Here is a 144,179-nt window from a genome sequence, read left to right as displayed (position 1 = left end):
GTATGTAGTCCGAGCTCCTTGAACCTGCGAGGAGGAGGTTGCAGAGAGCCGAGATAGCGCCACTGCACTCCAGCCTGGGTGACAGAGCGAGACTCTGTCTCAAACAAAACAAAACAAAACAAACAAAAAAGAAAACAAAAAAAGAAACAAAAAAGCACTGGTCTAGAGTAAGGTATGATTTTAGGAGGTACGATGGTGACTTCATTTTTATAATAGTCACAAACTTCCTTGTTTTTGGAATGGCCAAACGAATTAAATGATGGAATCAATATTCTGGCAAACATTTTAAGTGGTTGACGTGGTCTGTTTGTGTTTTGTGATAGCCCAGAACAAATGGTGCCTCAATTTCTTTCTGGGGAGCTACCTTTCCCTATTGTGAAAAATCTGGTGGAATGGGAAATCCAGATGTCTCCCCATCCAACTATGAAAGCCCAAGAGTTTCAGGAAGTAGCATCCACCTGATTCTTCTTTATTTCCTTGATATAGTGTAAGGCAGGCACCTTTTCTTGGCCATCTGGACCTTGAATTAGAAGAAGAGACAGAATAAGTGACAAAATGGTTGTATTTTTTAAAATTTCAATAGCAGCACGCTGACTGTTCCTACAATGCCTATTTCCCAGTGCTCCACCCCTGCCTACTCAAAGCTGCCCCTCTTTTGCCTGCTTCCAAACCTTTTCTTCTGCCTTCCTGTCCACATTGCGTACTCCTGAAATCCTGCTCACATTTCACCAATATCCAGTCTCTCTTTCTTTAATAGTACAACTCCTGAGCTTTAGCTAGGCACATGAATTCCCAGCTCAGGATATTTCACCCTCCCTTGCAATCTGATGTAGTCATAAGACTAAGTTCTGGTCACTGAATGTAAGTGGAAGTAATGTATGCTACTTCCAAGTTATTCCTTGATAATGGAAGGTTCACATGCTATCCTGAGCCTCTCCCTTTGATCTTGGCTGGGAGATGAAAACTGGGCAGCCATCTTGAACTATGAAATGGAAGCATGTTGAGGATTGCAGAGTGGCTTTACTAGCCTTGGATTGCACGTTTCTGGACTGTGATCTGAGAAAGAAATATGTACCCTGAATCAGCCAATCTACAGTGGGTCGCTGTCACAGCATCTTGGCATCTACCCTGAATAATTTAACTTCTAATAAGTTCTTAATTTATGAACAAACGTATCTGACATGCCTAATTAATTAGTGTTAATAATATGAAAATATTAATAAAATTAAAACTTTAGGGGTTTTGTAGTTCAAATATTGGCAGACATGAAATGTTTAAATGATTCCATAGCCAAGAGAAGCTGTGCAGACACTGGAATATTTATAGAGTAAGACAGTAAGAATCATGGTATTTGTGTTTCCGTAACACTGAAGAACCATTTTCACCTTGGATCCAATCTAGAAGTTATTTTTTTCCTGCTAAAGCCTAACTTGGATAAAATCCTCTTCTTCACAAATGTGGATCAGAAGCCATAGGAGGAGAAAACTGAGTTTCCATAGAACAGAGGACAGAGACACAGCACAGAGAATAAGATTTTATTTCCAGAGTTGTACAATAAAAGCAATGGGATTTTTGTAGAATGTTGGAGGAGATGAACTAGCCTAGTAATATAATTGCTACATCTCAAAACTTTAATTTTTGAGCAATTACTCATGTAGACATAGTTTTCTATATGTTTTCAGAAAGACCCTATGGCATAGACATTTACTGACCACCAAATATCTATGTGCTTCTCTACATTTTCTAGCCTTCCTGCAATTAGGTAGAACCATACGGCTGGTTCTGGCTGTGAAAAGTGTGATATATTATTCCTAGGCTTAAGCATTTAAGAGCCAACATATGTAGTTAAAAGCCTCCCACAAAGAAAATGCCAGGCCCACTTGACTTCACTAGTGAATTCTATCTAACATTAAAGGGAGAAATCATACCAATCCTCATAAAATCTTAGAGAAAATTGAAGAGGAGAGAATATGTTCCTCTGTAGTCTATGAGGCCAGAATTACTCTGATAGCAAAACCAGACAAAGACTACAAAAAAAAGAAAACTACAGCCCAGTTTCCCTCTTGAACATAGATGTAAAAATTCTTTAAATTTTAGTAAATTGAATCAAGCAATATATAACATAAAAAGTATAATGTATCACAACCGAGTAGAGTTTATCCTAGGAATACAAAGTAGTTTTAACATTCAAAATTCAATCAGTGTAATTTATCACATTAACAGATCAAAAAAGAAAAACAGTATTATCATTTCGATAGATGCAGAGAAAGCATTTGACAAAAATTCCACATCTATTCCTGGTAAAATTTTCCGCAAACTAAGACTAGAAGGAAACTTCCTCAAACCACTAAAGAACATTTCAAAAGAACTGCAGTTAATATCATACTTAATGGTGAAGGTAGAATAATTTTCCCTAAGGATATCTGCTCTTGCCACTTCTATTCAATATTGTACTGGAAGTTCTAGTCAATGAAATCAGGCAAGAAGAGAAAATAAAATGTATTCAGATTAGGAAGAAAAAAATAAAACTATCTATTCAAATATGGCATGATTGTCTATATAGGAAATCCAGGTTGGGTGCAGTGGCTCATGCCTGTAATCCCAGCACTTTTGGAGGCCAAGGCAGGAGAATCACTTGAGGCCAGAAGTTCGAGACCAGCCTGGGCAACATGGTGGACCCTGTCTATTAAAAAAACCCAAATCCAATAGAATTTACAAAAAAGTTGTTAGAACTAATAAGTTATATATACCATTTACTATACAAGCAATCAGAATTGAAATTTTTAAAATAATGCTATTTGTAATAGCATTAAAAATATGAGAGATTTGTAGACAAATCTGGCAAAAGCTGTGCAAGATCCGTGTACTAAAAACATTTAAATATTGAGAAAAATTAAATTTCATGGATCAGAAGACTCAATATTTTTGAGATGTCAAGTCTCCCTGAACTGATCTTTACATTCAACTCAGTCCAAATCAAAATCTCAGTAGGCTTTTGTCATGGAAATTAACAGACAAATTCTAAAATGGATATTGAAATGGGAAGAACTAGAGCAGCAAAAACTACTTTGAAAAAGAAAAATAAATTTGGAGAAATAACACTCCCTGACTTCAAGATTTATTAAAAAGCTATGTTAATGAAGATAATGTGGTATTGGCGTAAAGGCAGACAAACAGATCAATGCAACAGAAGAGAAACTCCAGAAATAGACCCACACATACAAGATCAATTAATTTCTGACAAAGGTGCCAAGGCAATATAGTGAAAAAAAGATAGTATTATCAACAAATGATACTGTAACAATCACACATCTATATGCCAATAAAAAGAGCACTTTGATCCATGTCTAGAAGAAAACGTACAAGAAAATCTTTGTGATCTTGGACTAGGCAAAGCTTTCCTAGATATGACACCAAAAGCACGATCTATAAAAGAGGAAAATAATGTGGAATGAACTTCATTGAAACGAAAAATGTGTGCTCCTCCAATGATGATGTTAACAGAACTAAAAGACAAGCCACAGGTGGAGAGAAAATATTTGTAAATTACATGTCCAGTATATATGAAGAACTCTAAATCCAATCATAGGAATATAAAGAAGCCCCCAAAATTTGGAATAGACACTTCACGAAAGTAGATATATGGATGACAAATAAGCACAAAAAGATGCTCAACATCATTAGGGAAATTCCAATTAAAACCACAATGTGATATTACTACATACCTATGAGAATGGCTGAAATTTAAAAGGCTGGTTATATATACCAAATGTTGGGGAAAATATGGAGAAACTAAAATTCTCATTCCCTGCTGGTAGGAATATCAAATGGTACAACGACTTGGAAAATAGGCAGTTTCTTTAAAAGTTAACCATACATCTATCATATGAGCCAAATCAGAGTTATGCTGAATGAATGAAGCCAGAACAAAGGGTACATACTGTATATTATTCCAATTCTATAAATTCTAGACAAATTAAACTAGCGTATAGTGAGAAAACATTAGTAATAGCCTGGGGGAGGGGATGGAGAGGGACAGAAAGAGAAGTTACAAGGAGGTACAAACAAACTTTTGGGTGTGATGGATGTGTTCATTATATTGAATGTGGTAATGGTATATATACTTGTTAAAATTTGTCAAACTGTACACTTTAAATATATGCAATTTATTGCAGTTCAATTATACTTCAATAAAACCATTTTGTCAAAACTACTGTAAGGTAAAGATCAGATTAAGGGTGTAGCCCTCAATAAAATCTCTCACCTGTACAACATTACTTAGGGAAAAAAATATAATTAAGATGATGGCCTTCTCTGCCCTCTTCTAGATTCTTTCATTATTAAATCAATAGAGAGAGAAAGACGTGGGATTTACAAAACAGCAAAAAATGTGCCAGATCTGTTAATTATGTCCTCAAAAGAACTATGGGTGTGGCTGTTACATAGCATTGACTACAACCATATTTTAAGAAGTCTAATAAGGCTTTATTAAGTTTATTTTTAAAGTGTCAAATTCAGCGGTTTTAGTATAGTCACAAAGTTGTACAACCAATATCACTAATTCCAGAGCAGTTTCATCAGCCCCAAAAGACACATCATACCTAATTAGCACTCACTTTTCATTCCTCCCTCCTGCTAACCCCGGGAAACTAGTCTACTTTCTGTTTCTATGGATTTGCCTATTTTGGAGATTTCTTATACATTGTATTATATAAAATATAGCCTTTCGCATTTGTCTTCTGTCATTTAGCATAATGTTTTTAAGGGTCATCCGTGTTGTAGCATGTGTCACTGCTTCATTCCTTTTTATGGATAAATATTCCATTACATAGATGTACCATTTTTATTAATCAGTTTACCCATTTTTAAGTCTAATAAGTTTTTAAGAATCTTGTGGCTGGGTGTGGTGGCTCAAACCTCTAATCCCATCACTTTGGAAGGCAGAGGAGTGTGGATCATTTGAGGTCGGGAGTTCAAGACCAGCCAAGTTAACATGGTGAAACCCTGTCTCTACTAAAAATACAAAAATTAGCTGGGCAGTAGTGGCGCGAGCCTGTAATCCCAGCTACTCGGGAGGCTGAGGCAGGAGAATTGCTTGAGCCTGGGAGGTGGAGGTTGCGGTGAGCCCAGATGGGGCCACTGCACTCCAGTCTGGGCAAGAGAGTGAGACCCTGTCTCAAAAAAAAAAAAAAAAAAAAAAAAAAAAAAAAAAAATCTTGTACTGCTGGAGAAGCCACAAGTCTGGGCAATAACAAATGAAACAAAATAAGACGACTATTCAAGCCTTAAAATCCTCCAAGGACCTTGAGTATATACAACCTTTATTTAATCAATCAAATTTTTTTTTTTTATAAAACGAAATAGGCCGGGCGCAGTGGCTCACGCCTGTAATCCCAGCACTTTGGGAGGCCGAGGCGGGAGGATCACGAGGTCAGAAGATCGAGACCACCCTGGCTAACACCGTGAAACCCCGTCTCTACTAAAAATACAAAAAATTAGCCGGGTGTGCTGGCGGGCGCCAGTAGTCCGAGCTACTCGGGAGGCTGTGGCAGGAGAATGGCGTGAACCCAGGAGGCGGAGCTTGCAGTGAACCGAGATTGCGCCTCTGCACTCCAGTCTGGGTGACAGACCGAGACTCCGTCCCCCCTCCCCCCCCCCAAAAAAAAACGAAATAAACCATCTTTGGGTCCCCAGTCTTCTAAGGCCAGCAGACAACACTAGATAGACTGAAGGAGGGCATGTATGTTCTTCAGTAACTAGTTTTTGCAAGAAGTGGAATAGAAAAAGGAGAGCTGCTAGAGGGCAGGCCAGGGACCACCAAGAACAATGGACAAGAGAGTTTCTTCCAGAGAAAAAATCAGGGCCTGATTCAGAATGTTCTTCACTCTCAGGATGGGGGCCTCCACTCACACACAGCAGAGTTTTGGAACTGCTACATCCGGTAACTGCTGTGTGTCTCTTTCTTTCCCTTTCCAAATGAGAGTGCTTATTTCCACCATTATATGTTAGGTGTGTGTTGGAAGGGGAGGCCAGACAATTTGTTGTTTTCATTAGGCTTTTGGACCAAGAAGAACCAGGACTGGTCCAGAGGTGAAGGCTATCATGCATTGCCCAGAGATGCAGAATTATAAACTATATTAATAGATTACATGGGACTTTGGGTGGCCTCCTTTGGGGAATGGTGGAGGGTATTCTATACATGGGAATGTATTTAGATCAGGAGGAGGTTTCCCTTTGGCTAAAGACAACTTTCCAGAAAAGGAAGCAGCTGTGAGCCACTGGCCAACACTAACAGCAGCTGGGAGATGTATGCACCTGCCTGGTGAAAGTCATCAAGGTGGGGAGCACCAATAGCATCTACTACAGGGTTAATAGAAGCAAGGGGATATTTGGTAAACAGAAGTGTGGACCGTGGCAGAAGCATTTAGTGCACATTGAATATCCATGTGTTTCCCCACATTTCCAAGCCCTCTTTACAAATAAATGGGGTCATGCGGCCAAAGTGCTTGAAGAAGTAAAATTTGTCACTTTCAAGGCAAAGCATTTAAGAGTCTCCTAGTTCTTCTCTTTTCCCGCCTCAGCAATCATGAAGCTCAAATGCTAAGATATCAGCGTCGGCACGATGGCTCACGCCTGTAATCCCAGCACTTTGGGAGGCTGAGGCACGTGGATCACCCGAGGTCAGGAGTTCAAGACCAGCCTGGCCAATATGGCCAAACCCGGTCTCTACTAAAAATACAAAAATTAGCCAGATACAGTAGAGCACGCCTGTAATCCCAGCTACTCAGGAGGCTGAGGCAGGAGAATCACTTGAACCTGGGGAGTGGAGGTTGCAGTGTTGCCTGGGCGACAAAGCAAGACTCCGTCTCAAAAAAAAAAACAAACAAAAACAAAGATGTCAGCGTCTCCATTAGCCTGTGTCGCTATGTGGAACAGAGCTACCCGCAATGCTCACCTTGTTGGCCCACATTTAACTTATATCCTGAGCTCAAAATAAACCTTTGTTGTGTTAAGTCACTTGTTTGGATGTGTATTTGTTATATTTTGAATTGGTTTATCCATTCGAGTTGGATTAGGAAAGCAGAGATACTGTAAGTGATATGGAATTTTGAATTTATGATAAGGATTACATCTTATGGAGTTGTGGAAGCTGGTGAAGAACCATATAGAAAGCTGTTGTCCATTGAGTACACAAAGAAGGAAGCAATAGATACAGGGACCTCCTTGAGGGTGAAGGGTGGGAGGAGAGTGAGGGTTGAAAAACTACATATCAGGTACTATTCTCACTACCTGGGTAGCAAAATTATCTGTGCACCAAACCCCCAACATGCAATTTACCCACGTAAAAAAATCTGCAGTGTACCCCCTGAACCTAAAATAAAATTGAAAATAAATACATTAATAACTAATAAATAAAATCATAGCCAAAAAAAAGAGTTATGGCCTCTGCATATGATGATGAGTGTGAAGTCACTGTAGGTAGCAGGGCCAGAAGTCAGAAAGAAATGTTGGATATAAAGTGGGAGAAAGCAAGGCCAAACTGGAGCCCATAAGGACAAACTGGAAACCATCCATTACTGACCGTCTCCAGTTTCAATGATGTGCGTGACCTGCAGAAGTTGGCATCTTTTGTCACGGAGCTGCATATGCATCTGGCTCAGAACTTAAAGAAACTGAAGGAGGTCAGGAAGGAGGTAAAGAATCTGTGGGTCCAGCTGTTGTCCCGTATCAACAAAGTGACCCAGCATATCCGCAGCAATATGTACAGCCTGCAGGATTGCCTGGCACCTTACACTGAGCTGCAGAGAATACTGGCTACTACCTCACCTTTACCTTCTAAATTCTCATGTGGCCAACCACAAAAGAGAACCACGCAGGGAAGGAAATTCTGAGAAACATAGTTCCAAGTTAGCTAAGTTGACCTACAAAACCACTACATGTAGCCTAACGTAATACAGACTCAGAAAAGTGATGGCAGTGTGACACCCAGAACTTGAGTAACACAACAAAGTAAGAAAAAAATCAAAATGAAGACAATTATCTCAGCCACACTTGGCTAAAAATATCCATCAATTCATAGAGAAAACAATTAAAAAGTAAATGTAGGAAATCAAATGATTATAGTCAGTGCTGCACACAATTTAAAGTATAGTGATTAAGAGCACTGATTTTGTAAAGTCAAAAATCCATTTACAAGCTGTATGATATTACACAGTGACTTCTTTTCTCTGTGACTCATTTCTAAATCTATAAAATGGGGATAGTAAAACTTTTCTCATAGGGTTGTTGTGAAGATTAAAAGAGTTAATAAAAATAAAGCCCTTGTAACTGCGTTTGGTGCATAAGTGCTTATTAAATGTTAATATTTTAGTTATTACATATAACCATGCTTTAACTTTATGTAAGATACACACTTATGATGCTCAGTAAATTTCTACATTGTCTTTACGAAGTTCCAGGTGAAATGTTTCTCCATGTGTTATGGCAGATAGGTACTTGGAATGGGGACCCCTGCCTGAGAGTTGTAAGCAAGATGCTGTTGTCCAGAATGGGGAAAACCAAGTCTGTAGTCTCTCTTGCAGAATGCTTCCCTTTCAAAAAGATGTCTGATATAATCTATAGCTCAGTAACATGAATTATTATCACTTATCTATTAAGTTGGTGCAAAAGTCATTGTGTTTTTGTCATTGAAAGTAATTGCAAAGCCGCAATTGCTTTTGCACCGACCTTACGTGCATATATGTTTACGTGTGTCATTGACATGGGGCTTCTGACCTAGAACAGTGATATATTCACATTCTGTGAATAATTCGAGAGAAAGCAGAGACCATCTACTTTAAAAAAAGAAACTCTTCTAAAATTTTTCCTGTGTCTTCTGTTAAGGCATCCTCTTAGGTAAATAAAGCCAGGGTATTCAAGCAAGTACAATTGCGGTTTATCAGACTCAATTCTAGATCTGCTGATAATTTTCCCTCGAACATCTGTATGTATTTGTGTGTATGTGTCTGTGCACAAGAGGCTATTATCAAATCGGAGTTTGTATTAGTAGATGTTCACAGCCAATTTGGTTGATGGCATTTTGTTAACAGGTATGGCTGGGCTTTTCCAATTTCTCTTATAAAAAAGAAAAAAGGTATTCAATGACATGTAAAAACATCATAGAGATGGTTAGGTGTAGTGGCTCACACCTGTAATCCTAGAACTTTGGGAGGCAGAGGCAGGAGGATCACTTGAGGCTAGGAGTTCAAGATCAGCCTGGGCAACATGGCAAGACCCTGACTCTACAAAAAAAATTTTTTAAAAATTAGTGGAGCAAGCTGAACATGGTGGCACATTCCCATACTCGCAGTTTCTCAGGAGGCTCAGGCAAGAGGATCACCTGAGCCTGGGAATTTGAGGCTGCAGTGATCTGCTACTGCTTCTTTGCACTCTAGCCTGGGCAACACAGCAAGACCCATCTCTTTAAAAAATCATACAGTTGCATTCATTGAGACTTATGTCTGCATTCTTTTCAAGGTCTCTAGGTAGTGAGTGGGCTCTTCCTGATTGTCATGGTTGATTCCATGCCATCAGCCCTCTTGTCTCCAGGGGACCCATATGGAAAAAAGTTACCCACATTCCTCTCTATCTGACCATGCTGTTCAACTTAAATCAGATCAATGTAGATTTTTTTTAAACTGAAGGATGTGTGGCAAATAATTCTGTTTAATAAGAGAATCCTGATTTTTAGCTAGGCATATTTCTTCTAAGAATAAAGGACTACATTTTCTGGCTTCCCTTGTTGCAGAAATGTGATCAAGTTCTGGCCAATGGGATTTAGTGGAGGAGGTGTGTGCAACCTTTGGGAAGGCTGTTTAAAGGAGCTAAGTGTTTAAAGGAGGGCTTTTTGCTTTTCTTCCTTGTTCTTTCCTAGATGGAATACAGATATAATGGCTGGAGCTCCAGCATCCACTTTGGGATGTGGGATGACCTAAAGGACAGAAGTTGCATGGTAAGAATGGCTAGGCAAAAAGTTGGGATGATCGTAGATTCCTGATGACTTTGTGAAGTTATCATACCAATTGTCGTCTGTATACCTATGAGCTTGTTTTGTGCAAGAGAATAAACTATTGTGTTTTTAGCCACTGTATTCAAGTCTCTGTTACAACTAGCTGAATACAATACTTAATACAATCAGGAAGTCCTGGAAGGTTTTTAGAAACATTTTCTTTGCCAGAATGGTATCTCCTATGGATCCTCCTTCAGTTCCAAATCTAGCTTTCCCACCTCAGGTTGGTGACAACTGCCCAAATTCAAATGACCATTGAATTCTCCCTCATTCCTTTCTACATGAGGAACTTCACCCTGGGGTTCCTTAAAGCATTAAGCAGTGTCTTTGATTTCAGCCAATAGGCCTGGACAGAGACTAGCTGGTGGCTCCAGCACAATCCTAGTTTTATAAATGATGATAATGTGGATCATCCATTCTAGTTTAGACATCCTATCAGTGACAACTGCAGAGTTGATGGCCCATTTAACTATGACACCAACTGTGTCATGTCAGTTTAGGCCCTCTGGAAAGCAGATGTCAATATGGAGTTAGATGTACAGGAGATATATTAAGAGTAACACCTGTAAAGAATAAAGAGGAAGGTGAAAACCCATAGATTTTGCAGATATAAGTGGTGGGCTTAGTTTGTAATAGATGGGGAAAGCCTCAGCTTTGCTTGTTTCCCAAGGCTGAGGTCCTGGTTCGAGGTGAATGGTGATTGCAGCCATATATTTAACGGGAAGAGTCTGGAAGTCAGAGAACCATAGAAGTGCTGAGATAAGCTCTCCATACTTCCCAGGTGGATGGCCAAATTAAACACATGGGAAAGACCCAAAAGATCCTGGGGAAAAGTGAAAGCCAAGGGAAACATGAAAACTGGCTGCAACTTTGAATACATTTTTTAACCACACATAGTTCGATCAGCAGAGGGTAGAAGCCTTATAAGCTCAAACTGTTTCAACACAACCTCAGCCAAATTAATTGGCAATCACTAAGTTATTCAGAGATGGGGGCAATCTTTAGAAAGTTGGGCTGAAATGTTAAATAAGAATTAAAAATGTGAGCAGAGACATCAGTGACTGCATACTAGGAGTGAGGTGAGTGAAGGCAGATGCTGCAGTTTAAGTTCAGAAAAGGTGTTAAACACCAAACAAGCAAAATAAACAAAGAAAAAGGCTTCAGAAAAATAAAACAATCGAGAATCATTATAATATATTCTATAAAATATTATCTGAAGTGTTCAATTTTCTTTTTTTCTCTCTCTATTTTTTTTAATACTGCTCCTTGCAGAGCAGGGTTACCCTATAGGCAGTGTGCCGAGAGTAGCCTGAAGTGTTCAATTCTAAACTAAAAATTGATAGACATATAAAGAAACTGGAAAGTGTAACCTAAACGCAGAGGGAAAAGTAGTCAATAGAAACTGACTCTGATTGAACTCAAATGTTGGATTTAGCAGAAACTGTCTTCAAAGCAGGTATTATAAATTTGCCAAAGAAATTAAAGAAAACTATGTTTGATAAATTAAAAGGAAATATGTTAATAGTGAGTTAACAAATAGAGAATCTTAATAGTGAAATAAAAAAAATTCTAGAGTTAAAAAGCACAATAACTGAAATGAATTTTTTACTTTTTATTTTACTTTAAGTTCTGGGATACATGTGCAGAATGTGCGGGTTTGTTACATAGGTATACGTGTGCCATGGTGGTTTGCTGCATCTGTCAACCCATCATCTAGGTTTTAAGCCTTGCATGCATTAGGTATTTGTCCTAATGCTCTCCCTCCCCCACCCCCCAACAGGCCCCTGTGTGTTCTATTCCCTTCCCGGTGTCCATGTGTTCTCATTGTTCAACTTCCACTTATGAGTGAGAACATGTGGTGTTTGGTTTTCCGTTCCTGTCACAGTTTGCTGAGGATGACGGCTTCTGGCTTCATCCATGTCCCTGCAAAGGACAGGATCTCATTCCTTTTTATGGCTGAATAGTATTCCATGGTGTATATGTACCACATTTTCTTCATCCAGTCTATCACTGATGGGCATTTGGGTTGGTTCCATGTCTTTGCTCTTGTAAATAGTGCTGTAGTAAACATATGTGTGCATATGTCTTTATAGTAGAATGATTTATATTCCTTTGGGTATATACCCAGTAATGGGATTGCTGGTATTTCTGGTTCTAGATCCTTGAGGAATCACCACTCTGTCTTCCACAATGTAAATTAAGCTAGTTTACATTCCCACCAACAGTGTAAAAGCATTCCTATTTCTCCACAGCCTCACCAGCATCTATTGTTTCTTGACTTTTTAATAATCTCCATTCTGACTGGCGTGAGATCGTATGTCATTGTGGTTTTGATTTGCATTTCTCTAATGATCAGTGATGTTGAGCTTTTTTTCGTATGTTTGTTGGCTGAATAAATGTCTTCTTTTGAGAAATGTCTGTTCATATCCTTTGCCCACTTTTTGATGGGTTTGTTTTTCTCGTAAATTTGTTTAAGTTCCTTGTAGATTCTGGATATTAGACCTTTATCAAATGGGTAGATTGTCAAAATTTTCTTCCATTCTGTAGGTTGCTTGTTCACTCTGATGATAGTTTCTTTTGCTGTGTAGAAGTTCTTTAGCTTAATTAGATCTCATTTGTCAATTTTAGATTTTGTTGCAATTGCTTTTGGCGTTTTCATCATGAAATTTCTGCCCACACCTATGTCCTGAATGATATTGCCTAGGCTTTCTTGTAGGGTTTTTATGGTTTGGGGTTTTACATTTAAGTCTTTAATTCATCTTGAGTTAATTTTTGTATAAGGCATAAGGAAGGGGTCCAGTTTCAGTTTTCTGCATATGGCTAGCCAATTTTCCCAGTACCGTTTATTAAATAGGGAATCCTTTCCCCATTGCTTCTTTTTGTCAGGCTTGTTGAAGATCAGATGATTGCAGATGTGTGGTGTTATTTCTGAGGTCTCTGTTCTGTTCCATTGGTCTATATGTCTGTTTTAGTGCCAGGACCATGCTGTTTTGGTTACTGCAGCCTTGTAGTATAGTTTGAAGTCAGGTAGCATGATGCCTCCAGTTTTGTTATTTTTACTTAGGATTGTCTTGGCTATACGGGGTCTTTTTGGTTCCATATGAAATTTAAAGTAGTTTTTTTCTAATTCTGTGAAGAATGTCAGTGGTAGTTTGATGGGAATAGCATTGAATCTATAAATTACTTTGGGCAGTATGGCCATTTTCACAATATTCATTCTTCCCGTCCACGAGAATGGAAAGTTTTTCCATTTGTTTGTGTCGTCTCTTATTTCCTTGAGCAGTGATTTTTAGTTCTCCTTGAAGAGGTCCTTCACTTCCCTTGTTAGCTGTAGTACTAGGTATTTTATTCTCTTTGTAGCAGTTGTGAATAGTTCATTCATTCATGATTTGGCTCTCTGCTTGTCTATTGTTGGTGTATAAGAATGCTTGTGATTTTTGCACATTGATTTTGTATCCTGAGACTTGGCTAAAGTTGCTTATCAGCTTAAGGATTTTTGGGGCTGAGATGATGGGGTTTTCTAAATATAGAATCATGTTGTCTGCAAACAGAGACAATTTGACTTCCTCTATTCCTATTTAAATATCCTTTATTTCTTTCCTTGCTTCATTGTCCTGGCCAGAACTTCCAATACTATGTTGAATGTGAGTGGTGAGAGAGGGCATTCTTGTAATGAAGATTTTAACAAAGCTGTTTAAACTGTCAGTTTGGTCAATTTATTTGAGCCCTATTTTATTTTTTTGGCAGCTGTAAAGAGTAAATTACTTAATGACATACTGTTGATCTCTGAAACAGAGATTATTCATAAAAGGCAGAGAAAATAATTATTTTCAAATGTTATTATGTTTCTGCTTTCTTTCTAAAAGGTTTTTTGTGATTAACAATTAAGTGTTGAAATATAAGCCAGGCACGGTGGCTCACCCCTGTAATCCCAGCACTTTGGGAGGCCGAGGCCAGTGGATAACCTGAGGTCAGGAGTTCGAGACCAGCCTGGCCAACATGGTGAAACCCCGTCTCTATTAAAAATACAAAAAAATTTGCTGAGTGTGGTGGCGGGTGCCTGTATTTCCAGCTACTTGGGAGGATGAGGCAGGAGAATCACTTAAACCTGGGAGGTGAAGGTTGCAGTGAGCCAAGATCCAGATCGTGCCATTGCACTCTAGTCTGGGCAACAAGAGTGAAACTCTGTCTCAAAAAAAAAGAAAAAGAAACAAAAACTATTTGCCAACTCCATTGAGTCTTACACAAATACAAGAATAATGTTTCCTGCAGTTGTTTATGGAAGGTTATATTTTTACTCTGGAATAATTATTGATAACATAATTCATATTATTTTCAGATACTTGGTCACGGCAGGCAGTTGCTTTAAGCAAAGTGTACTATGTTTGCTTTAAAAAAACAAGTTTCTTCAGTTTTTTCAGCTGTGCTCAAATCCAGATAGTTCAGAGGGAGGTCCATGTTTCTCTGTGTTGTTTGGATTTCCATTTCTTTCAACCTTGGCCATTTCAATCCCTTCAAGATCTCTTTTTAATGTGTCCTATGGTTTACTTAATGTCTAATTTCTTCCAACCCATCACATTTCTCTTTTATGGTTATTTCCCTTGGTATTGGATACCAACCCTTAGGAAAGTGCTCTGCTAGGTCTCGAGAATGCAAAGTTTACATCATGGAGGAACTTTAGAGAATAAGTAACATATAGGCATGTAAATTATACACCCACTGTCTAGTTGACATCAATTTTATCAGTTTACACATGTACCTTCTTACTCCTTTCTGCATTGCTTCACCCACACACTGTCTGAGCCCTGTGTCTTATATTTCAATCCTTGATGAAAGTAGACTTTGCTGGTTTTATAAATATGAAATGCTGTCACTAAGAAGGCATAATCTTATAGTTCTGACACTGACCCCATGCTGAAGACTGGGGTGCAGTCTTTTGGAGTATTTTCTCTTCTGACTCCTGAAATCACTGACTTGGATATATTTGTGGCCTGAGTAATCCCTTTACTAATGATTGTGAAAAATGACTAAAATATCACCCAATTATGATGCTCTATTCAGGTTTTCAAGAAGAAGGCATAAAATCCCTTGCAAGTCATCTAATCTTGGAAACAAAACTTGCTTTCAAATAAATTCAAACATAGTCTGTTACAGCCTTAGGGAACAAACAGAATGCATTGATTATTCCATTTATTTGATGTTTAGGCCCATCTAAGAAAGTAGTGATAAATTCATGCCTTAGTAAATTGTAGACAATTTCCATTATTCTGTTTCCTCCTCTACCCACCCCTTCCCACACATACCCACTAAAAATGTTGCTGCCACCACTATACTAAAAGCCAAAGAATCATTTTTTGTAGCACTAAAGTGGAGCGTGAAGAATGGGATAAAGGGTATTCCATGTGTATGCCATTTTCTTGGAGTAGTTCTGTGATACCCATCCCACGGCCCACATCCAATTTACTGGATGTGATAAGACTTAGAGTACATATGTTACAGTTAGGGATAATATTTGTACATAATGTAATAATGAATGTGCACTGCGTGGATTTTTTTGGAGTCCACACTATTATCAGTATGGGAGGTGAAGAGAAAACACATGTGTTTGGATCTTCACTGAATACTCTGGAGAAGAGAAAGAGCTGATGAACAAAACATGGAGAACAAAATCGTTCACTCGGGTACAAGAGAAACAATCAGGGTGATGTTCACAGGTCCTTGTGATCAGAAGTAAGAATGGGGAGGGAGGCTTCTAAATATTTTTAAAAGAGAGTTATAGCTATGGCACCAGTCTTTGAATATATAGGAAGACCAAATCCTGGGTTATTAGAGGTCAAATGGGGGAAACTTACTGGGGATGAGAAGGGAAAGGGTCAAAGAGCCTTGCCAAGTTGTGTCATCATATGATGCTAGAGTGTACTTACATTAGCAAAAGGGAATTTGGGACTCAGTTAAGGTCTTTTACATATTTTTCTCGTATTCTTAGGACTACACATGTAGTGAATTTTTATACTATGTTGTCTCAGCATCATTTTGAATATATTGGACTTTCTCATACCAGAAGCAGGGCTTAGTCACCCTTGACACAGTTTCCAGCTCTCCACCTCTTCCCTGTTCTTCAATGTGGTCGATCCAGATATCCACCTTATACAGTCACCTGCTGGTGACCACCTCCCTACGGGACAGCTAGATACAACCTACTTGACTGGCCCCATTGACCCCCCACACTCTGCATGGGCCGCACGGATCTGCCACAGTGACCCCTTCTCAGTCACAGCGTGCCTCCGTGGAACTCCTGCCTGCTGGCTTTCAACCCACCGAGGAGAACTCCCCACGGGAAAGCGGCCTGGGAATGCCTGGACCCAGATTAAGGCCTAGGCCCACAGGGCCCTCACTCTCTCTTGCTCCCCACCTGCTGGCTAAGCATGGATGGCCCAGAGGGTTTCTTCCTTCCTGCTGGCCCTGAGAGGAATCTGTAAAGAAGACGCTGCCTCTGGTATTTCACGCGTTCTGTGGAGCTGCCTCTTTGTGTCTCACCCCACCCGCACACCCGGACCTGACTTCCTTTCCAGTCGGCGTTCTCCTAGAGAGTGGCTCTCTTGGCAGGAATACACCGGACACAGGTCAGACAAGGGTCACAAGGGCGTCTGCGACTATAAACAACTTTCTTGTGAGAGGGACACCTGGTCATGAGTTGATCACTTAGGAATGAGACTGTCTACCAGGATAAAGAAGTGTCCCGAGGCCCCGTCCCCACTTCAGGGGCGCTCGCGCTCCTCCTCTCCACCCCTCGCTGTGGGCTCACGCGGCGAGGGTCGTGGTGACCTGGGGGGCATGGGGCCGGCGAGCTCTGGGAGGTTCGCACCCTGGGGGACTGGCAGCCCAGTTCCCGGACCCAGGCGAGGCCCCCAGCTTATGACCCGCCCCCATCGCCGTGATCCTCAGGGCCGGGGACCCCCGACTCCACGCGACCGTGACCACATCCAGGTCGCCCCAAAAACACAGACACGTCCTTTCTGACCTGATGATTCCACTCCCGTCATCTCAGAGACTGTCCAGCACCCCCCTCCCTCGGCCTGGGAGTTTGTCATGGCAGTGCAGCAGACAATCCATGTACACACGCATGTCTGGCCTGGGTACACCTGAGGTCACCTGACCACATAGAACCCCTCCCCATCTCTTCTGACCCGAGGATTCTCCCACTCGCTCTTCCTGTGACGGTGTCTGGCGTGGGGGAGGGGGGTTGTCCCTTTTCCCCAACCTGGCCACGATGACCTTGGCATTGGGTTCAGCAGAACCCCCTCCCACATACACCAGCCCCCGTCAAACCCCTGTGACCAGTTTCACTACCACCATCTTGGTGAGTGTATGTCTGACCTCTCCAGAAATACACATAGACCCCTAGCCAGCCCGAGGACTTTGTCACCTGTGCTCAAGTGATGGCTCCCCTTCTCTTCACACCCACCTGACCTGGGGACACCTGAGGCCATTGTGACTCTATCTAGGCCTGCCCCCTAACCTCCAGCACACATACACCTGCTTTCTGATCAGTCCCACCATATCAGTCCCTGACATCTTGTCATCCTAGATCAGCACCTGTCCCGCTCCACACACACCTGGCCTGGGAACACTGTGACCACATGTAGTCTCCTGGCTTTTTCCCTGAAGAGCCTGGTTTCTAAATCCTCTGGGCTGGAGGCAATCAGATTTTCAAACCCTGTGAACACCACCCCCGACCCATGATCCTTTTTGTGTCTTTCTTGACCCAGTAAAATGCTTTCAGGTAAAAAAAAAAAAAAAAAGAAAAGAAAAAAAAAGTGGTGTCCCATGAAAAGCTGTTTGTAACCTTCCCCTGGAGTTCTGTCAGGGCAGGGCTAGAATCTATAGCCACTCCCCAGAGAGATTCCTCAAGACTGAATTAGAGGAAAATCAAAACACATTTACGCTTTGGAGAAAACTTGACTGTTTTATGCTGTTTGAATTGTCTTCTAAAAATGAGTTTTAAATTATAAAAAGTATTAAAATAAATATTTCATGTTCCTTCACTGAGTTAATTGTGAAAGCATGTGGATTTGCTCTTCACTGGCACACAGAGTAGGTATATTCCATTGTGGTAGTTTCCTTGTTTTTCTGGGATCACAACTAGCCTACACTTTCCAGTTTCCCTTGTAGTAAGTTGGGCACATGTCATTGAACGCCAATGGAGTGTGGGCAGAGTGATACATGCCACTTTCAGGCCTCAAAAATGCCAAGGCCCAAAGAAAATGTTAAAGCCATGAGATGATAGATGCTAAGGTCCCTGAATGTGTGGAGCAAAGCCAGCTACTCACCCTTAGAGTACTACGATGTGAACAAGAAATAAACATTTATCATTTAACAACTCGTATTTGGAGTATCTTTGTTAGAGCAGTTAAACTCCCAGACTAACACAACCGTGACTTTCAGAGAATATAACCTGGAAATTTCTGCTAATTATTACCAGACGCTTATTTGCGAGAAATAACATTCTGAAGGTGTATAGTAATTTTTAAGTTCAGATCAGTTATTCTCAATTCTTAGTGTTGTATCAGAATTACTAGGAAGCTATTTTAAAAGACGTATATCCCAAAAGACTAGCCTTGACCTAGTGAATCAGAACTAGATAAGACATAGGCAGTTATATTTGAAAAACTTCCTTGTGTTTTACATATACCCTTGGCTAGGAATCACTACTCTAAGATAACCCAGATTTTATGTTTAGATGAAGCCAGATTATCTGACCTCATTGTTTTGGGGCCATATAATTTATTTTCCTGGATTGGGTTGTTTTAAAGTATATTTTGATTGTACTTAAAAAAAACTAACATGTAATAACACTGATCTTTTTGTGTAAACAGTTCTACAGTTTTATAAATTTTACACATTTACGGTTTCATGCTTTATCACAAAAATTAGGACACAAACCATTCCATTATTTCAAAACACTGCCTCCTAATACTCATTTGAAGTCACACCCTTAACCCCTTGAAACCACTGATCTGTCATCCATTATTAACAGTTTTGTGTTTTCGCGACTCTCATAGAAATGAAATCATACAGTAGGTAAACTGTTGAGATTAGTTTCTTTCACTCAGCATAGTGCCTTTGAGATTTATTCAAGTTGCTGCAGATATCAACAATTTATTTCTTTTTAAGGCCGAGTAGCATTCCATTATACAGACCTAATATAGTTTGCTTTCCAATTACTATCGAAGGATATTTGTGTTGTTTCCTGGTGTTGGAGATTGTGAATAGAGCTTCTATAAAACATTCGAATACAAGTTTTTGTGTGAATCTAAGTTTTCCTTTCTTGAGGGCAGGCATTTTTAACTTCAGTATTATTAACACTTAGGAATGGAAAAGTCGTTTTCAGGGTTATCCTGTGCATTGTAGGATACCGTGTCGCTGGCCTCCACTCACTACATGCCAGTAGCATTCTCCTCACCACCTCCCCACTCCAAGTTGTAACAACCAAATATGTCTCCAGATATTGTCAAATGTCCGCTGGGGTGGGGAGAGGGAAAATCTCCCTGGTTGAGGAATACTGCCTTAAAGGTATTGAAACATCTAATATTACTTTAGTGTGAGACTGCTAGTGACAAATATCACCTTTTGTATTTAAAATTTTTATTGATACATATTTGTGCATATTTATGAGATACGTGTGGTATTTTATTACATGCTTAGAACGTGTAATGATCAAGTCAGATTTAAGGGATCTATCACCTTAAGTATTTATCATTTCTATGTGTTGGAAACATTTCAAGTCCTCTCTTCTAACAATACGGAAATATACAATACATTGTTGTTAATTATATAGTCACCCTACTCTACTATTGAAGATTAAAACTTGTTCCTTCTATCTATATGTTTGTACATCTGATGTCTATATGTTTGTATCCATTAACTGACCTCTCTTCATCCTCATTCCATGCACCTGTCCCAGCCTCTGGTAACAATCATTCTACTTTCTATCTCTATGAAATCAACATTTTTGTTTCCCACACACGAGTGAGAATATGTGAAATTTGTCTTTCTGTGCCTAGCTTATTTCACTTAATATAATGACCTCCAGTTCTATCCATGTTGCTGCAAATAACAGGATGTCATCCTTTTTGGTGGATGAATAATATTACATTGTGTATATATACACCACATTTTATCTATTCATCTGTTAATAAACATTTAGGTTGATTTCATATCTTTGCTATTGTAAATAGTGCCACAATAAACATGGGGGTGCAGGCATCCCTTTGAAATATCACCTTTTGTTTTAAAATGTTTCTGTTACCTACATTTCTGAAATAAATTTTCTCTGGATCTGAAATTCTAATTCGGCAGGGGTTTTTTTTTTGTTTTTTTTTTTTTTGACAGGGTCTCACTCTGTCACCCAGGCTGGAGTACAGTGGCATGATCTTGGCTCACTGCAGCTTTGACCTCCTGGGCCCAAGCAATCCTCTCATCTCAGCCTCCCAAGTAGCTGGGACTACAAAAGCACACCACCACTCCTGGCTAGTTTTTGTATTTTTTGTGGAGATGGGCTTTTGCCATGTTGCCCAGGCTGGTCTCGAACTCCTGGGCTCAAGTGATCCTCCTGCTCTGGCCTCCCAAAGTGTTAGGATTACAGGCATGAGCTACCACACCTGATCTGTTTTCTTTCATTACATTAAAAAATAATTACATTACCTTTTGGCTTTCACAGTTTCTGTTGAGAAGTCAGTTTTGTCTTCATAGTGTTCCTTTCAATATGCCATTCTTCCTGACAGCTTTAAATATTTTTATGTTTGGTGGTGCTGTGGTCACCTCACAGAGGTGAAATGAATTTCCCCCCAACACAAGATTTACTTATGATGATGTCACATACACATCCAGAAGGTATGAAAATGTTTATTACATACATGATGAGTCTTACTGGGGAAAGCAGGCATGCACGCATCCTAAGCTGGTCGAAAAACGTCTTGAGAAAATAGAGAAAGAAGACTGACTTGGGATTTTTATGGTAGTTGAGGGGTGGGGCTGGGATAAATGTTCCCACATGCAGGCTGAGGCTTGAGTGTTTTGAACTTCCAGCTACTACCAAAGGAGGGAGCACCTGGGCTTTCTTATCAGCTTGCCCAGATGTAGGGCAGAGGGAAACAGGGAGGAGTGGGCTTAAAAATTGTCAATGAACATCACCAATGGAGTCACACTCTAGCACAGGTGTTAAGTAATTTTATTATGGATTAGTGTTGTTTTATATTTTTCTTGCTTGGGGTTTTTAGTGCCTCTTGAGTCTTTGGGCTATGACCTTTCATTTTGAAAAGTTCTCAGAAATTTTTCTTCAACTATTGCTTTTGTTCCATTTTCTCTTCTCTTTTTGGGATTCTAATTACACATATATTTGACCATGTCATACTACTACAAATATCTCAACAACTCTCTTTTGTATTTTGCATAATTTTGTCTCTCACATCATATTTTCTTCTGGACTCTTTCAGTTTACTTTCCTTCCATCAATATATGAGTAAATCCACACATTGATGTCTTCATTTTACTGTTTGTATTTAGTTCTAGAATTTAAAATTTATTATTTTTTTCACAGCTTCCATTTTCTACTAAAGTTCTCACTGTTTTGTATTAATTCCTTGAAAATATTAAACTTCAGAAACAACCAATACCTCGTGGTGAAAAGCAGCCCCATGTGCCAGGCGCATCTCTTTGGGCTTCATTTCTCTCCCAAATTTTGACCTCATAATTCTTCTTCTTCTTCTTCTTATTTTTTTAGATGAAGTCTCGCTCTGTTGCTCAGGTTGGAGTGCAGTAGCTTGATCTTGGCTCACTGCAACCTCCGCCTCCCAGGTTCAAGCAATTCTCCTGCCTTAGCCTCCCAATTAGCTGGGATTACAGGCGCATGCCACCACGCCTGGCTAATTTTTTTGTATTTTTAGTAGAGACAGGGTTTCACCATGTTGGTCAGACTGGTCTTGAACTCCTCACCTCAGGTGATCCGAACCTCATACTTCTTTACTGTTCTGATAGCATTCAGATACTTTCAAATTTGTTTCAATAGATATACTTTAGTCCAACTTTTCTACCTGTTCCCAGTGGTAGGATGGTCTGAGCCACTTACTGGGAATTATTAGAAATCTAGAGACTTGCTTTTAAATTCATGATTACATTTTACAAGACAACTGTCCCTATTTGTAAAATGTCAATGCCATGAAAAAAAAAATGGGAAGAGAACTCTTTTAGATTGAAAGAGACTTAAAAGACTAACAAACAAATGCAGGGCATGGACCTTGATTGATTTCCAGTTTAAATGAACCAGCTTGTAAAAGACATTTTGAGAAGAGCAACGAAAATGTGAATATGAGATTGGGTAGCAGTTGACATTAGAAAATTATTGCTAAATTTGTTAGGCAAGATACGAGTATTGTGGTTACACAGGACAATGCACAAAATGTCATTTGTTGACATGCATCCTGATGTATTTAAGGTTGGAATGTCACGATGTCTAGTTAAAACATGAAGCAAACATAGCAAAGGATAAGTGAAAGATCTATGTGATGGGTTCTTGGGTATTTACTATATTATACTTTCTTGTATATTTGAAATATTTCAAAATAAAAAAGTTTTTAAAAACCACAACAGACTAATTTTAAACAAACAAGTTTAATATTTACAGTAAATTTTCCAGCTTTAATTTCTAAAATCTTATATTATCTAGTAATTACTGAGAAAAACAACTTATACATCTATCTTTTGCTTAAAGTTTTCTCCAATTGGTTTAATTGGTTTAAACTTTTATATTAATTTTCTAATTAATTGCTATATGCAGTAAATTAAATAATTGTAATAATTAAGAAGTCAATATAAATCTGATGGCAAGTTGTAACATATGTTACCTATAAATATAAAATCAAATGTTCACATGCACAGAGTTTTAATGATTTTTCAGTAATTATAGGCTAAAAACAATACAACAAAAAACTTTTCTGCTGTAATAACCTTTGTGTCCACAGGGAAAATTCTGTAAAAACTTTAAAAGTAGTGTACTACTATTTTGACAGGTTCTGAACAAATTACTTGGACAGACTGCTTCTAAAACTCAAAAGATTTTCTAGAATATTAAAAAGGTGAAAAGGTGTTCACCTTGGGACAGATTTTTTTTTTTTTTTTTCAGATGGAGTCGCACTCTGTCACCCAGGCTGGAGTGCAGTGGCGCGATCTTGGCTCACTGCAAGCTCCGCCTCCCAGGTTCACACCATTCTCCTGCCTCAGCCTCCTGAGTAGCTGGGACTACAGGCACCCTCCACCATGCCAGGCTAATTTTTTTGTATTTTTACTAGAGACAAGGTTTCACCATGTTAGCCAGGATGGGACAGATTTTTACCACTGAACCAGATAAGATCTTTCTTAAGTAAAAATAAAAAGTGTCTTATTGTCACTTACACATTCCTTAGAGTTAGATACAGTTCTCTAGCCCACTGCTACTTAAGACATTTCATCTATTATAATAAACATAGTATACATACCAGATGAAAATAGAAGCAAGTGAAACTATTTGGGAATGCAGCTTGCTGTGGCCAGATACGTTTTCACGTTGTAGTTTTAGTGAATATTTTCAGGGTTAGGATAACATTTCCTGATGTTTTTGGTGATTAGTATTGTACAGTAACACTATGCCAAAGTACTCCTCTGTCACAATTGTTAGAGGGACTGCTTATCAAGTCTGTCTGCTGTCTCTGAACTTTACTGTAGCTTCTTCCAACAGAAACATCCTACTTCACTGTTGAATACAGTTGCACTACTTCATGATCCTGACTCCCCACGCTCCAAAGGCTTAGTATGCATCTGTATGCAACAGGAAACTTCAATTACCTTAGTAGAATGATCACTTTTCTAGTCAATTCTTTAACTCTCATTTCCTGCTTAAAATCTGAGATCAAATTAGGAAAGATTACAACTGAGATAAATCCAGGGTCTATTTCAACATGTTTTTCTTGTAAACTACTTTCTCTTGCCAAAATAATATACGTTGTTTAAAACAGAGGTCACAACTTGGCCCCCTGAGAGCCAAATTCAGCCTGTAGTTATGGTTTGGCCCTACGTTTACACACACACACACACACACACACACGCATGCACACATGTGTATGTGAATGAGTTATCCATATAACATTCTTACCCAGATTTCCAGCTTCTTTTTAAAACAGCTGAGGGGCTGGCAATCAGAGCACAATACTGGGAAACAGAGCAATTGCCAGCTAGAACAGACTGGCAGCAGCTCCAATGTGCTTACCTGCCCAGCCACTGAAAACAATTTAGTTATGTGATTCCTAGTTTAAATGCATTCTTTGTTCAATTCAATAAAGTATCTCCCTCATTCCTGAGAAGATTTTTCCAACCTTTTGATTTGCCTCCTCTTTTTACTTACTAGTTTCTTATTCTTACAAGGTAAAAAAGTAAAGCACATGTTAAAGTTCTGTCTAAAAAGATACTCTAAGCCTTTTTTTGTTTTTTTGAAACAGAGTCTTGCTGTCACTCAGGCTGGAGCGCAGTGGTGCGATTTTGGCTCACTACAATCTCCACCTCCCAGGTTCAAGCAATTATCCTGCCTCAGCTTCCTGAGTACCTGGGATTACAGGCGAGCACCACCATGCCTGGCTAATTTTTGTATTTTTCATAGACATGGGGTTTTGCCATGTTAGCCAGGCTGACGTCAAACTGCTGGGCTCAAGTAATACCTCCCCCTCGGCCTCCCAATGTGCTGGGATTACAGGTGTGAGCCACCACGCCTGGCGGGTATTCTATGCTTTTTAAAGAACTACTATCAGATGAGAAATCTTTAAATCATGGGCCCCAGCAAAAGGAAATATTAAGTACAGAAATACTTTCGATTTTGGTTGCCTCACAAAATCAAAGTGGGCAGAAAATCTCTGAACTGAAGTTGAGGAACATAGTACAGAAATCAGTATGGCTCTGTCCCATAATGCGTATTCTGCATCTTATCTCTAATCCTGCGGCCACTTGGGTCTCCTGTGGGTAGCGGTCTGTGACAATAACTTCTTTCTTGTTGCCACAACCCTGATGATTATAATACTAGTTGACCAAATATTCCCCTTTTGGATGCTTCTGACGGTGTTCTGTTGGAAGAGACACGGTCTTCCCTGCTCATGGAAAGATTTTGTTTTCCCTCTATGGATTTATAATAGCGTATGGGTAACAGAATTGTACTGCAATGAAGCATATGGCAAATATTTTAAAAAATGGAGTTTAACCTTAATGCATGTGTGCACATATTTCTGAGAAACAAATCCTTGTCCAAACACTACAAGTGTAAATGTGATCATTTGTTTAGTCATCACTTAACATTTAATACTTGCTCATTGTGTCTAGGATACTGAAAAAGATAACTCTGACAATTCCTGCCTTGATGTAACTGGAGATACATTAAATGAAAGTTTTAACATCACAAAGTGCCTCCACTGGAGACATATCATTAAATATCCAGGATTTAGCAAGAGTTTCTAGCGAAAGAATTTAGGAGACCAGACACTATAAACAATTGAAGGGTTTTCTTGGTATGATGTGTAGCTGTCAAACTGAAGCACTGATATGGGCTGAATTTTGTTTCCCCCAAAAAGATATGTTGAAGTCCTAACTCCCAGTGACTCGGAATGTAATCTTATTTGGAAACAGGGTCTTTAGAGAGGTAATCAAGTTATAAGGGAATACTTAGGGTAGGTTCTAATCCATTACGACTGGTATCCTTATAAAAAGAGGAAATGTGGACACAAATACACACAGAAGGAAGACAGTATGAAGACAAAGGACTCCAGTGATACATCTGTAAGCCATGGAATGCCTGAGACTACCAGAAGTTAGGAGAGACACCTGGGAGAGATCCTTCCCTGGTCCCTTCAGAGGGAGCACGGCTCTGCCAACACCGTGACTTCAGACTTCCGGCCTCCAGAATTGCGAGGCAACACGTATCTGCTGTTTTAACCCACCCAGTTTGTAGGACTTTGTTAAGGCAGCCCTGGGAAACTAATATGATATAAAAGCACCTTTCAAAACTACATTTTCTTATTGTATAAGGAGGAACTTTTTGAATACCAAATTTTCTTTGATCTTAAATGTTTTGACAAGGATTTGCATGCTTTTTTATAAGACCTAAAAATCTTATCACTGCTGATATTTAAAAAATTAATACCTATTTAACACTTGATCCATAATATATCTGAACAATGTCAATTGTTCATAATATATCTGAACAATGTCAATGATTCCCTAATGCTCAAGTCAATGGATTCTATTTTTCAGGTCCCATTAAGGTCAGTAAGAAAGTGTAAAGTCATGCCATTATAGAGAGGAGAAAGGAATGAATAGGAAAGATAACAAATATGAGTAGTTTGGGGATTAGAAGAAATCATTTAACTTTTTGTAAAGCTATAAAGTTATCAGTAAGGGCAGCCAGGAGCGGTGGCTCACGCCTGTAATCCCAGCACTTTGGGAGGCCCAGGCAGACAGATTGCTTGAGCCCAGGAGTTCGAGATCAGTCGGGCCAACATAGCGAAACCCCAACTCTACAAAAAAATACAAAAATTAGCTGCTTGTGGTAGTGTATGCCTGTAATCCCAGCTACTTCGGAGACTGAGGTGGGAGGATCACTTAAGCTCAGGAGGTAGAGGTTGCAGTAAGCTGAGATCACGCCACTACACTCCAGCCTGAGTGACAGAGCAAGATCCTGTCTCAAATAAATAAGTTATCAGTAAATGCAACTCCATTTATTTTTGAAACTAGTATAAATTGATCATTATATTCAATTCTATCGATTATCTCTTCTGTGTTTTTAAAGAGTTCTCAGATATATTTTAAGTTTAGTGTCCATTCATTTAGAAAATAGGTTTTTAAATTGCCATAATATCTCTTATTGATCATCAGAGTCACACCCCATTTTCTTCATTTCACTCACATGTAACTGTAGCTTTGTTTTCTTAGTTTCTGGCATATAGGAGATACTTGGTATTTCTTCAATGTAAATGCCAGATAGGGAACCAAATCTAGAAAAGAAATATAATACAAGTATTCAAAGCCCAAGGGCAGATGGCTGGTATGTTTTTATAGTGGTTTTTATAAAAATGTGTACCCTTATTATTAAAATTATCTCTTGGTATTGATGATTTTCAACAAATCACCTTATTAAAAAGTATCAATTGTTTTGAGACCTCTAACAAAGCAGGGAGACTTCATCTTCTTGGTAAGGTTTGTCTCATGCACCTCCTCCAAGTGTCTGGACTTAATCCTTTCTTTGGAAATAAGCTATTTGCCTAAAAGCTATTTGATTTCCTTGGTCTCTAAGCTGTCCCTTTCTCTCTTTGAATGACTGGCCAAATGACCAGTACAGTGCGGAGGTTCTAAGATGATCTTTATGATCCTTGCCTTCTGGTATTCATGCCCTTGTGCTATTCCCTCACTTTGAGTGTGGGTGGGACCTGTGACTTGCTTCTAGCCAGCAGAATTTGGCAAAGATGGATGTCACTTTCATGATCATGTAACCTAAAATTATGACCTCTGTCTTGTTAGCAGAGTCTATTGACCCTTCCCTGTTGGCTTTGATGAAGGAAGCCACCATACAGACAGGTTCGGTCCCATAATACAAGTGTTATTAGTTTTTACTGCTGCACAATAAATTACCATAAATTTAGCGGACAGATACATGTATTTATTATCTCACTGTTTTTATGGGTCAGTAGTCTGAGTACTGCCCAACTGGGTCCTCTGCTCAGGGTCTCGCAAGGCTGTAATCAAGGTGCCAGCCAGGGCTGTGGTCCAATCTGAGGATCAGGTTCCCCTTCCAGGCTCACTGGGTGCTAGCAGAATTAAATTTCTTGCAGTTGTAGGACTGAGGCCTTCCAATCCTAAAGGTTGTCCACCACTCCCTGGCACATGGCCCTCTCCATAAATATGGCAGTTGGCTTCTTCAAGCCCAACAGGAGAGCATCTCTGCTGTTTTGAATCTCTCTGACTTCTTCCATGTCAGATCTTTAGAGCCTCTTAGAAAGGGCTCATCTGATTAGGTCATGGCCACTTAGGAGTATCTCTTTTTTGCTTAACTTCAAGTCAACTAACAAGGAATTTTAATTACATCTGCAAAATCTTTTCTCTTTTCCACAATATGTAACCTAAGCAAAGACATGACATGCCATCATATTCACTGGTCCAACCCACACTCATGAGGAAGGGATTATTGAGAGCATGTGGCACCAGCAGGTGAGAACCTTGGGGGTCATCTTAGAATTCTGCCTACCACAACTGACATATCTTACTACCACTTGTGAGCTTTACTTCAACTTGACTCCTGTAGTTTATATTTTAGTATTTTTGCAATATTGTACTGTCATTGCAATAGCCACTTTTTATTATATTTACCTTTAATAAAATTAAAATTCTACTAAATGTAACATTTACACAGAAGACTACTTTTTAAGATTTCAAAATCACATCTATTCTGAATTAACATCCTTACAACCCCTGTGCATGAAATGCAAAGACAAAGTTTCTTTTTCTTTGTTTAAATGGAGCAATGGTCACTGTGACTAAAGAAGAAAATGTTCTATTCACAAGTTAGAATGGGGAAAATGAAGATAGTTTGCTCCGTTGAATAAGTAGTACCTGAGAGCATAAACAAACAATGTTTCTATCAGAGTAGACCTGATATGGTTTGGATGTTTGTTCCCTCTAAATCTCACCTTGAAATGTAATCCCCAATGTTGGAGGTGGGTCCTGGTGGGAGGTATTTAGGGTCATGGAAGCAGATCCCTCATGAATGTCTTGGTGCCTTCCTCTCCCATAATGAGTGAGTTCTCACTCAGAGTTCATGTAACATCTGGTTGGTTAAAAGAATGTGGCACTTCCACCCTCTCTCTCTCTTCCTCTTTCGCCTACCATGTGACGTGCCTGCTCCCGCTTTGCTTTCTGCCATGAGTACAAGCTAACTGAAGCCTCACCAGAAGCTGAGCAGATGCCACTAAGCTCCCTGTACAGCCTACAGAACCATGAGCCAATTAAACCTCTTTTCTTTATAAATTACCCAGCCTCAGGTAGGTATAGCAACACAAAAATTGAATGACACAAGACTTAGGAGCTTTATCATTCCTATTCTTTGTGGCAGAGCACTGTGTGACTGAACCAAATGTGGTTACTACTGTCAATGCCAGAGACAGTTGAAATGAGCAAGCCTAGCTATGTTCACCTCTCCTATGGTGGTGATGGGTGGAATGGTCAAACGCTCCAGATGATACCACATAATCTGCAATGTTTTCATGGCAAATCACTTCCCTAAAGAAAGGAGTAGGGGCTGGGCACGGTGGCTCACGTCTGTAATCCCACCACTTTGGGAGGCTGAAGCAAGCGGATCACGAGGTCAGGAGTTCGAGACCAGCCTGGCCAATATGGTGAAACCTTGTTTCTACTAAAAATACAAAAATTAGCTGGGTGTGGTGGGGTGTGCCTGTAGTCCCAGCTACTCGGGAGGCTGAGGCAGAAGAATCGCTTGAACCCGGAAGGCGGAGGTTGCAGTGAGCCGAGATTGTGCCACTGCACTCCAGCCTGGGTGACAGAGCTTCTGTTTCAAAAAAAAAAAAAAAAAAAAAAAAAAGAAAAAAGAAAAAAAGAAAAAGAAAGGAGTGGGAAGCAAAGAAACTTCTGCACTCAGTTGTCCACAAGATGTACTGTTTATACAGTTGCAATGAAATTTTCTTTACTCAGGGGTAAATGCATTTTGCATATGTCTATATTTTAAAATTATTTTTGCCCCCATTTTGTCAATTGCTAATGCCAAGCACCTCCTAATTTTATTAATACTCATCAATTTTAACAGTGGAACTGACCAGATACAGGTTATTAAAATATGTTCATTATAAACAATTTTACCTCAGTTTTGTAAAAACTGTAAATACATCAAAAACTGTTACAGTGTCATGAGATTGCAAATATTGCCTTATAAAATTATAAAGAAGTCAAATTGTTTAGTAAAAACTATGAAATATCTTATTTCAATTTTCAATGTATAAAAATATATTTTTTATTGCAACACCGAACAGTTAAGGCCACAACACTTGAGGGAGAAATTGAGATACACATATTTTGAAACAACTTGTTAAAAATATTAGTATAAATAAATATCAAAACTGGTCACACTGATAGAAGCCGAATAAAACATGTTGACTTATATCTTTAAAAGATTACCATCAGAAACTTTCCTTCATAAATTATAATGTTTTTCAAGTATAAATTACAGTACACTTGGTGACTGTGAAAACATAAATATATATTTATAGTATTGTACAGATTTTTGATCTTCTCTCTGTATTTGCTGGTGGAATATTCTGATGATTCTGACTCATGTGGTTCTGGTCAGCATCTTTATTATCGCTTTTTAAAATGATCTGCTCTCCTATGGATTTTATCTCTGAGAGCGGCTCATCGTTATCCTTGACCATCTTTTGATTCATTGAGGGGACCCTTTTGAATAGAAAAATCTAGGAAAAAAACACACACACAAATATTCATTTCCATAAGTGAAACATTCACTTAACAGTATTTAGGGGATATCATTTTCAACAAGTATGAACATGATTTCATCATCTCTTTATGGGTTACCACATGTATTAAGGTGCATTCTTAGCACCTGTATTTTTCCTTTCACCAAAAGGCAGTCAGGATTCCACCCTAAAACCACAAGACCTCTCAGGGTCTAACATTCAACACCATCAACACCTTGGTGATATATTATCTTTTTCTTCAAAGAACAAATTTAATGTTTCACTTTGTTAAGTTTGTAAGAGAAAAAATATATTAAAATTAGAATATTACCTATTGTAACTTTTCAATGTATCCAGGAGGGGTAATTTTCAGGACATGTCTGTGATTCTCAGTGTATGGCAGCTACAGTGAATTTCTATTGTAATATTCTGAAGGAGAACAATGTACCTCCCCACTCCTGTAGATAAGAACTTCTGGCAAAAAGTTAGTGCTGCTTGGCCAGGCGCGGTGGCTCACGCCTGTAATCCCAGCACTTTGGAAGGCCGAGGCGGGCGGATCATGAGGCCAGGAGATCGAGACCGTCATGGCTAACATAGTGAAACCCCGTCTCTACTACAAATACAAAAAAAAAATTAGCCAGAGGTGGTGGCGGGCGCCTGTAGTCCCAGCTACTTGGGAGGCTAAGGCAGGAGAATGGCGTAACCCAGGAGGTGGAGCTTGCAGTGAGCCAAGATCGTGCCACTGTACTCCAGCCTGGGCGACAGAGCCAGACTCTATCTCAAAAAAAAAAAAAAAAAAAAGTTAGTGCTGCCAAACGATGGCTGTGAGCCTGTGTGTGTGGGTCTGAGTAGGCAGTCGAATATGTGGAGCTGCTGCTCAGGGGAGGCTGGGGCTACAGATACGTAGAATATAAGCAAGAGATGAAAGTAGCCCTGATAACCCAGAGATTCCAGGCAGGTAGAAAACAGAATATAAGAAAAGAGACAAAAAGAGCAGAGTGAGAGGCAGGCAGAAGAGGAGCTAGAACTGAGGACCAAGGTTTGTACGTACAAAATCGGGAAAACTAGGCAGCTCTGAAGTCAGGAGAGAAAAATACATCAAGAAGGGAGTGGCCAACAGGGCCACATGCAGAAGAAATAAAGGTGACAAAAGTTTCATTTGATTTAGGCCCTTTGAGAATGTAGCCAGGAAGAAAATAGGATTCTTGAAGAGCGGTAACACAAATAATGGTTTTGACAAGATGCCAAAACAAAAAGCAGGAAACAAAAACCAGGTGAAAATTTGGCTCTTCCAGAAATAAAAATGGTGCTAATGATAATAGCTTACCTCCAGCTTTAAAGAGTGGAGAAACTAGGGCAAAAAGTGGTAATCCAAAAAGTAAGAGTCTAGAAAAAGGATCTATGGATTAAAATGGAAGAACTCCTGTTCCTGCTATGGTGAAGAAATACACAACTTCAAAAGGTGAAGAAATATACAACTTCAAAAAGTCTGCTACTATAAAATACCAAGAAATGCTGATTAAGTATAAAAAATAAAATTTTATAATGTGCAGGCAATCTCCCCAAAAACTAAGGGAAATTCTTGTTGACCAAAAAAGAAAGAAGGAACAGGAAGCCCCAGAGGTGATTAAGAACTGAAATAGCATCTGCTGACTCATAACTTAGACCTTTAACTTTGAAACAATTTGATCTCACAAAATGAGGGGTACCCTACATAATGTGAGGACCTTCTAAGTACTATGCCCTTAATATAAGTCTACCTACAAACATTGTGGTCAACCCTTAAATGAGAAATGAACTTAAAGTGGTCCCTCAGTCACTCCAGAGCTAATAAAGGCTAATGCAAACTCTCTAGAGATGGATTTACTCTGAGGCCTTAAAGGATTTCCACAAAAAAAGTCCCAGTGAAACATGAACTCACAATACAAATTTCAAAACACATATGGAAACAAATCACCATTAGCAAGTCAGCCAAAGCAACACACATGTTTAGACTCTTAAGAATGACATTGGAATTACTAAATACAGAATGTAAACTAAGTGTGCTTAAAGGACTAGAATTAAAAAAAAAAACACACACACACACACACAAAACAAGATACTGATTTTAAAAGACCAGATTGGTTTAAAAAAGAACAAAAATACAACTTGACTTAAAATGTGAAAGATGTTGTCACTGAAATTAAAACTTAATAGGTAGGTTAAATAGCCAAGTAGTCTCAGCTGAAGAGAAACTATGGAATTGATGAAGGCCCTGAAATTACCCAGAATATCACTTGCACATAGAAAATATGAAGGTGATATTAAAAGACATGTACCATAAAATAAAAAGTTTTATATCAGAATTTGAAAGGGGGGAAGAGAAAATATTCAAATATATAATGGATGAGAATTAAAAAAAAAATGACAAATGACATGAATTCTCAGATTCAAGAGTCATAATAAATTCCAAGTAAGTTAAAATTTAAAAATCCATATCTGCTGGGCATGGTGGCTCAAGCCTGTAATTCAAGCACTTTGGGAGGCCAAGGCAGGCAGATCACCTGAGGTCAGGAGTTCGAGACCAGCCTGACCAACATGGAGAAACCCCATCTCTACTAAAAGTACAAAATTAGCCAGGTGTGGTGGCATATGCCTGTAATCCCAGCTACTTGGGAGGCTGAGGCAGGAGAATCGCTTGAACCCGGGAGGCAGAGGTTGTAGTGAGCCAAGATCGCGCCATTGCACCTCCAGCCCGGGCAGCAAGAGTGAAACTCCGTCTCAAAAACAAAACAAACAAACAAAAAAAAATTCCATACTCAAGCATCTCATAGTGAACTGAAAACATCAAAGACAATCTAAAAAGCAGCCATAGAGAATGGTAGGTTATATACAAAGTTATCAGCAATTATACTAAAGCGAAATTATAGACAGCAATAATGGGAGCAGATACTAAGAGAAAGTAACTGTCAACCAGTCACACTATCATTCAAGAACTATGGTAAAATAAAGATATTTTCAAGTGAACAGAAACTAAAAGTTTTAACTATCAACAGACACCTGTGATAGGAAATTCCAAAATATTTCTTCAGGAAGAATAAGAATTCCAGAAAGGACAGCTGAGTAAAAAAGTAGTATAAAAATTACTAAAAACATATGATTTGTGATGTTAAAAAATTTTAAATACTGGGTAACATAACTTCTAAAATAAGAAAGAAGAGGTGATAGGCAAGAATATTCTTCTAAGGTCCTGGCATTATTTGGGAAAAAAGATAGGAATACTGATGAGCTTTAGATTTTAGGTATGCATGTTAAAAATGTCAAAGACAAAATCCAGCTGTATAGGTCATTTACAAGAGACACATGTAAAACATAAGTTAAAGTAAAAGGATGAAAAGAAGATCTTCATTCAAATGCTAACCAAAGGAAAGGTAGTATATTAAAAATATGTGACATCACCTGAAATTCTTCAAGTTTCGGGGCCATAAAAACTCATACTAAGATAGTTACATTATGTGGATCGCCATATGAAAAGTAAAAGGAACAATTCAATACTTTGGTCTTAGCATTAAAAAAGACAATTCATTTCACTTCTGTGTTTTTTTCATGTCGTTGCTTGGTGTTGATTCACTATTTTCTAGGATTTCTAATGAACTGCTCTCTGCATCACCAAGCATGTATCCTACAATTGGATCATTCAGAAATACTAGTTTTAACGAATAGGGAAAAGAAAAGACCTGATGCTCTCAGTGAAACTCTATGAACCCTAAGTTGTGGGGTAATACGAAAAGAGCTCACCCCTGGAGTAGTGGGCAATATCTACACTGCATATTTCCTGAAAAGTTGAGGTAAAGTGAAAAGCCCAGAATGACCTCAACAAAGTTGTAAATGTTTAGATGACCAGTATCCAAATACAGCTACAAAGGTAATAGTAAATGTTAGAGACTTCTGTAAAATACGAATTACTTTAAAAATTAACCTAGTTATAATTACATTCTTTGTACTCAAATGGATATGCTATTTTTTGTTTCAAATTAATCCACATGTTCTATATCTGAATAATTATCTTTAAAGTATACTTGTGAAGCATATGCATTGTTTTAATTTTATATTATCAACTACTTAAAGCTTATATTTAATTTCTTTGTAGTGCTTTAGGCTATATGTTAAGTATACTTACAGGTGATACATTTTATAACACTTGCTTAAAATATTGTATAACTCTTGTGGCAGAAGTTAAAAGGAACAGGATTAAGGAAACTATTCATTCTTCACTTAAGTTTAGATCAGATATCCAGTATTACAGATAGTTATTTATTTTTATTTTTTTAACTGGGTTATATTTTTATTTATTTTTAATTGGCATATTTAGACCATCGGCATTTAAGGTAATTTGCCATTTTATTATTTGTTTTCTATTTGTTTCTTGTGGTTCTTATTCCTCTGGTTTTCTTTTTTTCTTTTTTTTTTCTTTTTTTAAAAATTTATTATTATTATACTTTTAAGTTGTAGGGTACATGTGCATAACGTGCAGGTTTGTTACATATGTATACTTGTGCCATGTTGGTGTGCTGCACCCATCAACTCGTCATTTACATCAGGTATAACTCCCAATGCAATCCCTCCCCCCTCCCCCCTTCCCATGATAGGCCCCGGTGTGTGATGTTCCCCTTCCTGAGTCCAAGTGATCTCATTGTTCAGTTCCCACCTATGAGTGAGAACATGCGGTGTTTGGTTTTCTGTTCTTGTGATAGTTTGCTAAGAATGATGGTTTCCAGCTGCATCCATGTTCCTACAAAGGACACAAACTCATCCTTTTTGATGGCTGCATAGTATTCCATGGTGTATATGTGCCACATTTTCTTAATCCAGTCTGTCACTGATGGACATTTGGGTTGATTCCAAGTCTTTGCTATTGTGAATAGTGCTGCAATAAACATACGTGTGCATGTGTCTTTATAGCAGCATAATTTATAATCCTTTGGGTATATACCCAGTAATGGGATGGCTGGGTCATATGGTACATCTAGTTCTAGATCCTTGAGGAATTGCCATACTGTTTTCCATAATGGTTGAACTAGTTTACAATCCCACCAACAGTGTAAAAGTGTTCCTATTTCTCCACATCCTCTCCAGCACCTGATGTTTCCTGACTTTTTAATGATCGCCATTCTAACTGGTGTGAGATGGTATCTCATTGTGGTTTTGATTTGCATTTCTCTGATGGCCAGTGATGATGAGCATTTTTTCATGTGTCTGTTGGCTGTATGAATGTCTTCTTTTGAGAAATGTCTGTTCATATCCTTTGCCCACTTTTGGATGGGGTTGTTTGTTTTTTTCTTGTAAATTTGTTTGAGTTCTTTGTAGGTTCTGGATATTAGCCCTTTGTCAGATGAGTAGATTGCAAAAATTTTCTCCCATTCTGTAGGTTGCCTGTTCACTCTGATGGTAGTTTCTTTTGCTGTGCAGAAGCTCTTTAGTTTAATGAGATCCCATTTGTCAATTTTGGCTTTTGCTGCCGTTGCTTTTGGTGTTTGAGACATGAAGTCTTTGCCCATGCCTATGTCCTGAATGGCACTACCTAGGTTTTCCTCTAGGATTTTTATGGTATTAGGTCTAACATTTAGGTCTCTAATCCATCTTGAATTAATTTTCGTATAAGGAGTAAGGAAAGGATCCAGTTTCAGCTTTCTACTTCTGGCTAGCCAATTTTCCCAGCACCATTTATTAAATAGGGAATCCTTTCCCCATTTCTTGTTTCTCTCAGGTTTGTCAAAGATCAGATGGCTGTAGATGTGTGGTATTATTTCTGAGGACTCTGTTCTGTTCCATTGGTCTATATCTCTGTTTTGGTATCAGTACCATGCTGTTTTAGTTACTGTAGTCTTGTAGTATAGTTTGAGGTCAGGTAGCGTGATGCCTCCAGCTTTGTTCTTTTGACTTAGGATTGTCTTGGAGATGCGGGCTCTTTTTTGGTTCCATATGAACTTTAAAGCAGTTTTTTCCAATTCTGTGAAGAAACTCATTGGTAGCTTGATGGGGATGGCATTGAATCTATAAATTACCTTGGGCAGTATGGCCATTTTCATGATATTAATTCTTCCTATCCATGAGCATGGTATGTTCTTCCATTTGTTTGTGTCCTCTTTGATTTCACTGAGCAGTGGTTTGTAGTTCTCCTTGAAGAGGTCCTTTACATCCCTTGTAAGTTGGATTCCTAGGTATTTGATTCTCTTTGAAGCAATTGTAAATGGAAGTTCATTCCTGATTTGGCTCTCTGTTTGTCTGTTACTGGTGTATAAGAATGCTTGTGATTTTTGCACATTAATTTTGTATCCTGAGACTTTGCTGAAGTTGCTTATCAGCTTAAGGAGATTTTGGGCTGAGACAATGGGGTTTTCTAAATATACAATCATGTCATCTGCAAACATGGACAATTTGATTTCTTCTTTACCTAACTGAATACCCTTGATTTCTTTCTCTTGCCTAATTGCCCTAGCCAGAACTTCCAACACTATGTTGAATGGGAGTGGTGAGAGAGGGCATCCCTGTCTTGTGCCAGTTTTCAAAGGGAATTTTTCCAGTTTTTGTCCATTCAGTATGATATTGGCTGTGGGTTTGTCGTAAATAGCTTTTATTATTTTGAGATACGTTCCATCAATACCGAATTTATTGAGCGTTTTTAGCATGAAGGGCTGTTGAATTTTGTCAAAAGCCTTTTCTGCATCTATTGAGATAATCATGTGGTTCTTGTCTTTGGTTCTGTTTATATGCTGGATTATGTTTATTGATTTGCGAATGTTGAACCAGCCTTGCATCCCAGGGATGAAGCCCACTTGATCATGGTGGATAAGCTTTTTGATGTGTTGCTGAATCCGGTTTGCCAGTATTTTATTGAGGATTTTTGCATCGATGTTCATCAGGGATATTGGTCTAAAATTCTCTTTTTTTGTTGTGTCTCTGCCAGGCTTTGGTATCAGGATGATGTTGGCCTCATAAAATGAGTTAGGGAGGATTCCCTCTTTTTCTATTGATTGGAATAGTTTCAGAAGGAATGGTACCAACTCCTCCTTGTACCTCTGGTAGAATTCAGCTGTGAATCCATCTGGTCCTGGACTTTTTTTGGTTGGTAGGCTATTAATTATTGCCTCAATTTCAGAGCCTGCTATTGGTCTATTCAGGGATTCAACTTCTTCCTGGTTTAGTCTTGGAAGAGTGTAAGTGTCCAGGAAATTATCCATTTCTTCTAGATTTCCAGTTTATTTGCATAGAGGTGTTTATAGTATTCTCTGATGGTAGTTTGTATTTCTGTGGGGTCGGTGGTGATATCCCCTTTATCATTTTTAATTGCGTCAATTTGATTCTTCTCTCTTTTCTTCTTTATTAGTCTTGCTAGTGGTCTGTCAATTTTGTTGATCTTTTCAAAAAACCAACTCCTGGATTCATTGATTTTTTGGAGGGTTTTTTGTGTCTCTATCTCTTTAGTTCTGCTCTCATCTTAGTTATTTCTTGCCTTCTGCTAGCTTTCAAATGTGTTTGCTCTTGCTTCTCTAGTTCTTTTAATTGCGATGTTAGAGTGTCAATTTTAGATCTTTCCTGCTTTCTCTTGTGGGCATTTAGTGCTATAAATTTCCCTCTACACACTGCTTTAAATGTGTCCCAGAGATTCTGGTATGTTGTATCTTTGTTCTCATTGGTTTCAAAGAACATCTTTATTTCTGCCTTCATTTCGTGATGTACCCAGTAGTCATTCAGGAGCAGGTTGTTCAGTTTCCATGTACTTGAGCGGTTTTGATTGAGATTCTTAGTCCTGAGTTCTAGTTTGATTGCAATGTGGTCTGAGAGACAGTTTGTTATAATTTCTGTTCTTGTACATTTGCTGAGGAGTGCTTTACTTCCAATTATGTGGTCAATTTTGGAGTAAGTACGATGTGGTGCTGAGAAGAATGTATATTCTGTTGATTTGGGGTGGAGAGTTCTATAGATGTCTATTCGGTCTGCTTGCTGCAGAGATGAGTTCAATTCCTGGATATCCTTGTTAACTTTCTGTCTTGTTGATCTGTCTAATGTTGACAGTGGAGTGTTGAAGTCTCCCATTATTATTGTATGGGAGTCTAAGTCTCTTTGTAAGTCTCTAAGGACTTGCTTTATGAATCTGGGTGCTCCTGTATTGGGTGCATATATATTTAGGAGAGTTAGCTCTTCCTGTTGAATTGATCCCTTTACCATTATGTAATGGCCTTCTTTGTCTCTTTTGATCTTTGATGGTTTAAAGTCTGTTTTATCAGAGACTAGTATTGCAACCCCCGCTTTTTTTTGTTCTCCATTTGCTTGGTAAACCTTCCTCCATCCCTTTATTTTGAGCCTATGTATGTCTCTGTGTGTGAGATGGGTCTCCTGAATACAGCAGACTGATGGGTCTTAACTCTTTATCCAGTTTGCCAGTCTGTGTCTTTTAATTGGAGCATTTAGTCCATTTATATTTAAGGTTAAGATTGTTATGTGTGAACTTGATCCTGCCATTATCATATTAACTGGTTATTTTGCTCGTTAGTTGATGCAGTTTCTTCCTAGCCTAAATGGTCTTTACATTTTGGCATGTTTTTGCAATGGCTGGCACCAGTTGTTCCTTTCCATGTTTAGTGCTTCCTTCAGGGTCTCTTGTAAGGCAGACCTAGTGGTGACAAAATCTCTAAGCATTTGCTTATCTGTAAAGGATTTTATTTCTCCTTCACTTATGAAACTTAGTTTGGCTGGACATGAAATTCTGGGTTGAAAATTCTTTTCTTTAAGAATGTTGAATATTGGCCCCCACTCTCTTCTGGCTTGTAGAGTTTCTGCTGAGAGATCTGCTGTAAGTCTGATGGGCTTCCCTTTGTGGGTATCCCGACCTTTCTCTCTGGCTGCCCTTAAGATTTTTTCCTTCATTTCAACTTTGGTGAATCTGGCAATTATGTGTCTTGGAGTTGCTCTTCTCGAGGATTATCTTTGTGGCGTTCTCTGTATTTCCTGGATTTGAATGTTGGCCTGCCCTACTAGGTTGGGGAAGTTCTCCTGGATGATATCTTGAAGAGTGTTTTCCAACTTGGTTCCATTTTCCCCCTCACTTTCAGGCACCCCAATCAGACGTAGATTTGGTCTTTTTACATAACCCCATACTTCTTGCAGGCTTTGTTCATTTCTTTTTCTTCTTTTTTCTTTTGGTTTCTCTTCTCGCTTCATTTCATTCATTTGATCCTCAATCGCTGATACTCTTTCTTCCAGTTGATCGAGTCGGTTACTGAAGCTTGTGCATTTGTCACGTATTTCTCGTGTCATGGTTTTCATCTCTTTCATTTCGTTTAGGACCTTCTCTGCATTAATTACTCTAGCCATCAATTCTTCCACTTTTTTTTCAAGATTTTTAGTTTCTTTGCGCTGGGTACGTAATTCCTCCTTTAGCTCTGAGAAATTTGATGGACTGAAGCCTTCTTCTCTCATCTCGTCAAAGTCATTCTCCGTCCAGCTTTGATCCGTTGCTGGCGATGAGCTGCGCTCCTTTGCCGGGGGAGATGCGCTCTTATTTTTTGAATTTCCAGCTTTTCTGCCCTGCTTTTTCCCCATCTTTGTGGTTTTATCTGCCTCTGGTCTTTGATGATGGTGATGTACTGATGGGGTTTTGGTGTAGGTGTCCTTCCTGTTTGATAGTTTTCCTTCTTACAGTCAGGACCCTCAGCTGTAGGTCTGTTGGAGATTGCTTGAGGTCCACTCCAGACCCTGTTTGCCTGGGTATCAGCAGCAGAGGCTGCAGAAGATAGAATACTTCTGAACAGCGAGTGTACCTGTCTGATTCTTGCTTTGGAAGCTTCCTCTCAGGGGTGTACTCCACCCTGTGAGGTGTGGGGTGTCAGACTGCCCCTAGTGGGGAATGTCTCCCAGTTAGGCTACTCAGGGGTCAGGGACCCACTTGAGCAGGGAGTCTGTCCCTTCTCAGATCTCAACCTCGGTGTTGGGAGATCCACTGCTCTCTTCAAAGCTGTCAGACAGAGTCGTTTGCGTCTGCAGAGGTTTCTGCTGCGTTTGTTATTGTTTACTGTGCCCTGTCTCCAGAGGTGGAGTCTATAGAGACAGGCAGGTTTCCTTGAGCTGCTGTGAGCTCCACCCAGTTCGAGCTTCCCAGAAGCTTTGTTTACCTACTTAAGCCTCAGCAATGGCGGGCGCCCCTCCCCCAGCCTCGCTGCTGCCTTGCCGGTAGATCACAGACTGCTGTGCTAGCAATGAGGGAGGCTCCGTGCGTGTGGGACCCTCCCGGCCAGGTGTGGGATATGATCTCCTGGTGTGCCTGTTTGCTTAAAGCGCAGTATTGGGGTGGGAGTTACCCGATTTTCCAGGTGTTGTGTGTCTCAGTTCCCCTGGCTAGGAAAAGGGATTCCCTTCCCCCTTGCGCTTCCCAGGTGAGGCAATGCCTCGCCCTGCTTCAGCTCTCGCTGGTCGGGCTGCAGCAGCTGACCAGCACCGATCGTCCGGCACTACCTCAGTTGAAAATGCAGAAATCACGGGTCTTCTGTGTCGCTCGCGCTGGGAGTTGGAGACTGAAGCTGTTCCTATTCGGCCATCTTGCTCCGCCCAGATAGTTATTTTTTTATGAGAACACAGTAAAATGCATACTGCGGCGTGATGGTGTGGAAACAATGTGGGAGTCGTACTACAGAAACACAGATGATTTGGGTCTAGATTATATAGATCGCAAGGGCAATCACAGTTGCTTCTATTCTACAGCACCTGTTCTCTGACACTAATAGGTAGGCTTGGGAAAGGACTTCTCTTCAGTGTTTACGGTAAGAGACTCAGGTCTGGGCCCTCAGGGGTAAATAACTGGGTGGCCATTGTAGCTTTAGGCCAGCCCAGTAGTCCCAACTTGGTTGGGCAATGGAATCTGGCAGTGTGCACTAGAGATACAAATTGGAATTTGGGGCAAAATCTTGATTTAATAATACTGATTCAATAAAGAGAGAAAAGGTAGTAAAAAGGCTGCTTAAATTCCTTAACACCAGCTGGGTACGGTGGCTCATGCTGTAATCCCAGCACTTTGGGAGGCCGAGGTGGGAGGATCACCTGAGGTCAGGAGTTCGAGATTCGCCTAGCCAATATGGCGAAACCCCATCTCTACTAAAAATACAACAATTAGCCAGGCGTAGTAGCACGCGACTATAATCCCAGCTACTCGGGAGGCTGAGACAGGAGAATCACTTCAACCTGGGAGGTGGTGATTGCAATGAGCCGAGATCGCGCCATTGCACTCTATCCTGGACAACAAGAGTGAAACTCTGTCTCAAAAAAAAAAAAAAAAAAAAAAAATCCTTAACAATGACACATAAGTAGCCATGAATAATGCAAATATTTGTATGTGAAGAAGCTGTGGTGGTTATATATAAGAACAGATAAGTCTGTATCACATATTTCATAGCTTGTTATGAGGATCATATGACAGTAAAAATTATAACATATATGTAAACTTACATGTAAGCTTATAATTACTCAATTATGGCATACACACACATATATATTTATGCATGTATGTATGTATGTTATCAAACATGCTCATACCTTTTGGGTTTTCATTGTATTCACAAATGGCCCATTCCTCCAGGTTGGCTTTTTCTTTCTATAAACAGTAACAAAGCAATATAACAAAAACCATTTCTGTGCTGTTCTAGAAAACTTATTCTGAATCTTTAAGCAGGTTCCAGAGTCCGCCTCTAGCTAACGACATAAACATGTGACAATTACTTCACTTTGCTGAGCTCTTGTAAAGCGAGGGGTCTTAGATGCTGACTGATTCCAAATGTCCTCCTGGCTTAAAATTGTGTGATTAAAAGCACTGTATGACTCAAGAATTCTCCTCAAAGAAGATTCATGAATGCTAATTGGCATATGACTCGTCTCAACATTTTACAGTGTCAAATTGGTATTTAATGATTGCTGTGTTAAATAATCTTAGGGACCACCCTAAACTGAACTCATAAATGTTTCCTATAAACAGAATCATTTTCTTCTTCTGAAAGAAAACAGTAACTGCTAGAATATTTTTTTTTTCTTAGTGAGAGAAAGGAGTCTCGGATAAAGAAGGAACCAAGGAGAAGAATGACCTTTAGCACAATGCCAATTTGTAAATTAAACATGTATGCACACATGTTTCACGAATACACATTCAAATAAAACGACAAAAATGTTTCAGTGGTTGTCTATGTTAGGGAAAAAGGGGAAGGGGAATGGAGCTAAAAGAGAATACATTTACATGAGAAGAGCCTTGCACAGACCAATGATGACAGTGTTTCATCAACTAGAAGGTATGACTAACTCAGTGTTCTGCATGAGAGGCTAAAAAAATGAAAACAAAAATGAATGAGTACAATGTCATTCAGTTTTGGTTGCGGAATTCCATACTTCTGAAGTTAATCCAGAGTAATGTTAGCAAATAAATGATTTCAAACCTACCAACTATCTCCTAGCAAGGTCACTCTTGGTCAAAACTCACAATGGAAGAGATTATGTTTTGGGCATCTCTAGCTCCACTTTCAGGGTGATTTTTGCTTCCTTAGTGATATCTTCTCCTATTCCTTCTATACATACTTTTGTCTAGGCTGCACCTTTGAAGAACTGATCACAACTTCAAATACTGCTATCACCAACTTTCATTCATTCACACATGAAAACATACACAAGTGTGCATACACATACACACCAATTTCTGCCACCAGTGCCAGGGCTCCTAACTTTGCACTTTCAACATTTCAAGGACTGAGTGTTGAACTTCTTGGTTAATTTCCCAATACTGTACTATCCTGGCCCATACCACTCTACTTCCACTTATGCAGGAGGCAGAATGCTACCACACAGCATTCTAGAAAGTGTGCTAGAGACAAAGTTTGCTTAATTCACAAATAAGACAAAGCCTTTCTCCTATGGCACATGAATGAAGATATTCATGGAAGTATTTCTGATCCCAAAGGCAACTGGGATCTGTCCTCTGCAGAAACTAGAGAACCCGTATGTTTTCTCCCAGGATGTCAGGATTTAAGCACCTAGCATCATACCTTTTCAATGGTTTCAGCTGAGCTATCATCACTGGTTCTTTCTGCTCCTTCTGTTTTACTGTGGGAACCTGTAGGAACACTTTCATCATCTCCCACAATTTTCTTCTTGCTTTCCAGATTTTCAGCATTAATTTCCTCATCCACATCTTCCAGTTGTAGTTCCTCAGTTTTAGAAAATTCATCATCCTGTGACAAAATTAACCATCAGAGAAGAGTAAGACTTTCTTTTTAAAGAACTAGGGATTTGATATTGCTGTCATAATTTGTGTCATCTAAAAAAACCATAAAAATATTAATTCAAATATTGAAGCCAAAGAACACTGCATAATCTATCCTGAATATCAAGTTACTATATTAACAAGGATTTTACGCATGCCACTCTATTTCAATGACTAGGATTTCCAAAATTCTTATTAGCACCCATGCCAAGGTTGCAATGGAAAAAAAATTAAATAGTCTTTCTTGGTTGTCTCAGAGTGCTTTTAACCTTGAGAAAAGTTTAAAAAGCTTTCTGTCTACTGTAGCATTATAACATAATTCATATCTATATATTACGTTCATTTTCCAAAATATAGGGATTTAGAATCACTTCAGAAGAACAATTCACTGATAGTCATGAGGAAGGTAAGTATAATTATTTACATTCCAGGATAAAAGACAAAGGAACATAGATAGTTTAAATGGTTTGCTCATGGTTATTAAAAACAGAAGGAAAACCAGACAGAGGCAGAAATTGTTCTATCTGGCTACTGGCCAGCTAATCCAAATGATAAAAGAAGCTGTCTATGGATTTGATAGACTGATAGTAAATCATGGAATGCTTATTAAATATAGGCAGAAAATATTAGTTTTAACCTTTATTCAACACTGAAATTTTTTTTTTAACTTTCAAATTTTGGGTGAAATACTCTTATTGTCATTAAGATATTAGGTTTCTCATTAGATTTCCCCCCCATACTTTTCATTTACACACTTAAATTATAACTTTATTTATAGTCTATTATAACTGTTTCCAAAATATGTGAAGCAGTAATCAGTGCCATTTACTCCTTCAAATAACATTTGTACAAAGTTCACCTCGGCAATATTTGCTTCAGACCATATCCCCTTCAACGCTGTAATTAGCTTTCGGTGGTCAGCTTTCTAGTGGCTGTTTGGCTAAGGATAAAGCCTGATTGATACTTGACAGAATCATGGTTGGAAAACAATGCCTCTAAAATTTATCTCACCTTTCTTCTGGTAAAAATATAAAATGCGAAAATCCAGGCTAGGAATAGGATGTTTACATAGTACACCTTAGTAATAAACATTAGTGTCATCCTCAGGCCAATTTGCAAAGGCGTGGCCTAATAGCATTCCCACTGAGGACAGGAAGTCCTAAGTAAGTGAAGCTTTGAGATTTTAAAAAGAGTTTCAGAAGTTACTCAGGAAGAACTAGATTTAGGTTAATCCAAGGTCATGGGGCAATGTATGCAAGAGAGGAATGTGGGAGAAAGGAACATGGTACCAGGGCAGACAGCTATTTCAAATGATGATTGATTAGACTGCGTAGGGTTAACACGAGGTAGTTACTATTTACTTTTAAGCTTTGTTTTTGTCTGCATGATTCCAACCGCCCGTTTTTTGTTTTTGTTTGAGACAGGGTCTCGCTCTGTCACCCAGGCTGGAGTGCAGTGGCACAATCTTGGCTCACTGCAACCTCCACCTCCCGGGTCCAAGTGATTCTCCTGCCTCAGCCTCCCGAGTAGCTGGGATTACAGGCACCCACAACCACACCCAGCTAATTTTTGTATTTTTAGTAAAGACGGGGTTTCGTCATGTTGGCCAGGCTGGTCTCAAACTCCTGACTTCAGGTGATCCTCCTGCCTCGGCCTCCCAAAGTGCTAGGATTACAGGCGTGAGCCACCATGCCTGGCCTGATTTTCCCCTTTGAGTGACTTGTATTGTGTATCATGCCTAGCCAGGTATACATTATGGGTAGCTAAAATTATCAGAAGCAACTTCACTTTGAAAGGGAATGGGAAGATTACTAGATTTAAGACTTATGACTGATAGTTGTCTTCATAAATATACGTAAACGAAAGGTTAACTAAAAAGAACAGTGCTCCTGAGACAAAGGATTTCAGATTATGCCCCTCTTTTCACAGAGGGAGGGATCAGTGAGCTGTGTTCCCAGCATAATCCTCAATTACTTGGAAAGCTTGGCTAACCTAGCATCTGGGTAAACTCCAATCAGGCTTGTTAACTGAGGTATTCAATTAACCACAGGATAATATCATGCTATTATAAAAAGACACTTGGGAGTTTTACCTTATTTTAGAAATAAGTAAAACACTCATAACAAACTACAATTTTACTCATTAACTTTACGAAATCTATAAAATGAAGAACTTTTGGAACTATATCATTTTCTAAATTTGAGAAAGCTATTAGAAAATGACATTTTTACTAGAAATCACATAGCACTCACACTAAGCACATTTAAAATTATTCTAAACACATCTGGACGACTACTTGAAATCACAGAAAGCACTTACCTTTAAACTGAAACAATTTGGGAGTGACTGGCAGAATACTGTCATTTTATAAAAAGAAAGGGTAAAGTTTAAGTACATTCTTGGCACTAGAACCATATAAGACATAAACAGGTAGTCTGAAATGGTCAGTATGCATCTGTGTCTTGTGTTAGGATCACGGTAAAGAAGTGAATGGGCCTGACCTCTCACAAAAGGACCCTTTGTTTCATTGGACAGGCATGGCACAGTCAGGTGCAGACTCTGGTCTGGTCCAAGGTGACACTTTTCATATTTCTTAAGGAACAGATCAAGAGAGCAAAGGTTCCTACTGAGGTTTCCCTTTACTTAAGAACACAATTACTTTGCATGCTTTAAGAAGGAGAGATCGCTGGGATGGGGGCTGGGGGGTGGGGCTGGGAGTGGGAAATGACTGAAGGGGGTTACAGTGGAGCTTCTGGGGGAGCTGGTACTGTTTTTTCACTTGATTTGGATGCTGATCAGTTTGTGATGGGTGTGTTGACTTTGTGAAAAATACATTGAGCAATACATGTATGAGACAGGTACTTTTGTCTGTGGGTATTATAATTTTTTTTAAGTAATAAAACAAACCAGAACTATAAAGTATAAAATTTTGTGTTATAATTCAGAATTTCTGGTATGCTTCAATGTCATATAGGGTAGAAAATGTTTCCCAGATAGGTTAATATAGCATAAAACTTTGTATTTAAGTTATATCAGGTAGAAAAACCAAAATTTCAAGCTTTTTTTTTTTTTTTAGGACAGGAAAAGTTAACATTTAAGTTCATGTTTTAACTACACTGAAAATCATGGAAGCAGTAGTATGGGGTGGGAAGGGCATTAAATACAAAGCCCTAAGCACTGCTTTCTAAGCCTTAATCTAATCACTCATGGCCTGAGCATGGCACCCAGTGAATGTATTTTATAGTCTACCTGTAAAATGGAAAAATAACATTAGCAATACCTACCTCAGAGGGTTTGTGTAAAGATTAAAAAGATTACAGAGAAAAGTAACACATGAGCAAATACTAAATATTTGTATGTAAGTATAAATAATTTTGTAAAGGCCCCTCCATAAAAAGTAAGATAGAATTCTCAGTGTGCGACTGTCGAAAAACAAAAAGTTTGGACTTCTTTTTCCCCATAATGTCCCAGATCTTATCACTGGAAAATAGTTCATTTAAAATATCCACTTATTTGTTTTTGTGTCCTCTATACATCCTTTTATTGTGAGCCAGGAGCCCAGCATCAAGGCCAGTGAGGGAAGCAGCCACGGGAACTGGGGAGAGGGGGGCCAGCCTCAGCTCAGCTTCAGGTCAGTGTTGCCACAGAGTTCGATGCTCCCAGACCCAGGCTTTCCAAAAGTCCAAGAAACATTATTATTGAGATGGGGCCTCACTCTGTCACTCAAGCTGGAGTGCAGTGGCACAATCACAGCTCACTACAGCCTTGATCTTCAGGGCTCAAGCGATCTTCCCACCTCAGCCTCCTGAGTAGCTGGGACTACAGGGCGCACGCCACCATGCCTAACTAATCTTTTAATTTTTTGTAGAGACAAGTTTTTATCATCTTGCCCAGGCTGGTCTTGAACTCCTGGTCTCAAGCAATCCTCTGGCCTCAGCCTCCCAAAGTTCTGGGATTACAGGTGTGAGCCACCATGCCTGGCTGAGAAACATTTTTTAAATGTAAAATCTCCTGACATTTCAATGTTGGCAACCAATATGATTAAAAAAAAAAAAAAAATTACTGCACCAAACAAAGTAAGTCTCCAGGCCAGATTGCACCCATGGGCTGCCAGTTGTGACCCACAAATTCTTGGCCGATACTACTACTTTATAATCTCTTAAACTCTTCCTTCTTTCTAGGCACCACTCCCTTGTGTCATTCCTAATCCTGTATTCTTACCACTGAATACATTCCAGTTTGACTCTGATAGGCAGGCCTACACAAATAAATGTTCAGAGTATAGAATATCTTGCTGGTAGGCATTTTTATTCTCATTTTCAGATTTATGCTTTACTATTTCTCCTCTTTTTCTGTAGAAGATTTTCTTGCTGTCCATAAACAAACGCATGATCCACAACTATACCTTATGTGCTAATTATTTTTATTTTGATAACAAGGTGAGGACACAGAGGGAAATGTTCAGTGACAGAAAACAAACCTACATTTTAGGCTAACCACATGAGTGTGATCAGCATTTCAATACACTTTAAATATTTAGGGGCATTTATTGACTAATGTATGGTGTGTAATAGTTTCACTCCACCTTATACTTAAGCATTATCATTATTGCAATCTACTTTATTCCCACAGATCTATTTCTAAGCCAATTTATATTTTGCTATTATGTTACATTTAAACAAAAGTCAGGTTCACAGGACTAAACTCATGCAAATCAGTTAGTGACCTGGAGATTCATGAGTGTAGCTTTGCACCTACCTTTGTGTGACCACAGAGTATAATTAGAGTGATACAGGTTACCATTTGCTGAGTGCCTATGTTTCTCGTGTTAGGTAATTTAATCATCAAAAGTCCCTTCCTTTATCAAACGAGGGAAATAAGACTCAGAAAGGTCAAATAACAACCACCACCACCACTACCACAACTTTTCTAGGGGTCCACACAGCTAATCAGTGGAGGGCTAGGATTTTAACTCAGTTCTACTGGACTTTGGAGGCCATGTTTCCAAACCTCCCCATTTGAGGATAATAATGGCTGTTCTCACAGATCTTTTTTTTCTCTGTCTCACTAACGTTTAAAGCATTGCAGATTTTTCTTTTGGTTCATAAGCTCACATCAATAACACTCTATTCTTAAGTATATATTAATTATGAACAAAATTTATCATCTTTTCCCCAGAGTACCAAAGTCTCTGGAAAACACATCTCCCTTCCTAAATTGAGAAATATGCTTTAAAAAATTAAATATCTTAAAAATTAAATATCTCTATCTGATATTTAATTTTCACAGCTCTGATTCTGTTTCTCTGCAGAGCAGATTTCCTGGAGCTCATTCTTTCCTGGCAATGTGGGTTCTGCCCCTGGGCCTCTACTAGGCTGCCTCTGAGAGGCTCTCTCTGCAGCTACTAGCACTCCTTCCTCTCTGAAACCCCTTCTTTGGCTTGGGTGGCATCTCTCTTTCCTAGTAAGTGTGCTCCCACACCTCCTCAGACTTCACTTTTTCAACCTCTCCCTTACCTACTGATATTTCTCTGAATTCTGTCTTCAATTCTCCTCCATTCACACTAGGAACACTTCCTTTCAGTCAAATCCAATTTTAACTACATCTACGAGCTGTCGATACTCAGCAGTCTCCGTGAGCTCCAGGTCCATACATGTATCTGCCTCCTGAACATCTCCTACAGACAATCTAAATTCAACAGTAAAAAACTGCCTCCCAAACCTGCTTCTGCTCCCTTATTCTCAATCTTGCTGAATAACACTCTTTCTACTCAGTTCTCCAGGTCAGAAACAAGACAAGCTTGGCTTTTTCTTCTTCCATGGTCACATGTTATTTTTGCTATGTAAGTGTCTAGCAAGTTTCTCTATAGTGACATAGCAGAAGACATGTCAGTTGCACTCACCTGGAGTGCTGCTATTCAGCAGCAGCAGCAGAAGTTTGTGTGGTAGGTGATCCTTTGCAGCTTACCTTAAAGTCTTTTTTAGCCAGAGTCCTCATTAGGAAACGTAACTCAATGGATTCTATACATACTACTCACACTTCCCTCAATAATGATCAGTGATAAACTACTATAAAAGCCTGAACAACCAGCAGATGGGAACAAGAAAGAAGGAACCAGTTATTTTAATCTATGTAACCAAGTGTTAATTCATGAGGGACAAAGTGGTCTCATTCTTAAGCTTCCTTTTTTTTTTTTTTTCTCCTGAGATATATAAAATTTACAAACATGTAAATCACTTCTGTCAATGAAAGCCTGGCTAGACCTGGGTCTTTTGTACCCCAACGCACCCCTAACCCACAATACACTCCTCTCCATAAAGTTTTTAAGGGTACTAGACCTGCCACATGTGATTAAATAAATGTTTGCCCAACAGTGGGCATAGAAAGTTAGTGTGTGCTTAGTAGTTTAGGATAACTGCTTACTTCAGTATAACTACTAGTTAGTTTGAATGTGGGGTCACTTTGGTGACGACACTCAAGATTTTTTATTGAGGAAAAAGGAACTGCAGAAAATCTGGGTGTGACAGAGCTCTAGCTGGTAATGAACAACTGCCGTTCCTACAGAATCCCTTAGGTCACTCATTCTCATTCTATAATTTTCCAGATGAAGAAATTGAGGACTGCTAAGCTAAGAGACTAGCCCAGGTTCAGACAGCTCAAAAGTGCAAAACCAGAAGAAGGGCTTTGGTCTCAAAGTGACTAGGGAGGCCAGTGCTCTCCGCAAGAAAACAATGCTTGCACGAACTACCACTTCTAAAGAGCACAAAACGTTTTTGGTCAGGGAAATGTGAAGAAATGCTATTTAAACATGGACATACAGACCAGGTTTAATACTGAGATGGGCGTATTTTAGAACGTTGTTTCAGTATTACTGGCTGATTATCTCTTCAATAGAAGATGAATGCCCATAGCTATTACATTAATAACTTGAGTTTAAGAGTTTCTCATTTCCCTGGAGGTTTTTTTCTTTATGAACTCTGTGTCATCCATCTTATTTAATCATTTTAAGTCTACTTTTTAAATAATCATGTTCGGCATATATATTTTTATCATAGTATTAATTCTTTTCTACTAACCCTTAATGAATGCGGTTGAATTTAGTAAAGCACTGCAATGCCAAATCAGTACATTTGGTTAGTTAGGGGAAGCTGCCAGAGATCCTTGCAGCTAAGGTAAAATTTGTAATTGCTCCTAGGAAATACTTTACTTAATATGATTCTAGACTTTTCCTCATGTTCTTTCTCACCCAGAGAATCAAATGTGCAAAGAATTCAACTACATAAAATTCACAGGAAGTTTGTCATCAAAATCCTCCTTAATAAAACTAAGTATAAGAAATATCTCATGTCCAGGATATAAAAGGGACTATGAAAGGAAATCAGTTGAAAAAGGAGCCACACACATATACACCATGGAACACTATGCAGCCATAAAAAAGGATGAGTTCATGTCCTTTGTAGGGACATGGATGCAGCTGGAAACGATCATTCTCAGCAAACTATCACAAGAACAGAAAACCAAACACCGCATGTTCTCACTCATAGGTGGGAATTGAAGAATGAGATCACTTGGACACAGGAAGGGGAACATCACACACCGGGGCCTGTCGTGGGGTGGGCAGAGGGGGGAGGGATAGCATTAGGAGACATACCTAATGTAAATGACGAGTTAATGGGTGCGGCACACCAACATGGCACATGTATACATATGTAACAAACCTGCATGTTGTGCACATGTACCTTAGAACTTAAAGTATAATAAAAAAAAAGAAAAAGGAGCCACAAATAATCAGATAAATTAGCTGCATTGTGTACATGGACAATTTTAAGGGACAATTGTAATTACTCTAGTGGAAATCTAGCCTCTCTAAAATTCAGTATCTAATACTAGACGGTTTATCTTTTCACAAAGAATTTCTGACTATATACATTTAATTTTTTATTTTACTTGAAACATTCTGACAAGCAACAGACAAACTGAAATTACAGAATAGCCAATGAATACATTGAGGGCATATAACACATACCGGAAATGAAGGCTTTGATAAAGTACAGTTAAAGCTTGGAAATGACAGGAGTTTAGAAATAAAAAATTACAGAAGACAAGAGACATTAAAGCTGTCATAACTTTTCAAGAGTAAAGAAAACAACTGTATAGAAAACTAAATTAATTTTAAAGTGTAATTTTTCTTCCCTAAAACGTTTCCTACACGAATAACAATGATAGAGTAAATCTGTGAGAATGAAAAGAATTTAAGAGTTAGAAGGGACTGCAGTTATCACATCATCTCATCCACTCCATTTTAGAGATGAGGAAACCGAAGCCCAATGAGTAGCTTTGCCTGGACAAAAAATACTTCAAGTTTTACATATTTCCAGATTATACATTTAAATTAATCACCATTTCATTAGGTATACTGCCATCTGGCCAGATACTAACTAAAAGAGATCACGTTTTTGGGATCTAAGCTCTGAACACAGCTGTCACTTTCTAGATTTTTGCAAAAAGAACATATAAAAGGTAAAAGACAATACTTTCTTTAAAATGTGAATGCCTCAATGGAGTTTCAGAATACCATTCATTATTAGAAAATTATTCTATACAGCAGGTAAACTGTAATCACTAACTTAAAAAAAGTGCTAACACATTTATAAGAAATTAGAAGTTTTTATAGCCCTTAAGCATCTGTGCCATTTAAAAATGGAATGATTGATACAATCAAAACACTCTTGTAGTATATTCTTATTTCCTAAAGCTGCCTTTAATGAATATATAATGTTAATAATCTGATATGACCTTTTAATATTTTCTAGCTATGGTTTTATAATTTGGGGGTGAAATACACCAAAATTTTAGTCTGAGAGAGGCCAAAATTTACCAGTGCCTCCTGTTGTCTTTGGCTCCTTAACACAGCTGCATCAGTTGCTTTTTTTTACTACACATAAAATAACTGACATAAAATCAATTTAACAACATGTAATGAGTGCCTGTTATATGCAAGGCATTTAAATTGTTTGGCTGGCCATAATCGGGTCACATTTAAGGTTTGTTACTTCAATGCCAAATAATGTGGTAATACATTATTCCAGAACTTTTTGGAACCTGGTGGCCCATTTTCTACAAGTTATTTTGACTGCACTGGCATTTTGGACCTCTGCTCTTTCCCATTTCCCTGTGTGTTAGTAATTGACTTTTTTTGATATGTTTTATGTTTGCCATATTTCACAGACCCTTTCATTTTGCTCACTTTTTTGTACTCTTCTCCATTCTGCCTTTCCTGCCTTTCATTCTCTTCTTCGCCTGTCTCCTGGTACTTCCCTTCTTCTTCCTCCTCCTCTTCTCTGTTCCTCCTGTTTTCTTCTCCTTCCCCCTCCTTTTCCCTTTCTTCCCCTTCCTCCTCTCCTTCCTCTTCCTCTCCTTCCACCTCCTCTTCCTCCTCCCCTTCCTCCTCCCCTTCTACCTCCCCTTCCTCCTCCCCTTCCACCTCCCCTTCCTCCTCTTCTCCCTCCCCTTCTTCCTCTCCCTCTCCTTCTTCTTCCCCTTCCTCCTCTTCCCCCTCCTTCCTCCTCTTCACCCTCCCCTTCTCCTTCCTCTTCCCCTTCTCCTTCCTCCTCCCCTTCCCCTTCTCCTTCCTCCTCTTCACCCTCCCCTTCTCCTTCCTCCTCTTCCCCCTCCCCTTCTCTTTCCTCCTCTTCCCCCTCCCCTTCTCTTTCCTCCTCTTCCCCCTCCCCTTCTCCTTCCTCTTCCCCTTCTCCTTCCTCCTCCCCTTCCCCTTCCTCCTCTTCCCCCTCCCCTTCCTCTTCCTCCCCGTCCTCCTTCCTCCCCTTCCTCCTCCTCTTCCCCTTCCTCCCCTTCCTCCTCCTCTTCCCCTTCCTCCTCTTCTCCCTCCCCTTCTCCTTCCTCTTCCCCTTCTCCTTCCTCCTCCCCTTCCCCTTCCTCTCTTCCCCCTCCCCTTCTCCTTCCTCTTCCCCTTCTCCTTCCTCCTCCCCTTCCCCTTCCTCCTCTTCCCCCTCCCCTTCCTCTTCCTCCCCTTCTCCTTCCTCCCCTTCCTCCTCCTCTTCCCCTTCCTCCCTTTCCTCCTCCTCTTCCCCTTCCTCCTCTTCTCCCTCCCCTTCTTCTTCCTCTTCTTCCCCCTCCCCTTCTCCTTCCTCCCCTTCCTCCTCCCCTTTCCCTTCTCCTTCCTCCTCTTCTCTTTCTTCCTCCTCCCCTTTCCCTTCTCCTTCCTCCTCTTTCCCCTCCTCTTCTCCTTCTTCCTCCTCCCCTTTCCCTTCTCCTTCCTCATCTTCCCCCTCCTCTTCTCCTTCTTCCTCTTCCCTCTCCCCTTCTCCTTCTTCCTCTTCCCCCTTCCCTTCCTCCTTTTCCCCCTCTCCTTTCCCCTCCTCTACTTCCCCTCCCTCCTCTTTTTGCTCCCCTTCCCCCTCTGTTTCCTCCTCTTCCCCTTCTCCTTGGTCTCCTTCCTCCTCTCCTTTCTCCTCCTTCCCTGCTCTTTCCTCCTTTTCCCTCTCTCCTTCTTCCACCTCTCCTTCCTCCTTTTCACCTTCTCCCTCCACTGCTTCCCCTTCTCCTTCCTCTTTCCCTTCTCCCTCCTTCTCCTCCTCTTTCTCTTCTTCCTCTTCTCTGTCTTCCTCCTCTTCTTCTCCTTCTCCATGCTCCTCCTCCCCTTCTCCCTCCTCCATCTCTTGGTTTCTTTCCTTCTGATGGCCTTGCTCCCTCTCCTTTTGCTCCTGCTCTTTCCCATCCCTCCTCTCCCATTTCTCCTCCTCTGCTAGGTCCTTCTCTCCCTCTCCCGGCCTCGCCATTTCTCCTCCACCCTTGTCTTTCTCCCCCTTCTCCTCCCTCTCCTCACCTTGCCAGTGTTCTGCTCCTGAACTACCCTCCTCACAGGTTCCATCCCCTCTACCTTCAGGCCCATCCTCTGCTTCTCCCGCTGACTTTGCCTTGCCTTCACTCACCTCTGCTTTGTCTGTAAGGTCATCTGATAGGATCTCTGTTTCCTCCTGTCTTCCTCCATGCACCTTCACATTTTCCTCATTTGCTTCTACCTCTTGCTCCTCTATTCCATTTCCTTTTGAATCCTCTGCTCCTTCCTTCTCCTCTGGGATCTCTGACAAGCAATCACATTTAAAATCATACTTTGCCATGGATTTGGATATTATGGGTTTAGTCTCTTTTTCATTTCCTTGTTCAATCAATTTCCTGCCATACCATATGTTTTGGTCAGTTTCCACTTCATCATCCTCTTTCTCTCCACTACTAAATTCTATTGCCTCCGGCTGCTGGAATCCCATCAGCTATACCCTGCTGACTCTCACTTGCACCTTCCATGTAACGTCTGGCTTTTCTACTGATTCTCTTTCACTGTCAAAGATCACATCTTGCTTGCAACTTTCCCTTTTCTTAACAAAATCTTTATTTTCTTCACTCTCGGTATTCATACCTCTATCTGGTAAGTTGCCAAAGAAAGAACTCATATTTTTTGCACTCTTTTCCCTTTTTCTTAAATCCTTCATACCTGCTATTTCTGCCAGTTTAGTTTCCTTCTCACTGACTATTTCTTCTGCTTCTGATTCCTTCTGACTGTGTCCTCCATCACTTTCCTTTTCTATTTCCTTGGCATCAAGTTGATCAACACCATTATTATTTTCATGTCTAAATACCTCTTTTTGTAAACCCTCTCCATCAGTGTCAGCCTGAGGTCCCACCTGGCCTGAGTCATTACCTAGTTCCTCATCTGAAAATGCTTCGATAGGTGTAGCTGGTTGCGTCATGAAAATCCCTCGTGACACATGTTGCTCACATGCTTTCCCTTCTTTCATTTCTGACATTTCTTCATATTCATCACTATCATCATTTTCAGTAAGAGCTGTATGCTGCATCAGTTCCCCAATTGTTTGTTGTTTCTGTAATTTTTTGAAGTAATTATCATAGTCATACTACTATTAGTTTACAAGGACACCTTATCTACTTTAAGTACTGCCAAGATTTTACATTTTTATAAGTCGAGGAGAATAAAAATAGCAAATTTTACCAGATAGTTTGCTGAAGTTTTGTTTCTTTAAGGATCATTTGTGCCACTCTCTAGTCTGTGATATATCTAATTTTGATTTAGTAACATGTATCTGTGTTTAATTTTCAACTCGTACTACCTGCCTTAATTTTGCCATTAATCACAATACCATCAATATTTATTCTCTGCCTCTTTTCTCAATCCAAATCAATCCTTACATAAAACTTCGAGATTAATTTTGCAAGATGCTATTAAAAAATGTACACTTCTTGGCCTGGCACAGTGGCTCACACCTGTAATCTCAGCACTTTAAGAGGCCAAAGCGGGTGGATCACCTGAAGTCAGGAGTTCAAGACTAGCCTGGCCAACATGGTGAAAACCTGTCTCTACTAAAAGTACAAAAATTAGCTGGGAGTGGTGGCACATGCCTGTAATCCCAGCTACTCGGGAGGCTGAGGCAGGAGAACTGCTTGAACTCGGCAGGCGGAGGTTGCAGTGAGCCAAGACTGTGCCACTGGACTCCAGCCTGGGCAACAAGAGCGAAACTCCATCTCAAAGAAAAAAAAGTACGCTTTTCTTGTACATAGTACAGCTTAGTATATTTTTCCCACTTTCCCGATCATCTCTCATTTTCAAATTTTTTTTCTTGCGACGGAGTTTCATTCTGTCACCTAGGTTAGAGCTCAGTGGCATGATCTCAGCTTACTGCAGCCTCTGCCTCCTGGGTTCCAGCAATTATCTCACCTCAGCCTCCTGAGTAGCTGGGACTATGGGTGCGCGCCACCACATCCAGCTAATTTTTGTATTTTTAGTAGAGAGATGAGGTTTTACCATGATGACCAGGCTGGTCTCGAACTCCTGACCTCAAGTGATCTGCCCATCTTGGCCACCCAAAGTGCTGGGATTACAGGCATGAGCCACCACGCCAGGCCTAATTTTCAAATTTTCATTTGTCTTTTGAGTCCACAAAATTCACAAAATAAATAAAAATGTAAAATTTGAAAAAAATGACTAGTCCACTCCTAGAACTGAAGAAACTGCACATGAAATGTTTTTTATCTATAAACTAAATAATAACGAATATATTTTTCTTTTCTAAACAAAACCTTCATATGCGCTTTCAAATTTTTGACCTTCTTCCTTGTACTGATTATATTCTTTAATTATAATAATTTCTATAAATGAAAGAACACTAAGAGGAAAGACTATTAAGTGTAAAATGTAAGATTTGTATAAAAACTATGAAATCAAACACTGACATTTGAATAATGTATTAACAATATAAAAGTAATTTCCTGTTGGACCAAATAAGGCAAAACCAAATTGCTGATCTAAATTCTACAAACAAGCTAATGGATGCAAATATCTAATGAATTTGGGTCTCTGGATAGTAAAAACTCACTAATTCAAATTGTATAAACTGTGATGATTAGGCCTAGGAAGAGGTTCCTATTGTGCCTAAGAGATTATTAAAACATGACAAGTTAAAAATTAACAAGTTAATACACAGAAATAGTATAATAAATCTTTTATCATTTACTAAAGTAGGCCTGGTAGGGCCTACACTTAAAAGGACTATAGAAAGTATAAAATATATGTCAGCTTAAAAGCAATTGCTTTCCGTTTCTGGTTGTTCTTGGTCTTGCTCTTTAAAAAGTCATGATTCTTTTAAGAGCCCTAAGAGAGGAAGGCCCGGTTGCCAGAACTGATTTCTAAAGGCACATGCCTTTCTTTCCCTAGCACAATAAAGCAGCCCAGAAGACGGAGAGCCTGGAGTCTAAGGGAAGAGGAAGGAAAGAAACAAGAAAGGTGTCTACTTGGAAGTATAGTCAGTCAAAAATCAGTCAATATTCATTGAGCTTCTACAACTGTGTTCGAACAGCTCTCCCATATTCAAAGGAATGCTGTTATTCACCATGCCTTTCAGTATTACAAATAGAACGAATGAGGACTAGTTCTAAATTTTAACAATTTAGCATGATTCTCCTGCACTTCAGTGACTTCAATGTTAAGAGTTTTAAACTTGAAAACATGTCAAAGACACTACAAATAGAAATTAAATATTTTTTTATAGTCTTCTTCCCTCAATTTACATTTCTCCAATTTATTTTCCTAATCCTCAAATCCCTCATTCATTCATCACACTAGTCCTTAAAGCCAGGAAAAGCAAAGGATTTCAGGGCAGGCCTTTATCTCTCTACGGTTGTGAAAACCACAGCCTATTCCCTTCTTTTTCTATTTGTTATTCATTAAAAGTCTCTCTTTCCTACCCATGAACAGTCTCTAATTTCCAAATGTTTAATCTTATTTTTATGCTATCAATTTCTTGATAAATTAAAGCCCAACCAAATATTGGGAAAGGTTATCAAACATTTTCACTAAAATCACAAAATTGTAAAGCTAAAAAAGGTATTAATATCATTCAGTAAAGTCAGCATAGTAATTCATTCAAAGTCATACTCAACCAAAGTCAGAGAGCCACTCTATCAATAAATGGTAGTCTTTTCCTACACATAAGAACTGCAATCATAACCTATGGCTTGACAGAAGGAAAAGTATGGCTAGTATAACTGAAGTTAGTGATCCCAAAGAGCAAATTTCAGCAATAAAATGCTTCCACTCTTGTTTCTTTACAGAAAATACATAACATCAGAACACGGCAAAATGGAGGTTATCTACATTGTATCCCTCTGTCTTTTAAATTCTAAAGTAAGTAAATGCTTATGTTTCTTGTGTTCTTTCCAAAAACCATCCAAAAAATTAACTTAAACTGCTCTTATCAACAATAATGAAAATAAATCTCCATATTATACCTTTTGTTTCTGAACTGGTGATAATTTTAGTGACTTTTCATTGGAATTCAGGCTCATAATGTGTGTCTGAAATAAATAAAAAATATATATTATAAAAAGAATACAGTATATATACTATGTGGTTGTACTATATATATAGTACAAATTTTATATATATGTGTGCATATATACATATATAATGAAGGGAAAACAGTTCAGATAGTAATAGAATCCACTCTCAATTGCCATACTAATGATGTGAGGATCAAAACAAATTTTATATGTGAATTATATCTCAATATAGTTGGTTAAAAATAACAAACAAAATAAGAAATAAGAAAGTGGTTTTCATGCATATAAGAGTATAGGAAGTATACACACATTCACATACACAATGAACTAAAATTCAAACTCATATTTAGATAAACAGATAGGAAATCATTACCATATTCAAGATATCAGTAGTTTCTCCAAGGCTTTCTACGGTTGAAGAATTATCTATCTCTGCTTCTTTGGTCATTTCATCTAGAAAATAATCTGAATGATTAAATGGGAAAAAGGAAATCCAGATTTCAACAGAAAAGTAAAAGGCAACTGGAGAGAAAACAGAAATTATTCTATAATATAAAGTGTAGGTATAATTTTACTAAAAGTCCTTTAGCCTCATGTCAGGGAAACTGAAAAGAATTCATTCACAGTGACACAGGTTTTAACATCTTTGTGAAAGTTTAAAAATGTTGACACCAATTAGATTACAATTGTTTCATTCATATGAACAGGCAAACACTATTCCTTTGGGATAAATAACTACCCAGGTATCGAGCACTGTAATAGCTAATCCTAAGAAGGGCCCCAACGACTTACATCCTCCTGGTGTTCATCCTCTTGTGTAGTTCCCTTGCACATTATACCAGGTTGGTCTGTATGTGCACAGCCAGTAAAATAAAGCAGACGTACCTGTGATAGCATTATAGCTTCTGTTTTGGTTATACACATGTATGCACCCTTGTCCTCGCTCTCTTGCTCTCTCTCTCCCCCTCCAACCCTGGCTACATACGTGTACTCTCTCTCTTTCTCTCCAATCACTTGCTCTGTAGGAGTCCATGTTGTGAGCATCTCAAGGAAATGAGGCCTCCTGCCAATGGCCATGTGAATGAGCTTGGAAGTGGATCTTCCAGCCTCAGTCAAGCCTTCAGATAACTGCAACCCCATCTGACAGTGTGACTGCAACCCTATGAAAGAACCTGGGCCAGAACCACCCAGCTAAGCTCCTGCTGGACTCCTGACTCTCAGAAACTGTGTGAAATAATAAATGCTTTTTGTTTTAACCTGCTAAGTTTTAGGGTCATTTTTAAAATGTAGCAACAGATAACTAGTATAAATACCTAGAACCTTTCACAGAAAACTGCAAGGTTATTACATCATAAAGTAGATAATTAAAAGTCATAGGCTCTACTTGACTTTACATTTTTCTCAATTTCTCACTATGCCTTCATTGACCACTGATACATTTGGAAGTAGCTCCGTAATGAAGTCTTCACTAAAAAATGACAGTCCACACTGATCCCTCCCCTTTAAATCCACTGAATTGAATGAGCAAATAATCATTTGGTATTTATTCCATGTGCGGTAATATGCAGAATAGCAACCTAAGTAATTGCTAATTCTTTTTTATTTTTTATCATCTATATTTAAGGTATAAAACAGATGTTTTGATATACATATAGTAATAAGTTTATTAAGTATTAGCAATTACAATTTTGTTGTTTGTTGTTAAAAAATTTTAACTGCCATGAAGTTATAGTCTATGAGAAATTACATCCGTATGTTGGGAAGCAGGAAAAGTTTCACTATGGAGGTACATAGAAGGATAAGTAGAATTCTGAGAGGCAGAGATGGAGGTGTAAGGGGAAGACAATGAAGCCCATTCCTAATAAAGCAGCAGAACAGTAGTCTGAGCAAATGAGCAGAGGAAAGGAGTTTGTCTTGAAGGCTTACCAAGTGCCACAAACACATGCTTTTATATATGTTACACTGACCCTATGACAACAAGGAAGGTTAAGTATTATATTCTCATTTTGTAAATGAAGAAATTAAGTTTCAGTGACTGTTGGTGTCCAGTGTCAATCTTAGGTGTGTCTGACTCCACAGCCCTTGTTCTTTCCACTAAGTTAGACTGAAGAGATCAGTCTGATCAAAATTAAGAATCAGCAAACTTTTCTCTAAAAGGCCATATAGTAAACATCTTAGGCTTCCTGGGCCATATGGTTTCTGTCCTAACTAACCTATGACATTGTAGCAGAAAGCAGCCACAGACAATACATAAAGGAATGGGTATGGCTCGGTTCCAATAAAACTTTATTTGTAAAAACAAGTGGCCAGCTAGATTTGGCCCAAGAGCCACTGTTTGTAGACTATCATAATACGTTACTACCATAAAACTACCTATTACCAAATGAAGATTGTAAGGAAAAGAGTATTGAGAGATAAAGCTAGAATTGGGAATTAGATAGGAAAATTAACACTTATTTTCATAATTAGGAATTCACTGAAGACACTGGAGCACATGTAAACTGAATTGCACCTTAGGAAGATCACTGTGGAAAGTGTTACGCAGGACAGATTGGAGAGGGCAGAGAATATAGGTTTGGAAAATACATAGCAGATTATTTAAACTGATGGCCTTGCCTCAGATTTGACTGAGAAAACAGAAGTCATCATATCTGATCCACTTGATCTCCTCACCAACAAACATACACAACTACCTATATTTGTACCCAAGTTCTCATTTGCCTGTTAAAATGTAGGATGTGTTTTTCCTGTTACCAAAGACCACTCTCTATGCTGGCCCCTCCTGTTTTGCAAGAGCTTTACAACTTTGGTTATACTTTCTCTCCTCTGTGCTATCTCCCTCTCCAGGACTACTGGCTCATTCATTACCATACAAATGTGCTCCAATATTTTCTATTGAGCCCACATCCCCCTCTAGCTGCCAGACCATTTCTCTGCTCCACTTCATTGGCAAATACACAAACGAATTATCTGCTCATCTTATCTCCTCTTCATTTCCTCATTTCCCATTCATAACTGACTCTTAACACTCTGGCTTCTTCCCTGATCTTCCCCTAGAACTGCTCTTGTCGAGGTCACCAGTAAACTCCATTATACCAAATCCACTGGATACTTCTTTGAGCTATTTTCCCTTGATCTTTGAGCAGTACTTTGCATTCACGACACTACACTGTCCTCATTTCCCACCTCCTGCCTTACTGGCTGACAAAGCTGAGGAAGGCTTCTTTGCCAGCTCTTCCTTCTCTACCTCTCAAATATTAGACGTTCTTAGGGCTGCATTCTGGGCCCTCTTCTCTTCTGACTCGACTCTCTAGCAGGTGATTTCACCAACATCCATGGATTTTATTATTATTTTAAATAGAGAGAGGGGGTCTTGCTATGTTGCCCAGGCTGGTCTCAAACTCCTAACTTCAAGCAATCCTCCCACCTCAGCCTCTCAAAATACTGGGATTATAGGCATAAGTTACCATGCCCATCTCTTTTAAATACCATCTCTATGTTGATGGCTTCCAAATGTATATTTCTAGTCCAGGGCTCTCTTCTAAACTTTAGGCTTGTGTTTCAACAATCAGCTTGATATTTCTACTTGGATGCCTCACAGATATCCAAGGCTTGGTTCTTAATTTTATTCCTCAAATGTGTCAAGCTTCCTCTTGCTTAGAAATCATCCTTGATTCCTCACTTTAATTCACACCTATGTGTGGTGCATTCATAAGTTTAGCAAGTCCGGTTGGTTTTTATGTCTATAATGTATTTCACATTGTCCCTCTTCTCTTTTCTTTTTCTTTTCTCCATCTACGCTGCAAACACCTTGGTCCATACATTATCACCTCTTGCAAAGGGCTCACAAGTACTCTTCCTATTTCTAGTCTGGCCTCTGTATAATCTATATGGAAGTAGAAGTGATCATAATCATCTTAAAGTGGAAATAGGACTGGAATACATTAGTCTACTGCTTAAAATCTTTTAATGACTTTCTATTGCACTTAAGAAAAACATTCATATCAAGTAGGTCTTCATGGCCTATAAAACCATAAATAATTTTTCACTGTCTCTTTCTCCAATACCGCTTTGTCTTACCATTTCTCTCACTTTCTAGCCCCACTGGTTGTCTTTTTCTTCTTAACTGCCTCCAAAACTTTGCCTATATTATTTTCTTTGCCTATATTATTTTCTTTGCCTGAAATACATCTATTCTCCTTGTGTAGCCATCCCTTTCTTATCCTTTAGCTTAAATGACACCTCCTTAGTAAGACGTATCCTGATATACTTTTCCTCCATTATAAAGACTGAAGTCTGTGAATGATTTAGAAAATGTCACAGTATATGTTAGACACAACTTTCAAAATAAGTTTTATTAAGAAGAGAGTGTTAGCAGTCACAAGAAGACAAGAAGAGATGGCATTTCCTTTTGATCTAGCTACAAAATCATGCATATTTTCACATTCAAATCTCTGGGACTGAGAAACAATTTTCTCTAAACCATAAATGTCTTTTTTCCTTGTACACACTACATACTGCTTGTCAGAATCTACTACTTTTTCCATGTCCAGGGCTGAAGAGTACCATTAGACACTGATTCTTATTTCAAAAGAAAACATACAAAAGTTGTGGGTCAGGTGCAATAAATCAGCTCATTACTAAGGTCCTAGTTAGATATAATATCCCATTACCATAGCCCACAATTCTTACCTGAGTTCCCAATCCTATATTACCTCAACCCTTTGCCTAGCTTCCGGATCTCAAAGATACAAAAATTATCTGTTTCTAGACCCTGATTCTTAGTCCCTGATGACAGGTTCATCTTCTTAATTTCAAATTTACTTACTTTCTGATCTCCTGGTCCTGGTTTCTTGTCCTACCCCTATCAAATAGAGAAGTATGTTGGCTATTACACATAAAACTGCTATGAATCTTCAAAAAAAAATATGTTTTGAAACTTCCAGTAATTTTCAGAAAAGGAATGTCTCCTTCAAAAATTATTTGCCATTTACTTCAAAAAATATATGTCATTGGAACAATAATTTTAAAACACACGAGAATCCCTAAATTTAATTAAGAGAGACTATTCCCTCTTTAGACATCCTGCAGTAACATACAGACACTCCTAAAATACACAAATATCTGTAAAGAAAATTAGTCAGAATAGGTATAGCATAGTGAAAGAGCTGGGATTACAACTTAACACGTGAAATCTGTATCTAACAGGTAGTGAGGTAAAGGTATTAATATTAATCATAACAACATTTACTGAGGTGTTTCTAGAGGTGCTGGGCTCAATGCTAATTATTTTATATGCCTGATCTCACTGAATCCTCTCAATCACTCTCTGAAGTCAGTATTATTAAATCAATTTCAAAGCCAAGGAAACTGAGGCTTAGAGAGGTTAAGTAACTTTCCCAAAGTCAGTCACACAGCTAGTAAATGTCAAAATTGGCATTTGACCCCAGATCAATTTAACTCCATATTCCATGCTCTTCACCATTATGTTATACTGCCTACATATAGAATTTCACATAGATCCAGAAGACCTGCATTCAAATTCTGACCACTTCATTTATAAGCTGAGTGACCTTGAGCAAGTCACTTGATCTCTCCAAGCCTTGCTTTTCTCATCTCTGAAATGAGGACTGTAACTCCCTCCTAAGTTCATCGAGTGGTTTCAGGGTTTAAAGGGGATACAGTTAAGGAAGGTGCTACGACTGTTACCCACTGCTCTATAAAGATATGCTGCTGTGGTTACACGGCAGTCTTGGGGCACCGATGGTGCTTTCTATTTGTAAGGATATTCCTGGATTTGAGTTCAAATGAGGGATGTTAGGCTCTAACCAGGGAGAGAACAATTTAAATAACTGGAGAAAACATCTTAAGATAAACATAAAAACAGGAATAAAAGGCACATTTATCCTGAGAGCAGACAGAGTAGCAAATGTTACCTGGTTCCTCTGGGCGCATGAGGTCCTGTTCAGATAAGACGCTCGGTAGGAGGTTACTCTCAGAACAATGTGCAAAGACCGAACTGGGGGGAAAACAAGCAGAAAGGCCAAGAGTCCCTTCTATTGGAGGTAGTGTTCTCATCATTGAAATAGAATCTGGAGACCTCTCCTTTAAAATAAGCAGGTTAAACAAACTATTAAATGATGTTATAGATTTAATATTGATATAAACCTTCCTAAAAGTTGCAAAAATATTTAAGAGAAAGAGTTCAAAGTATGCCAACACTTCACAGCATTTACTTCTCAATTCCCAAAGGCTCAAAAACATTTTGTTCTGTTGTCTCTGTATCTTAGTTGCTCTAAATTTCAATTTGGAAGCTTTATTTTTCACATAACGGGGGAAAAGTGTGTGTGCATTTTCTCCACACTCCCTAAGAAACAAAAAATTACTTAGAAGATGTAAATTAATAACAACTACAAAACACTGATGGGGTATTTGTCAACTTTTCCATATATGCTTTTTCAAACAAAACACCAGATTTAACCTTTTTACTTCAAAAGAAATATGTTGGCTATTACAAATAAAACTGCTAGGAACCTTCAAAAAAACATGTTTTGAAACTTAGAGTAATTTTCAAAAAAAGGAATGTCACCTTCAAAAATTATTTACCATTTACTTTAAAAAACATATGTGCCATTGGGGCGGGGCTTGATGGCTCACGCCTGTAATCCCAGCATGCTAGGAGGCCGAAGCTGGTGGATCACTTTAGGTCAGGAGTTTGAAGCCAGCCTTGGTGAAACCCCATCTCTCCTAAAAAGACGGGGTTTTTGGTGAAACCCCGTCTCTCCTAAAAATACAAAAAAATTAGCCGGGCATGGTGGTGTGTGCCTGTAGTCCCAGCCACTCAGGTGGCTGAGGCAGGAGAATTGCTTGAACCCAGGAGGTGGAGGTTTCAGTGAGCCAAGATTGCGCTAGTGCACCCCAGCCTGGACAACAGAGTGAGACTCTGTCTCAAAAAAAACAAAAAACAAAACAAAAAAACCCCAAAAAACAAAACACACACACACACACACACACATATATATATGTCATTGGAACAATAATTTTAAAACACAGAAGAAAAATCTCTAAATTTAATTAAGAGGGAATATTTTCCTCTCTCTAATTGAAGTTCCTTTGTTTTCCCATTTCATTGTTTATAGTGTACAATCTTCCACTGCTCATGAGGCTTAACTGAAAGACAAAAGAATGTAGCATTATATAAGTCCTACAGAGTTCTGAACAACGTAACATTGTACCTATAGTCAACGATACTGTATTGCACACTTAAAAATCTGTTAAGTGGCCGGGCGCGGTGGCTCACGCCTGTAATCCCAGCACTTTGGGAGGCCGAGGCGGGCGGATCACAAGGTCAGGAGATCGAGACCACGGTGAAACCCCGTCTCTACTAAAAATACAAAAAATTAGCCGGGCGCGGTGGCGGGCGCCTGTAGTCCCAGCTACTCAGGAGGCTGAGGCAGGAGAATGGCGTAAACCCAGGAGGCGGAGCTTGCAGTGAGCCGAGATCGCGCCACTGCACTCCAGCCTGAGCGACAGAGCAAGACTCCGTCTCAAAAAAAAAAAAAAAAAAAAAAAAATCTGTTAAGTGGGTATATTTGTTGTATTTTTACTACCATAATAAAAAAAAGCATATAAGAAGGTGAAATTCAAGCCACATGCAGTTGAAAAAACAATTCAGCATTCAATGTGAGGTGATAAAATAGGACTATAAAAGGATGCTTTTATAACACCATTGTCTATATGCAAAGGTTTTCTATAATTTAAATTTTCCAGTTTGTGTCTTTAAAAAAAGCATTAAGCTTTTCTGAATTTTTCTGAATTAACTCTAAAAGTTTGTAAGCACTTAACTCTAATAATTTTAATTAGCAAATTTATCTGAGAAGACCCTTTGATTTAAAAAGAAAACAGATTTTTTTCTTCTAGTTTTCTTTGCAGTGCTAGATAATACTATTATACAGAATAGGCTACCACTGTACCCTCTCTCTTCGCCGCATACGTGCTGATAGAGTTCTCTGCAGTACATTTCCTGAGGTTAAACTGCCATACGGCAGAAAAGTCGCCACAGATAAGCAGTATCACTTATTTCATCGAATTCAATTTCTTTTGCCACACCACGATGAGGAGCAGCAAAAACTACCATGTGACATCCACCACAAGCAACCTGCAGCATAAATCCACAGAAAAACGAATCAACATTGGCTTCAAACACAAATGAGTTTTTTTTTTTTAATTATTATTTAAGCACATTCTTTATTTGTGCCCAAAATCAAAATTCACAACATATTTTATCCATGATAATTGCAGGAAGACATGCAAACTAAGTTATAATTGGGACTTCCAGAAGATGAAACAAAGTTCCTTGGATTAAAAGATAGCTTCTTTGGATAAAAATGTCAAGAATGGCAGCTCTATTCAGCTCACCATGCTCTAACCAAGTATTCTAAAGTGCAATAGAAAGTACGGGTTCTAGGATGGTCCTACCTATCACAAATATGGTATTTTTAAATGTATTAAATAGCGCAAACTTAGTGTCCCAAATATAAGAGAACACACATCTATAGTGTGTCATTAAATTGTTTTATGAAAAAAATAAGAGACAGATTTTGTGTCTTTTTTTTTTATATGAATATTTTTTTATTATTATTATTATACTTTAAGTTGTAGGGTACATGTGCATAACGTGCAGGTTTGTTACATATGTATACTTGTGCCATGTTGCTGTGCTGCACCCATCAACTCGTCATTTACATCAGGTATAACTCCCAATGCAATCCCTCCCCCCTCCCCCCTCCCCATGATAGGCCCCGGTGTGTGATGTTCCCCTTCCTGAGTCCAAGTGATCTCATTGTTCAGTTCCCACCTATGAGTGAGAACATGCGGTGTTTGGTTTTCTGTTCTTGTGATAGTTTGCTAAGAATGATGGTTTCCAGCTGCATCCATGTTCCTACAAAGTACACAAACTCATCCTTTTTGATGGCTGCATAGTATTCCATGGTGTATATGTGCCACATTTTCTTAATCCAATCTGTCACTGATGGACATTTGGGTTGATTCCAAGTCTTTGCTATTGTGAATAGTGCCGCAATAAACATACGTGTGCATGTGTCTTTATAGCAGCATAATTTATAATCCTTTGGGTATATACCCAGTAATGGGATGGCTGGGTCATATGGTACATCTAGTTCTAGATCCTTGAGGAATCGCCATACTGTTTTCCATAATGGTTGAACTAGTTTACAATCCCACCAACAGTGTAAAAGTGTTCCTATTTCTCCACATCCTCTCCAGCACCTGTTGTTTCCTGACTTTTTAATGATCGCCATTCTAACTGGTGTGAGATGGTATCTCATTGTGGTTTTGATTTGCATTTCTCTGATGGCCAGTGATGATGAGCATTTTTTCATGTGTCTGTTGGCTGTATGAATGTCTTCTTTTGAGAAATGTCTGTTCATATCCTTTGCCCACTTTTTGATGGGGTTGTTTGTTTTTTTCTTGTAAATTTGTTTGAGTTCTTTGTAGGTTCTGGATATTAGCCCTTTGTCAGATGAGTAGATTGCAAAAATCTTCTCCCATTCTGTAGGTTGCCTGTTCACTCTGATGGTAGTTTCTTTTGCTGTGCAGAAGCTCTTTAGTTTAATGAGATCCCATTTGTCAATTTTGGCTTTTGCTGCCATTGCTTTTGGTGTTTTAGACATGAAGTCTTTGCCCATGCCTATGTCCTGAACGGTACTACCTAGGTTTTCCTCTAGGATTTTTATGGTATTAGGTCTAACATTTAAGTCTCTAATCCATCTTGAATTAATTTTCGTATAAGGAGTAAGGAAAGGATCCAGTTTCAGCTTTCTCAGTTATCAGCTGTAAGACATTTACTTAGTGATAGGCTTCCTACACAGACTGACTTGGTGAATCTGTCTATATGTATGTGTGTGCACAACGAGAATGTGTACACAATATGTATAAAATAAGTACACAATTGGCCGGGTGTGGTGGCTCAAGCCTGTAATCCCAGCACTTTGGGAAGCCAAGGTGGACAGATCATGAGTTCAGGAGATCGAGACCATCCTGGCTAACACGGTGAAACTCCGTCTCTATTAAAAATACAAAAAATTAGCCGGGTGTGGTGGTGAGCGCCTGTAGTCCCAGCTACCTGGGAAGCTGAGGCAGGAGAATGGTGTGAACCCAGGAGGCGGAGGTTGCAGTGAGCCAAGATCGCACCACTGCACTCCAGCCTGGATGACAGAGCAAGACTCCATCTCAAAAAAAAAAAAAAAAAAAAAAAAAAAAAAAAATGTACATAATTACCATACATATTCTTTAAACACTGATTGAAAATTAGAAGAAGTTTAATCCACCATTTAACTTTTACTTTAAAATAATATAGAGAAAAAATACTTGGCAGATTACATTTCTCCTTACAGTTAGAAAATGTTATTTTAATCTGGGAAAAACATTAAAAACGTGAAAAATTGCTCAGAGAAGTTCTACTGGAAGAATTTTTTTTTTTAAAGTATAAATCAGTCTCTTGGGCTAATTATGTCTCTAAGCCCTCTTTATATGAACATTTTCTAAGTTTAATGCTTAAAAGTAAATCCTTAGAGGAAAATAAATGCAAATATGCATGATGACGGAACAATAAAAAATGAAATCAGCATTCAAAGAATTTTGAGAAATAAGTCATTTTCAAGAAAAATGCTTAAAAAACCCCATAGTGCAGTATTTTCTGTACATAGGTTCTAGATACTTTATAATGTTCTATTTTTCCTTCATAACACTTTAAATTTTAACATTTATATATATTTTTGTATATCCTTTTTAAAAATTGTAAGACTATAATGAATAAGTCCTCAATGAATGAGGACGTGGTTATTTCATTCATCACTGTATACAGTACTTTGTATTTCTTTTTTTCTTTCTGTTTTTTTTTTTTTTTTTTGAGATGGAGTTTTACTGTTGTCGCCCAGGCTGGAGTGCAATGGCACAATCTCGGCTCACTGCAACCTCTGACTCCCGGATTTAAGCAATTATTTTGCCTCAGGATCCCAAGAAGCTGGGATTAGAGGTGCCTGCCACTATGCCCAGCTAATTTTTGTATTTTTAGTAGAGACGGGGTTTTGCCATGTTAGCCAGGCTGGTCTTGAACTCCTGACCTCAGGTTATCTGCCCGCCTCGGCCTCCCAAAGTGCTAGGATTACAGGTGTGAGCCAGCGCACCTGACCAGTACTTTGTATTTCTTATACTTAGCACACTATCTTACCCATAGTAGGCTTTCATTAAATGACTATCAAATCAATAAATGAAAGTGGTCCATATTATCAGACACTGAGTCTTTGGAGGACAAATTTCAATATTATCATCAAGTCAACAGAATTTTCAAAAGTCAAAACTTAACTGGCAAAAATATTAAGAAACAATACAGGTATGATGCATGATGGTGATGTGACACTGAAATAATACATCCTTAACCTACGAAAATTTAGCCCAAAAACCATATCTTCAAAACTCTTTATTTTTTATTTTTTTTTGAGACAGGGTCTCACTGTCACCTGGTCTGGAGTGCAGTGACACGACCTCAGCCCACTGCAACCTCCACCTTCTGGGTTCAAGCAATTCTCATGCCTCAGCCTCCCGAGTAGCTGGGATTACAGGCGTGTGCCACACCTGGCTAATTTTTGTATTTTTAGTAGAGATGGGGTTTCACCATGTTGGCCAAGCTGTTCTTAAATTCCTGATCTCAGGTGATCCGCCCGCCTTGGCCTCCCAAAGTGCTGGGATTACAGAAGTGAGCCACCATGTTCCACCAAAACTCTTTGTTTATTATCAGACTTTCTGCTGAGCAGGATTTGAGAGTCTAACATTTAATTCAGCAAATATTTACTAAAGACTACTGTGAGCAAGGTACTCTGCTGGGTGCTACACAAGATACCAAGTTTGCAGGCATGGCACAGTCCCAGCTTTCAACAGATACATGAGAACGAAGCAGAACAGTCAAGATTTCAGCAAAAAGGAAGATGCTAAAGGAGGACAATTAGGAGCAACACATTTTCTGACTGGCATAATGTCTGACATTTGGCTTCTAGGAAACAAGTATATTTATTAGATATATCTATGATACTCTTCCATACAAACATAAAAGTACTTATTTTCTATGAAATACTGAAAGATTCAAATACAGTAATATGAAAATATAAACAGGGAAATGTGATAGCCTTACCAATTTAACTATAAACCTCAAAAAATTAGAGCACAAAGTAGGAATGAAGTGATTGGTAAAATTCTCCAGTCCAAGTCCTAATTTTCCATGGCGACCAACTCCAAAAGTATACATAAGGCCGATATCTAAAATGCAAAAATAATGAAGAGAATTATAAAAGTGTTACTTGTATGGATCTACTTGTAAACAGATAAATATGTTAACTCATACTGCAATTCTAATTATCCCCCTCAAATTCTGCATTGAATTTACTCTATTGATCTTTCCACACTCTCTACGGTCTCTGTGGTTCTTCATGTAACATCAGGCAATAAATATTCTGAGAATAAATCAATTAACCTTGGTGGTTTGTGAAGCTGATGATCTGTCATGCAAGGCAGTGTGTGGAGCAGCAGCAATACAGCATGAGAGCCTGAGATACACATCATATATTCCAAGAGAAGAAGGAGATGCTTGTATTCTGGTCCCTACATCCCAACAGTCTTATTTTCCTTTTTCCTGAGGTCATTGATAGATCAGAGTTTCTCAACTTTGGCATTATTGACATTTGGGGCCAGATAATTCATGGTCATTTGGGTCTGTCCTGTGCACTGTAGGATGTTCAGCAGCATCCTTGGCCTCTACCCAGTAAATGCCAGTAGGACAACTCCACTCTACAGCCATGACCATTAAAAACTGTCTCCAAACGTTGTCATGTGACTTGGGGAGTGGGATGTGCATAAAATCTCTACAACTAGCTTAGCGTAACTAATCTGGCTCCTGGGCTGTGGAATACTGTTGAAGTAAATGCCATAAGTGAACAATGCTAACTAATTCCTATACCAAAACTTGGGTCCCCTCTGAAACTGGGCCCACAACGATGATGAGTAATCTTGTCACTTCTCACCAGTTAGCCCTTTTGCTTACTGACATAGCAGCTATTACGAACCTTCACACTCCTTTCTTCAAGCCGCTCCTTCATATCCTCCATCTCAACTGGGGTAAGTGCCAGGGAAGCAGAAGTAAGGGGGGGGGCGTTAATATGGTACAAAGGAGGGGAATTTTCCTCTAGTCTGGGGATTAGGGAAGGCTTTCAAAGGGAAACCTAAAGGATGAGTAGGGTTTAGCGGCACGAAGAAGGCAGCAAAAAATCTTCAGGCAGTCAGCAGTACATAGAAAGCCTCTGAATCAAGAGCAAATGTGGCTTGGGCAAGAAACTGAAAGGCAACTAACACGCCTGGAGCACCAGAGTGGTAGGAGATGAGTCTGAAGAGGTGAAAAGGGAGTGTCCTATTAGTTCAGATGAAGAATTTTGGAACTTTTATCTTAAGGACATTAAGAAGGAAAATGAATGGTTTTAAGCTGGGAAACAATTGGGTCACCTTTGGGGACCTCTGATTTAAGATGGCAAAGTGACTGCATACTAAGCAAATCCAAGAGAACTGACTGAAAGATCATTAGAAATAATAATATAATTCAGTAAGGTGGCAAGTATAAAAATAAATTTACAAAAATAAGTAGATTCCCTGTAAATATGTAAATAAGTGATATTCAGTGTTTGGACTCTTTATTTATTTTTTGAGATGGAGTCTCGCTCTGTTACCCAGGTTGGAGTACAGTGGCGCGATCTCGGCTCACTGCAACCTCTGCCTCCTGGGTTCAAGTGATTCTCCTGTCTCAGCTTCAATAGCTGGGATTACAGGCACGCGCTGCCACGCCGGCTAATTTTTGTATTTTTTTTTTTAGTAGAGATGGGGTTTCACCATGTTGACCAGGCTGTAGACTCTTATAATTCTTACTATTAAGTATTTATGTCCTCCTTTTATATATACTCCTTATCGTCTTTATCCCTTCCTTCCTCCTTCTTTTCAACCCGATTTCTTTACCCAAATTTTTTTTAAGGTTTGCCTTTTAAATTTGATTGTCTTTTGCCTGAAAAAAACAAACCCTGATCCAAGCTGCCTGATGGCACTTCCAACTTCAGAGAGCTTTTAAAAATATGAGCCACTGGCTATAATGGGGAACTGGCAAGGCCTTGCAGATAACTCACTACGTACTTCTCATTAGTACTAGATGAAAAAAAAAAAAAATTCCACGCTACTTGCTCTTTAGGGACGACTGATGAACAAAAAGGCAAACAAAGTTAATGTTCAATGATTTGTGCTATAACTCTTTTTATCAGGAGTAAAGGTACTATGAAAATTTAACTAAATAATCAAATTGTATGTTAGATGACAGATTAAAAACTATGTATTTACTATCAGTGGCAGTTTAGAGTTGATGAAAATGACAGTAAGGACAGAGAAAGTGACACTAGGACCCTATAGTTAAGGGATACACATCAACAACTCTTAGTAGATGATGAACGAATAATACTTTTCATATTCTATATAATGCTATTTCATGATATGTTCTCAAGAGCATTGATACTTGATAATGAGCAGGTCATCCTCTCTGAAAGGTTCTCTGGGGAAGAAGGAACAGTGTATCTTGCATTTGCTGATTCCTAGTTTCCCTAGCCAGACACCATTAGACGAGCAGTACCTTTTTCGGGAGCTTTTTCATAGTGGGAGCTTTTCAGAAAGAAGGGAAAAAAGTAGAAATGCTAGTACATGGATTATGTCAATATACTAGATGATTTCTGACTTTCCGATGATTCACTCCATTTTTAGACAGAAATAGTGAAATTATACACCCTTTTGTTACAAAGCATTGAAAACTGAGGACTATATCCATTACCTACATATATGTGACTGAATCATTTAGGGGAGAATCTTTACTGAGTCCTACATTATTAGCAGCACATAGTTTTGAGGCTGGGAAGTGGGCTCAAAGGAACATTTCCCTGCATGAAGGAGATACCACATTGTGGAAGAAGGTATCCACTTACTGGTCTCTGAGGGGCCTTTTTCTCTAACACTGTAGAAAGAGAAGGAAAGGAGTCATTCCTGAAAACGCCTCCAGATGGCAAAAACATTAGAATCGACTCGGCCTGAATGCAGCTCTGTCAGACTGAATAGGAAGAATGTTTTAAAATAAGTTTCTGCTTGTGGGATTTTTTCCTTTTGGCCTGAGCAGAGTTAAGAGCCTTCAAACTGATATAATTTCAAAAAGATTCCTGTTTTCTGCCAAAGAATAATATTATGGTCTAACTTCTGACATCAGCAGGCTATTGTGAGGTTCTAAATCTTGGGATCATTTACATGTATTCTAAATTGAATTAAAATAATAAAAAGGAGCTCACGACTTTATACTTTGGAATAGTAAACATGGAATTCCATTTTTCTCAGTCATGAATTCCTTTACTTAAGTTAGATACATTCATTCCAGATATAATTTATTTTGTAATAAAATACACCCCGTTCTATAAATATATAACAGAAATTCTAATCCCTACCTGTTATCAAAGCTGTGTGATTTTCTCCACAAGAAATATAACTTATTGTATGATCCCTAATATTCTCAATGACTTTGGGTTCTGAAGTTTCAAAAAGAAAAGTGCCAAGACCCAGCTGACCAAACTGTCCCAGGCCAAAGGTATACACAGCATTCTCTGAAACGAAAGGGGCAAATACAAGAGAATCATTATGGAAGCAGACACTGGTACCATCATATCTGGAAAAATTGTGACATTCAACCTTTTATAGTGAAGGTTAAGTGCCTCTGGGGGAAAAAAAAAACCCATTTAAGAATACTTAACATGAAGTATAAATCTTTCAATGACAAAGGAAGAGAAAAATGAAAAGGTACATAATTATAAAAATTATGACATGGGTATGATTTTATCTTTTATACATAAACATAAAAGTTAGGTAAGTAACAGGTATGATACAAGGCATATAAGTCAGGGAACTACCTGAAACGTCCCCATAATTACATCGGCTCAAAAAGTACCAACTATCGGCCGGTAGCTCACGCCTATAATCCCAGCACCTTGGGAGGCCAAGGCGGGTGGATTGCTTGAGGCCAGGCTTGAGACTGGCCTGGCCATCATGGTGAAACCCCATCACTACTAAAATTACAAAAATTAGTTGGGCATGATGGCACGCATCTGTAATTCCAGCTACATCGGGAGGCTGAGGCAGAAGAATCGCTTGAACCCAGGAGGCAGAGGTTGCAGTGGGCCAAGATTGCACCACTGCACTCCAGCCTGGGTGATAGAGCGACATTCCACCTCAAAAAATAAAAAAGAAAGTACCAACTGTCATTAAGCTAATTCACTATGTCAAATAAAAAGTGAAGAGTGTCTCCTACAGAAAAACTTCTTCCTTTTAAAAGTAGTTTACGCATCACCTAAGGTCAGGAGTTGGAGAAGAGTCTGGCCAATGTGGTGAAACCGTCTCTACTAAAAATACAAAAATTAGCCGGGCGTGGTGGTGTACACCTGTAATCCCAGCTACTAGGGAGGCTGAGGCAGGAGAATCGCTCGAACCCAGGAGGTGGAGGTTGCAGTGACCCGAGATCACGCCACTGCACTCCAGCCTGGGCAACAGAGCAAGACTCCATCTCAAAAATAAAATAAAACAAAATACAAGTAGTTTAATAATCTATTTTATAAAACCCAATTTCAGAGAATTGTCTTGAGAATTAAAACTGATAGTACATATGCTACATTTATTCACAAGTAAAGCTTCTTTACTAGGAAATGCAACTATAATAGGAGGGGAAAAGCTTTTCTTTATATTGATATTTTGAAGTGATTCCAAAGGACTTCCAGTAACTCATTAAATATTATGTCATATGTTTTCTAGAAATGAAAAAGTACAAAAACAGGATACAAGAGTGGTGAGGAAAGGGTCCTTTTAGAGACATGCTCCTCGCTGCTGCATTAGGACGCGCACTGTCGATTACATTAGTCACTTCTCCTTAGTACACTGAGTTTAGTACATTGAGTTTCTCCTATTACAGGAGGAAGGGTAAGCGCTTGGTATTCATGCCAGAACCCAAACCTTCATTATTACTAGCTGTGGCAAGCAGGTGAGTTACTTAGATTCTCTGATGTTATAATCCCTGTCTAATAGAGTTGCTGACAGGATTAAAAGAGAAAACATTCAGGCAGATTTGAAAACATAATATGACATTCTGTTGTAAAGAACATTTTTCTAAAAAGTATCTAATCAACTCATTCTGTCAATAGGGGTTACAAATGAAAACCTAACTGTCTATGGCCATGTGGTTTTATAATTTTTTCTAATAAAAATGTTTGCTTCATAAATAAGACAAATAGATATTACTCCTTAAAGAAAATATGCTGTATTAAGGATATGAAGCCATATTGAGGCAATGGCAAAACAGATCTTTATTTTAATATTAGAAGGAAAACTATCAAACAGGAAGGACACCTACACCAAAACCCCATCAGTACATCACCATCATCAAAGACCAGACGCAGATAAAACCACAAAGATGGGGAAAAAGCAGGGCAGAAAAGCTGGAAATTCAAAAAATAAGAGCGCATCTCCCCCGGCAAAGGAGCGCAGCTCATCGCCAGCAACGGATCAAAGCTGGACGGAGAATGACTTTGACGAGATGAGAGAAGGAGGCTTCAGTCCATCAAATTTCTCAGAGCTAAAGGAGGAATTACGTACCCAGCGCAAAGAAACTAAAAATCTTGAAAAAAAAGTGGAAGAATTGATGGCTAGAGTAATTAATGCAGAGAAGGTCATAAACGAAATGAAAGAGATGAAAACCATGACACGAGAAATACGTGACAAATGCACAAGCTTCAGTAACCGACTCGATCAACTGGAAGAAAGAGTATCAGCGATGAGGATCAAATGAATGAAATGAAGCGAGAAGAGAAACCAAAAGAAAAAAGAAGAAAAAGAAATGAACAAAGCCTGCAAGAAGTATGGGATTATGTAAAAAGACCAAATCTACGTCTGATTGGGGTTCCTGAAAGTGAGGGGGAAAATGGAACCACGTTGGAAAACACTCTTCAGGATATCATCCAGGAGAACTTCCCCAACCTAGTAGGGCAGGCCAACATTCAAATCCAGGAAATACAGAGAACGCCACAAAGATACTCCTCGAGAAGAGCAACTCCAAGACACATACTTGCCAGATTCACCAAAGTTGAAATGAAGGAAAAAATCTTAAGGGCAGCCAGAGAGAAAGGTCGGGATACCCACAAAGGGAAGCCCATCAGACTAACAGGAGATCTCTCAGCAGAAACTCTACAAGCCAGAAGAGAGTGGGGGCCAATATTCAACGTTCTTAAAGAAAAGAATTTTAAACCCAGAATTTCATATCCAGCCACACTAAGTTTCATAAGTGAAGGAGAAATAAAATCCTTTACAGATAAGCAAAAGCTTAGAGATTTTGTCACCACTAGGCCTGCCTTACAAAAGACCCTGAAGGAAGCACTAAACATGGAAAGGAACAACCGGTACCAGCCATTGAAAAAACATGCCAAAATGTAAAGACCATCGAGGCTAGGAAGAAACTGCATCAACTAACGAGCAAAATAACCAGTTAATATCATAATGGCAGGATCAAGTTCACACATAACAATATTAACCTTAAATGTAAATGGACTAAATGCTCCAATTAAAAGACACAGACTGGCAAACTGGATAAAGAGTCAAGACCCATCAGTCTGCTGTATTCAGGAGACCCATCTCACACGCAGAGACATACATAGGCTCAAAATAAAGGGATGGAGGAAGATTTACCAAGCAAATGGAGAACAAAAAAAAGCAGGGGTTGCAATACTAGTCTCTGATAAAACAGACTTTAAACCATCAAAGATCAAAAGAGACAAAGGAGGCCATTACATAATGGTAAAGGGATCAATTCAACAGGAAGAGCTAACTCTCCTAAATATATATGCACCCAATACAGGAGCACCCAGATTCATAAAGCAAGTCCTTAGAGACTTACAAAGAGACTTAGACTCCCATACAATAATAATGGGAGACTTCAACACTCCACTGTCAACATTAGACAGATCAACGAGACAGAAAGTTAACAAGGATATCCAGGAATTGAGCTCATCTCTGCAGCAAGCAGACCTAATAGACATCTATAGAACTCTCCACCCCAAATCAACAGAATATACATTCTTCTCAGCACCACGTCATACTTACTCCAAAATTGACCACATAATTGGAAGTAAAGCACTCCTCAGCAAATGTACAAGAACAGAAATTATAACAAACTGTCTCTCAGACCACAGTGCAATCAAACTAGAACTCAGGACTAAGAAACTCAATCAAAACCGATCAACTACATGGAAACTGAACAACCTGCTCCTGAATGACTACTGGGTACATCACGAAATGAAGGCAGAAATAAAGATGTTCTTTGAAACCAATGAGAACAAAGATACAACATACCAGAATCTCTGGGACACATTTAAAGCAGTGTGTAGAGGGAAATTTATAGCACTAAATGCTCACAAGAGAAAGCAGGAAAGATCTAAAATTGACACTCTAACATCGCAATTAAAAGAACTAGAGAAGCAAGAGCAAACACATTCGAAAGCTAGCAGAAGGCAAGAAATAACTAAGATCAGAGCAGAACTGAAGGAGATAGAGACACAAAAAACCCTCCAAAAAATCAATGAATCCAGGAGTTGGTTTTTTGAAAAGATCAACAAAATTGACAGCCCACTAGCCAGACTAATAAAGAAGAAAAGAGAGAAGAATCAAATCGACGCAATTAAAAATGATAAAGGGGATATCACCACCGACCCCACAGAAATACAAACTACCATCAGAGAATACTATAAACACCTCTATGCAAATAAACTGGAAAATCTAGAAGAAATGGATAATTTCCTGGACACTTACACTCTTCCAAGACTAAACCAGGAAGAAGTTGAATCCCTGAATAGACCAATAGCAGGCTCTGAAATTGAGGCAACAATTAATACCCTACCAACCAAAAAAAGTCCAGGACCAGATGGATTCACAGCTGAATTCTACCAGAGGTACAAGGAGGAGTTGGTACCATTCCTTCTGAAACTATTCCAATCAATAGAAAAAGAGGGAATCCTCCCAAACTCATTTTATGAGGCCAACATCATCCTGATACCAAAGCCTGGCAGAGACACAACAAAAAAAGAGAATTTTAGACCAATATCCCTGATGAACATCGATGCAAAAATCCTCAATAAAATACTGGCAAACCGGATTCAGCAACACATCAAAAAGCTTATCCACCATGATCAAGTGGGCTTCATCCCTGGGATGCAAGGCTGGTTCAACATTCGCAAATCAATAAACATAATCCAGCATATAAACAGAACCAAAGACAAGAACCACATGATTATCTCAATAGATGCAGAAAAGGCTTTTGACAAAATTCAACAGCCCTTCATGCTAAAAACGCTCGATAAATTCGGTATTGATGGAACATACCTCAAAATAATAAGAGCTATTTATGACAAACCCACAGCCAATATCATACTGAATGGGCAAAAACTGGAAAAATTCCCTTTGAAAACTGGCACAAGACAGGGATGCCCTCTCTCACCAATCCTATTCAACATAGTGTTGGAAGTTCTGGCTAGGGCAATCAGGCAAGAGAAAGAAATCAAGGGTATTCACTTAGGAAAAGAAGAAATCAAATTGTCCCTGTTTGCAGATGACATGATTGTATATTTAGAAAACCCCATTGTCTCAGCCCAAAATCTCCTTAAGCTGATAAGCAACTTCAGCAAAGTCTCAGGATACAAAATTAATGTGCAAAAATCACAAGCATTCTTATACACCAGTAACAGACAAACAGAGAGCCAAATCAGGAATGAACTTCCATTCACAATTGCTTCAAAGAGAATCAAATACCTAGGAATCCAACTTACAAGGGATGTAAAGGACCTCTTCAAGGAGAACTACAAACCACTGCTCAGTGAAATAAAAGAGGACACAAACAAATGGAAGAACATACCATGCTCATGGATAGGAAGAATCAATATTGTGAAAATGGCCATACTGCCCAAGGTAATTTATAGATTCAATGCCATCCCCATCAAGCTACCAATGAGTTTCTTCACAGAATTGGAAAAAACTGCTTTAAAGTTCATATGGAACCAAAAAAGAGCCCGCATCTCCAAGACAATCCTAAGTCAAAAGAACAAAGCTGGAGGCATCACGCTACCTGACTTCAAACTATACTACAAGGCTACAGTAACCAAAACAGCATGGTACTGGTACCAAAACAGAGATATAGACCAATGGAACAGAACAGAGTCCTCAGAAATAATACCACACATCTACAGCCATTTGATCTTTGACAAACCTGAGAGAAACAAGAAATGGGGAAAGGATTCCCTATTTAATAAATGGTGCTGGGAAAATTGGCTAGCCATAAGTAGAAAGCTGAAACTGGATCCTTTCCTTACTCCTTATACGAAAATTAATTCAAGATGGATTAGAGACTTAAATGTTAGACCTAATACCATAAAAATCCTAGAGGAAAACCTAGGTAGTACCATTCAGGACATAGGCATGGGCAAAGACTTCATGTCTAAAACACCAAAAGCAACGGCAGCAAAAGCCAAAATTGACAAATGGGATCTCATTAAACTAAAGAGCTTCTGCACAGCAAAAGAAACTACCATCAGAGTGAACAGGCAACCTACAGAATGGGAGAAAATTTTTGCAATCTACTCATCTGACAAAGGGCTAATATCCAGAACCTACAAAGAACTCAAACAAATTTACAAGAAAAAAACAAACAACCCCATCAAAAAGTGGGCAAAGGATATGAACAGACATTTCTCAAAAGAAGACATTCATACAGCCAACAGACACATGAAAAAATGCTCATCATCACTGGCCATCAGAGAAATGCAAATCAAAACCACAATGAGATACCATCTCACACCAGTTAGAATGGCGATCATTAAAAAGTCAGGAAACAACAGGTGCTGGAGAGGATGTGGAGAAATAGGAACACTTTTACACTGTTGGTGGGATTGTAAACTAGTTCAACCATTATGGAAAACAGTATGGCGATTCCTCAAGGATCTAGAACTAGATGTACCATATGACCCAGCCATCCCATTACTGGGTATATACCCAAAGGATTATAAATTATGCTGCTATAAAGACACATGCACATGTATGTTTATTGCAGCACTATTCACAATAGCAAAGACTTGGAATCAACCCAAATGTCCATCAGTGACAGATTGGATTAAGAAAATGTGGCACATATACACCATGGAATACTATGCAGCCATAAAAAAGGATGAGTTTGAGTCCTTTGTAGGGACTTGGATGCAGCTGGAATCCATCATTCTTAGCAAACTATCACAAGAACAGAAAACCAAACACCGCATGTTCTCACTCATAGGTGGGAACTGAACAATGAGATCACTCGGACTCAGGAAGGGGAACATCACACACTGGGGCCTATCATAGGGAGGGGGGAGGGGGGAGGGATTGCATTGGGAGTTATACCTGATGTAAATGACGAGTTGATGGGTGCAGCACAGCAACATGGCACAAGTATACATATGTAACAAACCTGCACGTTATGCACATGTACCCTACAACTTAAAGTATAATAATAATAAATTAAAATATATATATATATATTAAAAAACCATCTTAGTTTAATTAATAATCACATGGCATATTTCCAGTTCTAAATGTTCAGCTTAACAGTAGAATACTGGGTAAATTAAAACAACTATCTATCTCTAGCTAACCAACAATTACTCTACATTTCTTAGGCTGTCTGACTTCAATTAGCCTGTGAAATGAGGCTGTTTAGGCAGTCTGAATCATGTTGCAAAAGTTTTGTTCCGTATCCTGGTAGGTTCCCATTCAGGTGCTTGGATATTAGTGATGACAGTAGTTTCTATTTTATAAAAATGATCTAAGGTGCTCTTATTTAAGGACATTATATTTAACAACCAATAGAATTTTTGGCCATATCACCTTTGTGACATTTAACAACATAATTTAATGTTAATAAGTAATATTACATTAGGAAAACAGATTTGATCAGTTAGCTTCAGATCAATATTACTGTAATTTCACAGAATATATTTGATTTCAGAATAATTTGTTACCCTGTAGAACACTTAAGTTTATCCAAACATAATCTTAGAAGTTAAGATAAATTCTCATTTGCCTCAGGACCCAGACTTCATTGTGAACCCCATCTTACAACTGGCCTTTCTTATCTGTTGGTAACTGCTGTGGATGACTTACAAAATTACAAATATCACTCTGCCTCACTTAGTCTTTACCAAGTTCCAGCCTCAGACTTTTTCCACAGTGGTCCATGGTTTCCCTGATCCCAAGGCGAAACTATAATCACCCTATCACTACAACCAGTTTTATTTTCTAAACTATCGTGGTCATGTGCAAATATTATATTTGAAATAAATTCATCAGATATGAACTAAATTGTTTTAAAAATAGTTTAATGAATGATCCTCTAATAGATTTTAAGGTAAGAGTTACAGACATATAGAAAAACAAGGCTGGGAAGGCCCTTCATAGAATAATCTAATCCAAGTGCTTTTCTTTAGTGAAAGAAATTGGAACAGGTGATTAGCTATTCTTTCCTTAAGGTCTTACAAAATATTCCATAACTCTCTTAGCAATCCAGGTTAGTATTTAGTCACACTGATGATCAATATACTCTTCAGGTCCATTTCTTCATCACCTAGGACTAAATATTTTTAATATTCTGCCTATACTGTGTTCCAGAATCAGGTTCCTCACCAGGGCTGGCTCATAATAAAGCTTGCACAGGTCCATGGAGAAATGTGAAAAACAGGCAAAGTAGTGAAATTTCCATACAGATACATTTATACAGTTGAAGGAGGTGTCCTTTATTATACAATTAAGAGCTTTCTATTTTGAAAATATTCCTTATTTTATGATATGATAGTGCAAACAGTCATTTTTTTCAATGCCCATATTTAGGCAAATGTGAATCAGAAGCTGACAACCATTTATTGGTTCTCATAACTCAAATTTTAGGTTATTCTCTGGATTGTAACACAAGCTCTTCACTGTTTACAAAATTATTTTATGAATTGTAAAAATTCTCTCTTCATGTTTTTTTTCCCTGTATTGCCAAGTTTTTCTCCTGTATTCCCCCATTCAATGTTGGCTGCCACAATCAGACAGGAAACGCAAGGACACTTCTTTCTTGCATCTGCAGTGGAAATCTTAGTGGCAAACAATAACTATTCCAGGTCTGTCAAATAGATGCATCTCATAATTTAAAAAACTTTCCTGGTGTATGAGATCCCAAAGCTTGCAAAAATCTGGAGAGAGCAATCAGTTTCTGGAAAGATTATACTTAGGCTCAGAACAAAGACCACAGAAAGCTAAATGTCTTTAAAACCACAAGAAAACATCATCCCTAAGTGTGTTTATTTTAAATTAAGAATATAAAAGTAAGAATTAAGCTTTCATTAAAAGTATCATAGATTATCTTGTTGCTCACTTTATAGAAAAATATTTTATAATGAATGGTTGAAGACACTATTATTATACAATCAGCATCTGTATCTGTTAAAATAACCCTGAATGACCTATCCATTCTTTCTATAATCTTTGCATAAACTAGAGAAAATATGTAACACATCAAGTTGCATTTCTGTCTATAGAATGAATTTTCAGATAATGTTTAAAAATTAATTTCAAAGTTTAATTTTTAGGACATTTTTGAAATTATATAAAAATTCACTTTTTCAACAGGAATTCAAAAAAAATCTTAAACCTCAGAATTATTTCCAAATTTAGAGTATAAGTTTTGAAAAAAAATTTATTCTAACTTAGAAAAGATTCCATCTAGTAACTAAAGCTTAATAACCATGACTGGGGCTGGAACAGGAAGTTGAGGAAAAGTAACATCAGAGAGAAAAATATAAAGATAAAATATTCTTCACTTACCTGGCAACATTAGGCATATCATCTTAGAATTGGATATTATTCAAAATTTATCTGCAACATTTCTAACTTTGGGCTACTAAAGATTAAGTGGTGACTTCACAAACTATTAATTTTTGTGCAAAAAATATAATAATTCACTACCTAATTTTATTATGTACATTACTCATCTAAAATAAATCTAATGTCAAAAAAAATTTGGAAGCATCAATTTAGTAAACATATTAGCAAGTAGTGAGTATATTTCAATACAGTGATTAGAATTGTGAGAAATGACATGTCATAACAAATATGAAATTCAGATTCCAAAAGTAACATCACTATTAAGGTCCTAACTTTATTTTATTATCTGTAATTTAAAACCTTACCACTTTTTAATAAATTACTATAACAGAACATACAACTACAAAGAAATTCCCAAGTTATACACTGTAAATATCACAAAAAAAAGAATTATCAATGTCATGTAGAAAATAGCTTGAACAAAAAGCTTCTCCAAAAGAAGGCATTTCAGGAAAAATGTCGATTTTAGATAAATATAGAAAACATATATATAAGAAAAATTGTTTGTCCCTGAAAATGAGCTAAAAATAATGGAATATGTTGCCGTTAAAAATGTTAAGGTCAGGCCAGATGTGGTGGCTCACGCCTGTAATCCCAACACTTTGGGAGGCCGAGGAGGGTGAATCACCTGAGGTTAGGAGTTCGAGGCAGTCTTGCCAACATGGCAAAACCCCCTCTCTACTAAAAATACAAAAATTAGCAGGGCATGGTAGTGGGCGCCTGTAATCCCAGCTACTCAGGAGGCTGAGGCGGGAGAATTGCTTGAACTCAGGAAGCAGAGGCTGCAGTGAGCTGAGATCGGGCCGTTGCACTTCAGCCTAGATGACAAGAGTGAAATCCGTCTCAAAAAAAAAAAAAAGTTAAAGTCATGAAAATATAAATTACATTAACAGAATTCATTTTTTTCTACTTAAAAAAATTATTTCATAGACCAGAAATATATATTAAGTATAGAAATAAAGGGTGAGAATCTTTTTGGGTTTTTTTTTTTTTTTTTTTTTTTTTGGAGACAAGGTCTAGCTGAGACCACACCTGGCTAATTTTAGTAAAGTTGGGGTTTCACCATGTTGCTCAGGCTGGTCTCAAACTCCTGGGCTGAAGAGATCTGCTTGCCTTGGCCTCCCAAGATGCTAGGATTACAGGTGTCAGCCATTGCACCAGGCCCCAAAAGTGAGAATCTTAATGGAAAGAGATGCAAAGCCACCTGACACGAGGTGTCTAAGAGTCAAACTCATAGAGGCTAAGAACAGAATGGTGGTTGCCAGGAGCTGAGGGGAGGCGGGAAAGACGAGTTACCGTACAGTGGGCATGAAGTTTCAGTTATTCAAGATAAGTTTCAGACATCTGCTGTACAATAGTGGTGCCTACATATAAAAATACTGTATTATACACTTAAAAATCTATTAAGAAGGTAGTTCTTATAGCAAGTATTCTTACCACAATAAAAAAAAATGAACACTAAAAAAATTTCATTAGTCTCCACAGAAAGCAGGGAACAGAACAGTGGACTCCATCCATATCTGTGAGAACCACAGTGTGCTCTCCGCCACAAGCTACTTGGATCACCTTCTCAGGAATTTCAGACACCAGCTGGGGTGTTCTGTGATTGCTCAGGAGCTGATTAGGAAGACCTAACTTCCCATTCTCAGGTTCTCCAAACATATATAGCTCACCATCTGCTATTGAAGGAAAAGTACAGTGATTAGTGATGACATACATATGAACAAAAAGCTGATCTTACCTTCAAAAAAATGTTTTGACAAGGATAACTTAATACATTTGACCTTTCTTGAGATATTTTCACTGTATGATAAGGAAATAAAGCTAGATTTTCTTTTCCCCTTGATTATTTTAATCCAGTAATTTTCATGAAAAATTCATGACTACCACTACTAATAAACAACTAGAAATAATTTTAGTGCTTTCACAAAAGTGAAGAATATCTTGTGTCTTCTACTTACTTAAAGCTCCCATAAAAACACGAATTTTGTCTTGCTCCCTACGGTATCCCCAAAACCTAGCAGTGTCTAGAACAAGCATTTAATACTTGTGGAATAAATGAATAAATAATTGCTTTATATGAAACTGGTTTAGAAAACTCACTTATGTGTGTAGTAAATATGTTAAGTAAATCCTAACATAGCAGATTTTACCCATTTAGATGGCATTTCCTCCAAAGACGCTTACCAAAGAGTTCCTGACACTTAATCACTGCCCTGTCCATACTAACACTATTAATTTGCTGCTTTATTACATTTATCACACTGTATTATGACTGTGAACTTCTTGAAAGCAAGAACTTTCTTATTCATTTCTATGCAATTAACTGAGTTCTATAAAGTAGAATTTAAAAATCTTGTGTAAGTATATGGTCCAATCTCAAGAATGACATAGTAACACATCACCATTGGTATCAGCAAAGAGACAACAGAGCAGATCTGCTTGCTTATTCTTTGTAAGTCTCTGAGAGAACCATGATTGATCCTTGCCCAACCCCTGAGAAGGTGGCCCCTGGAGTGTTCTTTATATGAATGATTAATGACTTTGTTATATATACCAGAGCAATGAACTATGCCAGATTAGGTTTCTCAGGGCTGCTTGCACAAACATTAACATTGATGATGCGCACCTGGCTTCATTATTGAGGGTCCTGAGTTTCAGCTGCTGTGGCCAGTTGCTAGCAGGTGGTGCCTATATGACAAGCCTGCTAAATCCCCTGGAAGCACAAGAATGGGTTTCCCTGGGCAGAGACATTCCACACATGTCCCTGTAGTTCACTGCTAAAAAGAAAACATGCCCTGTGTGGTTTCCTAAGAGAAAGTACTAGGAAGTCCAAGCACGACTTCTCTGGACTCCACTGTAGATGCTTATCTTTTCCTCACTTTTTCTTTTTGCTTTGTATCCTTTGCTGTAATAAATCTTATTCATAAGTATAATCTGCTATTGAAGACTGTGAGTCCTCCTAGAAAATCACGGAATTTCAGGAAGGTGTGGGACAGCCAATGCACAAGATATGCACCACTTGAAACTTGCTCAAATACTGTAAACACAGCTATATTGATTTTCTGAATTGATCTGCACAGAAAATGAAGTTTTATGGACCACAGTTTTCTATGAAGTATTTAGCAAACACTGACACAAAAGTGGTGTCCAGTAAGTTAGCACCCTTCCATTCTCCCATGCTTGTTGCCTCCCATAGAAACTGGTTCCTAAGTCCTGATGAGTCTCTCTCCATTTCTGTCTATAGATAGATTCCTGATTCCCTTTACACCTTAACATGAATTTTCACCTGGATCAAGTTTCTCAAATGTCTTTCCTACCTCTAGTCTAACATATCCACACAATATCAGATATATCTTCCAAAAACAAGGCTCTAATTATGACACTTCCAAATAAAAAAAAAAATACATGTATCAAGTATAAACTGCAGACTGTTACAAGAGACCTTCCATATTAGGTCCCCGGACTACTAACCAGTCATATTTCTATCTACTCCCAAGCTGGTGACTCTCTTTTGAGTCACATCCTCCCTTGAGAATTTGATGACAGCTCTATAAAAAAAAGTACACATCCCAGCAGGGTGTGATGGCTCACACCTGTAATCCCAGCACTTTGGGAGGCCGAGGCTGGCAGATGGCTTGAGTCTAAGAGTTTGAGACCAGCCTGGGCAACATGGTGAAACCCATGTCTCTACAAAGAATACAAAAATTAGCCGGGTGTGGTGGCATGCATCTTTGTCCCAGCTACTCAGGGGAATGAGGTGGGAGGATCACTCGAGCCCAGAAGGTCTAGGCTACAGTGAGCCGTGATTATGCCACTGCACTCCAGCCTGGGCAACAGACTGAGACCTGGCTCAAAAAAAAAAAAAAGAAAAAAATGCACCTACCAATTTTAGCATATCATTTTAGGGGTTCACATTCCTTTAGGATCCATGATCCCTAACCTCTAAACAAACAACCTCTAAACAAACTCAACTATGCAATAATCTCCAAATACATGATTTACTTTTCTGTCTCTTTATCTCTGCACATGTTTTTGTCTCTGCCTGGATTGTTCTTCCCTCATCTCTGTCTCTCTCAGAGTTGCTTCCATCTTTCATGGTTAATCTCAAATACCACCCTTTCTCTGAAATATGTCCTGATGTCCTTAACAAGAAATAATATTTTTTCTTTCTTGATCTCACGTAAGATTCTGCTATCAAATGTCTTATGTTACCAATCATGGTCTGCTGTATATTGCAGTTATTGGTCTAGCACAGTAGTGAAAAGTATGTGCTACCGAGTCAGACTGCCTTGTTTGCATCTGGATTCTGCCACTTACTCAATCATACTGAGCAAGTTGTTCAATCGCTAGGCCTGTAACATGGGGATAAAAGTGCCTACGTGATAGGGTTGTTTCATAGGAATAACTGAATTAATGCATTCAAAGGCACTTAGAACACAATCAGTGCCTGGTCATTAGTAGCTGCTACCACATCCTCCTCTTCCTCTTGTACATGGAGAGAAACTGTATGTCAGTAGAAGTTGTTCTGGCTTTTAGAGCTGGAAGACTGGAGTTCAAATTCTGATTGTGCAACTCAATTGCAGCATCACCTTGAATAAAACTGTGTTCGAATCCTGCCTGCATATACGGAATCAGAGATACCACCACCTCTCTCTCAGAGTGGTTGGGAGATTAAATGAAATCTATTTGTACTTGAAAATGCTTTGTACATGGAAAACTATACATCCTATAGTTTGACTGTAAACTCCAGAAGGGCAGGTACTACATTTTAATCAACTTGGTATTGTAAGAAATAGCATTTAAAATGACTTTTACATAGTAAGTTGCTGAGGTTTCTCACAGTGTCAACTTTTTAAAGTAAAATGTTTTACCTATAAAGCAGGGGTGTCCAATCTTTTGGCTTCCCTGGACCACACTGGAAGAACTGTCTTCGGCCACACATTAAATACACTAACACTAACGATAGCTGATGAGCTAAAAAAAGAAAAGGGCTGTGCATAAATCTCATGTTTTAAGAAGGGTTACGATTTGTGTTGGGCCACATTCAAAGCCATCCTGGGCTGCGGGTTGGACGAGCTTGCTATTAAGGGTAAGAAGATATTTTCCTGTAGCTTATCAGTAGGACCTTCCTTAAAGGGGAAGGTGAGTGCTTTTAATCCATATAAAATGTTTCATTTAATTTCAAGGTCTTTTTCTTATTTATATATAAAAAATAAAATAACATTTATCATGAAGAACAAATAGGTCATTTCATATCAATTATATCTACTTCACTTAGGTCTATTAATTTTTATAAAATCTGGATTCTTCAAACTATCTACCTGGCTCTGATAGCTACCTTCCCCAGGATTCTGATCTTAAGCACACTGCCAAGTCTCTATTCTCCAGTCTCTGAAGATTGCTCCACAAATTCCTGCCCCCAGTTTCCATGACCCCAACTCATTTGCTTATATCCCCTATTGTACTACACCTAAATCAGTGAATCATTGGTTGAAATGCTCAGACCCAACCATTAACATATCAGATGAAAAGACACAGAAATCAGGGATAATACCTGAAAACTCCATAGATTTTTACCTATAACATCTAAAAATTGAATATTTTATATAATTTATAATATGAACTTGAATTGAGAACACGAATTTAAAATACGAACATGAGCATTTAAACATACTAGTAGGTGAAAAATCTGTAGGAAGTCTTAAACGTAACTATCTTAGTAATATGTTCTGCATTTTTATTAGGAAATAAACTATTCTGTTTGGAGGTTCCTCAAAAAATTAAAAACAGAGCTACCATATGATCCAGCAATCCCACTGCTGGGTATATACCCAAAGAACAGAAACTGGTATATCAAAGAGATATCTGCACTCCCATGTTTGTTGCAGCACTGTTCACAATAGCCAAGATTTGGAAGCAACCTAAGTGTTCATCAACAGATGACTGAATAAAGAAAACGTGGAGCTGGACGCGGTGGCTCAGACCTGTAATCCCAGCACTTTGGGAGGCCAAGGTGGGCGGATCACCTGAGGTCAGGAGTTCAAGACCAGACTGACCAACATGGTGAAACCCTGTTGCTACTAAAAATACAAAAATATTAGCTGGGCATGATGGTTGGCGCCTGTAATATGAGCTACTCAGGAGGCTGAGGCAGGAGAATCACTTGAACCCGGGAGGCGGAGGATACAGTGAGCTGAGATTGCACTACTGTACTCCAACCTGGGCAAAAGAGCAAGACTCTGTCTCAAAAAAAAGAAAAAATGTGGTACTTATCCACCATAGAGTACTATTCAGCCATGAAAAAGAATGAGATCCAGTCATTTGCAATGACATGGATGGAACTGGAAGTCATTATGTTAAATGAAATAAAACAGGCACAGAAAGACATATACTGCATGTTCTCACTTACTTGTAGGATGTAAAAATCAAAACAAACTCATGGAAATAAAGAGTAGAAGGATTGTTACCAAAGGCTAGAAAGGGGAGTGGGGTGTGTGTAGGAGGGTAGGTTAATGGGTCCAAAAATTAGAAATAATAATATCTAGTATTTGACAGCACAACAGGATGATTACAATCAAAATAATTGTACATCTTAAAATAACTAAGAGAGTATCATTGGATTGTTTGTAACACAAAGGGTAAATGCTTGAGGGGATGGACACCCCATTCTCCACGACGTGATTATTACCCATCACATGCCTGTATAAAAAATCTCAGGTATTCCATATATATATACATAAAATGTACCCACTACATATATATATATAATGTACCCACTATATATATATATATTATGTACCCACAAATACTAAAAATTAAAAATAAAGAATCTGCTTTTTCTGATCTACAAATTCAACAGAGAAAAAAAATGCTTTTCTATGTAACACTTTCATCTATCATGAAATACATATTAAGTAAAACCCCTTATACATGAGTTATTTCCAAAATTTGTAAAAAGTTGCTTTAAGTGATTAAAGTCATAAAATAATGGCTAGTGTGAAAATTACTGACAGTTCATATCAGCTGATGTAAATGAATCTCAGCAAAATGCTCGGTATAAAAGTTCATTTTATGTACAAACCTGTGAATATGCTAAAAAACATTCCATCATCTACCTTAAATGGGTGAATTGTAGGGTATGTGAATTATACCTCAATAAAGCTGGGTTTTAATTTTTTTAAAAAGCATAAAAACACACCAAAAAAAAAAAAAAAAAGCTCAATGTAATGCCTGTTGGTTAAGATGAACTATTCCACTTGTTCACCTAATGGCTAATGCAGAGTTCATTCACACAATTCATTCTGGCAGTTTTCTTAAAGTCAAAATACAAAACAATGCTTTTGCTTGGTATTTTTATCATTTGGCTGCCTTTTTTTCCCATTTGTGTTTTTGTTTCCTGTTTTTTGTTTCATGAACAAAGCAAGTACAGACTATACCAACCCCAGGAGCCAAAAGTTGCCAATAAGTTGGTAGGTAGTGTTGCCCCAAGGAATGCAATCAATTCATCATTCATTCACTTTCTCCTTCATTCACTTTCTCCTTCATTCAATAATATTTATTGATTATCAGTTTGTTCAAGACACCAGGGATGCAGTGGTGACAAATACTGACAAAGTCAGGTTTACTCTCTCTTGGTATCATGCTGCTGCCAATTCACTGGTAACTTTGGGGGGCACTGAGATGGGTGAATTACCACTTTCTAACCCCGAGTCTGTGGTACATGAAATAAAGAGTAAATGCATAAAATAAATCTTTAAAGATTTGTCTAAGAGGGTCCATAAACTATTTCCTCTAGGTATTTTTACTATTAAAAAATCCCATCAATTAGATGAAAAGTCATAATCACACTTCCTCTGTTATTACTAGTGTAGATATAGACTATAACAGCTAGAGCCCAACATTTCAAATATTTTAACTAAGATAGAAAAGGTTGCCAGTAGGTCCAGGAAAGGGAGAAGTTGGGAATGCTGAGAAAGTCCTCCCAAAGGAAACCATATCCCACGCTGAGCTCTCTATATTCACCTAAAAAGTGATCATGTCAGACACAGTTTGAAATTATATTTATATATATTATATATATTATATAAATGGGGAAATACTGTGACCTAAAACAGACCAAAACAATTTCATTACATGAACAACCATGGCATTATTTCTATAGAACCAGAGAATATGTTACATCATTTCATTATTAATTTAATAATAACACAGAAGTGGGAGATAACATGATGACTTCAAAATGTGTCTTACTTGTTACAAAAGCTGAATGGTAATATCCACAAGAGATCCAGGAGACAGGTTTTCCAATGGCCACTTGATGAGGGACACCGACATTAGTTACATTTTTTAAACCAATTTGCCCTTCAGAATTGTCACCCCATTAAAAAGTCTTCCATCCTCTACAAAGAAAAATACAAGGGGGAGAAAAGGTTTTAAAAGGTAGTCAGGCTCTGAAGCTATTATACATCCAAAAGACCATTTATTTTATAGTTCATAAAAATTATGTATCTTAACAATAAAGTACTACTAAGACATTTACACCAGTTAGCTACTTAAGAGTTCAATTTATATTGTGAAATACTTCTATAATGATAAAGAACACAGAACAGCCTGATTGTAAATCACTTTAGTCCTGGCCATATTTTTATCTCAATAGCAAAGACAGAATGCCCTTTCCTACCATCACCCTTTCCCATTCTAATGTCTCTAAACAGAAATGTTCTCCTCCTTCCAAGCAGTCTACCTGCAACTGAACTGAAAGACAGCACCGGTCACATTAGACACCTGCAGGTCAAAAAAGCCTGGAAGACCTTGCTCTTGAGAGTGCTGTGGAAATGATGTTTTGGAAAAAAGAAGAGAAGAAATGTATTCCACTACATATTTTTTTCCTTACAATTTAAACCTGAAAACACAGAAGCTAGCCTTAGAGGATGAAGATATAATATCATGTAAAACATCTCAAAAATAGGTAACTTATATAATTTCTGATAAGGGTTTTGATGTCAGAAAAAAATCTAGGAAAAATATTTTAGAAAGGAATTCTCAAGATTTATTTATATATTTTAAATAATTTAAATTTTGAAGTGGTTTAGTAATGCAAAACAAATAAATGAAAATAACAACTGAAAGGATGTCAAAATGCTAACTTAAGGGCTGACAAAATCCAAAGGATAGAGCTTCAGATACAACTCTGACTTTCCTGATAGAGTAACACCGGATGTTACATAGTCTCCTGCTTGAAACAAAGCAGCTAACCAGCAGCTTCAGTGAGATCAAGCTGATCTTGGCTCCAAATTTTAAAGAAATGTCTCATATGGGCTTTTGGTAGGGAGGGCAGAGAGGTACAATGACTGTTACAAATCACATTTTAACACCATATGCTGCAATAGATTTCTGTGGATGTTTCTGATAGCAACTTCAGCTAAAACTGTAAGTAGAACTTTAAGAGCACACAATGAAAATAATATTTAAGAATATCTAAAGGAGTAGATGGAGAGCATAGCTTAGAGCTTATTTGCCAATTACTTTTTAAATGTATATTTAAATAAGCACAAATAAGCATAAAATAAGCATAAATAAGCATAAAATTGCAGTATGTCAAGATTTAAAGTTATATTTTAAATGTTTTCTGAAAACACATAGATAGTCAATGAAAGAAAACTAAACAGCAATGCTCCCTTCAGTTTACTGAGTTGGCATATATTGATCTACAGGAAAGGAATGTGTCCCAGACTGAAAAAGAAACAAGCCTCACCAGTTAGGGCAGCTGAAGTATTAGATCCAGCAGAGAGCTGTTTAATCTTATGCTCGGATGTAAAAAAGCTAATTACATGAAAAGTGTTTCTTTCTTCAGTGTCACCCAGCCCCAACTGTCCTTCATCATTTCCACCAGTTGCATATACATTGCCTCCTTCTGCACATGGAAAAGAAAACATCAACAGACTATAGAGTCCCCCTTTTTATGAGACAGGTCAGTGTATAGCAGCGATTTCCTCTTTTAACAGTGAAGAAAGTTGAAAGCTATCATTATCCTATTATTTGGGAGACAACTTCATTTCATCGTCAAAATACAACAAAACAAGCAAGGTCACATATTTTTGTGAGATGTTAAAAATCAATCTAGAATGTAACTAGCAACTGAAATGAACAGAATGAATGGAACGTATTTCTTGCTAATATAGTACTTTATTAATTCAGAGTAAAAACAGGGAAAGTAACTTCCAAACTAGTTTAAAATGCAAATCTATTTTAAAAGAGATGTGTCTATTAATTTTAACTTCTGTACCCATTAAAGCTAAGATATAGTATAAATAAGTAAAATGAGGCAAATCCAAGAAGAATCTAATTAGAAACATGATAATTCTATGTTGTATTCATTTTAACTTCCTAGCTAAATAAGAAGTCACTATAGCACTCTGTTTAGGAGGAAAGACTCCAGAGCCAGACTGCTTGGGTGCAAATTCTGGCTTACCACTTACCAAAGCTGTGGGACTTTGGGCAAGCCATAACCTCTGTGTGCCTCATTTTCCTCATCTATAAAATGGGAATAATAATAGTACCTACTTCATAAGAGTTGTTATGAAGACTGAATTAGCTGAGATTTGTAAAATTCTTAGAACAGCATTTGCCTCATTTAAAGTACGTAAAAATGTTTGTTAATTACTCTGTTAATTAAATAAAAAGTACATCATGCCTAGATTATATACATTTCCAGTAAGTTGTAAATTAATGAAGATTTTTAACACATAATTAGTTAGCTACGTCATAAACATATACACGAAGTTAAAGCCTTGCTAAATTATAGGGTGAAATGAGGGCAGAATCAGCCTGAGTTAGTAAAAATTTTAAAGTTATTGTTATTTTTATTTTTTGTTTTTAAGAAAAGAGGAAACCTAATCGGGGAAACAAGATTAGCTTTCAAATGGAAAATACATACAAGGTCACGAGAAATTGGAGTGCACAATTTAACACACATGGAGCAAACCAGAGTTGGTGAGATTGAAATAATTCAAACAAATAAATGAACACAAAGTTGAACAGTCACAAAATGTTCCATGGAAGAAGTAACACTTAATGGGATCTCAAAAGATAATCTGAAAAGCCTAAGAGAAAGAGAAAAGACACTTCAGAAAGGGAAAGGTATGGAGAGGTGGAGAGCAGCTGACACAGTGAAAACATCCTGAAGACAGAATAAGTGGTTGGGGGCGCGGGGCAGGGGCAGGGGGAAGGTGGTAGGAAGAACTGCTCAGTGGTCAGGTCCTGGAGGTCTAGTTGTTACCGCAGCATTTGCTGAAGATACTACTCTTTCTCTATTGAATTTCGCATCTCTGCCAAAAATCAAGTGGGCATATATATACGGGTCTACTTGCAGACTCTATTCTGTTCCATTAATCTTTGTCTATCTTTTTGCCAATACCACACCGTCTTGATTACGGCAGCTTTACAGTGAGTCTTGAAATCAGGTAGTCCCAGTCCTCTAATTTTGTTTTTTTTAAAATTGTTTTGGCTCTTCTATGTCAATTGTTTTCCATATAAATTTTAGAAGCACTTTGTTAATTTCTACAAACACACATACACACACAAAAGCTGGTATGGGTTTTGATGGGAATTGTGCTCGCTCACATCAACAGCCTTCCGGGTGCCTTCCACTCAACCTTAGTAAGGAAGAGTTCTAGAAGAGCAAGAACAGGAATAACCAGCCCCTAAGGTGGACACACAGGTTAGGAGATGCTGTCCCATGATATAATCCAAGAAAAGAAGCTTTTTCTTCAGCCATTTGACATTTATGTGTATATTTGCAAAGGCAAATGTGTACTACCCATTGACATTTTCAAAAACCCTAATTTTACTGTTGCCAAAGTATAATCTCTATTAATTTTACAAAACCACGTTACTGGAATGAGACCTCAGTTCTCAAAGTCAGGCAGGAAATCATACAGGTTGAGCACTATACCTGTTGACACCAGGGTGTGGTTCCTTCCACAGGCAGCTAATTTCACCTTTTCAGGTTTTAGAGCTAAAAATATTTAAAAATGGGACAATTATTTTACAGCAATGAAAATGAACAGTAGTCCAGGACAAATGGTAACTAAGTGATAGAACCGAGATTTAATAGCAGGCTTGTCTGATTCCAAAGTCAATGTTCTTAACTAGCAAACCAGAGGTTTTCAGAACTGGTTGTGTACCATCATAACCAGTGGAGCTTGAATACAATATAGATATCTTAGCCCCATCCCTAGGGAATCTGAGTCAGTGGGTCTAAAGTAGGGGCTAGACATCTATATATGTATATTTTTAAACTCCACAGGTAGGCCAGGTGCGGGGGCTCACACCTATTATCCCAGCACTTTGGGAAGCTGAGACGGGCGGATGGCTTGAACTCAGGAGTTCCAGACCAGCCTGAGCAACACGGTGAAACACCATCTCTACAAAAAAAACACAAAAATTAGCTGGGTGTGGTGGTGCATGCCTGTAGTTTCAGCTATTCGGAGAGGGGGTGCTGAGGTGGGAGGATGGCTGGAACCCAGGAGGTTGAGGCTGCAGTAATCAGAGATCACGCCATTGCACTCCAGCTTGGGCAACAGAGCGAGACCCTGTCTCAAAAAAAAAAAAAAAAAAAAAAAAAAAAAAACAACTTCACAGGTAGTTAATATGTGCTGAGACTCACTGTATTCTATTATGCTTCCTCCTCACCAATCTAATCCCTTACCTAACCTGCCATCACCGTTATCAAGCTCACCTTCTACCACATTCAATGAAAAACTGAAAGACCAATATTGATAGGTATATACCTATGAATCAAAGTTGTTCATTCATTCATCTACATATTCAAAAAACATTTAAAGAACATCTCCTAAGTGCTTGGCATAGGGGCTGCAAAAAGATGACTAAGATAGAATTCCTGGTCTCAAGGATCCCATAGTCTAAACAATTCTGTTAGCTTCTCTATTAGATAAGATATTTGAGAGTAAGGGTCATGGTCACTGTGAATATCCCCAAGTGCTTAGACTGTGCTCAATAAATACTTTTTGAACACATGGAATACTTTAAAAGTTCCATAACAATTCCCATAAACAGCATGAATATGACAAGCTACACTGATATTTTGAGCTGAAATTGAAATTTAGCCAGGAAGATAAAAAATACTGCTCTTACTACATCTCAAGGAATCTCCATCATCCTTTCAAGTTTAGCTGATGTTCACAGGTTATACCCAAACAGAGGTTTTGCATATAACATCCAGAAAGCTTTGTAAGGGTATTATATATCTAACATTTTCTGGAACACTCCTGATTTCAAATATTTTGTCCTGTTGTTCTTTTACACTAGTACTAATCAATCCCTAGTCTCGATGTTTTGTTTACTTCACCTAGTGACTATATAAAGTGGATAAGTATGTTTTATAAAACCAGCAACTAAATAGAAGCATAATGTCCACAACTCTATTAAATGAGAAAAGCTCAAAATTCTAACATACGTTTGTTCTCTATATATACAATAACAGTAATATGTAAGTAGTTTTACAAACAAGCAAAAAAAAAAAAAAAAAAAAAAGGAGGGGGGATGTTCAAATGCAATACTGTAAAATCATTACTTCCTTTGTGGTGCCTGGACTTAAAATCAATCTGATTTTTAGACCCTAACATACAAAAGCAGTTCTGAATATCATATAAAAGATAAGTTAAATGCTAATAATATTCAAGCAAATGTCAGAAAATAAACAACTAAAGGCTTTATTATTTATGACATTAAAGAAGTACACAGTCAACATAAAAACACTTTATACAGTTTGTGAAAAGGTAAAAAGATCTCAAATCTTTGACACATGTTGGCTTGCTGATGGCTGACTTTGATCCTAATCCTAACTGACCCCAGTTGTTACTACCAAACACGTAAAGTTTATTATTTCCTGGTGGGACGGAAAAAGAAATAATCAACTGAAGCATTTTTCACACAATGTAAGATGAGTCATCACAAAGCAATAAAAAGCTATACTTTTTAAATGTCACTGCTTTTCTGTGTTGAAACAAGTTACCTTGTTCATCTATGTATAAACAGAGTCTATTAGGTGGGAAAGAGTTTCTAAAATTATACAGTAACAGTTTTTTAATTATATTGAAATAGATTCATTTCAAGAAAGTTGTGTGTATAGAAAATCATACTTAAATATACTAAAGAAACTTAAAATTTAAAAGACACTCCTGATGACTTATTTTGTGAAGAATTCTCTGGCAAAGTAAAAAACAACACTTATGATATATTTTCAACATGTTTAAAACACAGCAGCGTATCTATAACATTATATTTAGAATTTTCTAAGTATTACTGTCCTCATTCAGGATTGTAATACTAACTGGTAACAACAGCAGTATGTTCATCTCCACATGAAAAATGTACAGGGACATCATTTTTAAACCAGAATTTACTGGGATTATTTTCAGCAAATTTACTTTTCCCAAATGTAAACACAGCACCCGAATCTGCAAATATAAGATGGTCTCTATTTTATAACTTTTACTATGTTGCCTGTTATTTAAATACCTTTTCAGTAATTTATCCATACAAACCTCTTGTTTCATGACAGCTTTGCCCCCACTCTGGCAATGTTTAAGCCTTCCTTCTTCCACCTTAATTCAGTCTTTCTTATTCCTCAGACTCCATTATAGTTTTACCTCTGAAATCTACTAGATTGAACATGTATTACTCATATACTGGCACAAAGTAAGAAATACACTATCACAAGGAAGGCAGTCATCTATTACTAATAGTTCTGCTGTCACCAAGTAGATGTCTATTCCCTGGAATGAAATGGTACAATTTGTGCTAGTCTTGCTCTGCTTAACACCTCATGGTCTGGCCTCTGACTGAGAGCTTTTCTCAAAACACAAAAACAGGACAGTACTTAGCTTCCTCATTAACTTCATCAGGATATCTATGGGGAGAGTCTCTATCAGTCAATTTGGATTTTCTCTGGTCCAGTTTTTCCAAGGAACCTCCAGCGTTCTTATGCAAGGGAAACAACGTTAGCCCAAATGGTGAACTCTTTTTATTTTTGTTGAGACAGGGTCTCACTCTGTCACCCAGGTTGAAGCGCAGTGGCCCAATCACGGCTAACTGCCGCCTCGACCTCCTGGGCCCAAGCAATCCTCCCACCTCAGCCTCCAGAGTAGCTAGGACTATAGGCGTGTGCCACCATGTCCAGCTAAATTTTGTAATTTTTGCACAGACGGGGTTTTAGCATGTTGCCCAGGCTGGTCTCAAACTCCTGGGCTTAGGCTCAGGTCTCAAACTCCTGGGTTCCTGCCTCAGCCTCCCAAAGTGCTGGGATTACAGACGTGAACCACGACAACTGGACAAAATGGTGAACTCTTACTTTCTCTGTTGGTAATCCCAATGAATACCCATAAAACCAGAGACAGCACAGAGAGAAACAAATTACTCCACCACTATCTCTTTCATTTGAACCAAGGGAAAGCAGCTAGGAAAAAAAAAAAAAAAAAAAAAAAAAAACAGGCTTTAAAGGCAACTAGGTATTCAAAGGTTGTTGTAAGGATTAAATGAGATGACATGAATAAAGAACTTAGCTCAGGGCCTAGCATCCTCAAAGTGGTAGCTCATAGCTGCCTCTGTAAACTCTTCCTCCATCATAAGAGTTGGAAATGATCACTGGCTTCTCTGAACTATGTGATTTGTAGAATTTATATGGCAAATAATTGTACTACCTAGCAATCTCTCTAATTAAACTGTTACACAAATCAGCAAAATTACAAATCTCAGCAAGATTTGTGTAACAGTTTGATTAGAGAGCTTGGTAGGTAGCATAATATGTAAGATGAGGTCCTCACAAAGCAATAAAAAGCTATACTTTAAAAATGTTGGCCAGGTGTAGTGGCTCACGCCTGTAATCCCAGCACTTTGGGAGGCCTAGGCGGGTGGATCACTCGAGGTCAGCAGTTTGAGACCAGCCTGGCCAACGTGGTGAAACCCCGTCTTGACTGAAAATGCAAAAATTAGCCGGGTATGGTGGTGGGCACCTGTAATCCCAGCTGTAATCCCAGCTACTTCGGGGGCTGAGGCAGGACAATTGCACGAACCCCAGGGGCGGAGGTTGCAGTGAGCCAAGATAGCGTCATTGCACTCCAGCCTGGGCGATAGAGTGAGACTCCGTCTCCAAAAAAAAAAAAAAAAAAAAAAAAGTCACTGCTTTTCTGTGTTGAAACACAGAGTTCACCATTTGTTACCCCAAATGTTGTTTTTTTCCAACTATTTTCTAAGGTTACAGAGGGTATAAACTGTCTGCACTACCCACACTGCCTAGCACAAAGTAGCCATTGTGTGTTCTACTTTTCACACAGAAAGGGTCCCCCTTACACACATGTATATTCGTAACTGTTCAATGTTTTGTTTAGGAATTCATCATAATGGTGAGTAGGTAGTCAAATATAACTTTCAACATCGTTAATATAAAAGGTTACCCAAGTCGTCAGCAAAGGAGCACTTCAGCTTTTCCTGATTTCTGAGAATTCAGAATGTTTAGCGATCCAGTATAAAATGAAAAGATCCTCTCAACACAGCTACTCAGGAAGTTTCTAATTCTCATCTTACTCATGCACTACAGTCAGTCGTACATGGGAAAGGATGGTTTATCTTTCCCCCCAAAACAACATCACAAAATGCCACAGTCCTAGGAGATTGGGAGAGGAGTACACGGGGATGTTGAGATTTAACATTCTTACATCAAGTCATTACCTGATTTGAGTAGTATTCACAAACTGTTGTGGCACAGGATCATTTTGAAGAGAGACTAATTAGCAGTTCCCAAAAACCATTTAAACACACACATACACCAAATAGTAGGCCAGGTCCAGCTTTTGGGGAAATCCCAAGGGGGGTGATCACACATAAACTAATTTGCACCAGAAAGGAAAACATGGCGAATATAAGTATTAATAATAAATATTAATATGCAAGAGACTAGCCACTGTGGACAACTTTTTGAGAACCATTGTGAGGCATCTCAGTTCGACTAGGATCTAGAACAGACTCTGAGTTTCCCCAGAATGAATTATTTTAACATTTTAACTGTTTTGTCCTGGCTTCCCTGGCTTCCCTGATACCCTCATCCCAAGCCAAGGTTTGGTGGCTCTGCTCTGGCCCTGTAACATCTACTGTCAATTTGTATGGTCATTTTGTTCACCTTCCTGTATGTCTCACTAAATTGTGAACTGCAGGACAGGAATCTAAGTTCCGGCCAGGAGCATGGAAGAAAACATACATATTTCAGTGAGGGTATAATTCTGCTCAAACCCAGTGTTTTTTCAACATGGTCGTGACCTATTAGTGGGTCAGAAAATCAATTCAGTGGATCACTATCAGCATTTTAAAAGAATGCATTATCAAAAAGCTGTGTGCGGAATCTAAGTGGTTAGAACAAGGACTGCATCACGAGACATCTATTTCTGTTACACGGTACGTATGGGGTATCGGGTCACAATGTCAAAAGTATTTCTAACTATAGAGCTCAGAAAAAAAGGCTAAAAAACACTCGCTAAAGGGTCCCTCTTCTTCCTCTTTTCCAATTTATTTCCTGTATCCCCTTTTACCCCGCAACCCTGATCACTCACTCTTTACCGCATTCAATACATAACCGGGAGCTCAGGACCTCCAAAGTGCACAAGTCTGGAGTCTGCACTTTGGGGAGTTTACAGATAGGTAAAAAGTGTCCCTGCCTGGCCGGGCGCGGTGGGTCACACCTGTAATCCCAGCACTTTGGAAGGCTGAGGCGGGCTGATCACCTGAGGTCAGGAGTTCGAGACCAGCCTGACCAACATAGAGAAACCCCCTCTCTACTAAAAATACAAAATTAGCCAGGCGTGGTGGCGCATGCCTGTAATCCCAGCTACTCGGAGGCTGAGGCAGGAGAATCGCTTGAACCCGGGAGGTGGAGGCTGCGGTGAGCCGAGATCGCGCCATTGCACTCCAGCCTGGCAACAAGAGCCAAACTCCGTCTCAAAAATAAAAAATAAAAAATAATAAAAATAAAAAAAAAGGTGTCCCGCCTTCAAGAATCTCATCAAAAGCTTATTTTAAAAACATAAGAAAGTCAGGCACTCTCTTTCCCGTTCTCCTCCATCCTGTTCTTCCCGTGCGGTCCTCTGCCCTCAGTCATTCGTGGGAGCGCAACCAGCGATCCCGCCCCAGTCCGGCCGCCAAGCCTCGGGCCTGTCCCCTCACAGGGCCGATCCGGAGGCGGGGCCCGCCCGCCCGCCCGCGGACCCTCCCTCCCGGCCTTCCGCCACCGGCGCGGGCGCGACTCACCGGGCAACAGCTCTTCGGGCTCCTTCATGCCAAGGGCGGTACGGGCAGCCTGCGCCTGGGACAGGAGGCTGTAGAGGACGGTTTGGTCGGGGCTAAGGCAGCTACTCCGCCCCGACGCGGGCCGCAAAAGCCCCCCAGTTCCGCATGGCGAAACTCCGTGGATCAACTACAACCGCGCTCCCGGAAGTCAACAAACAGCCGCTAGGGGCAACGGGGGCGGAGCTTGGGAATGCAAGGCGGGGCAGGCGCCGCTGGGGAGGAGAACGGAGGCCGGGTGGCTAGTAACGGGTAGACTCAGGCACAGCGGAGGGGCGGTAGTGACTACGCGCCCTCTGGCGGCCTGGAGCAGAGAGGCGGCCACGCCGCGCAGTGATGCCGTGGAGTCAACGCCCTCGTGCCGCTGGAGGTCCAGGTGCCGCAGGGACCCTGCCATGAGTGGCAGACGTCACAAATCTCATACCCCGTGACATAAGCAAACATCGACACATAATTATGACACTACTAGTAATAGTGACCAGCTGAAACATTAAAGGAGATAAGCACTCTGCTAAAGGCATCCCCAGCATCTAAACCAAGGTCTGGCCTATATTGAATGCTCATTACGTATTTATTGACCAAATGAGTACTATTACAACCCTGTAAAGTGGTTAATGTCACCCCTGTTTAAGCATGTGGAGATTATACAATAAGAGATCTGGAGTCTAGCGCAGCTAGTCCAGCCTGTAGTCAACAGAAAGTAAAAGCTGAGGTGTATGTGGTCCACTACTCACAGAACATGCACAAAGGGGTTCACCAGCAGCACAACATCATTGCTGTAGAATTTGCTCAGCGATGTTATATGATGCAGGGCTTCCCGTGCATCAACATTTGGCTATCATGAAATAAAGAAGCAAAAAGCCATCTTCCAGGATGAGCAGATTTATGTACACTTGGTAGTTGTGGACATGAGCTCTAGAATCAGACACAACTGGATTCAGAGATCCCTGAATTACTCGTGTGTGTTACCAACTCTTTCTCAGGAAGTTTGCATTAACATGAAGAGGGGACATTAAACTATTAGTTACACAAATAATCCTTTACTTACAAAGCAATCTGGAGGTTACGAAGGAAGTGTTTAACAAGAAGCATTGACCTGGTGTAGAAGGTTAAGAAAGGCTTATCTGAAGAAAGAACATTAAATATAAGAACTGGGGAAAGAGAAGCCAGGAGGGGGAGAGAGCTCTTGGCAGAGAGTAAATTGTGTATAGAGGTTTGTAAGGAGCTTGACTCTTTAAAGGAACACCAAGAGGCGAGGCTGGTTCCTAGCAAGGTGGCAAGGTCTTGGGCCTATTAAGGATCTGAGATTTTATACTAAAGGCACTGTGAAGCCACTGAGAAGTTTTAGGCAGTAGAACAACAGAACAGGATCAGTTACGTGTGTCCCTGAAATCATTCTGCTTGGTCTGGATGCTATGTAGAGAATAAACTAGAGCAGTGAGAAGGGTTCAGAGGCTATTGCAGAATTTCAGATATGTGGTCAGGATGACTGGGAGTACAGTTCATTGGTGCCAGAGAGGAGTAGAAAGATTTGAAAATATTTTAGGTTGTAGAGTCAACAGGAAATGGTTTCTGACTATTGACTCCTAGACAGTGCTGGACTACCAAACAGTTCTAGAACAACAGCAAAGATGGGGCCCTAAATTATTTTGAAAAGGATTTGATATTCATTTTTAGAGCATCATAATTGTTACTATGGGAAAATTGGAATTTTTAAAGATTTACTTTATGATACGCAGTCATTTTTTTTTATTTCAAAATACAGTAAGGCACATTTTGGTGCTAAGCATCCCAGAAGATATTGATGCAGCCCTACTCCAAGGTTTCCAACATAAGCAAATAGCAGGAGGGGGGCACTATTTACTGAGATGGGGAACACTGAAGAAAGAGCTGGTGACATTGGAGTTAGGTAAATGGGGCAAGAAGAGCATAATGAGTTCATCCTTGAGCACACTAAAACATCAAATTGGAGGTGCTGAGCAGGTAATTGGTGAGCAGAAGCCCCAGAAGAAAGCACATATTCGAGGAATGACTGGGTCTATATAGTGAAAGCAGGCTTGAGATACTTGCAACACTGGAAAGTGACTGTAGAATTGAGGCAGTAGAATAGCGTTGGGAGTCAGGAAACCTAAGGCCAATTCATGCTGACTTCCTAAAACTAAATCAAAAGGAAAACCCCAACTTTCCACACCTAAGTAACAAAAGAACCAGAGGCTACTCCCTTTTCAACCACGACCCCCTTTTTCTGCGTGGCAGACAGAAAGTTGAAAGTATCTCTGATTAGTTGCTTTTTGCAACCAATCAGACATTTGCATAGGAGTATAACGCTGTAACTTCACTTTAGCCTCTGATTGGTTGCTTTCCACAACCAATCAGATGCTTGAATAGGGTGTAACCTTTGTAACTACACTTCAGCCTCTGATTGGTTGCAAGGCCACTACTTCATTTACATAGTAACCAATGGGAAATGTACCAATGATTACTTGGGAATGGCACCAAGTAACCAATGGGAAACCTCTAGAGGGTAATAAAACCCCAGAAAACTCTGTAAAGGGACTCTTGAGCCCCTGCACTAGGGCTTGCCCCCACCATGGGGTTTTGCCACATTGCCCAGGCTGGTCTTAAACTTCTGAGGTCAAGCAATCTGCCCACCTCAGCCTTCCAAACTTCTGGGATTACAGGCATGAGCCACTGTGCCTGGCCATCTATACTATTGATATATATGATCCAGAGCTATATAATATATATTGCAACCCCAGGCCATGAATTGGCACTGGTTCATGGCCTGTTAGGAACAGGGCTGCAGAGCAAGTGAAACTTCATCTGTATATACAGCCACTCCCCACCACCCAAGCTCCACCCCCTTGTCAGATCAGTGGTGGCATTAGTTTCTCATAGGAGTGTGAACCCTATTGTGAACTGCACATGGGAGGGATCTAGGTTGTGTGCTCCTTATGAGAATCTAACGCCTGATGATCTGTCATTGTTTCTTATCACCCCTAGATGGGAACCCTCTAGTTGCAGGAAAACAAGCTCAGGGCTCCCACTGATTCTACACTATGTTGTATATTTGTATATATAATGTATGCCAACATACATTTGTATATTTCATTATATATTACAATGTAATAATAATAGAAATAAAGTGCACAATGAATGTAATGTGCTTTAATCATCCCAAAACCATCCCCACCCCTCCCCTCACGCCCCATCCCCGGTCAGTGGAAAACTTGTCTTCCACAAAACTGGTCTCTGGTGTCAAAAAGGTTGTGGACCACTGATATATATATATATCATATATATATATATATATATATGATATATATATATAGCTATGCTGTAGCCCTAGATTTTATATATATATAAATATACATATATTATATATATAAAATATAATGCTATCGTCTATCTCAGAAGGTGGTTGTGAAATATTAGGTAATGCATGCAAAACTTGTAGCTTGGTGCCTGGAATGATGGAGCACTCAACAGTGTTAGCTATTAATAAGGCAAAGGCAGCTCACTGTATTCGTCAGCATAACCCATGCTATGCTGCAGCTCAAACAACACCCAAATCTCAGTGGCTTGACACAAAGAAGTTTCTTTCTCACTAATGCTACATTTCCAATGTGAGTCAATTGGAGGATCTGCTCTAGCTGCTCAAGCAGGGGCTCAGGCTACATATGGAAGTTCAACTACCTTGTAGCAACACCATATACAACTCATGACCTCTTTGGTTGCTGTAGCAGGTCAAGAGAGAGAGGAAGTTAGAAATGAAATGTTTAAGGCTGTGCACGGTGGCTCATGCCTGTAGTCCCAGAACTTTGGGAGGCTGAGGTGGGTGGATCGCCTGAGGTCAGGAGTTCAAGACCAGCCTGGCCAACATGGTGAAACCCTGTCTCTACTAAAAGTACAAAAAATTAGCTGGGCGTGGTGGCGGGTGCCTGTAATCCCAGCTACTCGGGAGGCTGAGGCAGAAGAATCACTTGAACTCGGGAGGCGGAGGTTGCAGTGAGCCAAGATGGCGCCACTGCACTCCAGCCTGGGCAACAAGAAGAAAACTGTCTCAAAAAAAAAAAAAAAAGAGAAATAAACTGGAATGTTTCAGGCCACAAGTAACATGTTTCTCCTTCTCACAACCCATTGGCTGGATTTAGTGTCACGTGCCTCTGTGCACTGCAGAGAGGCTGGGAAACGTGGACATTCAGTAAGTAGTAAACACCTCTGCCACAATCCCCGCAGTCAGATGGTTTCAGCCTGTGGAGCCACCTCCCTCGTGTTGGAGAAGGCAGGTATAATTTTACATATCTTAACAGTCATGCACGCTTTTGATGTCCCCTTCATACACGGCCAAATATTCCTCTGCTCCTTAGGAAATCATGTTGATACACAGAAGCCATGACACGTCTGACAACATGCCCAAGTCTTAGCAGTTTCCTCTATTAATTCAAGTTGTTATTCATTTCTGGAGCATTGTATGTCAACTAGAAATAGAGGCTTATATGAACAAGGAAGACGTTTGATGGATTATGCTTCCTAGCTGTATTTGTTTCTTTCTCAACAGCATTCAACAAAACGTCCAAAGCTTGCAATTTTGAGTTGCATTACAGTGCAGCTGCCGTCGCTGTTTATTTCTCTATGTGGAATCAGATAAACAGGTGTGTCTCTACAAACTCCACTGGGAAATCCCATAAACATATATATTTACAAAACAGATTCTAATTACCTCTTTGATTTCTAAACTTTTTTAGTGCAGTTCTAGGATATATGATTTGAGGACTCACAGGTCCAAAGCCAGGGAGTTTTATTCATGAACAAGAAACAGATGGCAGGTACAGTCTACTGCACATTTCATTACGCCAGAGAAGAAATTTTGCACTTTCCTTCCTCAGGATAGAGTTTCTCTTTTTTTTTTTTTTTTTTTTTTTTTTTTTTTTTTTTTGAGACAGAGTCTTGCTCTGTTGCCCAGGCTGGAGTGCAGTGGCCGGATCTCAGCTCACTGCAAGCTCCGCCTCCTGGGATCACGCCATTCTCCTGCCTCTGCCTCCCGAGTAGCTGGGACTACAGGCACCCGCCACCTCGCCCAGCTAATTTTTTTTGTATTTTTAGTAGAGACGGGGTTTCACCATGTTAGCCAGGATGGTCTCGATCTCCTGACCTCGTGATACTCCCGCCTCGGCCTCCCAAAGTGCTGGGATTACAGGCTTGAGCCACCAAGCCCGGCCAGGATAGAGTTTCAAAAGAAGAATTTTGAGGTATCTGTGACAGTAGTTGTATGAATAGGTAATGTCCTGAATGACTACTTTGAAGGACCATGTACTATGATGATAATGGCTTAGATTAATATCTCTTATTACATGCCAGATATTGTTCTAAGCACTCTATGTATGAACTCTTTAAATTCCCATATTACGGAAGAGAAAACTGGCATGCAGAGAGAGGTTAAGTTGCCCATGGTCTCTCAGCGAAAGCATGGCGGGGGCTGAGAGTTGAACGCAGGAAGCCTGGTTCCAGAATCTGTGTTCCTAATAACTACACTCTACTGCGTCTTGAAAGAGCACAGAACAGTAGTCTTCAGACCTTTTAGCTTACACATCTTCATTTATAATCAACCAAAAGCCAGAAGACATGAGAGCTCATTAATGTAGCCCATACAAATCAGCTTTCCTGGGTAGATATCTAGCACTAGAGGCGATCAGCTGGTGCACAGACTCAAGTTAGAAGATTCAGGAATGAGGCTGAGAAAAAAGGCAGAGATCAAGGAAGATTACTCAGCAGAAGCAATACATGTGTATTTATATATTTGTATGCATGTGCTACTGTACTACTATATTGTGTATATTGTAAAGCATACACAATAAACAAAAGATTTTAAAGGGTGTGATAAATAAACATAACTAAAAGTTATATTATTTGTTTTGATCCACCAAGATGGATTGTCTTGAGCATTTCCTAGGGCAGGGGTCCCCAACCCTCCGGGGCTGCAGACCTCTACCGGTCTGGTCCATGGCCTGCTAGGAACTGGGCCACACGGCAGGAGGTGAGCAGCAGGAGAGCATTACTGCCTGAACTTCACCTCCTGTCAGATGAATGAAGGCATTAGATTCTCATAGGAGCACAAACCCCATAGTTAACTGCGCATGTGAGGGATCTAGGTTGCCCGTTCCTTGTGAGACTCTAACTAATGCTTAATGATCTGAGGTGGAACAGCTTCATCCCGAAACCTTCCTCATCCTCCCAACATTCCCCACCCTCTGGTCGGTGGAAAAATTGTATTCCAAGAAACTGATCCCTGGTGCCAAAAAGGTTGGAGGCCGCTGCCCTAGGGGACATGCACCCCAATTTAGAGAATAGGCTTTATCACTTACTACTTTAGTAATCTGAGCAAGCTGCTTACTCTGTGTCTCTGATTCTTCGTCTGGTAAGTCAGGATAACACCTCCTAATTTGCAGGATTGTTGTGTGGTTTAATTGATATGATGTGTACAAAACTTGCAGTGCCTGGTTTTCAGCAAGCTTTTTACTTATTACTTAGTTTCTCCCAGAATTTTGATTCCTAATATTTGTGTTTCATGGTCTGTGTTTTTAAAATTTCATTACTTCCTACCCACTCCTGTAATTAAGCTGCAGGCAGCCCTGCAGTTAGACGTGGTACATCTAGATGAAGCCAGATTAATAGCTTTTTCCATGCTGCATTATTGCAAATATGGCGCAGCTGTGTCTCTGACAGAACAGAAAATTGAGGAGGAGATATCTGGAAAAACCTACGTGCATTTTACTTTGTGCAAAGCACTATAGGAATTGGGAAGGGGGGAGAAAGGGAGGACTCACTGACTGTCAGACACTTAAAAATGAATGGCCCAACTGTTCAGCAATTGTATATCTGTGAACAGAAGCTCCGTTTTACATCAGCTCTTAGTCACTGCCCTTTGTGAGTGGGAATCAGGCTTGAAAATTCTGAGTGTACTTTGAGTCATTTTTATCTGTGCCTTTCTGTGGGGGACTTTTTCCTAACAGGGTCCCTTGAAAATATTCTGTCTCATTTACTACCATTCACTAAAAATTTCACCTTTGATCCCAACTCTGAGTTTTTTTCCTTCTTTAACCCTCTTTGAGAGTGTTAAGTCTGTTGGGTTTCTTTGGCACAAAGTTAACCAGAAAAGAAATGTCCTTGAAGGCATATCAGTCAGATTTCCGACTAACAGATTATACCCTCTTGTTAGGATAATTTGGGAAGGATTTATTTATAAAGGAACTAATTTTGAGGGGTTGGAAGGAGACTGGGGTAACCAGGAGGCATAGTGCAGAAGATCCAGGTATAACAGCATTAGAGCTGTTACCATTCTTTGGCCCAAAGAGAGAAAGGGATGGAGAGTTTCTTAGAACCTGGAAGGAAAGAGAGTTGTGTAGAGCAGTATACCTTGAGAGAAACAGTGAATTTCTATTAAGGAGCAAGCCAACCCAAGATGTCCTTACAGAGAGGGGAGAATAAATATTCTGACTTTACTCCCTCCCTCCATTCTCCTGCTGGGATTTCACTGGCCAAACCCAACCAGAAACTAGAAGATATGAGAGCTCATTGATGCAGCCATGCAAATGAGCTTTCAAATCAGCTTTCATACATAGATACCTAGTATGACTTGAGGCTGTCAGCTGGTGCTCAAAAATAAAAAAATAAAAATAAAAATAAAGAGAGAGAGATCAAGAAAAGCTACAGAGCAGGAGCAATCTGGCTAGGACACTACTGCTGGATGCAGGTACCGCTTTCACCAAACTTTTAATTTTATTGTCCCTTTATTTTTCAATCACAGTCTTCAGAGCAAAGTCCTAGGTGGGAGCATTCCATTGGCTGAGGCTAGTTCATCTGCCCACACCCTCTTTGCCAAGGGGTAGGGAGAAAGAATATTGCTTGCCTTTGCCCTCCCTGGTAGGAAATGGGCTTCTGCTTTTTTTCAAGACTCACATAATTAGAGATTTGTAGATATTAAAAAACAGCTCAGAAACAAGGGAGTTCTCTCTCCTTTAAAAAAAGTTAAGTCTCCACTAACAAATGACCTCCTAAATCTTTATTAATCTGCAACAGGAAACTAGCAGACAAGAGTACAGAGATCTGTCTTTCTATTTCCAGTTCTCTATCTTTTCTCCCTCATTTCCTTCCTTCCTCCGTTTCTTGATCTCAGAAAGCCCCTTTATCTCTCTAGATCTTTGTACAAGAGAGCAGCATTAAGATCACCAAATCTAGTTGAGAGTTCAAATTCTGTGCCGTCAAAAAACATATGTAGGCCCACCAAATAGCATGCCTTAGTCGACATTTTCCTGGTAGAAACCTCTTGGTTCATTGATACCTAAACTTCATTGAAGATGCATGTATCTCAATACAATGTTGTGTTTTTCTCAGCTGCTCTTTCTGTGGGAAGCATTTATATTATATTTATATCCTTGAAATACAATGTAACATTTTTTAACAGAGTAAAAGATGAGACACACATAAGAGACTCTTCTGCACTGTGTGCGCCTTCTGGTATGTGTTCACAAGGGACAACAAATATTCTCACTCTCTGAAAAGTCCATCTACACTTTTCTCCAAATTTCCTTGCCTCTAGTCTCTAGTCTTGTTCCTTCCATGTCCCTAAATATCTGGCCAAACCATTAACCCCGGCTCGTGATTTGGTATAGGTCTATGCCTCAGGTCTTCTCTCTCTCCAGGTAAAATGCAGTGAGAGGCACTGCTTGAAGGTTTGCTCACCAGGAGCATTTGCTGTATTCACCCCTTGGATTCAGCATAGATGCTCGACCTACAATGAATCTTGAATTGTTGGATCCAGACCAATCTATAATTACATTTCTCAACCTTCATCAATCGTCCTTACAGTCTATTCCCATACACAATTCCCTGAATTTTTCCAGTATAAACTAGAAATCTGGAAGCTCTTTGGCCTTGTCTGGCTTTTGATTTTGTTATTGCTACTGCCCTCCAAGGGCCATGCTGAAATCTGACAATCTTGGGAAATGATAGAGAAGACAGGAGGATGACGAGAATTGGCTTTCTCTTGCAAGTAACTCCCTCAGGTTAAAAAAAAAAAAAAAAAAAAAAGAAAAGCATCTTCAATCAAGGGAAGAACAGTTTCATCAGACAAAGTAAGAGAGATTTCTGAAGCTGGCAAAAGAGATTTAATGAGAATTAAGGGTTCAGCATTCATGGGGTCTTCTAATTCTTCTCATATATTTCCATGTCAATTTTCCAGCTTTCAATCTAACCCAGATAATGCCACAATACGCACCTAAGAAACCTGTCAGGGCTGTGAGTACTACTGACACTGTAATTCATCAGCACACAAGATCAAACCAAAGTCTGAATTTATCTTTGACCACCTCAGATCTGCTGAGGCAAATGACTTTTTTCACCATTAAGCTATTTGTTATAAGAAATAGCCACCTCATCAGCTGTCATTGAACTCCTCATGCCCTTTATACTATTCTTGAATCATACTCTCAATGGACATTCCAGGTGACCATAGGCAACTGTTTAAGTTGTTTTGCATGTGTGTTTCTAAGATTCAGTTTACTGCCAGTCAACCAGTCCTGATTTTTAATTTTCCCTGAGAATCAGTTGCCTGTGGCTTATTTTGTGATACCGGTTTCTGAATCAGTCAGAGTTCTTGAGAAATAAAAAGGATTTAGTGGGATCACTTTAAGTTGATCAAATAGTTTCTTCTAAACTAAACAATACATCCACACTTTGCCCCCTTCCTTTTTTTTTTTTTTTTTTTTTTTTTTGTTTATTTGTTTTTTGCAAACAAGATCAGGCATGTTTATTTTTAAACGAGAGAAATTATAAACCAGGATATTCTTTTAAAAATTAGGTAGAAGGCAAAAAACCATCAGGGAAGGCTTAGAGTTTACGGAAAGTCTAGAGATAAATGCTTGGGCAAAGGAGAGAAACTAGGGAAGAGAGGCAGCAGGAAATTGGGTTAGGATGTTGCTGCTGACTTTGCTGTAGTCCACAACCGCTACGGGACCTAAACACCATGGCAAGGCCTTGCTAGCCACGGGACACAGCATTATTTGTTGGTAAATCTCAATTTACTGCCTCTTTTACTTTAGTCCTTCAAGATCCAAAGCCCCAGGTGGGGAGCATTCCAGACCGGATCAGGTGCCCATGACCTGGCTTAGCAGCGGGTGGAGAGAGGGCGTAATACTTTACACTAAACAGACTCGTAAAATGGGAACTAGTTGGGGGGCGGGTTCGGATGCCAGGCAATGAAAATTTATTTTCTCTGAATCAGTAGTAGAAAGAGCTTTCATTAGGAATCCAGAAGTTGTTTTCTATTTCTCACTTAAACACTTGATTTTTTTCTCTTTCTCCCTGCTTTACCTAATCTTAAGGAAATCACTATACCTTTCTGGTCCTCTGGAGCAGAGAGTTAAACTAAGATATTCAGGGTGCATCTATATCTAATCCATCTATGTCTAATGCTCTATCATCTTAGACCTCTCACAAATCTAGTAAGGAAGGTACTATGCTTACATGAGGAGTTTAATAAATGCATACATAGTCCAAGATCATTCCCTTTATCTAAATGGTTGCTTTTTTTAAACGTTTATTTTAGGTTCAGAGGTACATGTTCAGGTTTGTTATATGGATAAACTCCTATCACAGGAGTTCGTTGTACAAATTATTTCATTACCTAGGTACTAAGCCTAGTACCCAATAGTTATTTATTTATTTACTTATTTTTGCTTCTCTCCCTCCTCCTACTAATGGGTAGTTTTAAATGATCATTTTGACCCAGTTTCTTATTGAATACGAAACTTTTACATATGTCAGATTCTACATATTTAGGGAATTCCCCTATAATCGTTGATATTAAAGCATTTTTACTTTACTTACCCTTTAACGTTTTATGTTTATTTTAATGGACCCCTCAGTAACCACTCCACCCCAGTCCACAAAAGTTAAAATGCATATAAAAATCAAGGTGAACCTTAGGGAGAATGGTGATATAGGAAGTTGATATTCCAGGAGACCTTAGAGTCTTATCAAGGTGGATGCATCAGTTTTACTATAAAATTCTTATCTATCTAATTATTTCACCAGTTTGATTAAATGAAGCCAAAATTGGTATTGATGAAAAGAGAAAGCACAATCAAAGAAGCAGATAAGCAAATAATTGAACGCAAATAACTTTTAATTATACTCACTTAATAAAGTTAAGGAATAGTGTCAGGTGCCAACATCACTTTGTCAAATCAAAGAGCAGTGTTGGGATGAAAAAGAAGAAAATAGCACAGAATGTGTTGAAAATTGTGGTAAATTTCAAAATTGTGAAACACTATTATATGAATTTGATTGAAAATAACCCTGATTCCTAGGTGGAGAATACGTTCAGACCCTCCAATGAAAACCCCATTTTTGCATCCCTCCACACATCTTAATTACTTGTAGAATTCTACTAAAGTCCAAAAACTTCCCCAGACCCAAATAAATAAGTGGGCTTCCAGGAATGGCAATTACATCTGGCAGATTTAAAATGCTTTTCCACTTGAAATTATAATGGGAATATTAGCAAATTGCTTTAACTTTAAATTGATCAAATAGTTTCTTCTAAACTAAATAATACATTCACACTTTGCATCCTTCCTTGTTTTTTTTTTTTAATTTGCTTTTTGCAAACAAAATCATGCATGTTTCTTTTTATACAAGATAAATTATAAACCAGGATATTCTTTTAAAAATTAGGTAGAAGGCAAAAAATACTTATTTCTCCCCATAGTATTTAATTTTTTTGTAGAATAATAACATATGTAAAACATTATGAAACTAATAAGAAGAATCAAAGTTATAATATGCAGATAATATGGTTCTTTAAAGTAAAAGTAAGGCTTCCTTTGTGCCCTCTTAATGAACATTCCATCATAAATCTAACCAATCTTGTATCCTCTTATCACCATAGATTGGTTTTGTCAGTTTCTGAACTTTTTTTCTTTTTTGAGACAGCGTCTTGCTCTGTCGCCCAAGCTGGAGTGCAGTGACACGATCTCGATTCACTGCAACCTCTGTCTCCTGGGTTCAGGCAATTTTCCTGCATCAGCCTTCTGAGTAGTTGGGATTACAGGCACCTGCCACCATGCCCTGCTAATTTTTTGTATTTTTAGTAGAGATGGGGATTTTACCATGTTGACCAGGCAGGTTATGAACTCCTGACCTCAAGTGATCCACCCATCTCGGCCTCCCAAAGTGCTAGGACTACAGGTGTGAACCACCACGTCCGGCCAGTTTCTGAATTTTCTATAAATGAAAAACATGCTTTATTTTTTATATCTAGTTTTTTCACTCAATGTTATTTCTGTGAAGTTGTTCCTATTGTTTTTCTCCCGTCCTAACCCAAAATTATCTGGATTATTTTTTCTCTCTGTCTAGTGTCCTATTGCCACGATGCATGGCATGTAAGAAAAAATACCTGGTAGTAATATAAACTAACCAATACATACAGAAGATGATATGTGAACAACATACGCATTGGAGAAAAAGAGTATGGGGGTGGAGAGGATTCAGAGACATTATTAGAAACTGAAGATGATCTTGATGTGTTATTTTCATATGGATTTTGAAAAATGTATCACTGATGTCTCTAGAGTCGTTCTGTGTTCAAGTGATTGGGGGAACCTACTTCAGAAAAATACTGAGCTGTTTCCATGTACCCTGTTGCTTTGAATAAACAGACTGTAATTGTACATTTTAACAGCAAAAAGGTAGTGAAGGGATTTTATGATCCATTTTTATTATACATCTTCATTACACCGGAAGGCAATAATCACTCTTGGCATTTATAGAGTCTTTTGTATTTTCGAAGTACTTAACAATCATTTATTGTTTTATCTTATTTTCATCTTAAATGGGATAGGTTGGTTAGCATAACAGGGTCACAGAAGGACAATAACAGATTAGAAACTTGTAATGTTAGACAGTTGTACTGAGGGAGAACAAAGATCCTGGCTTTCACATTATTTAGGCAAGAAGGGAAAAGAAGAAGTAAGAAAACACATCATAGGTCTTCAGTGAGAAACACTGTTTCTTTTTTATTTTCCACTAGTTTAGAGGACAAGAGTGTGATTTTTTTTGTTGTTTTTTGCCTTTCTATTCTTTATTTTATTTAAATTTATTATTTTCTTAAATTTCACTTTTTTTTTTTGGAGATAGTGTCTTGCTTTGGCACCTAGGCTGGAGAGCAGTGGCGCTATCTCAGCTTACTGCAACCTCCGCCTCCCGAGTTCAAGCAATTCTCCTGCCTCAGCCTCTCAATGCATAGCTGGGATTACAGGCGTCCACCACCACGCCTGGCTAATTTTTGTATTTCTAGTAGAGCCAGGGTTTCACCATGTTGGTCAGGCTGGTCTCGAACTCCTGACCTAGTGATCTGCCTGCCTCAAAGTGCTGGGATTACAGGCGTGAGCCATCATGCCCAGCCTGAATTTCACTTTTAATACAGCACCGGGATGGAGTTGGGGGGATGAAAGAGAGACGGACACCTCAACACTTTTATTTCTAGGAAAGTGGTTAGAATAAGCCAAGAACTAAGCCAGGGATGGGGCCTCTCACCACATGTGCCAATGGTAGCAGTTACCAAAGCTAACATTTATTGAACACTGAGCTGGGTACTGTACTACAGTACTCTGTATCCGTTATTACATCTCATCCTCACAACAAAGCTATGAGTAGGAGCTGCTAGTACTGCTTGCCAGGTGATTTGCTTACTTCTTAATGGCAATACATTGCATAACAATGAAGGTGACCTGGAAATCCACGAACTCCTTAGTTCCCTGGAAGAAATGGTGAACTCCAGTTGAAAAATTCTGGAGGAATAAATCAATAATGGTGAATATGTAGCACCCATGACCCAGGCTCCAAACATTCAACAAAGCCCCATGAAAAGGGCTTGTTTCTCTTGAATCTTGAAGACAAGATTCCCATGGTCTATCTTCCAGACCCTAAATAGGTTCCATCTTTACAGGCCACAGAGTTGTTACCAGTGGAGCAGCCTTGAGAGAAGAAGGCTGTGTTTAATCTTTAGCTTAAGATGAGGGCAGAGCCCCTGCTTAGCAGATATAGCCCAATAAAGCAATCAAGAGCAGGTCAAGAGCACTTCCCAAGTAGGGTCTGGAGAGAGGCACCAACTACAAAGATGGTTTCGAGTTTCACCAAAAACTAGAAATGGGCAGAGAAGGCATTCACCAAGCAGTGACTTTTGAAGCCATCGAAGACATGTCTCCTGGGCTCAATGGGAGAATATTGCCATGAAAATTATTACTGAGACAGTGCTCCTGGATGAAGCCCTGGTAGTAGAAAGCAATGAAAATGATCTCATGGGGTCCCTATCACTCAGGCCCTGGGAGTGTCTGGTAGTCACAGGGAGCATTAGGGCTGATTGTTGAGACACTGGTGAACTTTGAACCTCTGTGATTTCCCTGTTTGCTCAGTGCCTGATAGCTTTCAGTCTGCTGACAAATCTCCTTTATGCAGTTTGACCTCTGAACTTCCAATGGGGAGGAATTGGAATCAGCCTATGGGAGAAGAGATAGCTTTAGGATTCTGTGTGGGAACTTGAAGAGATAAAAGGGCATCCTCGCCCTTTGCATCTCAACTGCCTCTGACACAAGGTTGGGTCATTAATCATATTTGTTTACCCCTTTCTTACCTCATAAATTGTCTTGTGCATTTCCTAATCTTGTCTTCTATGCAGAAATTTACCAGATCACAAAATAAAAAGAACCAGGTATGGAAACTTGAGATTTTTGCCCATATCTAAGCTCGAAAAATTCTGGATTCTGCTTAAAATCAATAACTTCCAGGGAAAATGATTAACAGAAGAATGATTTCAATGGAAATGTAGTCTATACGACAAGAGAGAAGTGAGATTATACTTAAATTTGATGATTGGCATTTCACACTCTGTTCAGAATTTTAGTCTTTATGAGGGACCCTGTCTACCTTCTTCAAATGCCTCAATTGAAAGAGTATGGCAGGATAAGGGATGGAGAGGGGATCAGAGATAATCTTCACTGATTTCACAATTTCCCCTAGGGCCCGCCTGTTTGAATAAATACCTAGTGGTGATATAGCAAGAAAACACCCCTGAATCAGTATTTTTAGACAAACTACCATTACCATCTGTTAATTAGAAAGTAACTCTCAGATCGCTTGAACCCAGGAGGCAGAGGTTGCTGTGAGCTGAGGTTGTGCCACTGCACTCCAGCCTGGGTGACAGAGTGAGACTCTGCCCCCCCGCCCAAAAAAAACATAAAAAATGGAAAATAAAGTAATTCTCAGATTCTCTGTAAATCAGGAGCTCTTTTGCTCCTGATTTATATATATATATATGCATGTGGAAAGAAAAAAAGGAGCCAGCTGATAGATGATTTCCTTTACTATAATAATTCTAACTTATTTCTTATTGCCATTTTCCACACAGGTCCAAGCCACAATACAGTCTCACAACAGAGCAGAGCTTTACAGCTTATAAAACATTCTGGGAATATTAGAATATTAACACATGAAGATTTTTAGATCCTTCAGCACGTTAGATATGACCTGGGACATAGAGGACTCTTAAGAGAAATTGGGCATCCATATGTGGAAAAAAAAAAAACCTCAATCTCAACCTCAAGCCTTAGACAAAACTCATAATGGATCATAGATCTGAATGGAAAATATAAGGCTACAACACTTTCAGAAGACATAGGGAGACAATCTTTGTTACCCTGGGTTATGCAAAGAGTTCAACAGCATGATCCGGAGAAAGGAAACAAATAGTAAACAGAACTTGATCAAAATTTGAAAATTTTGCTTTGTGAAAAACATAGTCAGGAGGCTGAGAAGACAAGCAACAGACTGGGAAAATGATTTGCAAGTTACATATCCAATAAAAGTGTTGTATCTGAAATATATATGTAGAACATTCAAAACTAAACATTAAGAAAACAAAAAATTCAAGTAGAAGAAGAAGAAGCATGGGGGTCAGGCAGTCTCAGTGGCTCACACTTGTAATCCCAGTGTTTTGGGAGTCTAAGGCTGGAGGATTGTTCAAGACCAGGAATGTGAGACAAGCCTGGGCAACATAGTGAGACTCTATACCTACCAAAAAATTTAGTTTGGTGTGGTGGCACACACCTATACTCCCAGCTATTTGGGAGGCTGAGGCTGGAGGATCTCTTGAGCCCAGGAGGTCAAGGTTACAGTGATCTATGATCACACCATTGTGAAATCGTCTTTGCAAAATTATGACAGACAGTGAAAGAGATCTAACTTGACCGAATCCATCTGGCTTCTAACCTTCAAACTGTCCTTGTTCATTCCTGAGCATAGGCTGAACTAATTTTGGGAGAAACTTAGTTTATAGTTTTTGATTTAAACAAAGACAGTAACACCCCTTTCCCAAAGCGACCTCCTTCCTGCCTGGGGACTAGACTTCCTTTGTAGGACTAACGAGAGCCACCAGATCAGATGAGCCAGTTTATTGACCTGGTGGTGCCAGCTGATCCATCAAGTGCAGCACTGATACCCCAAGCACTGATTTTAGGAGCAGTTTAGGGAGGGTCAGAATCTTGTAACTTCCAGCTGCATGACTCTTAAACCATAATTTTTTGTTGTTGTTGTTTTTTTGAAAGCGCAGTCTTTTTCTGTCACTCAGGCTGGAGGGCAGTGGTGCAAACTCAGCTCACTGCAACTTCCACCTCCTGGGTTCCAGTGATTCTCCTGCCTCAGCCTCCCGAGTAGCTGGGATTACAGGTGTGTGCCATAACACCTGGGTAATTTTTGTATTTTTAATAGAGACAGTGTTTCACCATGTTGGCCAGGCTGGTCTCGAACTCCTGACCTTAAGCGATCTGCCCACCTTGGCCTCCCAAAGTGCTGGGATTACAGGCATGAGCCACCGTGACTGACCCTAAACCATAATTTCTACTACAAAGGCAATCTAGTCCCCAGGCAGGAAGGAGGTTTGCTTTGGGAAAGGACCGTTATCGTCTTTGTTTAAACTATAAACTACGAACTAAGTTTCTCTCAAAGTTAGTTCAGCCTCTGCCCAGGAACGAACAAGGACAGCTTGGAGGTTAGAAGCAAGATGGACTCGGTTAAGTTAGATCTCTTTCACTATCTCAGTCATAACTTTCAAAGGTGGTTTCAATTGCATTCTAGCATGGGTGACATAGTAAGACTCTATCTATAAAAGAAAAAAAAGGTAGGAAAATATTTAACAGATATTTTACCAAGAAAGATAAATGGATGGCAAATAGGACATGAAAAGATGCTCAAAATCATTAGCCTTTAGGGAAATGAGAATTAAAACCACAATTGTACTACATAACTGTTAGGGTGACAATGGAAAGTATTTGCAATACCAAGTGGAACAAACGGACCTCTCATGCATTACTGCTGAGATTGCAAAATGTTACACTAACTCTGCAAAACCATGTGACAGTTTCTTCAACAGTTAAACATAACATATGACTACCAGATATACAGCTATTCTACTTCTAGTTACCCTAGATAAATAAAACTTACATTCACACAAAAACCTATATGCAAATGTTTGTAGTAGTTCTATTTACAAACTCCTCAAGCAGGAAACAACTCAATTGTCCTTTAATAAGGGAATGGATAAATAAACTGTGATGTATTGATACAATGGAATACTACTCAACAATAAAATGGAACATATTAGTGATACAACAACATGGGTAAATCTCAAAGACATTATGCTAAGGAGCAAGTCCAAAAATACTACACAGTTTACGGTTCCGATGACGTCACATTCTGGAAAAGGCAAAACTATAAGGGAGACAGGAGAAGTATACCAGGGATTAGAAAAGAAGAGGATATGATTACAAAGGAATTTAAAAGGGAGTTTTCTGGAGTGATACAACCATTCTGTATTCTGATTGTGGTGGTGGTTATACAAATCTACACATGTATTACAACTCATAGCACTGTAGGCTAAAAAACGTTGTTTATTATATACTAATGTAAGCATTTTTGAAATAACAAAACATATCAAGTACATTCATTTAACAAAAGAAAAATTGTAAGAGAGTATTGATTTCCATTTGCAGATAAAGAAACTGACTTCCCCAAGGTTATTCAACCAATAAATAAATTCTGAACTAGAATCCACTTCTAGAACATTATTTTTTTCTGTTGTTATATGAGAAACAAACCTTCAAATACCTAAGCCAAATTGTGTATTAGTTAGCATAGATTTGATTGCAAGTAACGAAAACCCCAATTCAGAGGGATTGTCCTTCTATAAGGACATTTGCTATTTCACATAATGAAGTGGCAAGTGGTAGGGAGGCTCATGAGGCTGGTTAATTTTGCAACTCAGTGATGTCCTAAATGACTAAGACTCCTTCCTTCTTCCACTCAGTCAACCACAGCTTCCTTCTAAGGCTACCTCCCCTCATTGTCATAGGGTGGCTACTGGTCTCAGACAAGGATACAAGCTTCTTTGTCCATATCCAGTGGAAAATAGCTCACCAGCAACAATCCCACAGAACTCGGAAGACTTAACTAGTGTGTACTGCATGCAAATGCCATGGCTTCTTAGGATCTTAAAGATTCTAGGCAACCAGCTATAAAAATTATTTATGTAACTAGTAACACTGAAACAAATCAGAACTTCGCACTACAGTAATCGCCATCTGTCTTTTTTTGTATGGATCTCACATTTGCAGTATTTTTTTGATAATAACTATCTATGCCCGGGCTCTAAGACACTATACCTCATGTTTGATTAGCATGTTAAAATTCCCACAGCGCTATAATAACTCATTTTATTTAGTAGGACAGGTGAGGACTCTGAGGGTGCTGAATGACTTAGTCAAATTCACCATGAGCGAGTGACTGAGCCAGAGGTCACATCTGATCTTCAAACATCATTCCCATCTTTCTTTCCTTTATATCACATTGATTCCCTCTTCAGTGCTTGGATTTCACTAGGGAAGCACACTGGCAATTTCAAAGAAATATTTCAAGTTTATACAGATACTTAAAAGCTCAAAATGTCAGAGAACTAACATTCTTTATATCCCCAATAGCAACATTTGGCTATTTGGAATTTTATTCTCAGTAATAGGATAAATGTGAAATCCTAGCATCTCATTAGCTTCTTCATCTCCCTTCTCTCAACATCCAATCAATTTTCCTGATGGGCAAATTCTAATGTCTAAATCTCTCTTGCATCCATCTCCTGTTTTCGATTTCCACAGCTCTAATATGTGTTCAGGCCTTATATTTGTCACACAATAACCTCTTTGTCTCTTTGCCTCTATTTTCTTCATATTGTACTTCTCACACAATGGCCCCAGGTTAATGGTTTCAAAACCCAATGCAAATAATGACATATGTCTTCTTGTCTGCCCCAGCTCCAAAACTGTAATAATCTTCCTTTGACTACAGATTAAATTCTCAACTCTATAATCTGGCTTTCAAGGTCCTCAGCAATCTGGCTTCAATATTTTGTTCTAAACCTTGAGACAACCCTCCTTTCTGGATGGGAGTACTAGACAGTGGTATACAGGAGCCAGCTCACAGGAGTTTGCAAGAACTATTTTTATACCTCTCTCTTCATCTCTGTGTTCAGTGATGTCACATTAGTAGCTTGAAATTGGCTGTGGTGGGAATATTTACACCTTACAAGTCAGACTGCTACAATTCAGAGCTTATTTTTTTGTTTGTTTGAAGAGCTAGTTATTAAACATTTACCAGCATACCACTATTTACAGGTTAACTGGGACTGAACTTGAGAGTGAGGGTGCAATATGGTATTGGGGACCAAGTTGTTGACACAGAAAATCTAGGTACCAACTCAGAGATGGGGGGCCAGGGGGAAAAGAACAAGAAGCTGTGTTGCAAAACTGTTGAGAAGGCAGATCTGGGCAAAAGTTGAGTTTCCATAGAAGCAGACACCGAGGAAGGGATTTGGGTTCAAGTAGTTGATTTGTGAGGTAGGCCCAGTAAGCACTAGTAGGGTAGTGAGGGAAATGAGACATGGAAGGGAAGGTGGCTAATACAGGGTAGATTGATGAGCAGGTTATTACTGTGGGCAATTGAGGTTCAATTCCACTGGGGACCTTTTGGGGAGCATGTAGAATATGCTTCATAGTTGCCACTGCTATGGTTTGAATGTCACCTGAAAAGCTTATGTTGAAATTTAAGTGGCATTGTGATGGTAGTAAGAGGTGGGACTGTTAAGAGATGTTTAGAACATGAAGACTCTGTCCTCATGAATAGATTAATGTGGTTATCACAGGAGTGGGTTTGTTATCGAGAGAATAGGTTGTTATAAAAGCAAGTTCAATCCTCTCTGTCTATCACTCTCACCCTCTCTTTCCCTTCTACCTTCTGCCATGGGACGGCAATGCGCAAAGACCCTCTGCAGATGCCAGAACCATTCTGTTGGACTTCCCAGCTCCAGAACTGTAAGCCAAATCAACTTTTCTTTATAAATTACCCAGTCTGTGGTATTTTATTACAGCAACACAAAATGGACTAAGCCACCCACATGAAGAGTGAGGAATATGAGAAGTTTATCCTGAAGAAAACAGCAGTGGGTATTTGCATTAAGAAGCAGCAGGTGTGTAGGGGAAGAGCGAATGCCAAGGGGATATAAACAAGATACAGACACTCATGGTTTTTTGTTTTCATAGCATGCTTGGTGGTGGTGGGGCTTCATTTCAATGGCCAATGATGGAATGTATTTTTCCAGTTATGTATCATTTGTTGTTACCCTACACACTCTATTTGTTCCTTCCTTTGGGTCTACTCACAGGTTCCTTTTTTTGCTACAATATCTTTTGTAGCTCCCTCTAGTTTTGACTATTTTCTGATTCTTGCAATTCATCAAAAATCAGTGCCACCTTTTTCAGGAATCCCATCTAATCCCCACCCCCTGATGATACAAGCTGGATGATGGTCAAGTCAAGCTGGAGGTCTCCTGTGGCTTGAAGCAAGGGAGCAGGTAACAAGCCCCTCTCCCTGGTTAAGATGTTTGGGGTCAGAAAGCAGAGACAGAAATTGTATTCTGGAGTCATTCCAAATGGTGAATATTGGAAGGAACTCATCATTCCTGTTTTATCATTCTGTCTCTCAGAACCCACACAGCACAGAGGATTGGCTTATGATGGCTGCACAATTGATGGTGGCAGAGAAAACTGGATGAATGAAAGTCTAGGTGAACAAAGAGAACTAGATAGGTATCCAAACAAGAAAGTTAAAATTGAATTAGAGGAATCATGGGGTCAACAAGAGCCCCTGGATGAATTCTGAGGATGAACATCAAAGCCTGTAAAGTAACACAGACTCCACATATGACACAATCAGCAGAAGATGGGTAGTTGAAATCTACCCCTCAACAAGTCCATTGAGATGTCCTGCCTTTTGAGATTCAGTGAAATTGCTTTTAACTTCATCCCACTTGTGGTGCAGCTCCCCTTTTCCAATTTCTCTGGGAGTTATTGGTGTCTTAACTTTTTCTTAGTTCCCTCTGGCTTTGAGCTCCTGCATCTGTAGCATTAGGAGGGTTTGTGAATTGCTTTGGCATCTCAAAATGCTGCCTGTACTCTCTAGCATGGAACTGCAGACACTTCTTGATTTCTCCCCAAGCATTACCAATATGAGTTGTGTGTATGACTAGCACAGTTCAGTGAAGATACGGGGTCAAGCTATGGGCTTTATATCAGCCTGTGGTTTGGCCTCATCTCCCTCAGGCTCCATGCAAACATTCTATTTCACTTCTCTATTATGTGGAGCACTTTTGCTCTCTGAAATCTATTCAATAACTGGCCTTGTTTGCCTCTTCAGAGATGCTTTATTATGTTTTCAAAGTCACTCTCTCCCTTCTCACCTCTGTGCCTTTGCAAGCAGTTGCTTCTGCCTGGAATATCCTTTCCAGAATGGAAGATTTGGTAGAGGTTTGGAAATGTCAGTCTTTCCCCTCACTTCATCTCACATCATAGGAAATGGTGTCAATATTTATTTGTCTACTAGTATTAATTATGACATCACAAACATCTCGGCTCCTGAGGTGGCCATAGTTGGTTTTTAATTAACACTTTTTGGAATCCCACAAACTTCTGGCAAATATTTACTTGGGTTTGCTAAAGTCATATAAATTGACCAGAAGAGGCAGCCCTACCCCTACCTCTCCTCTCCTTCCTCCTACCCTTCCTACCTTAGAGGTTTCCCGCTTCAATGAAGCTGGACAATTTTGTCTGGACCTCTCCTACAGGCTTGTATTATGGATATTTGTTTATAAATCATACTACCTTTACTGAACTGTGAACTCTGCAAAGGTGATGTCATCTTCCCTCTCTGAAACTTCAGATACAGAATTGACTTCAAATCATCTGATTTATAACTGAGGATAAATGAATGAATAAATGTGAAGTTGCAGATGGCCCCCTAGTGATCTGAATAGGCTGCTAGGGGAGGAGTATATGGTATCCCCACTTACCACTTGTACTGACTGTGGGCTCCTGTTAGAATCAATAGGCAACTATGTCTTTTCTTTTTCTTTCTGTCTTTTTATTGAGACAGAGTCTCACTCTGTCACCCAGGCTGGAGTACGGTGCTGCAATCTGGGCTCACTGCAACCTCTGTCTCCCGGGTTCAAGCAACTCTCATGCCTCAGCCTCCCAAATAGCTGGGATTACAGGTGTGCACCACCATGCCTAGCTAATTTTTGTATTTTTAGTGGAGACGGGGATTCACTATGTTGGCCAGGCTGGTCTCAAACTCCTGGGCTCAAGTGATCCGCCCGCCTCAGCCTCCCAAAGTGTTGGTATTGTAGGCATGAGCCACCACGCCTGGCCAGCAATTATTTCTTTATTGAAGACTTATGTGCAAGGCACAAAGGAAGCTCCAGGACTGAGATATTTTTTACTATACCTTCTCTATCTTCTTGTACCCCCAAAATAGCTTCCAGGGCACTTGTATTTGTTTTTGTGGAAAGACTGGCAATTAGAGATAGAAAAGTGAAATAAATGGAAATAGTACTACTCAGGGCTGTCACATCTACCTCTGTGTTTTTGCAATGCCAGTTTGCATTTTCTGAGTGAGTTACTTCTACGCATCTTCACAGCAGCCAGTACTGCAGTGCCTTGCATATATTATATGCTCAATGAGTACTTGTCAATTGATTTTGTACATGCATGTGACAGTATAAATATATTTTGAAAAATGAGGAGGCCAGGCAATAAAAGAGTCAGGATTTCTTCCCCCCCCAAAAAAAAATACACAGTGGTGGAGTTCGGCATGAAGTTCAAATGCTCCTGCACTCTGCCCTGCAGTATCTCTAACCAGGGGACTTTGATAAGGAAGCTGAAGGCTGATATTACCTTTGCTCCCTCACTGCAACTGAACACATTTCTTAGTTTTTAGGTGGCCCCCACTGGCTAACTTGCTGTGGAGTTTTCAAGAGCATAGAATCATCCTTTTCACTATTAAAAGAAGATGCTGTTTAATCTGAGGATCCTGTTGAACAATGCAGCTTTTAGAAATGGTCACAGCTTCGTGGTTCGAAATTTTCGGTAAGTGATGGTCAGAGATTTGGGTTTGATTTAGGAATCATGGTGATGCATACAATTCTATTCTACAGTAAGGCCTCTTTCCGCAGAGTGTAGTGCCACGCTCTGCTTTACTCTCATCTGAGACAGCTGCCTCTAATTCCAGCGGAACTTTCATTTCTCAGTCCTTCTGTAATCAGATTTCACCGTGTGCTGTAGGGGAAGCCGCCCATGGCGGGTATAATAGACTAAACGTTCTTGACATCTTTCCTTTGTGTACATTCTAAACAAGCAAGTGGCTGAAGGAAATTAGGGGAAGTAATTTACACAGGGCCTTCCGCTTGTATCTGGGCTTGCTAGAAAACAATATATCACTCTAAGGTGTTGAGACTAATCCATTCCTTTGAAAAAACAGACTCCAAGTAGCAACTAATAAATACCGACAAAGCTGCTGCAAAGAAGTCTTATATGTGATGGGGATAATGACATTTTTAAATAAAATACAAGTTTGAAAACCATCCCTGAAATTCTTGCTGGCGTGTGTAAAGCAGATTGTCTCCAATGAATTCATTATAAAAGTTTACATCCTGCTTACAACCATTGCGCATGTGGTTGAAGATGGTGTGGTGTGTCGGTGGGGAAGGGAAAGGGGAAGGGAACAGGGGACATGAGTTAGCTGGGTAAACAAGGCCATCAGGTGGAGACATCACTACCAGAAAGCTTCTAGAACAGTTTCACGTTAATAATGAAATAGAATTTCTTCAGAGCCTCTTTATAACCTAAAGCAACCTCCCTGACTTCCTTAAGGAAGAAGCTTTTGGTCTGAAGTTTTCTTTTATTATTAGGAAGTGGACCTGTGATAGTGGCCCTGGGCATCCCTTCTCTGGACCAGCTGATAGTTCTAGGTTCTCTGGACTCCACCATTAGCACTACTTCTTTAGTGACTATAAGGCTCTCAGAAGTCAGAATGATACTGTAAATAATATTGTAAATTAAGCCCATAATATTAGACCTAGCTGAGACCTCAGAACCATGAAATAATGCCCTCTCTTATTTTATTTTGGGAGGAATTGTGATTTTTATTTCTTAGACAGCTCAAATATTCAATTGAAATTGTTTCACTTCTCCAGTTTTAAGTATAAAGTAAAAAAAAAAAAAACCCAGAATGATTATGGAGTTTAGCAATTAGTGCCAGAGTTAGATCAGATAACAACCTAGGGAAAAGTCTAAAGAACCAGGTTCAAGGCCTAGCACCACCCTTGCTGGCTATATGGCGTTGAACAAGTCACTAAACTTTTCTGCAGTGTTGTTTCACCTATAAAATGGAAAAAAGGATAATACCTGTTCTGACTACATTGCAGGGTAGTTCAATCATTCATTCAACAAATATTAATTGAACATCTACTTTGTGCCATGTCCTATCAAGGAGTTGGAGATACAGTGGTAAATAATGTAAAAACACACTTCAGCTACATGAATTCATAGTCTAGTGATAATCAGTGAGATAATGTACATGAAACCTAAAAAGTGACAGACCAATGTTCATTATTTATTTTAGTATTCCATTACACTGAGTTATATCAGATAAAAAAGATGATGACATTTTATTCTATAGTTTTTAACAAGGAATCATCACTGAGTTGAAAACACCCAACTGAATGAATAACCAAAGCCTGGAACTTAAACTTATACTCTTCTTTGATAATTATAGTGATAATTGATTTTTAAAATAATTATCATGGATTAAATTTTGCAAGTAAAACCTCTTCAAAATAGTTGGACTTTTTTTTTTTTTTTTTTTTTTTTTTTTGTATTTGCTAATACACTACTGTCTATATCCAGTAGCCAGACTACACTTCTGAAAATCCTGGCGAGCTATTTCTCACAGTGAATGGGGGCTGGCGCAAAAGTACGGCTAAATCAGCCCAAATCCAAACCTTCTATTTGAAAGTGTGAAAGCCTCGAGTCACCCATGTTGTTAGAAACTCAATAGCGTGAGTCTCAATTGAAAAATGAGATAATGTTGACATGGTTTCGACATGCATTCTCACGTGGCATAGGTATTTTTCTTTCCTACTCTATTGGTTAGTTGCACTACCTGTCAGCTAGATAAATTCAGAGTTTCTCATCTCCAACAAGACCTATAACCTTTGACAAAGCCCTCAACAACAGAGAAAAACTCCCTGTCAGCTCTGCCTGTTCTGTATTTTTACTTTGATTTTCAGCCTTTCACAGGGATTTGAGTGATTTTTTTCTCCCACATCTCTTGGGAAAGGTGGAGGGCCCTTATTATGTAACATACCACGTGAGTTTACACTCCAGAGTAATAGGAAATACGTGGTTAGAGTTTGATAGTGCCACAAAATAGGAATTGAAGTTTTGAAGTGAGCAGTCATATCGCCATGGACATGATAAAATAATAGCTTAAATGAGGCTGAAACCATCCACACAGCCCCTGGATCAATCACTTTGAGTCAGTTAAATTTTTTTAAACAAAATCGATAGGATCAGAAACCAAGACTGCTGAAAACATCCAATTCACAGGCTTTCCATGTCGTAAACAAGGCTCTAAAGCCTTGCTGTGTTTGGATAATAGAGAATGTCCTGTGATTTGTTGCCTATTAGGGAAACCATTTAGAGCTTTTTAAGAAACCACTAAAAAAAAAAAAAATCTCTTTATCAGAAAAGACAAATTTGTAAGTGCAGTTCAATTTCATCTCACAAATAGAAATTTCTTCAGAGAATATTGAGCTAAGCCACCCAATTCTGTGGAGGTTATGGATTGGAGCCAGAGGTGACGAGTTCTCAGGTATTTCATTCCAGACCTCTATAAGGGCTCACATAACTCGTTATGTTCCCCCGTCTCTCACACTTGCCCATCCATACGCACGTGGACATCCAGACAACGTGATTATAAGACATTCATGTTCTCGAATAGAGGAGAGAAAACAGCGCACTTTGATTATTCACAATGTCAAAACTTAAAATGAATGCCTTTTAAAAACATCACTTCAGCTGGGCGCAGTGGCTTACACCTGTAATCCCCACACTTTGGGAGGCCGAGGTGGGTGGATCACCTGAGGTCAGGAGTTCGAGACCAGTTTGGCCAGCATGGCGAAATCCTGTCTCTAATAAAAATACACACACACAAAAAACAAAAAAAACCAACAACAACAAAAAAAACTGGGCCTGGTGGCATGCACCTGTAGTCCCAGCTACTCAGGAGGTTGAAGCAGAAGAATCACTTGAACCTGGGAGGCGGAGGTTGCAGTGAGCTGAGATCGCACCAATGCACTCCAGCCTGGGTGACAGATTAAGACTCTGTCTCAAAAAAAAAAAAAAAAATCACTTCACTTCAGAAAATCATATAAGAGAAGGGACCAAAAGTTGAATGAGGTCATGATGTTTTCCTTGGCCAACAGGGGAATTTGTTTCCTAGTCTATTTTTAGTAATTTAGTAATTTAACTTAGATAAAATAAGCCACTGATTTTTGACAGTTTCAGGTTTCCAGACCTTTAATAGTAGGTCTGCAGAAAGTTAGCCTTTATCTGAATTCTTCAATTTTCAGATAAGGAGAAGTTTCACAATTTTAGACTATTAATGATCTAAGGTATCTTAGAAACGACTAGTCATTCAGTGATCAATAATAACGTTGTAGGAAAAACTGAGTTCTTTTCACAGGACCAGGAAAAGTTAGACTCACAGACACTTTGAAGGGTGAGGGGGAGCGGAATTTATTGGGTGAAAAGGAAAAAACTCAGCAAAGCCAGAAGGGTTCCTGTTAACAGGCCCCCATCTCACAGACTGAATACCAGGTTACCACACAGGAACAGGAGAGGCCCGGCTCCTCCCATCTCCAAACGCTGCAGTGCGAACTTCCCCAAGGCCCCACCCTGTCCTCCCAGTGTGAAGGTGGGCATTATTCAGAAAGAATCAGTCAGGGGAGTGAGGGGAAAGGGCGGGTCTCATCCAGGACAGGCAGTCCTGTTTTTCAGCCTACAGGCTGTTTTAGGCTTGAATGTGGGATTTTGCTGGGGGTTGCGGGGTGGGGGTCCCTTGGCTGCCTCCTGTCTCTATCAATAATTTATATCACATATGGGTATGTGGCAACGGTGAGGAGGGTTTCAAGTAAACTTTTATTAATACATTATTATTGTTATTGTTAATAAGAATAAATTTGGAAATAATTTGTGAGTTTTTTCACATCAGTGGGATCACTGCAAGGTTTTGTGTGTGTGTGTGAAAATACAGCTCCTTTCTCTTGCATGCCTTCTAATATGCCTTTCTGAGAAGGAAAGAAAGGGATATAATTAAAGTCAGGCCACTGAAAATTCACGTGGCTCCAGTTTACAAACTTCATGAGTGTGGGGAAGACATAGACAAAGAGAATCGCTGATTTCGTTCACTTTCTTAAATTTTCAGATGAAGAATTGAGGCTCGAGATGGCAAATAACCTTCCAAAGGCCATTGTTTATTCCTAAATCTGGGCTGAACTAGGACTACAAATATTTAAAGGCACTGCTCTTTTCATTTCACTGCTTATATTACTTTGATGCCTTCAAATTGATCAAGTTGGCCAATCTACCTTTTTGCCTAATATCCTTTTTTAGGTACAGTCAGAATATCTCAGTAAAGAAAAAAAGCATACATAAGAAAACATGCCTTAGCTCTTGCATTAATGCAAGGTTAAAGAAACATAAAAACCTCAGCCATAAGGCCCATTGGCCCCTTCTTACATCTCCAGAAGTTAAAGTCTTTATCTCAAATTGTCCATGGGGATCAGAGTATCATTTAACACTGAATTTTTTCCTACTCTGGCAAAATCAGTTTCTGACTGACCACATTTTACTCAAATCAAGCACTTTCTCTTCCAATAAAATACAATTATACCAGGGAATACGTCCAAGTATCTCCCACCCTCCAGTTTACCAGAGCTGGAAAATGCAGACACTAGCAATGAAAGGCTTCATTCTGCCAGTAGCGAATACTCTTCCATTTTGTAGCTAGGAAGATATTTGGGTAAAGTTAATACAAGGATCTCTTATTACCTTGGCTTAGCTTCTTAGCATTCAGTGATTTGGGGTTAAAAAATCTCTAATTATTTTTCAAGGAATAAAATGAATATAAGGAACTAGTCTTGCCTTTTTCAAGGGCTCTGGCTCTGACCAGACTGCAGTGGCAGTTTTGATGGAATATTTGTACGTGCTTCTCATTGTTTGCTACAACATTGTATCCTCCCTCTTATGTGCAGGCTGAAGAATAATAATGTGGTTTATGTCTGGTGTACCAAGGAGATTTATTGTTTACTCTGATTTACTTCTTGTATACTTTGGTACAAGAAAAGCAAGCATTTTACAGGAGACTCGAATAATGCATTTGGCCCTGGTTCTGGTGCTTGTGAACCAGAGCAGGCTGCCTCCTATTGAAGAATGAGGTCTCTGGGGGAACTTAATAGCCACTGATGCCAGCAGTCTTACCTGGCTAATTCAAGCGTGGCTTTTTCACTCAAAAGCAAGAAAATGCTTGATACAGACCAGAAAAAAAAAAAAAAAGGAGGCGTATGTCAGAACTGTCTTAATGTGGTACAATTGTGGAACTCTTCTAATTTTTATGTAGCTTAGGAAAGCGGTGTGGCAACTCCATTTTGGAGCCAAGGGGAGGTCTATGAGGAGAGAGTAAACAGGATAGGAATTTAAACTGGGACCATTGTATTTGCTTTCCTTCCAGTGATAAATTTTCCTGGTTAGTTTTTGATATCTATGAAAAACAGCTCTTTTTCCCAAGCTAACATTTCCTGCCCCACCTCCTGGATGGAATTGAGAAAGGTGGTGACCACTCTAATGATTTTTCGGTGGTATAAACAGCATAACCCCCCTTCACTAGCTGTGGTGGAATTTTTTTTTTTTTTTTTTTTTGAGATGAAGTCTTGCTCTATGGCCCAGGTTGGAGTGCAATGGTGCAATCTCAGCTCACCGCAACCTTCGCCTCCCGAGTTCAAGTGATTCTCCTGCCTCAGCCTCCCAAGTAGCTGGGATTACAGGTGTCTGCCACCATGCCCAGCTAATTTTTGCATTTTTAGTAGAGATGAGGTTTCACCATGTTGGTTAGGTGGGTCTCAAACTCCTGACCTCAGGTGATCCACCCGCCTCAGCCTCCCAAAGTGCTGGGATTACAAGCGTGAGCCACCACCGCACCTGGCCAGCTGTGGTGCAATTTTAAAAGAAATTCTAGTTAATCGCTCAAGCCCCCAGATGCTGGTATGACCAGATATACAGTATCTACCTCTCTACTGCTTTTGTCCCTAAGAACCCTGACAAGTTAGTCTGTCCAAAAGGAGTTTGTGGCAAGAAAGAACCAAAGTATCAGTGTAGTCCACTGTTACTGTACTTCCAGCTCAGTCTTCATGGTGATATGAGCAAACACTGGCCCCATGAGGTGTTCTTACCAGTTTTCCAGGTTTTGGCCCTTGACTCACAGTGCCGTGCTTAGGATCCAAGATTAGTACACTCTTGTTTCACATACATATGTCCAACCATTGTTCCCAGTAGTGCAAATACTATACCAGAGTGGTGGGGCTCTAGGGGATTTCAGCTTTAGCAACACACTAGGCCACAGTTAATTATCCTCCGTGATTTTCAGGCCTTGTGTTCAGCCTGGACCATACCCCATATTTGATCTTCCCACAACATACATTTTGTCTTTTTTTTTTTTTTTTTTTTTTGTCTGAGATGGAGTTTCCTTCTTGTTGCCCAGACTGGAGTGCAATGGCACCATCTTGGCTCACTGCAACCTCTGCCTTCCGTGTTCAAGCGATTCTCCTGCCTCAACCTCCCGAGTAACTGGGATTACAGGCCCCCCGCCACCACGTCCGGCTAATTTTTTATACTTTTAGTAGAGACGGGATTTCATCATATTGGTCAGGCTGGTCTCGAACTCCTGACATCAGGTGATCCCCCCGCCTCAGCCTCCCAGAGTGCTGGGATTACAGGCATGAGCCACCATGCCCGGCTGAAGTGATGTTTTTAAAAGGCATTCATTTTAAGTTTTGACATTGTGAATAATCAAAGTGCACTGTTTTCTCTCCTCTGCACCTGGCCTATGTCTTTTCTTATCATCAGAACTTGGTCAGGATGTTGAAAATCCATCATGACAAATCTTTCGATATTCATCCCAGAAATCTGCTAGGAATTAATTCTTTCTTTCTATTTTTTTTTTTTTTTTTTTTTTTTTTTTTTGAGATGGAGTTTCACTCTTGTCACCCAGGCTAGAGTGCAATCAATGGCGCGATCTCAGCTTACTGCAACCTCTGCCTCCAGGGTTCCTGCCCCAGCCTCCCAAGGAGTAGCTGGGATTACAGGTACCTGCCACCACGTCCGGCTAATTTTTTGTATTTTTAGTAGAGATGGGGTTTCACCATGTTGGCCAGGCTGGTCTAGAACTCCTGACCTCAAGTGATCCGCCCGCCTCGGCCTCCCAAAGTGGAATTACAGGTATAAGCCACCACGCCTGGCCTGAATTCTTTCTTATACAAATAGATTTACTTTTGCCCTGAAGACCTATTATCATTTATTCATTTCCTTAAGAAATATTTATTGAATGCTTACTATATTCCAAGCACTGTACCAAGCACTGGGTATATATTAGTGAATAAAACAGGAAAGGTCTCTGCTATTTGTGGATCATATGTAATCCAGTGAGAAGAGTAAAAGTAAGCAATAAATAAACACATAAATCTATGTTAAAATTGTGATAAGTATTACAAACAAAATGAAGGTAAAGTGAAGACTACTTAGACAGTAGAGTCAGGAAAGGAATCTCTTAGGAGGTGATATTTAAGCTTACAGCCTGAGAATGAGAAGGAGCCAGCTTTGAGAACTGAGGAGTGTTTTGGACAGAGGGAATGGTATATCAGAGTCCTGTGATCGGAAAACTTTTGGAGTACAGGCAGCCCTTCCTTTGCAAGATCCCAACGTGAACAAATTTCAATTACCACAGTTTAGTTAATAACACTAGGCCACTACGAACACAGTTCAAATTTCAGTCATCGTGGCATATTAATTATAAGTAATTCATAAAGCAAAAACTTCATTGCTAACTCTTCAGTCTACAAATCACCATGTAACTAACACATACACAGTACATCATGATCAGTGACCAATTACATCACTTCTTTTAAAGTCTGTTGGTGATTGGTCACTGTGCATCTGTCATACAGTTTGCATACAGACAGCAAAGAGTATAGCTGTGCTGCCTCCTTTTCTCCCAGTGATAAACCCATGGACATTTTACAAAAATGGATAATGACAGTGCAGTACATGAAAGTGCAGCAGAGAAATAAAAAGTGACTTTGGGAGGCTGAGGTGGGCGGATCACCTGAGGTCAGGAGTTCAAGACCAGCCTGGTCAACATGACGAAACCCCGTCTCTAATAAAAAATACAAAAGCTAGCTGGGCGTGGTGGCAGACATCTGTAATCCCAGCTGCTTGGGAGGCTTAGGCAGGAGAATCGCTTGAACCCGGGAGACAGAGGTTGTGGTGAGCTGAGATTGTACCACTGCGTTCTAGCCTGGGCGACAGAGTGAGACTCCGTTAAAAAAAAAAAAAAAAAAAGTGATAGCAGTGGAAGTTAAATTTGAATTGAATGTAAATCGAGTTATGGAAGAAACAGCTGATTATGTGATTGTTACCCTGCTGCTGTTTGAGAGACTGTAGATATACAGCCAGAGGAACTTAGTGAAGATAAAGTTATTGACATAACTGCAGAAGGTGGTTGTGACAAAAAGGATGAAGATGTCCCAGGAGAAGTAACACCAGCAAAACACTTCACATTAAAGGAACTCTCAGAGATATTACATAGCGTTCAAAGTGCAAAGGCAAATGTTAAAAGTTTATCCAAACTTAGAAAGAATTATGACAGTTTATCACAACATAGAAAAGATGCTTGCTCTATACCATAAGTTCTATGATGAGAAAGCAAGCACTGTTCAAATTACTCTTGATAGAGTTTTACAAGGAAATAAAACACTATAATTCTCAATGCTTCTAATGTTTTAAATTGCATTGTACTAAAAAATACATCAGTTTTACTATTTTTCACTTCCCTACACATTTATAGCTGACAAAAAGTTTTTAATGTTCTGACAATTTTTTAAAAGTCACAGAACAATTACAGTTTTCCCGCTAAATATTAAGGTTACTTTGCATGGTTTCAGATTTAATGGCTATTCACAGTCCCACACACTACCATGCAAATTAAAAATTGCCTGTGTTATTTAAAAAAAAAAAACTGTGGAGGACATTATGCTAAGTGAAATAAGCCAGGAAGGACAAATACGATATGATTTTACTTATATAAGAATCAAAAATAGCCAAACTCATAGATTCTAATTTAAAACATCAGACAATACCAATTGTCAGAAGTTGGGAGTGGGGGAAATGGGGAGTTTTTCTATGGATATAAACTTTCTATTATTCTAGATGAATAAATTCTAGAGATCTGCTGTTCAACTTAGTGCCTATAGTTAACAATATGGCGTTGTGCAGTTCAAAATTTATTAGGAGACTAGATCTCATGTTAAGTGTCCTTACTGCAAAACCAACCAGCAAACAAAAACACAAAGGGGCACAAGGAAACTCTGGGGTGGGGGAAGGTTGTCTGCTAACATTTATTGGAGATGTGATTTGAGGGCAGCAAGAGTGAGGGCAACATTATCAGCTGCTGCCATGGAAAGTCTAGAGTCAGAAAGAGAGATTTTTCCGATCACTTGTAGTCCAAGGGAAAAAATATTGAAATAAAAGTTTCTGTTCTATATACATTTGAAAATCAAAGGCCTTGACAAAAAGGAAAGGTTCAAGCAGGATGTTTATGTGTTCTTTCTACCTTTATGTTCAAATCTTCTGTCAGTGGAGAAATAGAAACAGCAGCATCTCACGATGCAAACCCACAGCAGAACATTAACCCTAACCCTAACTACAAGCTTAATTTCACCTCCAACTTAGAAACTTCTAAGTATGTAGGACAAAAGCTGAGGAAGCCCCAGAAACTTGTTACTTCCTCCAGTCTGTCTTCTACTGGGGATAATAAGAACTGGAAGTTGGAGCTTTTGGAGTAGTAAAAGGTAAGGTATTCTTGGTCCTCCTCTTTCCTGTTTCCTTTTATGGAAACTGGGGAGAAAAAGTTTAGTTCTTTGCAAAATTTTCATTTCCACTTCTATTTCTCTGAGATTCAACAAGAACGACACAATTCTAAGATCTACGACATTCTCTTAAATAAAACCTGTAGTCTTGTGAGCATTCAGAAGTGAGAGCACACAACAAAATCCCGCAGAGGCTGAGAATAGGGGACGGTATTGAATCCTTTAAGTATAGCAGTTTGGAGACTCAGCTTTTGTGGGCTCCAAAATAACCAGGAGTCTGAGTAAAATGTTTTACTCAAGGCAAAAAACTGAAAGCCTCAAAATTAGTTCATGAGTGGTTTTTCCTGTGGTTGACGGATGTGAGTTCAACAGCTACAGTGATGTTTCCCAAATTCCTTGAAACAGAGGGAGTGGGGTTTTCCAGCAAAGTATTCTTCCCCTTTTAAAATAATATTAGAGGAAGTCTTAAGCCAAGGAATATTAATGTGTTATTGTAAGACATGTAGTCAAGAAGGTTTATTTTCTGTAATTTTATGTTGCTTGGATCTTATGCCAGAAGAAAAGTATTTTCAAATCTGCCCTAACTGTGAATTGAGAAAGGTTAAGCTGCCGTGCCTTCATTTCAGGCCACATATGCAAATCTGTTTTACAATCCCCAGAAGATTTCAGTTGACTCTGAAAAATGCATGAATATTAGTCAGTGTTTACTCCTTAACATTATCAGTACTTGGTATTCCAAGTGTTGCTTAATATTATTACTAATTAATATTATCAGAAGAAAACACATAACCAAAATTTGTATGTAAATACAAATTTTCTGCCTAAATGCCTTACTTCCAAAGTTATCAAATTGCTGACTACGATGGAGATATTGGGCACAGTTGTGTAAGCATTTTACTAGGGTTTCAGTAGAAGGAAGAAAATGAAGGGCTGTCTAGAAACTTCTTTAGCCAGCAAAGTGTCTTTGTATATCTACAAACTTATTTTTAAAATATTTGGTTCTTGGCCTGGCGTGGTGGCTCACGTGCTGTATTCCCAGCACATTGGTAGGCTGAGGCGGGTGGATCACCTGAGGTCAGGAGTTCGAGACCAGCCTGGCCAACATGGTGAAACCCTGTCTCTACTAAAAATACAAAAATTAGCTGGGCGTGGTGGCACATGCCTGTAGTCCCAGCTACTCGGGAGGCTGAGGCAGGAGAATGGCATGAACCCGGGAGGCAGAGGTTGCAGTGAGCCGAGATCACGCCACTGCACTCCAGCCTGGGCGACAGAGCGAAACTCCGTCTCAAAAATAAATAAATAAAATAAAATAAAATAAAATATTTGGTTCTTCTTAGTCTAAACTTTTTAAATTTTTATTTTCGTTTATGTTTTGTTATGTACATAATCTTTTAGTATAGCAGCACATATAAACAAACAAAACATACATTATGAATCCATGTTTAAAATTTTTTACTGTTAGAGGTACGTACTGAAAAGTTGAGGACCACTGCTTTAAAGAAATTTCCGTAAATGGAGAGCCTATGATTCACATATTTTTAAAAGTCAAAGACAATAATACATCTTTGAAATAGGAATGTTAACCAAAATTTTGTTTCTACATATAAGCTGAAAACACTTGGGCCGGGCGCGGTGGCTCAAGCCTGTAATCCCAGCACTTTGGGAGGCCGAGACGGGTGGATCACAAGGTCAGGAAATCGAGACCATCCTGGCTAACACGGTGAAACCCCGTCTCTACTAAAAAAAATACAAAAAAATAGACGGGCGAGGTGGCGGGCGCCTGTAGTCCCAGCTACTCGGGAGGCTGAGGCAGGAGAATGGTGTGAACCCGTGAGGCGGAGCTTGCAGTGAGCTGAGATCCGGCCACTGCACTCCAGCCTGGGAGACAGAGCGAGACTCCGTCTCAAAAAAAAAAAAAAAAAAAAAAAAAAGCTGAAAACACTAATTTCTATTTGTAGTTGAATATGTCACTAATGTCTTAGATTAAATCAGTCAATTGGCTGGGTGCGGTGGCTCACACCTGTAATCCCAGCACTTTGGGAGGTTGAGGTGGGCAGATCACTTGTGCTCAGGAGTTTGAGATCAGCATGGCCAACATGATGAAACCCCGTCTCTACTAAAAATACAAAAATTAGCCGGTGTGGTGGCAGGTGCCTGTAATCCCAGCTAGTCAGGAGGCTGAGGCACAAGAATCGCTTCAACCCAGGAGGTGACGGTTGCAATGAGCCGAGATCACATCACTGTACTCCAGCCTGGGTGACAGAGCAAGACTCTGTCTCAAAAAAAAAAAAAAAAAAAAAAAAAAAAATCAGTCAATCAACCAATTAGCCAACCAACCCAGAAACTCTCAATCCTTATGGAAATTCTCTTCCCTATTAACTAGACCTCTAAAGGGCTCAGTCTCACAAAATGTCTACCGAAAAATATCTATTCACCTACTGAACATTAAATGAACCAATCAACTCTGCAATAAACATATGTAGTGCAATATTCACTTGTCTAAGTTACTGACATCATGCAGTGGAAACAACAAATTGAGTGAATTTGTGATTTTCCCACCTATAAGCTTATTACCATTGCAAAAAGCCCTCCATAAATCCCAACAGATGATTAACTCTTCATCCCAAGTAGCACAAGCTCTCTTATTAGGTTAGAATTAAAGCATGATCATTTTGTGACAGTTATTTTACTTCTAGTAAAATTAATGTTTAGTACATGTGGTGAACCACAATTTGCCTTTGGCTATTTATGATTTCGAATGGTAGAAAATACCAATTATTGTTAAACACAGATGACACTGGGAATGATGAGAGAAAAATGATGCTTATTTTACAGACTGATTACCGCAAATAACAATTATTGTCATAACAATATAACAAAATGTTAAAATCAATATTTTTCAGTTTTGGTTTCTGCCCAGGCCCAGGCCCAGTAGATACTGATTCTTCTCTCATTCTAAAGTGAGATGCTAGACCACTACAAATGGAATTGCAAAGGAAATAGACAAAATTCAGTTTGGAATCCCTTGGGTACCACCTTCAGCTTATAAAATGTGTTGCAGAAACCAAGAAAGGGGTTGGAAATCAGAAGATAATTTATAGTGAGTGTTTCTATTGTGTATCACATGCCCCCTCCCCCATGAAGGGGATACTCTTCCTTCACTTCAAGCCCAAGGAAATGGCTCCCCTAGGGCCCACAGTAAACTGATGTCAGGACGATACCTGAGAAATTTAAAGTAGGGAGGACAGGCTAGTTAGCTGTTCTAATAGCAGAAAAAGATGGAGTCTATACCAGGATGGACCTGACACTTGTTAGAGCAAAGAATGTGAAGACCTTCCCGTGAACCAATAGGGAATGAGAAAAAAAGACCTAGCATGGTATTGTTTCAGATCATGACCAAGAGACCTCCTGGAGGGGTGGAGGAAATCTCAGCAAAATAGAGGCTGGATGTGTTCCCTTGGATGCCAGAGGAAATGTAATTGTCTGCATCAAAGACTGCTATGAGCAATTCCTAATGATAAGGGGGGGTTCTCCAAAGGACCTCCAAAAACACTCCACAAGACAGTCAGGTGTTTGAAACACCTGCACCAATGCTAGATTGCTAGAGCAGAACCAGGCTTTTGCTGGCTCTTAACTCCTCATCTTCCCTTGGCTTCACTTCGAGGAACTGAAAGGAAGGAAACAGAGGAAATAGCACACTGACCCCTCTTTCCCCATAGAGGAGGCCAGCTTTAATCAGGCATAAGCTGGAAGGGAAAAGGTGTTAACCTGCAGTAAATTTCTTAAGTTTTTTTTTTTTAATCACTATTATTATTATCATATTTTTGTTACATGTTATTTTACTGAGACTCTTTGAGGTAGTAAAATAAGCAGAGGGCATTTTGTAATTTTCTGAGTTAGTAGAGAAGCTACAGTGTCCATTGTATTTTCATCCAGGGATAAAAAGAACAAGCCCCAAGAACAGATTTGAAGGGCAGTAGGGGGAAAATACGAAGTTATTTTCTATTGTGCATTACAAATGCTGCTTGTACAGCCTAATGATTTTGATAATAATAGCTAAAAGTTATCAAATGCTTATTATATTCCAGACAATGTCTGCTTTACATGTATTAAATAATTTTATCTTCACAACAACTCAATAAGATTAGTATAGTAATTTTCTTGGTGAGAAATTTAGAAGCAGAGAGTGGGTAAGTAAATTGCTCTAGGTTGTATGACTAGTAAGTGACAAAGCCACTCATGTGGCTATTTCAAACAAATAAGAATTCAATCTCTTTTTGCAAATTCTTTTTTTTTCTGTCAAACATCCAAAATACTGGACATATAAAATATAAATGATGGCCATATCAAATTTCAATGCATTAACACTTTGCAGAGACACATGAGGTTATATGTGATTTGCTGTGCTTTATCAAGAATAAAAAGATAAAGCATTTGCTATGCTTTATCAAGAGACCAAGGTGGGCGGATCACTTGAGATCAGGAGTTCGAGACCAGCCTGGTCACCATGGAGAAACCCCATCTCTAGTAAAAATACAAAAATTAACCGGGCTTGGTGGCGTGTGCTTGTAGTTTCAGCTACTTGGGTGGCTGAGGCAGGAGAATCACTTGAACCTGGGAGGCAGAGGCTACAGTGAACTTAGATTGTCCCACACTCCAGCCTGGGCCACAGAGTGAGACCCTGTCTCAAAAAAAAAAGAAAAGAAAAGAAAAGAAAAAGAATGCTTTATCAACAATAAAACAATGAATCACCATAGCACATGGGCTTTTTCTGAAATACGTATTTCTCCTTTTTAAATCTCTTTTTATAGGTGTGGACAACCACTACATAATAAAGTGCAGCTGAAGGGCCATGACCTTCTCACTCTAAAAAACTTTACTGGAGAAGAAATTAAATATATGCTATGGCTATCAGCAGATCTGAAATTTAGGATAAAACAGAAAGGAGAGGTATGTAACATTTTCTTTTTACCTTCCATTACTATCAGTCCGCCTTTTTAAAGGCAGCCTTCCCAAAAAAAGAGGAAAAAGAAAATACATTAAAATTCTTAAACAGTAGCTAAGTAATGAACCCTTACAGTCAAGGTAATTGATTATCATGGAGCATACAGGCATACAAAAGAGCATAAAAATCAGTTATTGAATGACAAGTCATTGCACTTTTTTCATGTGGAATGCTGAAATTCATTATTAACTGGATTGAACCTAAGAAATCATTTGTCTGAAAAGATTTTATATTTTATTTTATTTTATTTATTTATTTATTGAGATGGAGTCTTGCTCTGTTGCCCAGGTTGGAGTGCATTGGCACAATCTTGGCTCACTACAACTTCTGCCTCCCGGGTTCAAGCAATTCTCCTGCCTCAGCCTCCCAAGTAGCTGGGATTACAGGTGCACACCACCATGCCCAGCTAATTTTTGTATTTTTAGTAGAGACGGAGTTTCACCATGTTGGCCAGGCTGGTCTCAAACTCTTGACCTCAGGTGATCTGTCAAGATTTTATTTTTATACCCCTTTTCTTTTCTCTGTGTATTTTCTATCAAGTCAAAAATTAAGGCAGGGTGCAGTGGCTCATGCCTGCAATCCCAACACTTTGGGAGGCCTAGGCAGGTGGATCACCTGAGGTCGGGAGTTCGAGACCAGCCTGACCAACATGGAGAAACCCCGTCTCTACTAAAAATACAAAATTAGCCAGGAGTGGTGGCACATGCCTGTAATCCCAGCTACTAGGGAGGCTGAGGCAGGAGAATCGCTTGAACCTGGGAGGCGGAAGTTGCAGTGAGCCGAAATCATGCCATTGCACTCCAGCCTGGGCAATAAGAGCGAAACTCCATCTCAAAAAAAAAAAAAAAAAAAAAAAAAAAAAGAAGAAGAAGAAGAAGAAAGTGATCCTTTTTTTCCTAGTGACAAATTTTAATTTTGGATGCATATCAGATATAGAATCATTAGGATAATGTCAAAAAATTCACAATGATGTGACAGCGTTTTAAAAAGCATTTAGTTTAGCAAAGAAACAATTAATGGTATCCAGGTAGGAGAAGAGATGGCATATGGTTCTTAGCTATAAGCTTAATTCTGCATTTTGAGCAATTTATCTTTGAAACACAATTAATACAGTAGCTTCATTTAGACTGCTTAATTGTGAAAGCATTTTCATATTCCAAGCTTGTTCAACTTTTTTAAAGAGTTGGTTTCAGGTTGAGAAAGTTTGACACGGCTTTGATTTTATTTAGTTGGCTGGCTTTCCAAGCTCCTAAGAGAAACTGTGGACAGGAGTGACTGCAACTGCTATGGGTTGATGTTCCTATAAAACACCTGAAATAAGGAGAAAAGGTCTCCCCAGGCCCAGGCCTATATTCTTGACACTTTGTGGATGAGGGAGGTTAGCTGGCAGGAATCTATTTGTTCCAGAACTCATTCTATCCGGAAGCCCTTCTACAGAAGAGGAAGGAGGAAGTGCCCCGCCCCACATTTCAAACTCTCCAGATTGTTTTCAAATAACTTCCAGAAGCAAAGTCTTTGTATTCCCATTAGGATGCATGATGAATGTGTAGCTAAAACACTAGGGCTTCATCATTGATCTAAGTGGAAGTCATAGTGCCCCATGTTGTAACAGAGTAGCATTTTCCCAGCTGAGAAAACACCTCCAAACCAAACACCTTCGAGGTCATTGAAAACTGAATGGGGATTTCAATGGCGTTAAGTAAGAAGGTGGTTCCAGTATGAAATATTAACATACTTTGGAAAAAATTCACATGAACTCAGATCAATTAATACTGCTTTCTAATTACATGTCAATAAGCTCTGGAATTACTGTTCTCTTCCCCCATTTGTATAGTATGTTAAAAAACATTTTATATTCACTTTTTTTTTGAGATGGAATATTGCTCTGTCGCCCAGGCTGGAGTGCAGTGGCGTGACCTTGGCTCACTGCAACCTCCACCTCCCAGGTTCAAGCAATTCTCCTGCCTCAGCCTCCCTAGTAGCTGGGATTACAGGCGCACACCAGCACGCCCGGCTAATTTTTTTTTTTTTTTTTGTATTTTGAGTAGAGACGGGGTTTCTTCATGTTGGCCAGGCTGGTCTCGAACTCCTGACCTCAGGTGATCCACCTGCCTCGGCCTCACAAAGTGCTGGGATTACAGGCATTGGCCACTGTACCTGGCCTAAACTCAGTTTTTAAACAATATTTTAAACACTTATTTTATGGTAGTTATTACTTATTTTCTAATAAAGAATATGTTTTAAACATAATTTATGTATAAGATATATTTTAATTCCATTCTTGTCCTTGATTTATAGTATTTGCCTTTATTGCAAGGGAAGTCCTTAGGCATGATTTTTGAGAAAAGAAGTACCCGAACAAGGTTGTCTACAGAAACAGGTAAGTCCACTGCCAAATTCACACTTGTGTTAAAGAGAGGGATCGAGGGTGAAAACTTTGGAGGGGTAACCCAGCGCGGGGATTTGTCTGCCTCTAACAACCACAAAGAAAAAAAAACATTTTTTACTGGGAGCAGCAGTGCAAGCCTGTGGATGAGATTTCCAGTTCTCATAAAAGCTGCAAGCAGAAAAATTAGCTTCATCTATAAGAATTCCATAAGGAACTGAGTAGAAGTTCCATATAACTCTTTATGTTCAGAAAATAAATGTAGATGGGCACACATTTTCAGGCCTCGAACTCAGTGGGTAGGAAATGTGTCTATTTTTCTAGCATGTCAAGAACATTTCTTTGTGTGTCTCAATTCTGCTAGATGGTGGAAATTTAATCTTTGCAATGTTAGGCAATCCTCAGTTGTTTCATGGTTTATTTTGTCCATTTTGGATCTCCTCTCCATTTCCCCACAGCCATGGTTAAATCATGGAGAGTATCTGAATGTCAAGACATGTAGGGCTATGGGGATCCGGTCCTTGGTCATTAGAACATCATCATCAAATGTCCATGCTGGGTTCTGTTGGGACTTCTATATTCCCATTGGATCTTGGCTGTCTCCTACTTACTGCAAGGTTTGCTTCACTCTCATTAAAAGACCTGATATTGAGACAACCAAGTATAAAGAGGTCACTGAAGAACTTCCAGCCGGCCTGCACACTGGGAGGAGTGCACACGGGGGTGAAGCCTCAGGAAGTTCACACCATTTGCAGCGGGGAAGAGCTGGCCTCTCCTGTTCCGAGGTGGAACCTGGGATTCAATCTGAGAGGCAGGAAGACTACTAGCAGGACTCTTGCTCTTTTGAGAGTCCCTATTTTCCCTTTTTTCTCTTTTCACCCGATAA

General features: G+C 39.1%; 1 protein-coding gene and 1 long non-coding RNA gene across 2 annotated transcripts; one reads left to right on the top strand and one right to left on the bottom strand.

The window, feature by feature from the left end:
• Positions 1-30,007: 30,007 nt before the first annotated feature.
• LOC139356369 (X-linked retinitis pigmentosa GTPase regulator-like) lies at positions 30,008-102,539 on the bottom strand. Its single transcript, XM_071070190.1, is given in 22 exon segments — positions 30,008-30,591; position 32,590; positions 34,165-34,255; positions 42,160-42,217; positions 43,650-43,835; positions 54,820-54,971; positions 55,587-55,767; positions 58,688-58,753; positions 59,112-59,203; positions 64,675-64,843; positions 66,712-66,809; positions 66,812-66,896; positions 70,947-71,071; positions 74,323-74,476; positions 85,364-85,533; positions 92,108-92,239; positions 92,242-92,256; positions 93,612-93,770; positions 95,811-95,875; positions 97,676-97,766; positions 98,212-98,337; positions 102,176-102,539. Coding segments are annotated over 22 exon segments (2,451 nt in total). The 5' UTR covers positions 102,204-102,539; the 3' UTR covers positions 30,008-30,384.
• A 148-nt stretch (positions 102,540-102,687) lies between these two features.
• On the top strand, positions 102,688-118,121 carry LOC139356109 (uncharacterized). Its single transcript, XR_011607497.1, has 3 exons — positions 102,688-102,751; positions 106,773-106,866; positions 117,678-118,121. It is a non-coding gene; the product is annotated as an uncharacterized lncRNA (long non-coding RNA).
• The last annotated feature ends 26,058 nt before the right edge of the window (positions 118,122-144,179 follow it).

Source organism: Macaca nemestrina, chromosome 9 (genome assembly GCF_043159975.1).
Source record: "Macaca nemestrina isolate mMacNem1 chromosome 9, mMacNem.hap1, whole genome shotgun sequence".
NCBI classification, from domain to species: domain Eukaryota; kingdom Metazoa; phylum Chordata; class Mammalia; order Primates; family Cercopithecidae; genus Macaca; species Macaca nemestrina.
Note: the sequence above shows the minus strand (reverse complement) of the source record. Positions and strands in the feature narration are given on the sequence as shown.